This window comes from Ciconia boyciana, chromosome 4, assembly GCF_034638445.1.
Source record: "Ciconia boyciana chromosome 4, ASM3463844v1, whole genome shotgun sequence".
NCBI classification, from domain to species: Eukaryota; Metazoa; Chordata; class Aves; order Ciconiiformes; family Ciconiidae; genus Ciconia; species Ciconia boyciana.
Window position 1 is genome coordinate 61,053,756 of NC_132937.1, and position 109,079 is coordinate 61,162,834.

The following is a 109,079-nucleotide window of genomic DNA, read 5'->3' on the forward strand; positions in this document are numbered from 1 at the left end:
TTTGTAGAGCTTGAATTCTCCTGTATTGCATTACTTCAGTGACTGCACAGGTTTTATTATTAGTGCCATCTCATTATCTGTAATTTCAGATTTCATTCCAAAAACTCCCCAAATTATCCCCCCCCCAAAAAAAATTAACACAATTTTCTATAAAAATATAATAACAGAAAACATAATTAGACAAACTCACTACTAGCATTGCTATATCCACTCTCAAAAGAGTAAGTGAACTGAAACTGCCACACACATCAGGGTATAAGCTAAATGAATATCTGCTGTGGGGGGACCAGTCTGACCAGTGAAAAGTACCGTGAGGACACAGGTTAGTACCTTGACACAAAAATTTCCATCCTTGAATGCCCTTCCACAACACCTCAAGAGTTCGTGTCACCATGGCCCTTCCTTGCTACCATACCTATCCACTGGTCCCCATGGGAAAGCGTTACCACATTTCAGTACACGCTTCCACCCACGGCTGTTCAGGGCCTCCAGTCAGTGACTGCGTTCTTCTCTGGTTTTTGTCTTGCTTGGAAAACAGCTGCGGAGATGACATTGATAAAATGTGCTGACATTTGCAGCTTGGGGTCATCTTAAAAAAGACACTAGCTTAAACAGAAAGTAGATGTATTTACAGCCTAGAGCTTATTTAAAGACTGTTCAGCAAAGCCTGCCTTAAGTCAGTCTACTTCCTCCAAGGAATGACATGGTGCTTTCTGAATCTGGAGGAACCATTATCAGCAGAAAGCACATTTCAGTTTAGTTTTTTTGAGCTCAGCAGGACCAGCTGAGGGTTCATTCAGTGCACTCCTACCCCTCACCCTCTGTGATACTGTTAATAGCGCTAACTGAGCATGGTATGGATTTTACTGTGCAAGGGCTCAGTCTTGTGGCTACTGAAGTAGGATGTGTGCCGTGACTTCTGGAAGGACCAAAGCAGGTTTACACTGTGGTCCGTTCCCCTTAGTCATAGAAAGAGTAATGGCGTTTGCCTTTCAAATACAGACCATGGCTCCAGCTATAGAAACCCAGTCAAGGAAATACATGCTGGAGATTATCAACAAAAGCAACAGTACTGAGTCTGGTTGGGAGGGAGTTAATTTTCTCATAGCAGCTTGTACGGTGCTGTGTTTTAGATTTGTGGCCAAAACAATGCTGAAAACACACTGATGTTTTAGCTATTGCTGAACAGCGTTTGCACAGCATCCAGGCCTCCTCTGTTTCTCCCTCTGCCAACCCAGTGAGGAGGCTTGGGGTGGGCGAGTGGATGGGAGAGGACACAACCAGGCAGATGAGCTGAACTGAACAAAGAGATATTCCACATCATATAACGACACGCTCAACAATGAAACAGAGAGGAGGGGGATTAGGGAGGTTAGCCATGTTTTTCTCAGGAACATGCTGGGCATCAGTCTACCCATGGGAGGTGGTGAGTGATTGCTTTTGCATCATTTGTTTTGTTTCATTTTCCTTCTTTCTTCTTCCACTTCTCCTTCACTTAATGAACAATTTTTGTCTGGACCCACGAGATTTTTTGCTTTTACTCTTCCTTTGCTCCTCCCCTATCCCACCGCGGGTGAGGGGGGGAAGTGAGCAAGTGGCTGTGTGGTAGTTAGCTGCCTACCGGTGCTAACCCACATGATAATACGTGATACTAAAGGGCTGAAATTTCTCTGTTATTACTGAGCTAAGTGCACTACTAACAGTATGAGCTATGAGAAATATAAACTTTAAACTGCCTGACATTACTCACCTTGAGTGATTGTATTTAAATCTTGCTTTTTTCTGTTAATTATACAGAAATCATCAAGTTTTGCTCCTAAATACTTGCAATATGAGTGTATGAGAGTGGCATGTTGTTTTCAAAGACTTTAATGATGTTGAATACAATAATTTTCAAGTAATGACTGCAGGGCAGTCAAGGTACTCAACTCCTTCTGTAAGGGTTTTCCCTGGCAATGGAAAGGACTGAGAGCTCACTACTGTTATACAGAGTCGTGTGGAGGCTCCTAACCTGGGAGCAGACTTGGGAACTCTAATGTCAAGTAGAGTGTCCTCACTGCGGAGTCAAGCCAGATTTTCTTCTACTTCAGTTTGACCATGCAGGTCAGCCTAACCCAAGTGTGAGCAGCAAGCCCTTGCTGGCACAGTGGTAGCTGGTGTTTGTCACCCAGATGTAGAGGCGGACACATCCCGATGCCTTAATAAGCTCAGAGGTTCTGTGATTCCTCCACACTGACTCATAAAAGAGCATGTTTCTTCTTTGGACATGAAATGGGAGGCACTGGAGACCTACCCACAGCTGACTGACACCGGCTGCAACCTCACTGCAAAGTGGATGGCTTACGAAGCTGAGCCCAAAACCTGTCTCAGGGTTTAGCACCTAGCCTAGATAGCAAGCTAGCACAGCTTGAGAGCCACAGTGATGCTGGGCGAGGTTTTAGCTGGTGAACAGGAAGAAGATTTATGTCAATCGTGTAGTAAATGCCCCATTTATCTTCATAGTAAAGGTATGTGCAGGTATACTGTCTGGTGGGAAGTTTTGCTATTGTTCAGGCAAAGAGAAGTGAACTTGGACAGTACGTCTAGGTCAATAAATGTGAAGCATTCTGAGCACATTGTGTTGAAGTCTGGTACGGGGGAAAGTGCAAACATGGGGCTAACACACAGCACAAAGTATTCTGGCATGTCGTAGTCCCTCTTCAGAAAGATCTGTAAGGTCCTTCTCTTTCAGTCCTGTCTTGAAGAACAGTTTGAGTCATATTGGAGCTGTTCAAGCCCTTATTTAAAAAGCTGTAAATAACAAGCACATCTTTTACATTTTTAGAGCTTAAAAAGAGCCCGTTGGACAAAAGGTGGTTATCAACCAAATCATGTTTTTGTACAACTTGTGCTGTCTCTCAAACCACACAGAAAATACAGGCTGTGCCCTGAATGCCATTCACTTCTCTGATCCCCTTCGTCCTGCTGATGCTTTCGCTCTCTTTCTCTGTGCTGGAATATCAGATGGCTCCCACTCTCAGCAAAACTGCTGGCAGTCAGCCATTTGGAATAGACAGCCACAACATGCAAAGAGAGGCTTGCCTGGCTTGTTATTAAATGGATTTTACTGGACAAAGAGTAAGCAAAAGCTGGAATTTTTCTGGGCAGGGGAGTATTTTAAACTTCCCCTTTGTTTTGGGGGGTAATGCTCTCTGTTTAATAATCCCTATATTTCTCACTCCCACCTCAGTTTGCTACTTTGTTAAATAGAGCTGCTCCTGCACCATAATTGCTTCAAAATGTTTATACTTCAGCCAGAATGCTGCCCCTGTTTGACAAATGAACACATACACAAAAGACAAGCTATCAGTCTTACAGTTCTCATAACGCAGCGTGAAAAATGTCGGTATTCGTACTGGAGGCTTTTTAGAGTAGTATGGGAAAGAGCAGAAAATGAGTGAGTGTATAAACACTGGACCCTCAGGAAATAATTGGAGATTTACTTTTTGATCTGTGTGAGGGGCCTCCTGCAGCCTTGCTGCAGGAGCATGTGAGTACCAAAAGCAAGTAAGCTCACCAGGAAAAAATGAGTTCAGTACAAGGGCTGCAGAAATTATTGCCCAAGAAACCTCAGCTACAGAAGTTAATGGATAGTTTGTGTTGGGGTGAAGCAAAAATGTTTGGGTCCAAAAGTGTGGATTTCCTGAACCTAATCACCAAGTTCGGCTCAGCAAACATGATTGTTCAAAAGGAACACAAATTAATTAACCTGTCACCAGTAGACCTGTTTCAAGATGTAATCATTCCCGTTCTCAAGGCCATCTCTTTCCTTTCATTTACCATACATAGGGCTGACATTGCTCTTCAACTGCTTTCTAGTCCAGATCTGTGAAATTATCCAGGATAAAGAAATCTGACCATGAAAAAATAAATTACTTAAGTTGGATCTCCCAAGCTTCTAAGCTGCTCAAAAAAACACTTTTGTTTTTGGGGTCTGTGGGCCCACTTACTGACATTTTCAGCAGCTGTTTTCAAATCAAGGAGTTAAACTAAAAAACAGGAAAAAATGTGGGTTTTGCTCCCCCTACCTTTTTTTTTTTTTTTAACCATGCCATTTTTTAATCAATGGATCAGCTCTCATTTGAAAGCTCCCAATGAAACCTTTTGCAATGACACATAACATGGTAGGTCAAAAAAATCTTTGGAGCTCAAGTAGCTGATTAGAAGTATCAAGTAACTTAAAGTAACTTTCCAGCAAAGGAAAATAAGCGAAAGGAGCTGGGCATCAGAAAACAACATAGATATTGCGTTGGTATACTACAGACATAATGAGGAAGGTTTAATTAAAGGATTTTGCTGAAATAGTATCATTCTAACAAATGGCAGGCTTTTTTTCTCCAACTGCTTTCCCTTACTCTGCTACTGTTGTATAATAAACCTGATCCAAACCCCTCAGCTCCCGCATCTGATTCTGGCAAACCCTTCTCCACATAAGTCCCACCAACGAACCTCTTCAGTCCCCTTCTTAGGTGTTGTGCATGGACTATGGACACCCATGTCAGCATCTTCTGCTTCAGTCCTAGAACTGCAGCCAAAGTACGAGGAGCTGTCAGTGGTACTTTCTATTCCAAAGTATCGTGTTTGTGTAGCCCAGCAAGTGGGAGAAATAACACACTGTAGAATTACTAAAACTTTACAGTGCATTCTCAAGCTCTGGTAATGTTTTTTTTAAGTGCTTTTAGTTCCTGAAATGCAAGTTGTTATAGAAATGCCAACTATTATTGATCTATCTCAAACTGTGATTTGTGAACAATCAAACCTCAGGACATATTATTGTGGTGGAGGGACGAATCTTCCACTTTACAGCTTTTACAGATAAAAATGATCTTCAGCCCCAATGCAGAGTATGCTGTACATTAGCATTTAAGGGAACAGCACTGGAAAATGGAGAACAGGCAAGGAAAAATATCTGGAATGTACACTTAGAAAATGAAACAACAATAACAAAATAAGTTCAATTTAAATATAAGATAAAGGGAAATAACTTTAAGCAAACAAAAAGATAAAGCCTGTAGGCAGGTCTGTCATGATATATAGTCAGAAAATGACTACTCTGATGCACATTAAAAAAAATTAACGGACTCCTTAACAGCCTCCAAATGCCCCACATGCCTACATACACAAAGGGATGTCTTAGAAAAAGCCTTAGTTGAGGAGACCATTAATTCACTAAATAATGGAAAAACAGCTGGCTTGGATGGTTTCCCATACAAATTCTATAGTCTTTTAAAAAACTTTAAAGAAACTGTTGTCCATTTTCTGTGCAACATTCAGCATGGCCTTTGAACATGGTGACGAGCCAAGACATTTGGCACGATTCTGGTTGAGACTGCACATCTCCAGCATCCTTTCATCTATCTGCAAAGGCATTTCCAAAGGGCTTAAATCTATATTTCCCATTACTGAAAATCACAATTAGATAAACTTTGTTAATGGAGAGTATTTGATTATTAATAAACTTATTTATAGCTTTCTCATATTAATCAGAGTAAGTAACAAGGATCATTACTCATGAAGTACAAAAAGGATTTGGTTGCAATGCCTTAGCTTTTAAACAGTGATAATAGACTTCTACATCTATATCAACAAATCACATTAGATTTTTAAATGGAAATATTGTTCCTTAAGTACAGAGCGCCAGGAATTAGTCAAAGCACCCTTTTTCTCCCATAAAATGTTAATTTCTCAAAACAAAAATTGTTGCTAGGAAAGCATTCCTTTCAACAAATTTCTGAGCTTGAAAGATGTTTGGAAAATTATCAAAATAGCCTGTTCAAAATGCAAAATCCAGTCTTTTTCATTAGAGTGCAAAATACAAGGTAGTTACAGTGGCAGTTTTAATAGATTCTTGAAGTATGCCAAAGAAAGGCTTTAACTGACCTGAACCAAGTTCTCCACCAACTGAAGGGCAGGGCATCCAGACTGAGTCCTTTCAGTGTATTTCCTAGTTACCCGTTTAGAAAGATGCCTCTGTTACCCTGAGACAAGCAGCTCCTTCTGGCCGCCTTACAAGGACTGAGAACCGGATCTATGGATTGTCTGTAGCAAGAGATTGAAGATTTTCCTCCCACATTGTGTAGGCCAGGATTGGCCCAACATTTTCTTAATCTGGACCATCTGCTGTCCTTTTGTTATTTTGTTTCCTCACAGGCAAATATAACCACAGCAAGAGGATTAATGCATAGGAAAAAAATCTATTTGTGTAATTGGAGCTTGCATTTGTTTTCCTGGGGTTTTGAATTATTTAAAGTCCTTATAGTTTCTTCTCTGATTTTTCCACTTCATCATCCTGGTCCTATCAATTTAATGCTCTTACTCATTCTTCAACCTTTCTGTCACTTCAACCACTTTGGTTCTTCCACTCACCTCTTTCTTTCTCCATTCCCACTCCCTGCTTATTTTCTCTCCCTTCCTTTCTTTTATCCCCTTCTGTTTCTCCCTCTCACTATTCTCTCTTTATTGACTCCCCACCTCTCTCTTCTGTTTGTATTTCTTTCCCCATCCTCCAGTTCTAACTTTATTCCTTTCCTTATTGTCCAGCTCAAATGAGTTTCCCTTCTCCTCACACCCTCCCATATTCTTCTCTCTTGGTAAGATATAAAGCTGAAGAGCAATCATCCCATTTGTTGCCATTTTCTCCCCCCCCATTATCAGTGTATCGCAAGAGAAGCAAAACTAAGCTGTCCAAGTGACAAGTATCTGTATGTTTCACATGCTTTTCATACTGTTTTTCTTTTGATATTACCCATAGCTCTTTCTTACCTTTCTAAATATTTGAGACTGTCTGATAGGTGGCAACTTAACCCAGAGCTTGCAGAAGACTTGTATAATACTTGTGATTATGAAGAAAGCCTTGCAAATACCTAGTGAATGTGGCCAATGCAGCGAGGTCGACCTGTACCAGCAGATAACACGAAACAGACACTACCTGTGCTACTGCATTTGAGAGGTCTGATGCCTGAAGGAAACTGTTTGTATCAATATTATTAACTTTCTTTTTACTGATAATTCTGGAAGGAACATTCAGTTGACATGTTTTTTTCTATAGTCAAAAGCACCACGGATATTACATACGGCAGTTTTCTGATCCTTGCCTAAATGAGAGCAGGTCGCTCAGGTTCCTTGGCAAACAGAATTAAAAATAAAAGCAGAAATGGCAAAAGCAAACTACAGTAACAAGACTGAATTGGCCTGTGGAAATTATATCTACAGCTCACATTAGAGGGAAGAGGGACAAGTATTTCTTCTTAAAGCATGACAAAAGACACCAATCCATGAGCCGCACTGCCATTGAGGGTAGTGACACGCATTCAGCCTCTCAGGATTTCACAGTGTGGTGAGCCACTTGAGAGTCACTCTTGTGGTTACCATGTCATCCACTCCTCAGTATGCTTTTGCACTGCTACAGCTCCCAGTAATGATTCTTCTCTTTCAATAAAATATAATCAGCCCCTGAAAAGTTACATTTAAAAAAGATAAGAGAGAGGGTTCCTTACTTAAGCCCTGAAAGCTTCGTTCTTCAAATCTTGATGTCATCCTCTGAGTTGCTTCAGGGAAAAAGTGGAAAATCAAAGTTTTTATTCATTAATTTAGATGCAGATCAATTAACAGAATATGTTAGTTGCTTAGTCCTGTGTAAAAGCATATTTACTTCTGGTATTTTAACTCCCACTTCAGAGTGACTTTGGAAAGACTGTGTCAAACATCTAAGCCTACACTGTACCTGCTACATGTAAACATGTTCCTTCCAGTTTTCCCTGACAGTGACATCTCGAGAACCCACGTACATTATGCTTTTTCTGTTCATGTGCTTGCAGTTATAAAATGACAGGTAACTTAATCCATGTTTAACGTATACAGATCTATTACTTCATCGTCTTACAATGACACATCGCACCTCAGGTACCATCTAACCCAAGAGCTCTCCAAAATCGGTGTGACTTGCTCTAACTCTGCTTGCCTTTGAAACAGGCCCTACATTACTGTGACTCCCTGACAGGGCAGTAGGCTGCAAAACTTCCTAATGCTCAGCATGTTCCGGTCCCCCTTTTATCGGCAGATATTAGTTACATGGACATTTAATCATATATTTACAGGTACTCCCTGTTCAAAGGGGCTCCTGTAGGAGGAGGAGGAAATTCAGCGGTGAGCTGAGGAAAGCCTAGAACCAACGGATGAGTGTAGCTGGGCGGCCCTAACTTGTGCATAATTGTCCTAAAGGCTGAACCGTCAAACAGGTTTGTGAGAAGGGACTAGAAAATAAAAGACCGTGTGGCTGATGGGCTCAGAGACACGATTCTAAAAGCAGGGAACCATAGAGACAGCACACAGCTGAGTCAGTAGGACATGAGTGGAAGAACAACAGCTTGAAACCAGGGAAGAGGGGTGATGAGGCAACAGGTAAAAAAAGGAAGTTTGAGAAGGTGGCAGGAGTTTCTAAAGTAGACGAATTTCCCATCATTCTCAGAGAGTGAAGAGGATGGAGATGAGTTTTCAATCAGCCAGAGACGACAAGGTAACAATAGAGCAAGCATACATCTACGAAAGTCTAGACAAAAGTTGGAATGACTATTTAGTTGTCACATTGAAGCTGAGGGTTTTCTACTGATGGGTGTTTTCAGTAATAGGCCTCTTTGAGTTCAAGAATTATTACTGCAGGAAACCTACTTGATGAAAAGTGAGTGCACTTAATATATTCTATCATCTTCTCTCAAATGTTGTGTTTGTCAATTCTCTGATGCTTTGAAAACCTGAGCTTGGAAAACTGACACTGAAATAACAGGAAGCGCCAAGTGAGATCACTCCCGCTGAGCCGTTGGCCTACAGATACAAACCATTCTCAAGCTTTTCTAGGGTATTCCTCATCACGGTAGGTAAACTCTAGCTGCGTAAGGAGATCTTGTGGCAGACAAAAAAAAAAAACCACCCGTGAAGTAAAACAGTTGACAGAGGAAAAATGAATTCCACCTCTGAAAAACATTGCCAGTCATGTCTCTCTCCATTTTTCATGTAAAAAATGATGTTTCGGAAACCAGACGACACTAGAGCTGGCGAAAACATCAGGCAACAAAATTAAATATATACATCTATGAGAGATTCACAATGAGAGACAAAGCAGTCAAATTTTCAACATTGATGTGAATTATTGTACATTTCCTGGATATGCTTATTGTTAAAACATTGCTCGAAAGCTAATTTTAAAATGCAAACTTTGCTTCCTTTTACCTCATGAAAAAATATAGCTTTAAACAAATTGAATTTGTCAATTAACAACAATGAACCTATTATATGCCAGATGTGTGACATACATACATTTCTTAATGCTAGGAAGTCCAACCACAAAACACCAACAAAAATGAGCATCGCAGTCTCAGCCCATACAGAAAAACAAAGTGTGTTCTGAAAAGCCCGTTTCAGAAAATAATAGTTGCATGGAAATCGTACAAGCAGCACTCAAAGATTTTAATTTCCCACTGTTTTGCATTTTGCATTTCAGCTCCACTTTCCAGGGTTTCTTAAGTGTTTTCATCTTTTAGCTTTGGGCTGGTGTAAAATTGTAGATACTTCTGCATACGCCCAGAGGACATGGTACTGGAAATCCTCGTTGGGGTATGACAGTCCTCAGCTTGCAGGTGGTGTTTAGGGCCTTGTTTTGCAAAGACAGCTTTGAATTTTGGCGCTCTGCATGTGGACAAAGCCATCGCCCCATCCCACCTGATGCTGTGCATCCCGCAGCTCCTTCGCCTACAACCCCTCCCTCCTTGCTGCACCCCTCTCCCCTCTTCCTGTTCCCCAAAGGGAAAGCAGCCACCTAGGAGGCAGGAGCACACTCCAGCCTCTGAGAAGAAGGACAGGGAGACACAGGGAACCATAGTGGAAAGAATAGAAAAGAGACAGAAAAGTATCAGAGGGAGAACAGAGCGGGAAAGAGGGGAGTCCCCATCCCCTGGGTGCTGGGGAGAGGAGCAAGCCCGCTGACCCACGCCATGGGGAGCCACGGTAACCTCCTTGGCAAGCGTCTTCACAAAAGGATCAGAGCAGAGGGGAAGGGCAGAAAAGAGGTTTGAAAATCTCAAAAAGATGCTACAGACTCAGAGAAACATCTGCCAGAAACGAAACACTCAAGTAGGAGAAGGCATCCGTCGTGCCTGGAGATGCACGTCCTTCCATGCCTCTCCATCCTCTTACTCCTCAGGGAAGGACTGTGGCTCATATGTTTTCACAACATATGTCAGTATGTCACCACTGCCGTATGAGTCATTACGATGTCACAGTGCAAACAGCGTGGGGAGGATTTTTCAGATCTTTGTAGTAAATGACTAGAAACAGCTTAAAAGCATACGTATGAGGTGTTAGTGGTTAGAATCCTTCAATCTGGAGATTTCACACCTTTTTTTTCACTTGTAGCAGTTGTCTCTAGAGAGTATGCCATAACAATAAATTCTATAACATAGGGAAGCTCTACATTCTCTTCAGAAATCCTGTGAATTGCTGCTTTGTCCTTGCCTAGACCTGAAATCCAGAGGAGTAGGCAGTACTCTTTTGGAGATCCTCCTTCACTGATGGATGAGTGGCAGAAAACAGTCACATGGACCTTTCACCCCCGGGAATGTTCCTCATTCGATCCTACATGCCCCGCGCCATCCTTGCTGATTTGTTTGTTGTTCTTTAAAATTATTTTCTTTCCTGACATACTTTTGTGGAAGAATCATAGGATTCCAATGCACTGGTAAACTGAAGCAACTTTTAAGGCATTTTTAAGCAGAAGAATGCTGGAGAGGAAGGTACATTTGAAAAAGACCTTGACTGACTGCAGAGCCCACCACAGCTCACAAGCCTAAGCACTATGGAGAGTCTGTTCTGAAGAGCTTACCCAGGAGACATAGTTGGTACATAGTCAGTTTTGAAGGGGCTCAGATCCCATTTCAGCATCAGAAAAGAAGCAAATTCTTAAGATGTACAAGACTCTGGATTCTGACCTCTCTGGCCTTTTTGGCCACATGTGCCAGGATGCAAAGAGCTTGGTGCTGAGGAGATGAAAGGTGTCTGAAAGCGTGATATGCTTGAAAAGCTGTCCCCAAAACCTGGCTCAGCCAACATGTTCACAGCAGTGTGGCAGCTCCAGGCTCGGTCACTTCTATCATTGGTGCACCCAGTCCTCGTGAGGGTGGAACCACAGAGCAGCCCTGGTGCCCTGAGAAGCCCTGCTGAGCCCTGTAGAAATAGGCACAGGACTGGAAACAAAGCCTGCCTCTGCAGATGTCCTTTCCCTTCTTCAGACTTTCCCAGGCAGATTTTAGCTATTCAAGAACACATCGTAACTGAAGTAGCTGAAATGAAAAATAATGAACTTTATCCTTAAATGATCTTATAGTTTGTATAATGAAAAATAACACAGATTATGATTACACTAACTAGAAGGCTCAGACTGGCTCATGTAGCTCATTTTTTGTTAAGTAATAGTTAAATAGGGTTGTTTTGTATTTCTAATTAGACAAGGGGTTAGCGTAAGGTGATAGGACAGTAATATTTCCATTAGTGTCATTGATGGTGTTTGTGACCCTTTTTTAATAGACAGCACTTGGAATTTGTTTACTGGTTTCTTTTTCATGTCCAGCCGGCTGGGGCATCCAGACCAATTTCATAGCCTGAACCTTTTCCATAGGCTGCACACTGACAGCCTATGGAAATATTTCCATATACATAATATGGGGACTTCATGTACAGTCGTTGTAGGGCACAGTTATAGGACAAGACCTACCTTCTGTACTTTAACAAGATAGGGAACCATGCCCAAGTTACGTTTAAGCAGTAAAGCCGTTTTTCACTTGCTATAAAGGAAAGGCAGATGCAAGTGAGGATTTTCTGCAACAAAGAGGTGTAAAAATTTTCCTTTTTAGCCCATACTGCTCCTTTAGCAGTCTGGGGTTTGATATTGTGCTGACTTTGCCTCCAGAAGAGAATACAGCTGCAGCTCTAAGTTTGCTCTCCAGCCTTCAAGAACTGCTCCAGTATGGGTCTTTTTCACGGGGTACAGCCCTTCAGGGACAGACTGCTCCAGTGTGGGTCCCCCATGGGCTGCAGATCCTGCCAGAAACCTGCTCTTGTGTGGGCTCTCTGTGGACTGCAGCTTCCTTCAGGGCATGTCCACCTGTTGTAGCATGGCTGCAGGGTGTATAGCTGCTCTGGCGTGGTCCTCCATGGGCTGCAGGGGGACAACTACCTCCACCATGATCTTCTCCACAGGCTGCAGGGGAATCTCTGCTCTGGTGCCTGGAGCACCTCCTCCCCTCCTTCTCCACTAGTCTTGGTGTCTGCAGGGCTGTTTCCCTCATGTTTTTCTCACTCCTCTCTCTCACAACTGATGCACTGTGTTTTTTACTGTTTCTTAAATATGTTACCACAGAGGTGCCACCAGCATCGCTGATGGTCTCAGCTGTGCCCTGTGGTGGGTTCGTTTTGGAGCTGGCTGGAACCAGCTGTGTCTTACATGGGGGAAGCCCTTGTCTGTTCTCACAGAGGCCAACCCTGCAGCCCCCCCGCTACCAAAATCTTGCCACGTAAACTCAATACACCACTTCATCATAACAGACTCAGTCCTGTGTGCTTGTGTGCAGGAGTGCTCCAGCAACGGCAGCTCTGTAACTTCTGCCACTGATGTCAGAAAAGCTCTAATGGCATCACCTACGTTGGTTTATGGTGGAGATCTAGCACAGAGCCATCACCCACCTAGCAGAGCCACCTAGACCTCATGGGCCAGTCCTTAGACCCAATGTAGAGCAGAGAGCTGAATAAGATATTGCAAAACCGATATATTCTTTCACTTTTTAACATTATCAAGCTGACTATTTATGAACGAAGCAAACAAAAAAACCACAAACAAAGCTATTGTCTCCCACCCTCTCCCTTTACAAACACTTTTGTGAAAAGTCTGTCCTTGTTGCTGCTTTTCAGCTCCACAGGTGCTACCAGCAGCAGCACCAGACACATACATTTTCAGTCCTGGTCTATCTAGACTTGTGATGAAGAGGCTGGTGCTAACACTGGTTAAGACAAAAAACTCCCCCCAAATAATCTCACCAATGCTAGGGCAATAGATGGGTCTCTTCAGAAGACAGAGGTATAAAACTCAAGTACCAACCCACTAAGAGGCAGTTGTTTTGTCTGTGGTGGAAACAAAGCCCCATAGGCCCATCTGTGATAACAAATGAGAACTTTGGCTCTTATCCATGGGCAGTGATGGAGCTGACCAACACAGACCTAACCATGGACCATTAAACGTGGGGCACAGCAGTGAAAGGAAGAGATTATCTGATTGCAGTGTATCATTTTATCAGCAGTTGAGGACTACGCTATGCAAATAGAATAGAAGTGTAACACATTCATACTCTTGCTTAGGAGAAGAGGCCTGGTTATATTTGTATTGTTCTCTATATTATATCATTAATGGCTGCTTAATTTGTACTGCTTTTAATTTATCTAAGATAGCGCTACTATGATTACTGTTCTATGCACCTGTCTCTGTTGCTGCCTTGATCTCTACACATGCTTTTTCTGTTTATTCCATAGAAATTGGATCAAAAGCTCTCTGATGCTTGGTCTATTTGCTTGTACAATGTAGAGTAAAATGGAGATTAGTGCCTGTTCATGGACCCTGTGAAAGTAATACACTCAGAATTATACCTACTGTTTTAGAATATGTTTTGCTAGAAACAGTGCCGTCAAACAAGACAGCCATCATCAGCGTGGTCTTATTTTGTCACAGTCAGGAGAAAGACATCTAGCAGCCGTTCGTTCTGGGGCATATAAGTATAAGAGGCTCTTCCAAGAATCTTAAATGAGATAATTTTTAGAGAAAGAACAGTAGTTCTTTCTCTAAAGTTAGTTCACAGTGCCACTAGAATAGTTCCTGGGTCATTCGTACCAAGACCTCAGGATTCAGCCTTGTTTCTCTGAAATGTCTATATTGGCAAAGATAATCTGCAAATGGAAGACTTTTTGTCTTTTGAAAACTGGTTTCCTCAATGTCCCCTCTCAGAATAAACCACGGAAGAATTACCATTCTCCTCTGCTTTGGTCAGCACTATTAGGTCTGGTTCAGTTGGAACTTTGGTAGATTCAAGCTTGTCAGATAAGATTTTTTTCTTGACTACTAGTGCTGCAAAGTCAAAAAGTTCTCAGGAATCAGGCTACTTCTCTCTTTCATGGCTAATGAGTAATTACCTGACTGGATTTGCTCAGAAGTAACTATAACAGCTGTATCTGAGAAAGAGTAAAGCTTGAAAGGAATCCAGTTCACTATCTGCTGCCGCTTCATATAGTTTTAGTGGGAGTCAAATACATTGAAAAGTATTTTTTGCCACATGACTAAGCACATGTAAGTGAACATATATATAGTGCAGAAGCCATTTTTGCCTGATATTTGTGTCATAGGATTTTGGGAGATGTTTGCACAGACCAAAGACCTTGTCTCAAAGAAGAAATAAATCTAGATGCAGCTGAAAACACCTTCCCATTGCTATTTCAGGGACTGTTTAAAGAGTAAGAAGGGAGTGAGGGTGACTTCTAATACAGGAACAAGTTCTGTACAATTTTAGCATCCTACTGAATCCTCAAGGAACTGCAAAAGACAAGGTCTCTATAGAACAGAATAGCAATGATTAGATAAAGAATTATATTTTTCTAGTTATTGCAATATACTCAGACATGGAGAAGAAAGTCCTTCCAGTTGGCACTAATATTTTGAAGGAACTTTAGGCAGCAGCCTTCATGGAATTAAAAGTTATCACTATTTAAAGCCTTGTATTTCCCTGGAAAGAAAAAGAATATAAAGAAAACACTACAGTGAATTAGACAAACACTTTAATCTTTTCCTTTTGGCTATTATTTGGCAAATTCTTCATTGGAAACAGTCAAGTTAAAGTCTGCAGGACAGAAATGTACCTTTCGGAACTAGCTGAAAGTATCTTTGGAGCATATGCTCCCTTTCATGTCCAAGTGAAAATGCTTTTATGAGTAATGTTCCAGAAGAGAGAGATTTTTAAAGCTGGGCATTGCTGGTAAGAGCAACACCATCCCCCACCCCCCTACCGCCCACAAGGGCTTTAGGTAACTCTGGCGATAAGCATACACAACAGCCTTTACAGAATGACATTAGGAAATATGAAAAAAAGCCGATGTAAGAAAGCCATATCTATCTGAGCCTGTCGCAACAGCACACTGCCTCTGGCTTTGAGCCCTTCGAGTTTTTCGAGAGTGTTCGGTGGATGGTTCCAGTTCAGGTTTCTGAAGGAGTGCTCACATCCCCTTGCCTTCGTGTATGCCTTTCCCGAATGTTCCCATTAACACAATCACAGATGTGAGAGATGAAGAACAGACCAAAGTAGGTACCAAGTGCTCTGCTGTCTCATATTATTTGATGAAACATTTCTCAACTGGAGTGAAAGTAATAGAGAGACCCTTCTTATTTAGGTTTTTGAGAAGACTATATGAGAAGTCTTCTTTATGAGAAGACTATACCCATCCAGTCTCTTTTAAAGAGCCTTTTCAATTCTGTACAAGCTCTTGCAACTCATTGTGAGCAGGTTACTGTTCTGTGAAGTGGATTACTTTGCCATATTTAGCAGTAAGTATTTAAGCTCTTGAGTAGTGGTTCTAGTATCTCTGGAAGGCAAGGGAGGCTCTTTGTGCTTCCCTCTTCCCTGTAAATAGTTTGCCAGACACTGCAACAATTGATACTCCAGAAAAAAGCCATTTACTTGAGTCACATCTCATAAGGATGTCTTGTCATTGCTTTCTCCACAATACATCATTTCCTTCTCCTTTCCAAGGGTACTGTTTTCTAGGGCTGCTACTCATGGTGTATGTTATCCTTAAGATATTTTTTTCTTAACCCTTTTTACTGCAGTGTGCTGATTCCTCTTGCTCCCCCTTACCTCTACAAGGCACCTAGGGAAAACTATACCAGTGTATGAAAAGCCTTATTGTGTTCAGCAAGCCCCAAGGCAGAGGACATGCTGAGAGCTGGGCTGGAGGTGGACATTACAGTAAAATGGACTTTGGTACTGTTATTAGTGTTGCTATTCTGGGCCATGCATGAGTTTTAGAAACTTTTAGCCTCATACTGCCTGCAGCTAAGTAGAATGGGGATATTGTAGCAGGGTGCACAACTACCCTCGCCACACCACCATCTGTTGCAAGTTTTTGCAGTATCTAAGCCTTTCTTTATTCCATAATTCATTCTACTACTTCCATGAAGGTTACTACAAACAGGCATCAACACCCTTCACCACAATCAACAAAGGGGGGAAATCTGGGGAGATCAGCAGGCAGCATTTTAGGAAAAGATGATTTTCAGGGATGGCTGTGTGGCACTCCAAAAAGTGGAGCTATTCAAAGTGCCCACAGTGGCCCATTAAAACCAAAGGACCTTGGCCAAAGCATATCATATATTTATATTACCTGAAAATGAGGGGTAGTTAATAAAAGTATTTAACCTGAAATTTTGAGCAACAAAACCCCCGGTAGTTAATAAAAGTATTTAACCTGAAATTTTGAGCAACAAAACCCCCAAGTAGGCCATAAATATACAGGTAAAAAGGCTACATACTTGTACCCCTACGTGTTTTCTTGGGAAGACCTTTTACTGATTGTGTTCTGCCACCTAGTGGTCCGAGAAAGGAAAAAGTCCAGCACTCCTGTGGTGATGTGTGGAATCAAAACGAAGGTGATCGAGTAAAAGCAGCAGATACAGAAAGCAAGACGGGAACAGTGCTACTATAAAGCCATGGAATGGTCAGAAGAAGAAAGGAGGGAAGCAAGAGGCTTGGGAATACAACAGTCACCTGGCAAATGAAGCCTGACCTGAAATGTCAGTCTGGGCTCTGCCATAGTTTTATTATGGCAGTCAAGGTAGCACAAGGAGAGAACTGACAGCTCTGAGGGAGTTCTGCAAGTTTTCCTAGGTGGTTTCAGGTCAAGCCAGACACTGACTGATACAAGCCAGATACATGTAAGGTAAATGTATAGTACAGAGAGTACCTCAGTTGACTTCAGCTGAGCTGTTTGCAAGACTAGAGTGTAACTGCAAGGACAAATTCCTTTTTTGAAATGCGTGGGCATGATTATTCAAAAAACCGTGGGGGCTGGATGTCTTGTGTGTGGTATTTGTGAACTGAAGATAGATAAAGGCTTTTTTCGGTGGCTTCTTGGGGAAGTACAACAAGTCAAGATAAACAGATAAGAGACTTCAGAGTCTTCCCCTGTGTCATTGGTGTAATATGGCCAAATAGCCAACTGGAGTCAAATGAGAGTATTGTAGAACAAGTTCAGTCAGCAATTAAGAATACTTGGAATATTTGGGGTCATAGAGATAATACAGCAGCTATGGAAGGTAGCTGGGATGGTGCAGTGTAACAGCAGTCATTTGCTATGGGCACCAATTTTTTTGTGTCCTTGCTTTTGTTTGAGCTCAGATGCTACAGCAGAGAAATAGTGTTTCTTCAGAGGGGGGAGGGGGGAATAACATTGGTATAAACCTATCCACAGTCTTCTTCCTTTATTTGAACCAGAGCTGTTAGTTTTGATCTACGTGTAAGAGCCTCTGACAGAAACTAGGCATGTGACGCATAGTTCTGCATTACTTTTCAGTACAGAATCAGGCTGGAGGGAGCTCCTGGGGGTATAATCCCACAACTGCCCAAGTCCTGCTCTCCCATTTCTGCTGTCTGACAACTTCTGCTGTACTGCAACTGCTAACAACACCTGCAGGCTACTGCTTCATTTTACATATCGGGAACAGAGACATCACAGAGCAGAAAAACTTTCCCAAGTACACATGGGGCCTGTGGCAAAACTCACAACTGGACACAAATCCAGGTTTATTGTCCTACATACGGGGCCATTCTCCCTAACATGGTGACTCCAAATGTTGCAACACAATTGCTGCTGAGGTAGGAACACTTCCCTAGCGTGTGGAAAACAAGTAAGCAACAAGACCCAAGTATGGTATTTCTTACATATATTTAATCCCGGTAACATGCAAGATTTTGCATGTAAAAACTCAAGATTTTCTCATTTTATCTAGACAAACATGGTCCTGAACTGCCATCTATACCTGCCACCAGGGAACATGCAGCAATCTCGTGCAGGGTGCTCCCATCTCCCTGACATTTCTAGCCACCTGACATCAAAGGCACCAATCAATATAGCAAAAAGAAAATATCTGTTTTCACTATGGCAGCCATGGCAACACATGCATTCTGATCAATGTCTTTTGAGGTAGTGCACTGGTTGCTATAGTGAATCCCTATGCTGCAGAATGCCATAGCAACAAGAAAATGCTTTGATCCCCCCCCCCGCCCCCCCCCCCGTAAAACCATCATGAAGTAGTTATGAGCTAAAGACTAAACTGGTTTTCACCAGTCTGTTTTTTCTGAATATTCTCAGGTTTCAGATTCAGAGCTCCACAAGGCAAAACAGAAGCATGTGTATAGTTGCACTGATCGTTATACATTATTGTATTAATTGAAGTACTTCCATTGGCTCCTATGGACTGATAGACTTTAAATCCAGATTGAAATCAGGATCAAATCCAAGGAAACAAATTCTTGTCTGATTTACACTGGTATAAGTGTATGGTAACTCTAGCTTCAGTGAAGATGCCCCAAGTTTAGACTGATGTAAATGAGAGGAGAATTTGATTCAGCCTCTTAAACATGGAAGGTTTGTAACCTGCCACTTGTTTTTATGTTTGATATCAGATATCAGCAGATATTTGATATCAGCTTGGGACAGCAGCAGGCCTACTTATTCTGTGGGCCTGCTTGCAGAGTCAGGATGGTGCCACATGGGTGAACTGTGCCCACAAACTCCAAACTCGGGGTCTCGGACCAGCTGCCCCCCGGGCATGTCCACCTGCACCGCAGGCTGCCAAGCAGGACTCTGTGCTCCTTGTGCCATGTATCTCACAAGGGCAGAGAGCTTCCCTTGCCCTGCACCAACACCCTAGACACAGATTTGTCTTCTACCACTGCTGGTGGGGCTGAGGTTCAGAGCCACCTTCCCAGCTATACGCCACTGCTGAGCAACATGCTTAAGTGACTTTAAAGCTACCTGTATCTAGTTGAAATTTGGAGGTCTGTTAATGATCCACAGACTCACAAAATCTGGCAACCATGGATTTATGTCACTGCATAGTGGGAAGCAGTCTAACCACTGTATAGCAAAACCTGTTTCAGTCTGCAGAAGAAAAGAATGGTATTCATATTCTGTCTCTTTAGCAGCTTGTCTTTCTCTACTCATGTCTTTTGTGAGAAAGAGGCAGTACCTGGTTTGGAGAACACTTCCTTGGCTCCATAACTTGCTGCATATGACTTGCCTCTTTGACATAGTCAATTATTCACATGTTCACAAAGGTATATAGGTTGCAAGTGCTGCTGTGGTATGTTGAACTGGAAAAAGAGTTTGTTTCTAAAAGTGTGTTTGGTTTTTCCAACTGCCTCTCAGCCAATTAAAATAGAAATATTCTTGTTCCCTACCAGCCTTGCACCATTTACATATTTCAGTGCTTTTTTAGACTGGGGCCAGAGACGATTTGTCTTACATTAAGGATAGGGTTTTTTGATTGTATATGCTCTGAGTGTGATAAGGGCTACACACTATGTTTCCTGGAACTATTGTACACCAAACTGTGTAAAACATTTCCTGGAATTATTACTGGTGATTTTTAGTGACTAACTAACACCCTGTGAATGCTACAGTACAAAGCTCCACAAGGCTATTAGGTACGTACTGACATCCAGTGAGTAGCTTCTGAGGGTGACAGATTGAGTCATGCCACCTGTGCTTCATTAACTTGTCATCTGCATTAGTTACAACCTATTGTGCGCTGCCATGCCAGTAACCGCAAAGCAGGTTAAGCTCTCCCTTTTTTGCAAGACCTTTGAAAGAGGGATACCTCCACGTAGGCTTCATCTGTTATTTAATCCATTGTTTCCAAAATGTTCATGTAGATCTTCGAATCTATATAAGTATAGAGTGCTAGCGAGCACTTGATTAAAACAAATGTTTCTTCTCAGGTCTGTGTTGCAGGTTCATTGTCGCTGGCAATTCTGTTGTCAGAAATATGTTCCTGGGCAGTGATAGTTCCAGGTCTAAGCTTCCACATTAACCCCAAGCGGATGAAATGCACAGTTCCCTTTTCGTGTTGAGAGAGACACGAAGACCTCCACACTGAACTCCTAGCACCATCACAAGGACAGAAGGAAAATAGTCACCTGAAAGCATGAGAGTACTTGTTAGCAATCCCCTCCTGCTTTTGCTGCTTTTTTTGCTACATTTAAGATGCAAGGTCCCATGTATTTCATCTTTTGATTAAGCCATCAGCAAAGCAGATGGGCAATCTCGTTGACCAGGTGTAGGTAGAGCAATGTCACATATCCTCTGCTAAAATTGCCTTCCATGTAATCCTGCTATAGACGAGTCCTAAAAAAAAAAAGAAACACACCACATCTCTTCTGTGGGAGGAAGGCTGCTGCCTCAAGCTATATGAGAAGCTTTTTTAGAATTTCATGCATGGCTGTCTTTACTAGCTGGAGTAGCCTTTTTAATCAGCTTACAGTTACGGGAATGGGAAGAGCAGCCATTTCAAAAGGCTAATATTAAATAGAGCATGCTAGGGAGCAGCAAGGAGGGAGAATGCCAGTGATGACTTATAAATGGGAGGTGTGGGGTGTGTTCTGCTTGACAGTGAGAGTTAATGCTTCTGATTAATTTCCCTTGAAATAATATATTTCTCTATTTCAGACTCTAAACATATTTGAAAGATAAACCCTGCTACAATTAAAAACACTTCTTTGGTATCAAAAAGAGCAGAAATACTATTAGGAATGGATGGTAATTCTAAATATTATTTCTAGTTCACAACTTTCTGTAAGTGGCAGTCACATCCTCTGGATCTGATTTTTTTCTTGCTTACAGCAGTTTAATTCTACAGATTCATCAGTTTTGGGGTAGAAATGAAATCAGGAGAATCAGGCTCAGAAATGTTCTCCTTCTCTTCTGATCTGTAATGGGAGAAGAGATCTGCAGCAAGAGGTGTCTTGCATTTATCCCAGTTTAATTTATGAGTAATTCCAAGCAAGTCAGAGGAATTGGGCTGGTAAGAGATGGAAAATAAAGGTTGGGGGGAGGGGGCAGTTCACACTTGTTGTGGAAAAGGAAATTTTGTATTACCTTTCTACCAAGGAACACAGCTCTTATTTATGATCTATACCCCCAAAAAATTAAGGCTTAATCCAAGTGCAATGAAAAGCAGGTCGATCCAGTATTTGGCAACATCCTTTCCAGGAACTCAGGCTGTAGTTTCCTCCAGGGACAATCTCCTGCGAAAGATTTACACTGGAGAAGAAGATAAAAGCAGAAATCAGATATACTCCTTTTCTCTTACAGGAATGTCTCTCTCTCTCTCTCTCTGTCTCTCTCTCTGTACATATATGTAGTATATGTATATATACACACACATATGCACATACACACGCACATACGCACGCATGCACACGCACACACACTTTCTCCAAAGCAACTTTAAACATGTTAAATTTTTCATGAGAAATGAAACAGAGAGAAGGCTTTCCAAGCACGAGCCATGTGCCATGACCAGATGTTCTCCCTTTTTATTGGGGTGACACCAGCCATGTGCCATGACCAGATGTTCTCCCTTTTTATCAGGGTGATGCCTGATTTTCTGTATAAAGTCCTCATGCCTTGGGTATATCTTCCTAGATAACTGAAATGATTGAAGGTTTCACTTAACTAGTCAAGGTTTTTGCACCTTTGAAGCATTTGCTCAACATTGATTCTGGTGAAAACAGAGCAAGTTCTTGTCTTTGTAGCAACCTGATAGAGGTAAAATTAGTGTGATGAGGAAAGGTTGGAGTGATGAAGAAATATGAATGAAGGAATGTACCAAATAACACAGATTATTTTTACTGTGCAAAAAAGTTTTTTGACACTGGTTCAATGTTATGATAAACTCATTTGGAACATCAGGTTGCCAGAACAGAAATCCCTTGCAGTGATATGCAAGCATGGATGTTCAGGCAGAAGCTGGTGATCTTGATACCAACATGAATAATTTTTTTAAATCACATATTTGTGAATAGTTGAAATCTAAAAATGTTACCATAAAAATAAGGCCACCTTACATATTTTATATGCCCATACTCAAAGCTACATTTTATACCAAGGCATAGAAGGAAGAAATATATGTGTCAGAAGAATAATACAGAAAAAAAAAATCACCTGAAGTTAGAATTGGAATTTTGATTCCTAACATGAGGAGTTAAACATCATAAGAAATTTCAAGTTGTCACAAGTCTTGATACTAAGAAGATGTAGCAAGATACCTCTCTACCACACACACACAAAACCTCTTTTAGTTAAGCAAGGGGGTGTGAAGGCAGATGCAGTGAAATCAAAACAATTCTGAAAAATTTCCCCATTTGAGGATTTTGTCGAGAGAATTCTTGCAGGTTAGATTACAGCAACATGACTGCTAGATTTACATTGTTTTTGTTGTAGGCAAGTGCTCAGTCTTAGACCATTGCCTTTGCTAAGAAAAGAAATGGGAAAAGAAGGATTAAGTTACTCTGTTTTCGATAGCATGGAAAAAAGCTTAATTAGAGTATTTATTTCTAAAGCAATTAGTTGTGAAAATGGAAAAAAAAGCAGCACATTAGGACAAATTTAAAAGGTTCTTGCCATAATCTAAATACATAGACCTTTGGTTCTTTGTAAGATAGTGTTAAGTATATCTGAATATATTCCTTATTTAATATCATTATTTTTCTTCTCTATCTTGCATAGAGAATTATCAAATACAATTTACCTCAGAATATATTTCTACTTAAGATGTGTTTAAAGTTTTGTATGTAAACAGGCACGATTACTATTATCTTCAGCCACATTCACGGACAGCAGAAGGAAAAGCTCCTGACTTTTTTCAGCTAGAGTTATCCTCAGATACTATGTTAACATTATGTTAGTTCAAATATTTTATTTATTTTTTGTTAATATTTGAGATGAACCTGAGCTAGACCACTGAATCTTTACATGATAATCTATCCTTAGCCTTTCAGGAAGCTCAGGTTTGGACAAAGATGTTTTGAGTTCTCTGTTGGTTCTGTTTCTGTTTGTCATGTAACACAGAAACGCCCAAGAAAAGGAAAACAATTCAGCAGCATTAAAATATTCCTTTCTTTAAAAGATGTAAGTTCATGGAAAGCAGGTGCCTAAGAAAAAAAGCCAAATAAAAAAAATAAAATTAGGCTTTTAGAGAATATGTCAGCTCCCTAAATTATGCTGACAGAAGGATAAAGAGTTCCTCAATACCTGGTGAAAAGTTGCTGGCAGCATTCAACTAGCTCTGTGCTGTTGGCAGGGAAATCGGTGGAGTTGAAGGCATTTCCTAATAAGATGTGGCAAGGAACTTCCACACCAGGGACAGTCAGCATTCCTGTGACGTAAGTAACAATTTTCTTAATGAGTTATGAGGAAGATAAGACTTGGGGATGTCAGTCACTGACGCATGGTCAGATGAAACGTCCTGCCTGATATGAAATCACCCTCCGAGATGGTTCTGTAAAGGTGCAAGATTAAAATCCTTGAAATGTGGGATTTTTAAAAAATCCAAATCATTTTACAGAACTGGATTAAGGAGTGACCACAAATGTGTTTTTTTAATATGTAGAAATTAAACTATGGTAACTGTTACACTTAGAACAGTTTGTTTTTCTGCCCCTTTTATTGCTACTAAAAAGGTATGCTAATGGCTTTCTCACTGCTGGGCCAGTGTGCTTTCATTAACTGAAATGGAGCTATGCTGCATTTATAGCAGTGCAAGTAAATACAGGACCTTTTCTTTTGTTTTAAATGGAGATAGTTACAGTTTATTTACCTTTGCTTTCCTAGATGTTCTCCAAAATTTCCTATAAATAGTAATGTCAGCATTCAATGCAGTAATGGAGACACAAAAATATGAAAGTGACAGCTCCTTCTTGTACGAAGTGTTGTGGAACCTGGACACATTTTTAATATGTTCTTATCTTAACTGAGGTAGTAGAAATTGCTTAGCTCTTTTACCTTCTTCTGGGCATAAGGAAAGTATTTATCATGGCAGGAGTTGGTGGAATGTAATTTTCTTTCCAAAGCAGATTTTATTATTTTGGAAAGATTTCCCAGTGGCTGTTCACAATTTTATTCTTAAGGCCAGGATTGTGAAATGACACATTTTAGTAAGACTTCCTGATTCCTCAGTTATACAGAGTAGTGTCATGTTTTAAAATATTATGGAGGGCTGTGAGACTAATGACATTTCAAGTGTACTAGTTCTATAACCTTCAGGAAATAGTGTGGGCTTATCCTTAAAATGTGTATGTTTCTGTTGCTGCAGTGACCATAAAGGGATAGGGAAGCTGTGGTAGAAGCAGACATGCTGTTTTCAGGTACGTAAAGCACCAAGATCTTTCTTCACTGGCGGAATATGAGTGCTTTAACCTTCATCATGCAATTCTGTGTATCACATGCTCGGAAAAGAAAGCTGGGAAAGGGATTGTTAAATACTGGGGATAAACTTTACCTGCTGAATCATATCCGGTCAATTAATTAATATTTTTAATCATTAATATTACATTCTTCTTAACTTCCTCCCTAAAATGGCTGTTGCATTGTGACTCTTTACTCAGCTTGAAGGTGAGACTTTGAAAATAAGGAACTGTTGTTGAGTCCCACCTTAGGACCGTTTCATTCATTCACACTGTTTAACATAAGTGTTCCGAGGGAATACTAACAGCCCAAAATATCAATTTAACATTAAGGCAAAAAGTTATTCAGCTTTCCCCTTGCTCCTTCTCTGTTACACCCTCTTTTCATTCCACTTCTCCATTTCTGCTCCATAATTACTTCCGTATCTCTGTAGCCAGCGGCATGGAGAAAGGACTGTAACTCGTCTATAACTTGCTTCGTTCATCAGTCATGTGTTACACGCAGAATAACAAAAAAAGAGATATGACATAACGGAAGAAATAAAATAAATATTGTCATATTCCAGTTTTCAGGAACCTTTCGTCGCATATTGGCTTTTAATCCTGCCAAACCCGAAAATGCTAGCGTTTGAGTGACAGAGGTTGCCCCGCTCTGTCTATCGTACCGACGCACTGCCACCATGTGGTCCCTGACTGTAAGAGACACCAAACCTGGGTACGGTACCTGCAACACAGGCAGTCATGAAACAGGCGACAGTTCCCGCAATCATTGCTCTGAAAGCACCGCCAGCTATTTCCTTTTTTTTGGAGGGAGCGATGCTTGCTAGGAAGAAAATTAAAGTGTGTGTCAAACATAAATACATATAAAGATGAACTGCTTGTGTATAAAATGGTGACTCCTGTTTGCTTTGGCAGTTTGCACATCTGTGCTGGCCGATGGAGGCTTTCCCATGCAAATCCCAGGCACCACACTGGGGTCTGGCCCCACAGCTGAGTCCTGCTCCTCCATGCTGCCCCACTGCTGGCACCACAGAGCCCACCTGGGCTCCAGGGTAAAGGCGGCCACCAGCAATTCTGGCTGCCCGGTGAGGAACCCAGATGGTTTTTCAATTTTTATTTTTCCCTCAAGATCTGAAAAGCCTTTTTTTTCCCTTTCCCTATATGCCTACTGCATATATGTGACATTTTTACAAGAAACAGCCAACTTTGTCTTTCAAACCAGCAGGCTACAAGGACGGTTTACTCCTCCTGAAGCCCAAGCACTGTAGTAGCTCAGGCTTACGGTGTGAGGGCTGGACAGAGAGGCAAATCAGCAGGGCTTGGTCCCCTCTCCTTGCCCCCAGCCCCTCTCCCAGTATCTCCCTGCCAAAGCCTGCACCCCTCTGGGAGCCCTTCCATGCACAGTTGGGTGCTTGGTCGTGGCAGAGCAGCTGCTCAGCCCCTAAAGCTGCTAAGCTTCACCCACAGCCTGTTCCTTTGGGTGTTCTCTTTGGGATTTGCTTGCCAAATAAATTGTCCATGAGAGGTGTTCTTACTCAGGCCTCCTATTACCAGTCCCAGGGAGCCGAAGTTGGCAAACCCACAAAGAGCATAGGTGGCAATGACTTCAGAACGAACCTGGAAAACAAACACACACCCTGTTGAGTGGTTTGAGACAGCTCAGGCTGATTTAGAGGTCTGAGAATATGGCACTGTGGCTCAGGACTCCAAGTACTGAAATCAATCTGTTTGGCTTGGTTGCTGCCCCAGTGTGCGACTTTCAGCAACATAGGCTCATTCTCTTGCTGAAAGGTGCAGGCTTTCATACCCACTGCCCATGTAAGGACTCATAAATCATGTGATGGTTTTATTTTTCATGTACATTGTTGTACCTTGTTGAATCGAATAGTAGTCATTAAAGACAAAAAAATAATTATCTTACTAGTGGCAATTTAGCTGCTGTTTTTTGAAGGTATGACTCAGAGCTTTCACTCAGTTTGCTGTTCATAGCTGGACTGCCTTTAAAACACTCACTTGAAACCTCAAGTTTTGGTATGTATCCCTTACTTCTTTGTCCCTGAACAAGCAGAGGGCTCCATGTGCAAAGCTGCTCTGTGCATGCTCTACCTTGTGCACAGAGGAAGAAAAGGGAAATGGGTCTCCTAGAGAGTGGATGCTTTGATGTGATAACAGGCAGAGGGACATTATGATTTTGGAATCCCCATTAGGGGCTTATTTCCTTCCTGATTTCAGCCACCTTCCTCCCCTTGGGCAACACCAGCTCAGTCTGGACCTCAGAGCAGAGGCAAGGTGGGGTTGGCCTTTGCCCCCATGGAGGGACACCTCACAGGACACAAAATTACCTTGGATGAAATCAGGCTACAAACCTAGCAAACCTTGAGACAAATTTAGTTCAAACATTTTGGGAAAGGAGGCAACATATCTCAACAAATGGATCTTTGTCCCCATGGCACCTCTGAACTCCTATTTACTGTGTTTTAGGCCCAAGCTGTAGATGCCTGAGTGATTGTTCTAGTAGGTTTTCTGTTTATTAGAAGTTTCTCTGTTCCCGTTCCTGTTTTATGAAAACAAATTTGTAGATATTTTCAATCACTCTGCACATATGCAGGAAAATGCTTTTCAAGTACCCACTCTACCTGCTTTTCCTAGAAAAGGCTTTGTGGCTTTGTGTGCTGTGATTTCCCTGCTTTCATTTGCACTTTCCTAGTTCTGAAAACAGGAAGCCTTGTTATTACTGACTCAGGTGAGGGAGTTCAGGAGACCGCTTGTTTGCTTGCTCTGACTGAATATCTGTGCCTGGATGCATTACAGAGTTCTGAAGCTGAAGAGGAATTAAAAGTGCAAGTCAAGCACACTCTCACCTGAACTGTGTGCTGTAATTAAAATGGTTACTGGACAATTTTTACTAGTGTTATGAATCAGAATTATTTTTATATCTCAGAGTTTATTACCGTGGAAGCTTATACAGCTCTATATAGGTATTAGAAGTGAACATGGAAGTTCTATGTGACATCTTACTAAAAAAAAAAAGAAAAAAAGGTGAAATACAGCCTGAATTTTAAGACTGACTTCCAGATTTTAAAAAAAAATATTCGCTCCTTCAGAAGTTTGGAGCCATGTTCCCCTTGTAGAATGTAGCATGACTACAGGAGGGCAGATCAAAGGTCCATCTAGGCCAGGATCGTGTTTCCAGCAATTCCAGAAAAACTGGTAATGGATGCTCAGGCAAGTGTATGAGTATTTGATCAGATAGCCTGGCTTTCTACCTCCACTTGTGAAATATGTTCTGGTAATAGGGAATGCAAGTGGTCAGGAACATATTTTTGGTTTTGTAGATAAGGCAGGTATCCACAGCATCACACCAGATTAAATGGAGATTAAAAGCTGTACAAAAGGATGCTTCCTAATTAAGGATCCTCTACAGTGACAATTTGTCTTGATTTGAAGAAGAAAGGCCAGTGAAGGTGTAAAGCCAGATATCATGGTTTTCGTTGCCTGTGCTTAGAATGAGGATAAATTCAGCACAGGCTGTGCATGTGGATGCCAGATGGAGGAGCAGTCATGGCTGCAAAGGTCAGCCTTGATCACTGCATGCTCTTTGCCCTGTGCACACACCTGGCACGCCCTTTGTATTGCCATCCTCTAAGTTTCTTCCTCAGTGAATTGTAGTAGGCATTATGTATCCTCTTGGGGGAATCTAGGTGGACATGTGAATGAGAGGTGGGCCCAGGCTTTGGCTGGAAATCCTCATGCAAACTAACTTTCGTTGGCAATTGAAACAAACTGGTTGGACTCAGCGCGGCAAGGGAGGTGTATACCATGTAATACATGTTTTGTAGTACTGCCTTCTGCACAGAGGACAATGACCTCCAGCAGAGGTGTGCCAGTAATATCTTAAATGCCATCAGCTAAAGCTTGCTGGATGCTTCTCTTGAAGCTTAATGCTTGGCTAAACCTCTGCAGTCAGGAGGATCCTCCAGTTCTTGCCCAGGATTTTCCTGGGAAAGTATCTCATAGGGAAGTGCTAGCTAAGAATGAGGTAGGAAGAAACTCACCTTGAAGACAACCTTGGTCTTATGTGCAGTGTCCTGTGGGACATTGCATGTTCCCCAAAACTATGCCTTTCTTTTGCTATATTTGTTAGAGATAGCTAGTGTGATGGCAGTCAGGGCAGCCTCACAAAGCAATGCTGCATTTTCATAATTGAACTCTGTCACTGAAAACCACACTTTAGAGTAATATCCCACTATTATCCCTTTGTGCCATATTAAAAAATAAGATGAGTTTCAGCAGAAAAGTATTAGATCCAATAAATCTGTAGAATAGAAAATGTTACTTACAGTCATATACTGTTTCACACCATTAATGTACATGCTCCCACCCTTTTCTCGGTTGTGAATCAGTTTTGAGAGGCGCTCATAAGCCACAAATTCATTGAAGAAAGTTTTGTAACCTAGTAGTCCACCGACAATAAAACTGTCTTCCCAGTCTACCCCCATCATGAAAGAGAATGGCATGAAGACATAAGCACAAATGTTCTGCAAAATATGTAAGATAAAGCAGGTCAAAAGATATTGTTGGTCAAAGAACAGTGGCATGTGATGAATTCTCTAAACTTAAAATAAAGATGGTTTTATTTCAGCAGAGGAAAATTGGCCTTGAATTCTTACTGCCAACATGGCTGGGATACTGAGGGTTTCTAATAGTAAGGTATGCTTAAGTAATTTTTAAAATACTAACCCAAAATCTAGATATAACAAAGTAATTAGGTATGTCCTTAATTTTACACCTAAAGTAAAACAGAAGTTTCTGTGCCTTTTTTCCCCAACAAAGGCTTCAGATTGGGCATAGTGTTTGAAGCAGAGAAGGAGGGTTCAGTTAAAAGAGCTGATAAGAGAATTGAGAAGTCTGGTTATTTTGCTGATTAAATCAAGTGTGTTAATGAACATGCTTAATTACTAGGTTATTGGACTCCAACTGCTGTAAACAAAAGACTTGTCTCTGCATAAAAGCTGTGCATCTGACATAATTAAAGCTGTACCTTTTTTCCTAGCATTAAAAGTTTTATGCAAAATAAGGAAAAATCCCATATCACAGTATAGCTTATTTTTATACAAGAGAGAAAATAGCTTCCGCTGTGAAAGGGTTTGGTCAGATTGTCTTTAGTGAATGTAACTGAGGTGTTTAAGCAGTTACTATTCCTGGTTGGTTTCTCTGCCCACAAGAGGCTAGAGGTTAGTGTCTCTCAAAAGGGATGGATGGCTGAATGCAACATGTCGGTGGGTCTCAGCTCCTTGTGGGTTATCTATCTGTCCAAATCTTACTCCATCCAGCAGTTACTAAAATACCAGCCCTTGCATGAGTGTGACTGAGGTATGCATACTTGTGCCTTTCTTCTGCTGTGGGTATCCGTGCAGTGGGATAATCTGTGGAAGCTGTGCAGGGTAACATCTTAATATTGCTGAGGCCACATCTGCTATGAGTGTGTGTTCACTTCTGCAGCACCTTTATCGCAATGCTATATCCGTGTTTCACACGGCACTTTTATTAGGAGCTTGCAAAACAAAAAGCCCACAACCATTGAACCAAGATTGTTGCATTGGGTCAAAAATGATGTATTGACCTAGGTTAAAAATGAAGTCCTGTTTAAAACCTGTTTACTCAGCTGAGTAATTTGGATGCAGTTTTACAACCTAATTGTGTTGAGAACTAAGTGGTATTGAGTAAGCGTGGGTTCAGACAAGTCCGGCCTTGCCCCAGTGTCCTTATCTAAGTGAAGCTAGTGAACATTAAGGACTTGATGGGGCTCTCTCTGAAGCTAAAGCCACTTTAAAGTTTGTGTTGAAAGGTTGTTAATGGCTTGGCAAGTGTGTAACCGACAGATCTGCTGCACTGTCAAGTCAGAGGAGGCAGGTATTAGCATACAATGCTCTGTAAATGTGCTCTGCTGGTTAGCAAGAGCACCACAGAGGGGAGCTACACGTGGACTAATGGATACAGGAATATTTACATGGCAACAATTTTCCTTTGGCTGTAAAGACATTTTTCAAGAACATGCACATAAAAATATATGTTTTTAGATCACATTAAAAAACAAAAAAAACCCACAACAAAACCACACAGGCACTTCATTTGAGAAAGACAAATTATGCATGTATATAAGCTGCATGAAGGACCTGAAGACCATACCTCAAAGTTCAGCTGTGGATAGTCAAACAGATTGCCCACCCAAGAGAGGGCTGAGTCTAGGAAAGCCAGCAGGGCAAGGAAGGAGATCAGATTCACGGCGATGTTTGCCACCAGCAGGATGGAGGTAGAGGCACCTTGACTAGCTGCTTCCAGCAGGTTCTTTGATTCACTTTGTCAATGAAAAGAAAACCAGAGTGTGAACTTTTTTTAATTCAAGAACAAATCATAGAACTAAAAGTTACATGGACCTGATTAGAAATCTACTAGTGAAGCTGTCTGTTTACTCATAGGGAAAATACTGATGAGGTGGAGTAGGTTTTTGCTCTTGATCCTCATGGCAGCCACTGGGAGGGTATGCTTTTGGTGCCCTGAGGATGAATTCTGACACATTCGGGGCTGGGCAAGCTCTGGATCAAGTCTCAGTACTTGTGACTGCCTGTTGCAGCACTGGGATGGGGAGTGAGCACTGGTCTTCTTGCAGGCAGCCCTTGCAGAGATGCCCAGGCTGTTCAGGAACGGTTCCTTACAAGCCTTTTTCCTTTGCCTGTTGTTCTCAAGGCAAGTGAGTCTCCCTGCAGATGGGCAACAAGTTCGTTGCTGTCGTTGTTGAAATGATTGCTCCACCTTTGCTTTTGCATGTTTGCATTTACAGATTCCTTATAAAGCAAAGACAGCAACAGAGCAAATGGGAAAACCTCTTGGTGGCTCACCATAGGTAGGCATTTGCCTCTTTCTTTGAAGGGTTTATTGTCTGACCCAGGTCCCTGGCATCTCTGTGCCTGTCCCAATGGGTAGTGATACCTCCGTATGTTGTAATAGGGCACGCTGCACCTGAATTCACAAACTACTCATTTGGTGTATATTTTTGTGTAATTAATTTATTGCTTGCACATCTACTGTGTATTAACCTAAAGCTTATGTGTGAGGAGTTATTTTTCCAAATCTCATTTTTACATGAGTATTACTATTAACTAGAGCCTAGATCAGCTTACCCTTTTGCCATTTGTAGGCCACTCCTCAGAGTTACTGTAGGCTTTTCAGTTTCAGGCCAGAATAGCTTGGAAGTGGCTAATGATGCCGGTGCTGACATGACAGAAGCAGTCAGTAGGTGGGAGGCAGAAACCTAGAATTCCAGGTGACAGAAGGTATGCTGTGATAACCACATCATGCGCAAACATGGAGGAAAGCAATTACATTTATTAGATGCTTGGATTATTTTTCTACAGGGGGTCATTAAAAAGTTCACATTGCTCATACGGAAAAGAAGAGAATGAGCAATATAGGAGAAAGCCAATTTGAGACAAGAAAAATCTAAGTAGTGAAAAGTATGGAGTAATCTTTCCAAGAGGCAAACTGCTTCACTCCTCTCTGGTGGCAAGCCAGAATGCAAAAGAAACAAAAAAACCCCAGGTCCATCTAGTGCACCTGGGTGTAGCAATAGCAGAGCAGGTGAGTGAGAGTCAGCCTTTCTTAACACCCCCTGTATGCCTTGCAGTGGCAGAAAATGTTTTTTGTCCCTTGATGTTGTGTTTAGAAAAAAAATTTTACATGGCCTGACATAAATTCTTTCTTCTATTCCCCTTTCACCCCTTCTTCCACAAATTTCCACACAAAACAACTTCTTTGCTAACTTCTGCAGTATTTCCATCCCGCTTGGTCTTTTTGGCCAATCCTCCCTTCTTGCCTCTGCCTCTCCACTGTATTTTATTCAGATATGGAAATAATATATTTATCAACCATCCCCCAATGACTCTGATCATAAATCACATCTTTGGCCCTGTTTTTCCGGCTTTGTGCTGCCAGCCCCTTAGCAGACGAGACGTTTACTACCCGTGTTTGTACAGCATCACTAGAACCTCAGTCACAAGTCAGCTCTTTAGGCTCATATGGCTAGCAACACTTCCTGAAGGACTTATCTATAACACTATAGATACAGTGATCTATATCACTGCCACAGAAGTGGGAGGGTTAATCAGTTAGTATATTCCACATGTCAGTTCATCTGGACTGTAGGAAAGTATACAAATCAGTAATTTCCTTGCAGCTACGGCAGGAAGTCTCTGTATTACTCAGGTAGACATTTGTGCTACTTAGTATCTTCAAGATCAGATCGTGGTATCCTTTTTACTGTCGGAAGACAGGGGATTTTTGTGGTTAATTCCTTCAGGAAAAAAAAAGATGGGAATGATGCAAGTATACTTCCAAAGCATTTTAGCTGAGCTTCTATACTTACATGATTTCAGAAAAACAGTATATTTTCCAGTTCTCTTTCCCCATCTTACCCCAAAAGAAATATATGCTCCTAAGACACTTCCAGCGATAGTTGAGAATCCAGCTGTCATGACTGCATGGAGTTCGGATTTGGTGATGTACGGTAAGTAGGGCCGTACCAGGAGAGGAGACTCTGTCTGGAAGTGAAAAACAACTACCAAATTAAGAACTTCCTAATAAACCCTCAGAGGCTTCTTTTATTAACAGAGCAGAAAAATGAGTGGCTGCATCACACTTCCTTAGGTGTCTTTTGACTAGTTAGTGCTAACGAGTGCTCTGAATATTGTTGGGGGTTTTTTTACCCGAAGAAGGAAAATTGTACCAACATCCATCTTGTCTGAAGCCAATTCTTGCTGGTTTACCATGTTCCCCAAAGGCCAAGTGAAATTGCCAAGAAATCCTAATCCAGTTGTGAGTGAGTTAGGGACAGCCACAGGTCTGAGCTGCAGGTGAGCCTGTGAGTCAAGTGAAACATGCATACCAGCCACTATAGGCAGCTTAGAGCTCTCAGACGCTCTGGCATGTGTGCGTGCACATCCTGGAGGCAGTGTCATGCAGAGGTACTGGTTTAAATCTTGAAGCAGTGTGATACAGTGGTGCACCACTGCTAAATAACTGATATGCTAATGTCACTTTTGGGTTTGGATGCTACTTGGTGATCTTTCCACATTGCTTTGAAGCCTGGGGCAGACACTGCTGTAGTATAAGTTTAATGGATTTCCCATTAAAGTGGAATGTTAGACTGTCCCATGCTTTTTTGTCTAAGGCCTTGCACAGCCAGCCCTGGCTCTTAGTTTTCTACATTGTCTGTCTCTCCTGCCCTTGCCTGCCTGTGCGGGTTTTGGCTGGGATCAAGTTAATTTTCTTCACAGTAGCTGGTATGGGGCTATGTTTTGGGTTTGTGCTGAAAACAGTGTTGATAATACAGGGATGTTTCAGTTACTGCTGAGCAGTGCTTACACAGAGTCAAGGCCTTTTCTGCTTCTCACCCCACCCCACCAGCGAGTGGGCTGGGGGTGCACAAGAAGTTGGGAGGGGACATGGCTGGGACAGCTGACCCCAACTGACCAAATGGATATCCCATACCATATGGCGTCATGCTCAGCATCTAAAGCTGGGGAAGAAGAAGGAAGGGGGGGACATTTGGAGTGATGGCATTTGTCTTCCCAAGTAACCATTACACATGATGGAGCCCTGCTTTCCTGGAGATGGCTGAACTCCTGCCTGCCCATGGGAAGGAGTGAATGAATTCCTTGCTTTGCTTTGCTTGCGTGCGCGGCTTTTGCTTTCCCTATTAAACTGTCTTTATCTTAACCCACGAGTTTTCTCACTTTTACCCTTCTGATTCTCTCCCCCATCCCACCCGGGGGGAGTGAACGAGCAGCTGTGTGGGCTTCGCTGCTGACTGGGGTTAAACCACAACACTGCCTCGTGTGCCCTCTTTTCGTCCCATTTGCCATTTCAGTTGAAGAAACCCTGAAATTGTTATTTCTTCAGAACCTTGGAGTAGTCTGGTAGTCATTTTAAGGGAGGTCTATCACCTACATTGATGCCTGACTTTCCATTGGGAAAACATGTGGTTCCCAAAACCCACCCATTGTGCATCATTGCCGAGATATGAATGTGCTGGAATTCTGGAAATCAACCACCAGTCCTGCTGGACTGGAGTCCCAGCTTCATAGGAAATGCTTATTTTTTTATGCACAGATGCTCACAGCATAATTTCACAATATTCAGTAATTCTGTGCTAGCATGTTTTTTCTATGCTCCAACTCACCTGTCCCACAAATATGTTACCTGCAGCTACCAGAGACTCAACAGGAGTTGTCCCCATGAAAATTTGCATTATCCAACCAACCTAAAATGATTAAAAAAGATAAAAAAACCAAACCACATTGGTCTGATTATTCCATGCACTTCTTGAATTAATCATGCCAATGTAAGAGTTCTGAGACACCTTACAATATTTCCTGAGTTAATGATTTCAGCTTCAAGATATGGCACATTCATTTAATAGTAGCATGTTGAAATAAGCCAGTGGAGGAATAATTTAACAGAATTGAGAGTACCCCAGGCTCCTCCTGGGCACTAAATTGTTAAACTAAATTAATCAAAGCAGATATTTTGATGTGTCCTTATTACTTATGTACCTGTCTAAAGGGACTTGGATCATATGAAGGGGAAAAAATGTGAAATTTAGATAAGGCTAAAAATGGCTTGTAGAAATTTTAGCACACTGTTTCAGCTAGGTGACGTTTGTGGTGCTTATATAACAATCCTTTGAATGAGAAGGACAAAGAACTTTTTAAGGGTATCTTCAAATAAGGTTTAACTACCACCATGCAGGAAGGTCTTTTCCCTCACATGGTAAGTTAATTGGGTGGACAGGGCAGGAAGTGGGCTTTCTGTGGACTTGCTTTTATCTTAGTGGACACTGGCACTGGGTCTAGGACCTGACAGAAATGAACACTGAGACCATGAGGTGAGGAACCAGCCTCTGATCTTATTCTGGGGACCTCTGATAGGAAGGCATATGCAATTGCTACTGCAATGCTTAATAGAAAGCAGGAATCCACTGTCTGTGATGTAACCTCCATCCCGCACTTTGGGGGCTGGGAGAGGAGCAGGCAGAAAGGAAGATTTAAGCAAGTATGGCATCTGAGGAATGCTAAAGCTACCCAGGCAAATCTAACAATTACTACGACATTAGCAATAAAACCAGACTGGGGGGAGGAAAGTGTGCTATGTGATGCCAATTAGGATTTTGCAGTGGTAACATTTGGAACTATTTCCAGGTTAAAAATAAACAACTACTTTTCATATGTCTATCCCTGAGCAGCTTGGTCAGGGCCAATGCTGTATTTTGGCTGCATGTGTTCAAGAAGTGTCCCGTACTAGGCAAATGAGTACCTACTGGCAAAAATTCATACCTTTCCAACAAGCCATTGCATGAATCCAACGTGGTAAAGCATAGACATTACTGTGCTGAAGAAAACCACAATTGGCAGGACCTGATTTGGAGACACAAAATCATTAACACTTCTAGAGTGGTTTTCCTTTCCTTGATTCTGTAGGCCATTTAATTTCTGAAAAAGAGGCTCATGGTTTTGGAGATACACTTAAAGGTATTGAAAACACATCATTAAGTTTCACTTATGCTGTACAATTTTTAACCTTCTAGCCTAATTTATGTTTGTGTTGGAATTAACTGTTTTTCTTGTATCTGCATAGTTTTCTCACCAGACTGCAATAGTTTTGAAACTGGTTTAACGTGATATGCATTAGTTTATAGCCATGTTTAAGTCAGCTCGAACATTTACCAGGCAATGGCATCTACAAAGACTTGGATATGTACCTCTGTAGACTTCGAAAACCATGAACAGAAATATATAGAATGGGACTGTTGATGTAGAATTCAGAGCTCAACTTCTCTGTGTCTTGCATTTAAAAAACACGGTTGAGACTGCTATATAAGCAGAAGGTGAAGAGATGTTGATAGGGATTGTAGCTGACTTGATTTCACAGAATCAGTGGCAGCTTCCTTAGAAAGTCCATACTGTGTAGCTGCCTTTTAATAACACACTATAGAAAAATCCTCTTTTATTCTGCTCTATTTATAGCATTAATTATAATGCCAATGTGGAGTATTCAAGAGCTCTGTAACTGTATGCAGAGACAGAATCTGCTTAAAAACAAATTCACAGGTGTATACTTATTAAATAAAAGAAGTGAATATGAGTCTCTTTCAGTGCAAACTGAAGGAAAAATATTTTTCTTAAACATATAATTTAAAAGAATTGCATGAATGCCTAACCTACTGTCTGATGGGTTATTAAATGTGTTGTTTTTTCATCCTGAATAAAACTAATATCACTTGATTCTCAAGTATGTTAAATACACAGGGTCTCAGCATTTCTATGCTAGTAAACAACAGGAAGAAAAATCCCCTCAAAAGGTCCGAAATTAGGCAGACAGATTAGTTACAGTTAAAACAGTACCACTAACACTAGGAAGCTTTTATGTGTGTTCAACTGAGGACACAATGCATTATAAATAAAAGCAAGGAACAGAATGAAAAAGAACAGAACACTTTGTTAGTTCAGACCTTTCCAGTAAATAGAAGCTGTGCCTTTCTAGAGGAGCATTAGTACTATCAGCAATTTTGATAAACGTTTGGAAACTGAATTTAGATGATCAGAACCTTTCACTGAAAGGAGAGAGTGCAATTCACAGATATCGTTGTGCTCTTCAACAAGTTAATATGAGGCTGCTTTCTCTAGTTTGATTCTCTGATCCTTTTAGCTATCCTCTAGGGGTGGTGTGCCATGCAGTAATAGCAGAAAGTTTAGTTCAGTAAAAGTAACACTTTTCTCCCCTCCCTTTTCTCTCCTGCCATTTCCCCCTCCTGTTCATACGTGTGTGCTAGCCAGAGAGGTGTCTGGCTCCCAGCCGACGGCACACCCTGGCACAAGCAGGGACTGCCACTATGCCTGTAGGGAAATGGGTCTGGAGAGGCAGTGGGCAGAGAAGCAAAGGTCAACTGTCTGTACAGGATGGTAAAAACTATGAGTGAGTGTCCTCCCTTTTTTCACTCCAAGTGGATGAGAAGAGCTCTCAGGTCTGAGAGCTGTGGTTTGGCTTTAGCTGAAAGAGCAAGAAGACAAATTTCTGCCTACACTGGGTGACAACTGGCACCCTTCAGCCTGTTTCTTGTGCACGTTCCTCTGAAAATACCTTAGATGACTTTAAAACATGCTTTTCCATTTTTGCAGTTGCAGGCATTTCTAGATGAAACATTCATCTTTACAAAACAGGGAATTTCCTTTCCAGTTGTGATCATTTGTGCCTTGACTGCATAAAGAAGTTGGGACTATTTCATAACTAAATGCTCCTGCCTAAATAGCCGTTGACTTAATGTGGGACCTATTATGTCTTCATCAGAAAAGCGTCGCAACCATTTAATAGGTAAGTAATTGTAATCATTTGTCATGTCCAGGCTAGCTTTTATCTCAGGTATAATAAAATAATGTGGAAAACACTGGCAAATTATTACTCTAAAATAAGCAGAACGTAAATAAGCTACTTGCAACACATCGCATTGCAGTGGGTTTTTGATTGTGTTCTCTGCAGAGATAAACACAATGAAAAGCACTTAACATGAAACAACTAGTTAAACTGAAAAAAAACAGAACTCTTTTACAGAAAGGCTCCCCACAGTGTTAATACACTGAAGTGTTAAGTCAATGGTTTTGAAACTTGGGAGAGAGGAGAGAACAGCCTCAGGAAAACTCCTTATGTCCCATGTCTATATGGAGCAGCCACCTCCTCTCCACCAGCCCCAAGAGGAGCTTCACCTTTGTGCTGGGCCCACGTGGGGTTGCATGTTGCAAGTGGGACAACAGTGGGAAAAGTGATGCAGGAACATCTTCTCCTGCTCCCCATCCTCTCCTTCCCCCTCTTTGCAGTGCCCGGGGAGTAGGTGGCATGGGGTCAGTAATGTTGGAGGGCTGCCTCTGAGGGTCTTAGGGCTTGGGTAGCAGCATGTGCATGTCTGGGCAATACCTTGATGGTGAAGAGCTGTGCAGGGGCATGGGAGAGGGAAGGGAAAGCTCTGGTGGTGTTCCAGGGTCAGGCACCTGGCAAAGCATCCAGAGAGCGAAGGGAGCCCAGGCTAGGAGCAGGTTTGGGGAGGGTGGAAGGAGCCCAGCCTCACTGGAGCTGTGGGTACAGGATCTGGAGAGATGAGATGGGGAATAGACCATGCAAACCTTTGTATTTGAGGAGGGGTCTGGAGGGCTAGGGGATTGGGGGGACAGGCATATGTATGTGGAGGCAGGACTGTTAGGAAAAAAGGAGGCATGGGGATGATCCAAGGAGTCTGAGAACAGCTTCCCTCTGTAACTATGGGGCTGTCGCACACCCTGTGTGTCGAGGAATATCTGCACAGCAGGGGGACGTCATGGTGGAACATCAGCTTTAATTGGCAGTGTTCCCTTTGTTGGTTAAATGTGAAATGTATTTGGAAATAAAAGGTCAAGAGTCCCCTTTGGTTTTTTTAAAAAAAAGTGCACTGATTGCATGAAATCGTGTTTAAGGAAAGAAAAGCTCTTAAAAATCATTCTTCTGTTTCATGCACTCCCAGTTCCCTCTTTCTGCTGTAGTGCCCTTATTCTCTGAGTGCAAGAGTCTGCCTCAAAGATGTGGGTACTCTGAACAGGGAGTGACAAAGAGATTGTCTCCAACTTGCTTCTGCCATTAAAAAATTCACCAGTTTGATTTGGATATACACACACACCATTACAGCCTGTAGGTGGAGACAGTTGTCAACTCCAAGAAAAGTGGGGAGAGAACCGCAAAAGGAAATATAACAGGGAAGTCAGATGGACCTCAGCTGTCGCAGAAGCCTACTCCTCAAAAAGGGCTAGCGTGTTTCCATATGGGAGGAGTGGACGGGTCCTGCACTGTAATTATACCTGCATGGTTAAACTATTAGAATTATATTTCCCTCTGTGGACAAACTTGTGTGGAAGTTTAGTCTCCAATATGTATAGCTCCTTATATCTACTACATACCTTGAAATAGTCAAGTTTTAACTGATGAATAAATTCAACGAGCACTCTGAAAAATCTCACAACATTTCAATGGAGAATTGGTATCAAAGAGCTCTTTAGAATTACATTTATGCGGCCTACAAATGTTGCAGTTAATACTTCCCATAATACAACCTCTAAGAAAATAAATTCTTTACTTGGTATTTTTTATAAACTGGGTTATTTCATATTTATTATCAATTCTGCAATATGGTTTGACCTTACTAAAGAGGTACTTTCCAGATTATGGTTATTGCCTATGCTACTTGCAGGGAGGGAGTTGAAACTGTTGGCTGCTCACAACTCCTCTCCCATTTGTGGCTTGATGTTCAGCTTTTTCCTTATGTTTCTTTAAAGAAGAAGTTGCTATTGATGTTTAAGGAACTTCCTGCTTTCAGACACTCCTAAAGCCTGACCTTCAAAGCAAAGCCTTTCCCAGGGAGCCATAATACTCCTGGCATAGAAAGGAAGATACTGATATAACAGAAGTCTAATTTCCTGCTTGCTCAAAGCAAACTTTGCTTCTCATAGTCAACACTATAGATGACTTAGTACTAAGAGCTTTTTTCTGACTTCTTAAGTACTTGGGTGTGCGTGTTTATCTGGGCAAGTGTTTTTTTCAGAACTCTGAAACTCTGCATCTGCATACACAAATACACATTTAAAATAACCCAGTTTATGCACACAAATGCATGTATCTATGACTAATTACTGCTTCCAAGACTATGTGCTCAAAGGCTGTAGTGGGACTGGTCAGAACACCCAATGGGTGCACGCAAGGGATGTGTCTGCTCTGGTAACTGTGTCCATATAAGTTAACAGAAAACTGAGGTGTCCCTTACATATGGCTAAGGATGCAGTATGGATACAATTGGGCTCTGACAGTTTCTGTAAGACATACCCTATCACTTGTCTACTCTCTCTCAAGAGCTAAGCCAAGATTGAGACGTTTCACTTTTGGAGGGTGCTTTGAAATATCTTGGGGCAAGATTTGGACAGCTCAGCGCTGCATGCAAACCTCATAAAATATCTTAAAGGCACTTTTGACCATCTTAATCTCTAAATAAATGGCAAGTGTTTCAGGCTGTCACCCACTGAAGTTGGAAGAGAGAAATCTCTTTCTACAGGAGGAGCAGATGAAGCATGTTTTGGCATTGCTGTGCACTTGTCTGCCACTCTGTTTACCATATATATTCCTATACCACGACATATGCAGCTCTGAAAATCAACTCATGGATTTTGCTTTCATGTTTTTCAGTGTGAAAATAACCTACTTGTCCCTGTTATCCTCTTCTAGAAATTCCACGTCTTTTGCTGGCTTATCCCATAGAATAAGACTGATGGATATGTGCATACACAGAAGCAAACTTTTGACTGTCTAGTCCCTAATTATGGCTTTAGTCAGCAAAGTACTTTGCATTGCCACTGAGGCATTAAAAAATCACCTTGAAAAAATCATATTCATAAGGCATTGTGGAAAAACACAGGAAAAATAGCTTTGGGGTGGGAATTAAATTATTTCACCCCCAAAATATGTAATTGTGAATGTGAATTGTCATTTGAGTGCTCAATAGAGTAAAGGTGAGAGGAGACTGGAAAGTGAAACAAAAGGTATAAAAATACTGCAATTAAAATATAATTTATATTTCTTGCTGAAATGCTTCATTTTTTTTTCCCCTCTAAGATGTTCTGACTATTCTTAGTAGCAGCATATTTTACAGGTAGCATTTTCTTTCTTAAGTAGTGAAAGAGCTAAGTGTGAAGAATATCCAGTTTGGAATATTATCTCAAGAAAAAAAGGAGATAAGAGATGCGTAAGCCCACGGTCAGGTGTCTGAAATACCAGACAGAAGAATGGTCTCTGAGAAAGTCCTGATACATTTCTCATGGTTGGGTTTTTTTTTTTGCTTTATATGTTCTTGATTCCAGCTGAAGCAGGTATTATGGCACGGGCTACGTGTGGGAGCAAAACCAGACAGGATGCTGGTGCAGGTTAGAGAGCACAGAGCACATAAGCTGTATTCCAGCAGTTTCCCAACAAGGTCTCCTAAGGGAGAGCTGGGAAATCTCACTGGGATCTTATTAATGTAATAATAACGTAATGTAATTCTTCCTGCTTATGCATGGGCAGCTTCTACCTCTTTTACCTGGTATAAGTATACATCTAGGCTTTCCACTTCTACAGGGGCAATGTCTGTGAGGCAGTGGTCTGCACAGCAGTTTAGGATAAAACAGCATAGCATGGTATAGGACTTTTACTTGTGGAGATGCAGGGAAGATAGGCTGGAGGTAATATTTCTTTCAGTGACCAGGTAGGAGCCTTTTAACCTATTCCTTGTAGAAACATATCCCAAAGTTCTGCCTACTTGTAATATATTTTGTTATAATTAGACTAAGTAAGTGTAACCTAACTCAATGTACAGCAGTAAATCAAGGGCTTTATGTGGGGTTCCCAAATTTTCTGTTTGGAGTGTCGCACAGTAAGGAATAGTTTATCTCTTAGCTGATTTCTCTGGTGACTGCACTGGTATCACAAGACATACAATTAATTTATTTCCCAGCCATACTGTTCCTTTTTCTGTTGTGTATCTGCCACATACAGTATATATAAAACCTGTCTTACCTTAAAAGCAAAGAAATGATCTGTGTATTTCTCACCGAACACAAACTTAGCACCCGTGTCAGAGTAGTCCAGAAAAGTCTAGGCACAGAAAGCAAAGAAAGTTAGCCATAAGCTCCGGGTCCCTGCCAAAAACTAAGCAAATATTGCTAGTTGTCTTGCAGTGATCTGGTGAGGTGCAAGGAGCTTGTGCTCTGGTCTGAATGGGTCCAGGCTTCACTGACTGTATGTGGCTGAACCGAGGGTCTCTGCTCTGCTCTACCAAGTGTGCAGGCTGCTTCAGAGTATGTGGATAAACAGCAAGGGCATAGGGCACATTTTCCTGCAGTACCCAACATGATAAAGGCCATAAGGTGTACTAAAAGAAGAATTTATTTTTAAATCCTGATATTGTGGTGCATTTCTACACTCCCTCTCATGCAAATAAGTGCAATAAACGATACAGTTTAAAATGGAGATTTATTGGCTGAAGTAATGAGTTTTGAAAGGAGTAGCCAAAAGCTAGTCTAAAAACATCTTCTACTTTTAATTCTGATACGGTGGTGCATTTTTGTACTCCTGATGCCAAAAGATGCAATTAATGATACAGTTTAAAATGGAGATGTATAGCTAGAGTAATGAGTTATGACAGGAGTGACTGTAAGCCACATGGAGCCAACGAAAGGGGGCACCAGACCCACTTCAGTTGGAGACGAAAGGGGAGACTGAGAACCTGGTGACAAAACCCAGATGACTCCCACTGCTTGCAGATTAGCAACCAGACAGACGTCAGACCTGTGCCTTCGCTCCCGCACAGAGACAGTACATTCTGCACTGGCTTGTTTTAAATGCGCTTAATTATCTGTGCTGTGAAGAACAGCTGTGTGAATAGTATCCCTGGGCTGAAAAGTCTGAATGTCCTTCAGTGGGTACTCACTGATCTACATTTTGGATTTATCTTATTTATTACTTTACAGTAATGGACTTTTTAAAAAAACTTTGTGCCTGTAGTCTGCCTGCAGGGCCACCTACGGACGGAACCTCTCCCCGCTCTAGAGATCCTTTGCTGCTTGCAGCTGTGGATTTGCCACCTGTAGTTGAATTCATTTTCTCATATGTTGTGAGAAATATGAAATGGCCCTGGGGCCAGGACTGTGGCTACTGCGAAGACAATGGTGGTTCTGCCTTGCTAAATCCCAAGGCTTTTCAGCATATCAGATTTATTGCAAGAATGCTTTGGAGTTGGGACAGGTCTAAGAGTTTCTATGAGTGCCCTGGCACAATAGTGGCTTTGTGTTTGGAGGGTGCAAGTTACAATTTCAGCCCAAGGTTGGTAAAGCCATTAAGAAACAGGGTCACTCTGGCCATTACTCATCAGCCTGTCCCACGTAGTCTTGTATTAACTGAACAAAAAAGAAATGAGAAGGGTGAATTCAGGTAGTCAATTACCTTTCTGAGAACCCAGTTTTTCTCAAGAGCGGAAAACATCCGGGGGCAAATGGACCCTTGAACTGCCTGGTTGTTTGTTATATAAGAGTCTCAAGAGATAAAATTGTATTAAAAATTTTTTTTTTTTCCCAGTAGCTTACCTGGATCTGAATGCCTAGCCAGTTAAATACATCAAACCCCACTTTGGTCCTCAGAATAAGAAGCCCAAGAATAAACTGCATTCCTATTCCTGAAAATACTGGCCTCCAAGCAACCTAGATGGACAGAAAAATAAAAATAAAGAAACCACTTCTTATTTAAATAAATAATAATTTACTTCAGATATTTGTTAATATAATGTAAGGGGATTGTCTGACCATACTGCAGGATAGGAGCAGCTGCCAAAACAGGTTGTAGGGGACTTGGACTGTGAATTTGAATGGAATTGAATTGAATGCAAATTGAATGAAAAACAAGCTCTCCCAATTTGAGAGCCCTGTGATGTGGATGTCCCCATCTGAGCTAGCTGCTGAAAGCCTGGCTAGGTAAGTATGGACATGCCCATTTCTCCATCACAGACTGCAAGTAATCGAGTAGTAGGAAAAGGAAAGATAGTTCTTCCTGTGCTACAGTTTATAGATGAAATATACGTACATGAGAGCAGCAGACATGATTCTTCTTTTTTTTTTTTTTTTTTAACTGGAATGGAAACATCAGAAAAAAAGTAACCAAGCATGCAGATTCTTCACATATCTGGACTGGGAATAATGAGAGATTTTACTCCAGGTTTTTCTGTGTGCTTGGGTAATTTCAACTCTTTATGTTGCCCAGCTTTAAAGAGCTTTGTTGCTTGAAAACTACTCACAGTTACATATTGCAATTCATATGACGTAAAGGCAGTTGTGCGAAAAACTGTGGCTGCCTGTGACCAGTCGCTCTTCACTACACTGCAGATTTCTGCTCTGCTGCCTCAGAAAACATCTTCCTTTTGTGAAAATTGAATCTGATTATTTACAAGACAAAGAGCTGAAATGGCACTCTCTAATTTATTCAGATGATATTTGAATAACACAAGCCAATTAGGTGTAATGAGGACCCATGGGAGAGCACAAAGCATCTGGAGTACAGGAGTTTTCACCTCAGTTGGAAAGCATGGCGAGTGGGGAATCCACTAGTCCCTGCTGAGGGGACTTTTTCTGTTAAGAAAGTCTCAGCACTGATGCAGGAGTGTTGAAAAAGTGTTGTTGAAACTTGGTGACCTGGACAATGGATTAATATGACTGATGAAAGCATGAGCTGTATGCTAGGCGTGCACACAGGGGTAAAAGCTGAGGTGGGAGTTGTGGGGGCTGAAGTAATATCACAGCAGTACAGAGCGGACATCTCAGCTGGAAAATTAAAATAAATGGCATTGACAAGCCTATGGGGGTGGGTTAGTGAAAAGTGAGGACCTCAGCTTGGCCTCAGCTGCTGCATTTGTAGTGGGAATCAAACTTGTGAGGGATTAAGAGCTACATGAGGGAAGCACGTCTGCAGTTCTATGCAATTTGTGTTGATGTGATGAGTGTCCTCAAATAAGTGCCTGTGATGTCCTGAGGACTGCGGTGAGCCTCCTGTGGGTGGAAAGCATGGAGCAGGCCTGCCTCGGATTGCACTGATGCTCCAGGAGAAAATGTGTTCCAGTCTGCATCAGGGCTGGAACAAAGGATGGGCAGCGGCCTCCCAAAATAGTGAGAACCAGATGCTGGTACAGCCCCACACATGCTCCCAAGATGCATGCATACTCTCACACATGCATCCGCAAGATATCAGAGCAAAATTACTTTCCTCAGAAATGAAATACACGACTGGGCAAGCCTAAATTTCAACATGGGTTTTCTGTTACTCTTACTGAACTTGGTGCTAGGGTAGAGGAATAGCTTTTGAGACATTCAACAAAAAAACCCCAGAAGATCCAACATGGACTAGATACTCACTCTGGTTGGATATTTGGAAAATATAAACATCAGGAGAACATACATCACAAGCCCACCAAAGGAGATCAGCTGGTGGGATCCCTGTTTTGCTGTGTCAAAGATGAGCCAGAAGATGATAGTTATAATAAGAGCTGCACACAACACCCTAGGGAAAAAAAAAGTGTCAAGCATGACATCCTGAAGAAGACCAGATATTCCTTCCCCTCCCCACAACATTTACATCTGTCTGTGAATGAACTCTCTGAGCAATATGTTAAGCTGAAATGTGTAGCTCTACGCAAGCAGGAACCTGCCTTTGCTGATGCAACTCTGACAACAATATCCCTTGGCGGCATCCAGAAGAAATGTCCTCCAACCATGTCCCCAAAGTCAGAGTGTGGGGGAAACCCAATAAAGCATGAGCAACTCTTGTCTGGGTGTTATTTTTATTAAATGAAGTGTGAGAAGATGCCCTCCTTTCTCACTCCGTCCTCCTTTTCGTTTCCTGCCTTCTTTATTGAATCTTTTCTTAGCTCTCGGCAAGACAGGTTGTGGTTTTTATGAACTGCACTGTGCTGTTTAACTGGTGGGCCTATGAAACACACACTGTTGAGGAGCAGGTTATAAACTGTTCACTTCTTTGTAACTGGCTGTAGTCTGTTTAGAAAAATAAATTTTAATCAGAACAATTTTAGCTATCTCAGAAACAATGACAAGAGCCACGTGTACATCTATGTTCAGTGTTTCTATGGTCGGCACTATCACAGAAGCGTGTTCAGCTTGCATATTGAAGGTAATTATCACAACAGCCTGATAGGCAAGGAAATACATCATCCCATTTACAGAGAGGAAAACTAAACATAGTCCCAGTTCTTTAATGTTACTTGTGACTCACAGTTGTTTAGCTTCCACTGATTTCAGTGGTACCTACATACCTAAATTCTGTTTTTAGACATGGATCAAAAATACTGCAGGCCAATTCCACAAAATGGCTTGGCTATTGCAATGCTGAATAACACTTTCTACACCTGAGAGACTTTCTGTCTCTTAGAGGAATCTGTGACCTACAGTTAAGCACTTAAGCTGTGATATGTACAATTTAAGGATTGCAGCCCAGGTAATACAGCATTTACTGCCCCTGGCTTGTTCCATCTGCTCATCAGGGCTCTCCTGTTCTGTTTGCTCCTCCCCCCAAAAGAAGCTGCCAAATTGTCTAATGGAGGTGCTTGTGTGTGACTGCTCTCTAATGTGGCTTCTGAGCAGAAGGACCACAATCTTTACAGCATCTTTCTTAGAAATTCCTGCTCCTATGGCAAAACCATTTCAAAATCTTAAGAGTAAGTTGGGACATTTTCCTGAACCCAGAATGAGTCCTCTTTAGAGCTCTTTCTCTCTCAGATCGAAGGTGACCTAGCTGAGAGAGAAGGCAGCTAGCCAATTCTTTTTTTTTTTAATGACATTTCATTTAGCCTTTTCTGTGGTCTACAGGCCTCCTTTGGCTCCCCATTTTCCCAGGAATAACTTAAATATTCCTGATAAGTGCTCAGGAATACTTGGAATAAGTAGCTACCAGATCTAAGTATCTACCAGATTTATCTACCAGATTAATGTCTACCACCCCAAATAAGGTTGTATGATGTTATTATCACACTAAGTGTGGCTGGCATGTTTTGATTCCTGCAGGTCAAGTAAAAATTGCTATGGGGATATGTGAACAAGTAGTGTCTAGATAACACAGTTCAGTCTTTAACAGTTTGCATATGTTAGAGTTAAGGTTTTTACAAATCTCACAGCTCTCTGAACAAGTGACTGTGAGGCACTTTCTGGCTTGCAGAATGAATGCAGAAGGCTATAACACACCTGAACTTCTGTGAACATGTTCTCTTGCAACCACAAACTTGTCCTATCTCAATTTGAGGAATTTTTTTTACACTTTCTGTCAAGATTTTTGATACCTAGCTAGTGTATTGCAATGTTAAAGGTGTGCCTGACATCTATAAACTGGAAAATATTGAAATATTCTGTATGTATTCTTTGATCTTATTGCAATTTGTGTCATTGATCCATCTCCCTGTGCTTATGGGGGTGTAAGCTGAAATAAAACTATAGGGGTAAATTGACTAATGCTTTGTCCTTCAAAAATAGGAAGTAACTCATATTTACCATTTCAGCCAAAACCACTGTTTCTCCAGATATCTTTCTCCAGGGGAAAAGAATGCAGCAATTCTGTCTTCATACTTAGCTATTAAAAAATCCCAGCAGATGAAGAAGATGGCTAGGACAGTGATGATAAAGAGTGGCAAGGCTCTCTGAAAGTTCAAGCTGCAGGCTGCAATAACTACTGCCAAGTATGCTGTCACAGAAACAAGAATATACATGTCAGTTAGGTTGGTCTTTTCAAAAACAGAATCAAATCTTAAATTTAAAGGATGTGGTTAAAGTCAAGCCTCTGTTTATCTTTTAAGTGCTTTTCTGACTCTTGGCCTAAATACTGAAAAATTTTGCTTTCATATATAGTGCTGTTACTTACTATATACTCATTGATATGAAAGGTGGCTTTCATCCTATCAAAGCAGGTTATATGCTTTGGCCAAGCCAAGTTCATATCAAACATGTTAATCACTTGGGAAAATGAAACATGTCTACAGAACTGCTTTTTCCTGTGTAAAAACCCTGAATTAAGAACAATGAGTCTTGTTCCTTCTTTCACAGGAGGATGAGTTTATCCAATAAAACTAGAAGAAATACATAAAAACATTTGTCAAGTGCCTGATTTGATGGACCTCTCAAGTAATTGGGAAGTTTAGAAGTAGTTTATTTCGTGAAGTAGCTGTGAAATTATATGTCATTTGGCAGGTTCATTGCTAATTTGTGCTGGCTAATGAAATATTCAGTTCTTGTAAATAATAATCTGATTTTGTCTATGGCAAATAAGGAAGAACTACTGATTATTGTAAGGCAAATTGTTTTTTATGGAATTAAGGTATGAAACCCTGACATGTCTTTAGAACTCACTCACTTTCTTGAGCCAGGATATAGCTGTGCTATGGCAAAGCAAGACAAGCTGATGCTAGGAGGGCAGGATATTCAGCATGCAAGCGGCCCTTTTATAACCACTTTATGGTATGCTGATGCCTATCACACAGACATATTTTAGGTCTATGTGTTCTCAGTGTTCGAGCAGGAGGATCTCAAAAAGAAGCTTGGTGAAATGGAAGGAAACAAACCAAGCTACTGGCTAATCAGGAAAGGGACAGAGAGAATATCTGAATGACTTTGCAGTGCATGCTGACATAAACCACATTTCCTCTAGCAAACATTTTCTGTGGATACCAAGTGATATGGGTCAGAACAGAAAACTTTCATTTCTAGCCTGCTGACTTAAGTTCAGTCCAAGTTGGTGCCTGACTCTTTTTAAAGTGATTTCATGGTTTTGGGCAAGTTTCTAAAACTGTAATTTAATGGACCTCTTGGAGGGGGCTGGTAATGGACTAGACACTAAGACTGAACTACCCTTTTATCCCAAATGTAATTGCTAGTTAGAGTCGAAACATGCTGGAGGAGCAGTGTAGCAACATCTGTGCTTTTGTTAAGTTTGGGAATGAGTGGAGGTTTTGCGATCTGGAGCTTTCTCTGGGACTAAATTCACTTTTACCTCCTTTCAAATTCATTCTTTAAGACAGTCAATAGTTTTTGTGTCAGACAGAAGACAGGCACAGTCCATACTCTCACACAGGTAAACAAACAAGGCTTCAGCAACCCTGGGTGTAATATACTATACCTGTTATTAAAATTCCATAGATCACATAGAGAATTCTGGTTTTATGTTTCTTGCAAAATTCACAGGCTTTATCATATTTCTTTTCTAAATGCCTAGGAAAACACAAAAACCAAACAGAACAGAAACTTAAGATGTAGATAAAAAAGAAGAGTAATTTGCACAGGTAGATCAGGTTAAATTGATCAAAATTTCTCCACTGGAGTATGCTGCACTTGGTAAGCGTTAAATTTGGATCCCAAAGTGCCAAAGAAAATTGTGCCCACATCTGCAGAGCTTTTGAGGGGGACTTCTTTGGTTTGATGTTGGACAAGTAAAAAAGAAAATCTGGCAGATACCTAATGGGCCAATCCATCAACTATCTAACAGGCCAAAGTTAGCAGGCCAGTTTTGCTAGCCTCTTAAGTACAGCTCTTCTGTGAGGAGGTCTGTTAACAGGGTTAGTGCAAACTGGAGAGGTAGTTAAAGATTCAGTGCCCTTTACCAGACCAACAAAGATTGTTAATACAGCCACCCCAGCATTGCTATTTGGAACAGTACTGTTGCTATAGTTGTGAAGGCCAACGGCTGCATTTGTGTGTGCAAAATAACCAATATCCATCTAAAACCTTATTACAGTGTGTATAGATGTTCCTGGATGCTTGAAAATTTGGGTGTTAATTACATTAACTTTTCATCTAAGACTCATCAGTTCATGGAAGCTAAAACAATTTGTTATATTTGAATGTCCTATCTAGTATCTGTTCTTCCAAATATTACATACTTCACTTTCATTCTTTTCTCATCTCACTAAGGGTAACACAGAGAGATTTCATGAGGGAGGCTGAAATTTAGGGAAATATCAGTTAAGGGAGTTAATTCAACACAGATTTCCAGTGGTAAGTATGCTGGTGATGCAGATGTATTTCAGTAACAAAAGCTGTAGCTAAATAAACACCTTTGTATTGTGCATGCTGAAAAAGAAATCACAGCTATAGCTCTGTCTCTCTAAAGCAGTGCCTCACACCCTACAGTCTATAAAGGCAACGTTATATTCAGAGATGCTAATTATCCAGACTGTACTTGTTTGGAAACTAGATGCAGCTGGAGTCAGGTGCACACCAAAATTCAGCATGAATACCCTTCCTTTTTGCACTAAAAAAAAATTAATTGATTTGAAAGAAATTGGAGAGAAACAAAGAATATTAACTTAATTCATATCAGCACTCAGAAGAGCAGAGCAGCAACATACTCCACTAGTGCAGAGAGTAACAGGGTCTCTGAGAAATCTTGATTGCTTTTGATATTTCAGTTTTAGTTCTGGGAATTCCTGTTGCCTCACAAATTATAGCTCTCTTTTTTTAACTTGTAAGAACATTCGGTTATCTACCCAATCTCAGCAGGGAGATTAGATACACCAGGAAAAGAAAGAAAAGAAGAAATGAGAGACAGATGCATGAATAAGCCAGAGTTACTTTATCAAATTTACGGTTCATCCATCAACCAAAAAAAGGAAAAAATAATATCTACTCTCTGTTACTGCTACTTATGAGTCCTTTGGGATTTAACATTGTTATTTTAAGATTACAATTCCTTGTAATCTCTTTTTTGCTCTAACATCTCTCTCTCCCTTGTTATTTTATTAATTTAGGTGATTATCACTTTGGTGCCAGGATATCTTAAATGTTTAGGCATATGTGTCATAAATATGCAGCTCTATTCTGAAAGGTGGCAGAACAAACATCCTCCTTATGAAATCTGGTTAATTTATGAAAGAAACATTACTTTGTAAAAGCTGATCCTATAGGCTTAAAGTGCAGAACGTTGCTAGCGGCTTTTACTTAACCAAAGGTGTTGAAAAAGCAGATATCACTTAAGCACATTTAAAGGAGGACTTTAATGTGAAATATTTTTATATGCCATATTTTTATTTTTAAAAATAAAATATTTTTATTTTATCCTTGCTTGCATTTTGCAACTTAGAAATCCTTTTTCTGGTCTGCATGTACTTTATAAGTGAATGCTAACACCTTGCACATGTAGTGAATCCTTGTTATCAACAGACTGATCTTTCGAAGGGGTTGTGTCTCAGACCACAGGCTATTCAGTACTATCTGTTGAAAGAAATTGATGACACATTCAAAATTGAGGCACACTTTGTGAATGCCCCTTTTGAGCAGATAAGAAGACATTAGATCACATTAGTGCCTGCTTTTAGGAGCTAATTTACCAAAAATAACTTGGTAGAGATACCATTGCCCTTGTCAGGTGCTCAACATAAAAATAAACCTAGGCAAAGTACAAAAGCAAGTACAAAACCGGAGAGCACAGGACAAGCCGTAGCCTGAATGTAATCAGAACAGAGCAAAGTGCTCTTCAGCTTCCAGCTCTTCATAAAGAGCTTTCACTGCCCGAGGCAATGGTACCTGCTGCTGATGGAAGAGCAAGGGGACCTCGGAAACAGTAAGCCCTGTGAATTAAACGTTATTTATCCCTCGGCTCTCCATGGGAGTACAAACAAACAAGAATGAATAAAAAACATAGAGACTTCATCTCTGGCCCAATTCAACCCATCTCTGTGCAGAGATGCCTCTTGTTGAGTGACCCCTGTGGGCCCAGGTTTGAGGGGGAGAGACCCCACTAACCTCATACGGCCATTTGCGTGCCAACACTTGCCTGTGCAACCAGCTTACTTCTGGGGAGATGCTGGATACCTGCCACCGGAGAGGCTTATCAAACTTGGATGTTTGACCTATCAAATATTAGCTTTTGTTTTTGCTAGACAAGACCCTAAATGTTTTAAACAAGAAAGTGTTTCATGTTATGTACTGCTAAAGGAATGACAAATCTCCAAAGAACGGAGAGGAGAAATGAGATAATATTTAAGTGACTTCTAAATACTTTTGCTAGATTTTTGAAGCAGTAGTTTAATATGATGGCATCAGTAAACCTGATCATATTAACAAGTCTTTAAGTTCTGTATGTACAACTCCAAAGGCTAATTAAAATCTTCACAACTACTTCTGTATATAAGCGTATCATTTGTACAGGCATGAGATCTTCCCAAGTAGTCCAATTTGAGTGAGACAAACTCCTATTTGACATACCCAGTAAGTGAATTGCTAGAATCTGCTGATAGAAAGACAGGTTCAAAGCTGAAATGGTGTGCTGTATAACAGAATGCAGTCATAGAAATCAGGGGAAAAGTACAGTATGATTTCTTTGAAGGTTTATATGAAGATTCAATATGACAGAAAAACACTAAGACATTAAAATATAATTTTAAGTATTGTATCTTAATTTTTTTAATGTCTTATACAAGGTTTGTAGTTTTTGCCAGAAAAACTAATCCTCAAGTAAAACGTAGATGTGTGCTTTCACTGTGTGGTCACTTGGCACCAGTGCTAATGAGGTGTAAAAATTCTGCTCTGTCAAAATGGCTTTTTTTGCAGCTATTCTATTCTTGTTTTGCACTGGGGTAAATAGCTATGCAAACTGAGTGACAATAGTGAATCTTTAACTTCCTCAAACAGATCACTGTTTAAGACGTCTCTTTAAAAAAGGCTCTTACGGAAATATTAGAAAAGTACTTAATGTACAAAAAGAAAAAATATTGCTCCTTTAATTTGCAAAGCTTTAGAAGGATAATTCCACAATCACATGTGTCAGTTGAAAGGTATAATAATTTTAAACACAATGCGTTTCTGTATTACACAAATTGCTAGGCAATACAAAGGTCTGTGTAGCACAGGGGTATGGCAGTGAAATTTAGAGCTGTCGCTCCAGAAGCAGAAACATTGGCATCTTATTGCTTAGGCCAGGATGAAGTGAGTGGAAAACTTACTCATGCAAAAGACATTACCCTTTCAAGCGTGGTTGCTCATCATCTACTGACTCATGTTTGTTTTCATGCAGATCACTCTCAATATTGATGTATTCATCCTCCTGGAAAACAGATAGGTGCTGAGGCTGTGAGAGGGGTGCATGCTTGTTAAGTAAGGTGTGAAAAAACAGATCCCCGCTGGCAGATGGCTGAAGCAGTCTCAAGACTTTCCCGTCTGCACTGAGTGCACGGCTCCAGCTCTCCTGTCTGCCACCGATGCTGTGGCCAGTATCGGGCAAACCCAGTGGTTAGACTGTGGCTGTGAACTTTCCCAAGCCGTGCACATCATTTTGAAAGGGGAAATAAATGGGGGAAAAAATACCAGTGTTACTCAGAGCTGAAGAGGGCCCCATACGGAGTACCACTGCATACACGCTGAAAAGTGAGAGCTGCAGGTAGGGATGGTAGAGCTGCTGATTAGCCAGCTTGCCCAGCACCTCCTGTTGACGACCCCCAGTTTTTGTTGCTGAACTTTAATATGGTGGAAACTTTATGTATGGAGAATGGTTAAATTGGGGGGGGGGTTATTGTTTTAAAAATCTAACTAAGCCAATAAATTTATTCTTAAGAAAAGCTGCTGAGAAAAGGTAACAGGTAACAATCCTTTAAAGACAGCTAGCATCCATAGGCTTTGTAGCAGAAACTTGAAATTTGGCCAGATAGCACATTTTCACCAGGAACACGCCTTTTTGCTACCTGAATCCACATAAGCCTGGCTGCACTAAAGCTTCTGAACAACTGCAGTCCGACCTCTGCCATGTTCGAGGCCTGTCCTTGAGGCGGCTGGGAGCAGCACAGCCCCTGTGCAGCCTGGGGCAGCCATGGGGGCTGCCGTGCCCGCCCCGCGCTACTGCCCCCAGCCCGCTCTGCAGGGGCAGAGGGGACGTGCCTGTCCATGGGCACGTACCTCCATGCTCATGGCGGGGCCCACGGAGGGGCCAGCGGCCCGGGGCAGGCGACCGTTGTGTTCAAAGGCAGCAGCGTAACCACACGTGGCCCTTGCGCCGCGCTCGCGCCTCCTCGTTGTAATGCTGTGCCGGGGCAGGGTGAGTGGTCGTCGGCCCTTGGGTGTCTGGCCAGGACCACGGTGAAGGCAGATAGCGTTTTCCTGAGCTGGTGGTCATGTCCTACCCTCTCGAGAGGAGCTGGCTCGCTGTGCCCGGCCACTTGGAGCGGTGGCAGGCTGCAGGTGAGTTTACGTTTTCTTTTTGTGTCACTAGTATTTGTGCTAACACCATTCCCTAAACTGCTGTGTGAAGCAAGGCCCACCACACATCTTGCCCTGGCCCCTGCCTTCTCTCTGGCTTTCCCGCTGCAGGCACCGCTGAAAGCCCTGGGCAGCCCTCGGTTGGTTCCTAGTGAGAGACTTGTACCAGCTCAAAGGCAAAATTAACACAAGGCCAGTAATTAAAATGGTGCGGAGGAGTATGTATGTAGAAGCCACTACTCATTCCCCTAGGAGAAAGCTCCATGTCACACGCACAGGAGTCTCTCAGTCCTCTTCACTGCAGTTTTTGGAGGGGGAGGGTGCTGGGAGTCGTGTGGCTCTGCGGAGCTGCACTGTAACTTTTGCCTGCATTTTCGTTAAACTCAATTTCTTTCTCTCTTTGGTCTTGCCTGTGAAATAAAGCAAACCTGAAAAATGCAGATGCTTCCGCCTACTAAGTTGCTGTTGTTTCTGGCAACTGGGAGCACTCCTCTCAGTGGCTGTAGGAGGTGGACTTCTCACCTGAGGGACACTGAGTGCTGATAGCATTGAAATATCATTTATTCCTGGGCTTAAATTTGGGGTATATTGCATGCCAGTGCTTCTCACAGATTTTTGAACCTACATGATAAATCAGGAGAGTCCAGCCCTCTGGGTTGAAGAGCCATGCTTTCATGTTTGCAGGTGGCTGCACTCCCCATGGCACCATGTCCTCTCTCCTGGTCACAGCTCGAAGCCCATGTCCCACACCTCCTGCCTCTATCCCCACCACCACCCCCAGTGCCCCTGCTTCACGTGGTGCCCAGGGGATCCCTGGGCCAGGAGCTCGCCTGGATCACCCACAGCCTGGCTCTTTGAATTGTGAAATATGCTGTTGTCCTGAGAATATAACCTATTTTTTTCTTTTGAGTATTTCAATATAAAAAGCATCAATCCACACCTTTTTGCATTGTCTACAATGTATTTAAATATGCTCAAAATATTATTATGTGACTATTTTATTGTCACAAATGCTTTCCTACGTCTACATTAAAAGGTGTTAAGAAAATCTGAAATCAAAGATCACTTTGTGTCTAACTCTGTGCACATACACAGGAAAAGGGAGAATGGATCTAAACCCCTTTTCTTCTTATTTTGTGGCCAAACATATCAGATCTGGCTCTTGGGGAGTGTTGGCCCTTGCTGAGGCTAACCCAAGGGCTGCGTGGAGTGTGTGGACTTCTGCCAGCAGGGGTACAGTGAAGTCCATACTCTGCAGAGCCTCAAAATAAACTCGTCTCAGTCGCAGTGTGCCTGAGAAAGTGTCGGTGTGCGTATACGTATCTCTAGTAGAGATACACTTGCACAAAGTAGTGGCTGAATGCTTTCAGCTGAACCTTTTCATCAGGAAATCAGTTTCTTTGATTAAAATCAAGCTTTCATTGACTGCCACTACTTTTCTCCATTTTTCAACAGTTTCAATCAGTTCTGAAAGTCCTTTTATTCTTTTTGTTTTGACGTTTTCCTTTTTGCTGGCTTTTTTGAAGAGGAAGGTATAGGCACCTTCCCCTCCTAGGATCTCTGATCCCAGTCTAGTTCCCAGGAGTGCATTATCAGAACAGTCCAAGTGATCCTTTCCATCACTGTAAATCTGAAATCACTTCAACTTTGAGAGCAGAGGCACTTCTTTGACAGCACGCCTTTGCTTCCTCTGATCATATCCAAAAACCATTGGAAGATAGAAAAGAACAACCACAGCATCAGCAAACCTCTATTTCTTACATACTGCTTCAAGTACCATCACCAAACTTGGCAAGTAGATATTTTTACAACACAGAAAAGTACTGGAACTTTTTAATGGAACTTTTAGAGTAGCAGATTATTTCTGAAGTGTGGATGTGAAAATGTTAATACATGAAACTAGTAAAATATCTGTGGGTTTCTTTGACCTGACTCTTACGCCTTCATAGTGAGCTACTCACTATGTGGGCTTAAACAAAAGTACAGTCAAAAGAAGTAAAAATGGATGTGTTTATTATGATGTCATCTGTATCGTATTCTCCTCTTCTTTCTCTGGTCAGTTGTATGTCAGAGCTGTTGCCTCCAGTTTGTGTTTGTCTGAAATTTCCCCTATTTTGGATGAGCAGGTATTTAGTAATACGTATGCCCTGTCTGGCTGAAAGATTGCATCACTAAACCCGATGTTTCCAGCTTCTCTTTTTCCAACTTCTCATGAGAAAATGCTTCTGTATCAACTCCTCGTCCATAGTATTGCCTCTGATCACCATTTCTGATGCCTCTTTTGTATCTTGTATGAAGCCATTATGACATTAGAAAACATTTTTCTGAATCCTACACATCCTGTCAATTTTCTGTTTTTTCGTCAATGTATTTCTGAGAACAGAACTCACTTCCCTGTCAGTTTATAAATTTAAAATCAAATTCAGGTTTTGTTAAAATATCTGTCTTGGATGTATTATCACAGCCAATTACTGACATTGAATTTGAGGTTTATGAATTTACATAAGGCTATACGAAAGAAAAAAAAGAAAAAAACATACCTGATTAGTATGTACAGTTTTCTTATTTTGTGAATTCTTGATTCTCTGTGAATTGTCTCCGAGACCTTTTGGATTTACAACATCCACACCTTCACTGTCATCCTGGGGCATGACAAGACCAGAAATTGTACCAGTTCAAATCAAAAGCTGAAAGCCTTTGTCATGTGCGGTAAGAACTGACTTATACTCTGATGCCTGTGCTTTCCTGTTTTACTTTGCTAGTATGGGGACCTCAAAACTCAGTGTTCAGAGCTTGGGAGTTCAAGTCCCTGCACTATTACACAACGCTGCGTTGGTTATGGATCATGCTCGACTAATGTGAATCTGCTGTTTTCTTGATCCAAACTCACATGTCCTCCCGGTGCTGTCCTTTGCCTCAGGACAAGTTCAACAAATTTGCAAAGATTTGCCCACCAAGCGCAAAATGGCCTATTTGTGCCTTCCCTCGGTTCTTAGTACCTTTGCTCCAGTATGTATGCTCCTTATGCATGTGCAGTAAATGCATATTTTTTAAAAATACGTACTTCTGTTGCTCTTGGAATAAAACAGCGTATCTTTAAAGACAGCAGTCAGCTTTACTACATTAATTCTTTGTGGTATACCTTTTATCAGAGTGTACCAAGAGTTGAAGACAGCCATAACTGTAACCAGATGTAACCAAAATTATTAGTTCGTTCTTTTGTAACTAAGCAACATAGAGATAGGAGCCAGGTTAGACAATGCTTTAATATTGTGTTTGTACACCTATGGCTATGGATATGCTACTATGCCCAAAGACAATTGGACAAGGAGTAGTATGGACATGCTGCTATGTTCCCAGTACAGCCCCAGCCCATCTTGACAAAGAGTCGAGGGTGGTTAGAATAATTGGATTGTGTTAAGGGTGCCAAATCATTGTTAGGGACCATGCACCATGAAGAAGGAAAACGAGTTACATAAGCAAGGTGGGATTGCGCATGTCCAGAAGAAGGGGTCAACTAAAGGACACACCTGTACGGCCACCAAGGACCACCAGAGACCCCCACAGAAGCCCCTCAGAGCTCAAGGATGCATACGCAATGACCATGCAAATATGATAATTAGTTCCAGGAAATAGAATGAATATGCATGATCAGTCCGGGAAATTTGATGCATATGTATGTAAGTGGACAATATAAGTTTCGGCTGATGTAACCTGTGGTATGCACGCTAGGTGGAACAATCCCCCGTGCATCCGGTGCCATAATGAAGAATGCCTGCTTCTTAATACTACATTGGTGTTAAGGAGTTTGATTCCCGATTTCGGTGACATAACTAGCTCCACTATTTCTACTTCTTTTTTATTATTATTCTGAAGCTGAGTTTTCTTGTTTCTTAATGCTTTGAAGGGTACATTATTTCTTTTTAATGATCCTTGAAGGGCTGGTTCTTATTTTGGTTTTGTAAGAAAGCTGCTTAAACAAAATGTCAGATAACTTATATCTGCAATTGATATAAATGTTTTATATTTCAGTGGTTTCTTATGGCAGCAGTTACAGTATGGTCATTTGACTGTGTTTTATTGCATGAAGTATCTCATTATTTACATGATAATAGAACCAGTAAATTAGTATCTACATTTAGCCTTCTAAGAAAACGATCATTTCCAAATGAACAATACAAAATAAGCTTAATCATAGTAAATTATGATAAAGGTAGGAATAAGCTGTACTACTAGACATAAATTAAATTTTGCCTTTTAGCGGAAACATGACCTTAGAAGCAACCAGGACACTTTTCAGTAACATATTTTCCTTAAAGATACTCTGCCTCTAAACGTCACAAAAAATCCGTTTCAGTAAAAGTGTTTCTGCAACCTTGTGTGTCGGGGAAGAGGAGGGAGTCGCAAGAAGCTGTTGATTCACCTGCCGTGGCCCTGATAGACCAGATGCCGATACATCAGTTCCGTTCCTTCTAAGAGAAGAGTATCTTTGCATTCCCTTAAGAGAGACATATTTCTTTTTTGAAAAGCACCTCTGATACTCATTTGCCTTCTAACCATGCTGTCTTAGGGGTTTGCCATAGTAGCCCCTGCAATCGACAATGAAAGCCTCTAGTGTACACTCCATACAGTGCAAAAAAAAAATTATCACAAGAAGCAGTGCTTAACTGTAGCATTGAAATATATAATATATTAAAAATACTATACAGGACAGCATAGTGAAGTCAAAGTGAAGTCGAATTACAGTTCTGCAATTGACATGCACAACCCCCCTGGGGATAGTCTCTTTGAAGATTTCTATACTTGTTGCTGAGCAAGAAAAAGCAGAGATTTCTTAGGACTTTTCTCAGCAAACATGTGGAAAACAGTAAGCATGTGAGTTGCTGTCCACAAGCAACAGAAGCGCAGAATAATTTGTGTTGGAAAAAACCTCTAGAAGTCACTTTGTCCAACCCACTGCTCAACTGCAATAATTACATAAGAGTTTCATTTATAGAGTAATTAAAATATATGAATGTACGAGTAATGTAACAGAAAACTAGTAAGAGCATCACATGATTGCTGGAACTCTAAATAACCCATACGGCAGAATGATACATTTATGTTATTTTCTGTAAGCATAAAAAGCACTCATTTCAACTGGTCATACCACATTTCTGGCATATTCCAAATTCAGTAAAAACTGAACTTGTTTCAATACTATTGTATCAATAGTATCAATTACTATTGATAACAAGTTTACTTCAGTAAGAGACTACTTCTGTTGACTAAAACAGTCTTTGAATGAGTGCCATGAAGCTGAGTAATTTTCTTATATTTCACAGCTAATTCTTCAAGTACAATCTTTTCATCCTTCACTTTATACAATTTTTAAATTTCATTTGGTGAAAACGCATGTTATTTAACCCTACCCCTTGAAGAAAGATAATTCTTTTTAATTTCTCATAAGAATAGCAATATTCAAGTGACAAATAAAACTGCTTATTCCTTTTTCCTGTTTGCTTACGGTCTTTCTGAGTTTGCTGAAGGAACTCCTCACCAAAATGTCAATCTATCTGTGCTTATCATATGCTGTTGCAGATTGCTACCTAAGCATGGGCAGAAAAGCTTCTACCTCATTTGCCCAGTATCCTTCTCCACCTCCCTGAAAATGTCTGCAGAACAAAACATTGCAACAGAAAATGGGAGTTCAAGCCTTAGGGACTATAGCCAGCAGAGCCCTGGCTAGAGCACAGGCCAGATGCAGCAATATGCCAAGGCACTTCTGAACCTACTCAGCCTGAGTGACATAAAGAAGCAGGAAGTTAAAACCGAATTGGAGAAGCTTGGATGGGAAAATTCTCTTCCTTTTAGGCCACACTTGAAGGATTACAGAATTGCTCCAGCTACTTTGAATGTTGACAATATGAAAAGTGTTATGCAGTTCTGCTTTCACACTCTGCTGTACTTTTACTGATTGGCATTTCCTGCTTGTAAAATATTTGATTAAACAGCAAGCACACAGAGCTATCTCTTACTTGTAGGTGAAGTGCTATTTCAATGTTTGTTTAGTTCCCTCTAGATGAGCAGTTAATTTGCCAAGTCTTGTTGCATAACTACATTCTTTGACCTTCCCTCCTATCTCCTCTCTGTCTTTTGAGAGGGGATTGGTTTTGTGAAGAGCACATCATAACTTCTATCGGTTAACAACAGCACACACACTAGAGTAGATGGTTTTCCACCCCTGCCAGTTAGTGATGAAAACAGATTGGCTATCAGAGCATCCAGGCAGCTGCTTAAACTGTTTATGGTTTAAGGGTGGGTCACTACATTAGCTTTGGAGATTGGAATCAGGGTACTTAAGGAGATCAGTGTAAAACAGATGCTTCAAAAGCAAATGTTTTAAGTTACCATGTTGGATTTCAGATTGCATTCAGTCAGCTGAAATTAAGCCATCTGATTTACGGTTCAAAACTTTGCTATTAATACTCAGTGTAATTGAAGACCATTCATCTAAGTTTTCCCCCATGTGCTACCTTTTGCTAGTCAGAGTGTCAAGACTCTGAAGGAGTTAAAATGCATTTTAAATATTGAGGAAAAATTTTTTCAACCAATAATCATAGCATTCATAAATTCCTGTCAAGTGATAAAATTCAGTGTACAGGGCAGAAGGGATGAATGTTCATTATCCATATTTTAAACTATAGTAAATGAGCTGTAGAGACAGCAGATAAGAAACATGTACTGCCAGATTTAAATTCAGCTGGCTGAATCTTCATGAGGTGTTTTGAAATGAGTTGTACATGAGGCTCACCCACCTCTGAGTACATTAGTGTTTTCTTTTAAAGCTTAAGTTGTCAGTCTTGAGTAGGATAGTTGGATAGTATCCTGAAATGCAGGATAAACAAGTTAAAATGATAGACTGGCACAAGCTGGCCATAAAAAAAGAAATAGGAAATCCATTTGCTCTCAGAGCAAGTAAATGTATGAGAGGCAGAAAGCCAAATCCAGAAAAACCTGAAACACGGAAAAAAAGATCTGCACATTCTTGAGAAGATAACAAGGTGCACATGACCCCTGCAATTACAGCATTCAAAACATCTGTTGATGACAAGCAGGAACACAATGAGGATGACAAGGACAAAAATCCTAAAAATGGTTTTCACAAGGAATATTTACTTAGCCTGAGAAGAAAAGAGCCTAAAGGTATAACTAACTTTCAATATTTCCTGTAAGAGATGGGGTAGTATGTCACAGTTAATTTTTTTTTTTTAAATCAAGCATGGCTTTGGAAAGCAAGTTTTGAAAATGTGGAAAAGGACTGCATAATTTCCTGCCTGGATCTGATGGAGTTATGCAGTGCAATGCCTTCGTAATTTCCAACAGGAATTACAACAACAATGCCCATGAAATGTAAATTCTTAATAGTGCCTATAGTCTTAATTAACCAACCAGACAAGAGTATCTAGGAAGCTGTGGAGAATGGGAATAAACACAGAAATAAATGGCATTTTTTTAACATATGTTATAAGCTTGTTTGAATGAAATGGAGCATGAAAGCTGCATGTATTATGGCAGTACCAATGTCCTTATGTAGCATGAGTAAAAGGCAGAATTTTAAAGGCGATCCTTCCTCAGGTCAGCTTCTTAAGAGCACCGTGTGCTCTGCTACAGAAACAGGTACCAACTGCTTAATGCATCATAACACTGACAACAGGATGCCAGTGAACAGTAAATATTTATTAGCTGTTATCTTCCCTTTGCATTGTAGTTATTTTATGTTTACCTATGTTCCTTTTAAAAGTCAGGGAGTTTTTTGGCCCCACCTACCATTCCTTTTTATCAGCCAGCTGTTATCATTCCTTGAGGAATGAATGTGACTTGTTGTTTAATGTCATCATTAGCAGAGACCTGAATCATCAGAACTGATTAGGTAAAACCTTTGTCTCTTAAATGAGGGCTAAACACAAGCTAGGTAAATCCAATCTCAGTTTTAGGGTTATTGTTAGTGTTGCAGGGTTTCTGACCAGGAAATTCTGTGGGCAACTGTAGTGATCCTTCAGCCAGTGTCATCACAAACAAGTTAACTGAACCACATTGAATGCAAGAGACACAGTAGTGTTTCTGTACATTATGTATGACATTATTGTAGATATAGATACAGAATGTATTACATTGGCATGTAGACACTTAACATGGACAATCTTCTGAATAGCGATGAGACTACGAGGACAATGACTTGGGTTCCTTAAATTGCATGACATACTTAAGGCAAAAAAAATATTAAAAACCTGAATGTCTCGGTATAAACAGTGTGGCAATCTATTGCTTTTAGCTATGAAGTAGCATCCAAAGCAGGTAACTTTAGCGTGTAGGTCTTAACAATTGCATTGGGGTTTTATTAAGGTTATGTTGCACTGAAGGGTAGGAGGGTGCTTGGGAAGACTGGCAGTGTGGGTAGAGCTATGTATCTTCTTAAAACCAATACAAGAAGCTTACTCATTGTAATACACCCAAATGGCTGTTAGTAACTGAGATGTCCCTAATACCAAAGCAAGAGAGAGAACAAGAGGTACAGCAGAGCTGTACATTTGGGTTTTGTTGTCTGTTTTCTTTTGAGACTGTTTTGAGCTGTTAATGAGGTAAAAAGTTGCTTCTGGATCTCCCAGGTATTGGCATTATCACAAGACAATAAAGCAGGACCTGCAGTTTTTGATGCTATGCCTATAAACAGTTTAAGTGGAATCGGTGTAGTGTACAAAAGAAGTAGCTGATGTTTTGCAGGATCATGCATTTTTTAAAATGTGTTTGATGGTATTAATAGAACTTTATGTTACATGGATGCATGCCCTCTCTGAAAGTTAACATTGGTTAATTGATTTCTGAGTGTCTACTACAGTGTGACTGAAAAGTTTTATGCTTCTGTGATGCAGTGAAAATCCCATCATAGTACAGAAGGATGTGTGTGTTTAAATATCAACAGCCAATGTGAAACTGAGAAGAGCTCAAATAGTTATCTCCCTTTGACCATTGGTATGTGTGCTGGTTTTGGCTGGGATCAAGTTAATTTTCTTCATAGTAGCTAGTATGGGGCTATGTTTTGGATTTGTGCTGAAAACAGTGTTGATAATACAGGGATGTTTTAGTTACTGCTGAGCAGTGCTTACACAGAGTCAAGGCCTTTTCTGCTTCTCACCCCACCCCACCAGCGAGTGGGCTGGGGGTGCACAAGAAGCTGGGAGGGGACACAGCTGGGACAGCTGACCCCAACTGACCAAAGGGATATCCCATACCATATGGCGTCATGCTCAGCATCTAAAGCTGGGGGAAGAAGAAGGAAGTGGGGGACATTCGGAGTGATGGCGTTTGTCTTCCCAAGTAACCGTTACGTGTGATGCCCTGCTTTCCTGGAGATGGCTGCTCATGGGAAGGAGTGAAAGAATTCCTTGCTTTGCTTTGCTTGTGTGCTCAGCTTTTGCTTTACTTCTTAAACTGTCTTTATCTCAACCCACAAGTTTTCTCACTTTTACCCTTCCGATTCTCTCCCCCATCCCACCGGAGGGGAGTGAGTGAGCGGCTGTGTGGGGCTTAGTTGCTGGCTGGGGTTAAACCACGACAGTATGACTAGTAGAAAGGCAGATTACTCTATAGTACAAACTCTTCAACCTGTTAGAATCCCTCCACAACAGAAGGCACAACACCTCTCATTCTTGACATCATAAAGCTCTGATATGATCCTTCATCCATCACTTGTTAGCCTTGAGCTGCTTTGTATTACGTTGAGAGCTGTTTTCTCAACTTATTTACTTTATAAAACAAACTACTTAACCCGGGTTTATTTTGTCCCTGTCTTATTTTTTCTGTCACTTTGTGCATTAATCATTAAATGACTCAGGTACATCTGAAGGTACCTATGGAGTGCAGTCCCACACTGATACTTAAAATGGCTTAACTTAATCCCTTTCCAGAACACTTTTATATTTTGTGGTTTAGGGAAGATACTCATTGCTTAATAGTAGAAGACACTGTATCTTGGAGGAAGAAAAGCATTCACCCCTTGTGCAAGAAAAGCTTAAGTACAAGAAAATAGGAAAAATGATGAGATTGTTTTCTTCTCAGTGGCTTCCACTGAAAAGCGATTTATTTTTCTATATGCAGAAGTTTACCTGTTTCCTTCTGTGTCTTATTTCTCTAGGGAGTGACTTATATGTTGAGTCAGAGATAAACAGTGTAAATGTAAATGTGAACACCTCCTGGTGTTCCAGGAAAAAAAAAGTAACCAGAAAACCTGACTCGGGCCCCAGGTTTCATTGTTGGACAGTCTCCATGACTTGACCTTTGAATTATTTAAATCAGAGAGGATCTGCAGGCTCTTGCAAACCTCTGCAATGGACAGGAAAGGAAGCACCTGGGTTCCCTGCACATTGCCCAGGTGAGCTAGCTGCGTAAGGCAGAGGATTATCTCGAGCCACTGTACTGTGCTCCACAGAGACTGCTGAGGGAAGAGGTGATTTGCAGCTTTGGTCATTCAAGAGCGTTTGGCACGGAGCTTCTGCAGCTAGGGTGAGACTTCTTTCCTTCATGGGTTTGTAGGCACAGATTTTGGAAGCTGACTGCACTATCTTATGCACACATTTTGTGTGAAAAATACAGCCAGGATTAAACTCTCTCTTATCTCATTCACTTGAACTAAGTGAGACCCAAGTTCAAATTACTTGTCTATCTATCTGCTCTGAAGCATAGTTGCGTTGAGGGTGCTCTGATTACCCAGGAGAATGCCCTAACCACTGGGCTATCATGTTTTAAGAGGGTTATCTCTCTGTCTCCTTTTGAAGCTGTCCCACTTAGTGTGAATTATTAACTATTGACTGGACTAGGGACTTGACCCTAACTCTGTTACGTTCCACAAATATTCCCTGACCGGCAGATTATCAAATCAGTCTATTGTTTATCTACCTCTATAGCCCAATGAATACATATACAGAAAGGCTAGGTATCACTGGTGTTACATAATATTCCACATGCTTAGCATCTACAAAGACCCTTCTGTGTTACTTGGAACAGCGTGGGCTGATATTCACACCCACTACCGGCTATCCTTCCTGCTAGCTGAGCTCAGGGGCAGCGCAAGGATCGGAGGCTGCAGAGGAGAGCGAGGGGTACTTGGCTAACAGCACCCTTCAGAGCCACTGTCTCTCCCCAACCTGTTCTACCTTTAGTGAACAGTGTACAGTGAACTGGCCTGGCTGTGGGTTTACAAATTTCTGTTTGTCCCTGCTCTAATTCCTTTGAAAGCACAGGGATGCTGGGCACTGAGAAACAATAACTAACCGGTTACCAGTTTTTTTGGTGCTTCTGCTTTTGAAATCCGAATTTTTAAAATAGCTGTTAACATTACTTTATGTGCATAATACACAGAACCTTCTGGGTTGGCTCGGCTCCTTACGTCCTCTCTGTGCTCTTCTTGGGAGCAGAACAAGACAATTGCACTTATTTTATGCATGGAAGAAAGAAGATACGCCCCACTGTGATTACATGATTATTTTTCTCATATTATTAATATATATTGCTTTGATGAGATATATGCCTGCTGCATAATGACAACCACTTCTTCAACAGAACTGTGAATTACCTATACTCAGGACAAAGCAGCAACTGATACAGCAGATGGGAGAGGTGGATTAGCTAGTTGTGAGATCCATCAGCCTATGAAATATTACTGAGTCAGGAGACTTTTCAAAGATATCAGTATACCAGGCAGCAGATGAAGGCAATAAGTGGAGCCTACTCCTGAATGTGTCGATTGTGCTCCAGCTTTTTATACAAGAGCCTTGTAACTTGGCAGGATATCAGTGCAAAGCATGTGGGATGTTGTAAAACATCTGCAGGCAGAGAGCAGAAATTGTTTTTTCTTTGTTCAGGGACTGATGTAAGCATTGTTCATTGACTTTAAGTCCTTCCTCTTCCCCACAAAAGCAAAGGAAACCACGCTTACCTGGAAGGCCAAATTTTGCACTCCTGAGTGATCACGGGTGGTCTCCTTCAGCTCCATGTGCCTAGCATGGGAAGGAGAGTTTTGGGTGAACGTTGAAAGCTACTTGCAGCACAGGGCAACAGCAACCAGCATGTGGTTAATCCATCCACAGCGTCTGAGTATCACTTGAAGTCTACTTAGCTGGAGGCACTCTCAGGTTGCTCGTGGTTACTCATAGCTCCACCTTCTTGCTCCCCTGGCACAGCCCCTTTTGGCCAGCGTGGGAAACTGAATTCAATGTTTCTTGAGAGAAGAAGGGAGGAATTCTGCGAGTCCCAAGAGGCCAAGGTGTCTCTGGGTGATCCCCAAAAGCCGATGTGTGTACTTATATGACTTCTGGCTTTCCTCACTTGCTTGGCGGAAAATCTTCCCCACCCAGATCTTTGAGAGGTCAACACAGTTTTTGTCATTTTAACAGCTATTCTCAAGTCACTGTTTCTGCAATGTTATCGTGGCTCTATTTTCATAGTGGTTAGGGACTTCATCTAGCAAGAGAAAACAAGGGAAAACTAACAACTCCCAGGCCTCCAAGAAATACCAGTTACGCATTTTCAGTTGGCATGCCAATTCTTATGGCACAGGGTCATTTGGTTATCTATCCTCAGATTACTCACCTTTAACTGAAGAGTCTTCTAATACTTTTCAGGCTTGCTATTTACAGTATGGCAAAGCTATATTCTTAGAACTATCAGCTGGGTCTCCTACCCATGTTTTTGCTTGCCTATGGACTTTGTATTTACAGCTTGTTCTGTGTAAGTTCACTGAAAATAGTAGCACTATTATTACAGGCACTCATGTCAGACAGGTTTTGAATGAGTATCATTTTTGTCTTTAAGGACAACAAAAATGAGGGAGTGTTCTGTTTCTTTGAAATACAGCAATGTGTATTTATGTACTCATTAGGTGCCTAAATTCATAACTTTCTACATGGGGATTGAAAATGTCATGAGTTTTTGCCTCGTCCTGTGAAAAAGCAAAAAATAATGTCCTGTTTTGGAAATAAAGACAGAATGGACTAGCATGACTATATATATTCTTGGAAATAAAGAACAGTTACAAGAAAAATAAGATGATGCATTTTTCTGAGGAATCTTCCAACTATGTTTTAATTATAAATCATACAGTTGCAATATATGTTCTCTGAATCTCATAACTATTGCTCAAAAAGGAGGACTATTTGTTTTTTCTTTTTTTTTCAGTAAGGAGCACATGACTTCTAATGATATATTCTGTTTTTCAGTGTTCAGAATCTTTTTTGTTGCCCCAGGTTTTAAAATCAGCATGTTTGTTGCTATTTGTATTTGCCCTGTGAGTAGAGCAATTTCTGTGACTAATTGCTTCTCTCTGCACACTACTCCCAGCAAAAATAGCTGCAAACATCTTTAACAAACTTGATACAATTGCCTGCTGATTACTGCATACCTCAGCTGTTTCCCTCTTCCTTTCTTTTTTCTCTCCTCCTCCCAGTTTTGGACATGCTTTTACTATCAGAGGGAAGAGGGCAGAGGAAACAAGGCAGTGAATCATTTGCAAATCCAGCCCATGCAATCCTAAAATCTGTAGTCGGCACTTGCATGGTTGGAAGAAAGTCCTACCCTGGTAACTATGCCAAGACACAAGTATTTTCTGCTATTGTTCCTCTTCTTCTGGCAACTCATTAGATAATTTTTAAAACTGGTTTTCTCATTGAAAAATGTCAGAATAACACTGGCTTGATCTTTTCAGTGCAAAGTTTCCTTCTCTGAATTATATTTTATGTTAGAAAAGTTGCAGGATACTGAAAGCAAAAACACCCACACATCCAAGACAAATCCTGAACCCACTATAGAAAACATGAAACGTGCCATTTCCCTGTGGAGAAGGGACCATGCAGTTAAATAAAAGGTGGGAACTCACTGATATTTTTTGTCAGGATCAGCCAGCAGTCTACTTAATGTTTGATTTACCGCAAACCCCTTCCCATTTCTGGTTAGTTTAAATACTTACATGAAGATATGGACTTTCAAGAAATGTCATACACCTGAAGGATATCACATCCTGCCATTTCAATTGATAACAAACCTGGACATCTGTTTTCCACTTATGTGATTCCTCCAGCTACAATAAGGCATTAAAGACTCACATTCTTAATTTTTAGGGTGTTTTTACAACATAAGACTAACAGTGCTAGGGTCAAGCAAATACGTGTTGCCAAAATTCTACTTGCGAATAACAGAGAGAAAAATTTACAGTAACCACAGAGTTGCTTCCTAAGAATAGCACAAAGAAACTTTATGTTCCATCCCAGTATTTCTACATGAACTCTGGACTGTCTTTCTCTTAGAGGAAGACCAATCAAAAAGGCCAATTCTTCACTGGATTTTACATATAAATGAGATTTATATTTTTCCTACTGTGAATAATACGTGGAGGAAGTTCATTCTCATTTGAAGACATGAATGTAATTTTCCTGGGTGCTTCTCACTTTATTTTTTCATGGTAGAAGTTCATGAATTTATTGAAAGAATGCTGCTGTTTTGGTTAGCAGGCCTGAGAAATTAGGAAAGGAAAGCATTTTATTGTATTAAAACAGCAATCTGGAAAAGGAGCTCAATAGCACAATAAGTATGCAAAACTACTTTTTTTATATGGACTAAGGAAAATTTCATTTCAATGTATTGTGTATCTTTACAACTTTGCAGGCAGCTGGCACAATGAGCCACTGTTATTTTATCACACATGACTGAAACCTAGAAAACGAATAAACTTGAGAAATTAACATTTTAAAAAAAGTTTTGTATATAACAGGTTTTTTTTTTTATCCTTTCCTCAAAACATGAGAGATGTTTTCAGTCATTCCCCAGAAATTTATTAAGGAAGCAGAAAGCTTGAACATCATCCCCTCAAAGTGTTTTCCTTGGGTTCTAATGCAGGTAAAGGAAACCAGAGGTCTTGCTAGCAGGAGAGGCTTTCAGCTGAGCTCTGTGCTTTGTGATAGATAAAAATGTTCCTATCTGTAGCATAAAGTAATATGGGTTGGTACAAACGGGTATCTTACAGGCAGTGGTAGACACCAGACATCAGTATTTTCCATGGAATATACACAGAGGTCTGAGCAGTAAAAAAATGGAGTACTATGGCAAATAAATAAAACTTTTGGTTAGCAAAAGAAAACCTTCCCACACCAGTGCTAAGTAACTTTGCCATGAAATCCTACTCACAAGGAATAGCATTCAGAGCCTTTTTGTGCTTCAAGTAACAACACAGCAATGCTCAATTTGCTCTGCAATTGTCATGCAGCCTGGCTAGGCCAGAAAGGGGTTTTTGGGTACTATAAAAATATTAATCAACAGCACTGGTTACTGTACACACAGCAAGCATATACATAGCAACATGATTCTTAATAATTTGCTAGGTACATAGAGAAGATGAGCAGGAGTATGAAGAAACAGGTGTGGTATCTAAAAAGAGTAAGATTCTGGTTTTTTCATTGCTGAGCTGTGGGAAGCAAGTTCATAGTTAGGACTTGTACAGTTGCTCAAAATTTCAATTTTTTAACGTACTTAATCATAGTATTTGTAGTTGTGCTAATTTTACTCAGCTGTGGTTACTAGAACATTTTGGTAAAAATGTCAAAAGCTTTAAGATAATAAAATCTCAAACAATCTTTCTTACATGCCCTGGGTAAACTAACTGTGATTCCAAACAAAAAAAGAGCTAGGCCATGAAGTGGGCAGAGCAGCTTCAGTTCCAACCTTATGACAAAACGCAGGTAGATTTTCCAGAGATGCTGTTATTCTGGCAATCAGTGACCATGTTTTTCTATGCAAATTTTTGCCAAAGCTGCTGAGATCTCCGTGGCGAAAGCAGAAAAAAAAAAACAAAAGAAGAGTTGCAGGAAGAGTCAGAGTGAAACTATAGATGGACAAGTATTTTTATGATTATTCCGTATTACCTCTCAGATTTTGCACCTTAAAGGAAAGGTGAGTGAAAGAAAAACATGGTTATCATTCACAAATGGTTGGTAAGTAGAAGATTAGTTGCTTTACTTTTTGCTATACATCCTAACCCTTATTTAGCCAGTCCTGCTTATCCCTCTACAGACTTCTCTGAGTGAAAAAGGTCCTTTCCATATTTGAAAAAACTTGGACCAAAAATACATTCTTTGTTAATATCTATAATTTCCAAGCTGCAGGTGTTTGCACTATGGCCTATTCAGTTTTTAGAAACATTTTCATTAGATTACCAATGTAAAAGATAAACTACAACTCCACAGTATCATGAGAATAAAGGATGAAGGCAAGAAATTACTGTCTTCTGGGAAAGAAACACAATTTTATGTGTGTAAAATCATTCCTCAACACACATTTTTCTTAGAAAATCTGACTTTGGGACTTATTTTTACCAAAGGGGAACTCCTCCCCCCCCCCCCCCCCCCAATTCCCAGCTACTGGTCCTGCATTCTTAGGGGAAAAGCAGAAAGTAAAAAGTCCTTAGCAAGATGAAAACAGTTTTGAAAAAATCAGAACAATGTCAAGTTTGATGAAATGTGGACACAAACCCCTGAATCTCCATTTTAAAAAATCTTTTACATCTGTATGAAGTGACAGTAAATGCTATTAAAGAAACATTATGTGTTTTTTGCAGCCATTTTTGTACGAACACATATTTTGCATATGTCATAAAGCATTGATACTGATTGAACTATTATGTTCCTTCATGTGAAGTCTTTTGCTAAGAAAGAAAATAAATTATTAAACTTTCTGGAAAATTAAGTAAGCGGGGGGGGTGGGAACAGAAAATAAAGGCTGGACAGTTCAGAGCATCTAACATTTGAGACATGACACCTAGCGTGTCTGGAATACTTTGAATTATTTCATAAAGCGTGTTGGAGAATTTGTTTGCTACATAGATAATGGTGGGGGAAAACCATCAGCATTTTCAGAGTAATTTTAACTTTTTGCGAGATGGACTTTATGAAATATACTACTCCCACAGTTATGAGATGGCTGAGTGGCCAGGTGCTGCCTTCTTCTCTCCCAGGTTCTGCTGTGAGTTCAGTCTTTGGTCCACACTAGTCACAGCCCAGTAAATCTCCAGCTCCTACTCTGTCTCCCAGCTCTTCTTCTGAGATATTTTTGAAATCTGTGTGAATATTTGAGCAGACTAACCGCTGAGAAAATTATTCACTTATTCGTTTTTCTGTGGCAGTAGAAATGACACTTTTTCATGCTTCCCAGTTGCCCTAAAGTTGCCCCTTGACAGGCGGGAAACATTAATGTAAAAGAACTTCCTGTTTAACAAACAGACTTCTTGGAGGGAAGTCAAGGGCCTTTGAGGGCTATTGTGTTTTACCTTGTGACAAATACCCGTGTAAGGCTAAATAGCAGGAATCCTACAGCTGTTGATCCTCAGACATTAGCAGCAACTTCAGGAGAGTTCAAAGAGACCACCCCAAAGGGAGCAGGCTTTACGAGAAACAGAGGAAAAGGATTTTATGTGATAGCTTAATCATGTGACACAGGCTAAGTAAAAGAAAATAACACTACATAGATGCTTCCATAGCACATTCATGTGAATACAGAATGAAAACAAACAAGCAAAACCCAAATAAAAGAAGAAAGGTATACACTTAAAGGTAAGAGAAAGGACTATTTCAAAGAATACTAATAGGGAAATTACTTAATTAGGGTAGAAATCTTACCTAGGTTCAATGACTATGTTTCAGAACGGCTTTGGCCATCCAGGTGGGAACCTCTGTGTGACCATAAGTTCAAAGACAGAGAAATGCTATTAGGTTTACAAGGCTGTCTTTTAATGTCTTATTAATCTAAAATTGTATTATTATTATGAAATACCTTCATCAATAGGTAGTATTTGGATATTATTATCTTAACCTGAGGAAAAAATATGTCTATTGGCTATCTGTCACTTGGACTGTTTCTTCTAACCTTTTATGCATAGAAATATAACGGGCATCAATCTGTAAATGTCCTCGCATGCAAAGATGAGCTGAAACAGCATACTGTGTTTTCTTTGGGCAGTGCGTTTGGTTTTTTTAGTTGGTTTTGTTTCTTTGTTTGTTTGTTTTTAATTCTGCTTCCTAAATTATACCTTTTGTATCCTGGAAATCTTTCCAACACCACTTCTGGTCATTGCCTAGACACATGAATAGACGGTGTAAAGACGGTGGGACAATTGTGTCAATACGCTTCATGCAGGATGCAGTTTAGCTTTGGGCATGTGTGCAGACTCATTAGTTGATTTTTACTTTATATTAATTTTGCCTTTCTGTTCAGTGGGATGAAATGCTAGAGAGTCAACAAGATAACCAAGCACTGCTGCTGTGAAAATTAGACCTCTTGAGTTAGAAAGTGAATTAAAGGTAAGTAATGCATGCATGTTGCACTTTCTGTGAAGGCATGTGTGGCAATACCCACGGAAATTAATTTATAATTGTGATATAAGGGGGAAATTCAAGTTCTTCCTGTAGGGATAGTTGTGGCTGGCATGTGCAAGGGGTGTGTATCCAAAGGCTGTGCGTACCTGGAGTGCTTGGTCTCTGGAACTCCCCAACTTGTCTCTGTACAGATGAGAGACTCATGTGTGACAAATTACTTGACTGAATTCCTAGCTTGCTTTGTCTCAAAGCAACTGCCTAACTGGTGCTGGATGTCTCCGTGTGCTGGATTCCCAAAGGCGCCAGGGCTTACCCTGGCAGCCCCTGCGGGCTGGGACCAGTGGATAGGCACTATGAGCATGCTGAGATGTGGCAATTAACACACTGGGTGGAGAAACTGACTAATCCCGGGGGCTCCCCCGGGCAGTTCGTACTGCAGAGAAAGGAGTTGACCAAAATATGCATAGATAAGAGAATCTGAATAGTCAGTAGAAACTGTTATGTAGGAATGGTAAGGTAAGATAGTCTTTTGTGGACAGCTAAGATAGTTAGAATATGTTTTGTAGGTACTTAAAAATAGCCCATAGCAATGGGTCATGCACTTTCTGGAGTAGTTGTCCTGCTAATAGGACTGAGCAGGACACATATAATCCGAGTAGGACATTAGTCACGGGTCTTTACCTAGGTGGATGGGCCACGTTTACTTAACCCGGAAAAGGAACATGTATAATTTTATATATGTTCGATAAATAGTAGGATCACTAGGGCTGCAAGAATTCACCTCAACTACAGTTTGGGGAATCTCATCTGATCCAGCGAAGATGCCATTGCAGCACTTGCAAAGGGGAGTTCTGCACCATCTGCGTAGTCACCGACAGCCCTGTTTGAGAGATTCAGTTCCCCACGTAAGCATTACCCTATCTATGCAAAAGATCACAATAAATTACTTTTGTAACTAGCACTCCATCTGTGAATGTCTGTACAGCTTAGGGAGTCTTTCTCCTGAAACAAAATCTTCTGCTATAAAACAATGTCAATTATTTCTACTTGTTTAAAATTGAGGTCAGGATCTGACAAGTTTTGAATATTTCAGTGTTAATTATATGACTGTTTGTTCCTGTTACGACCAAAACAATTATACTTACCTACTTCCTGAAGTGCTTTTTACATAAGTAAATAGAGGTGTCCTGCTCTGAACTGCCAGTGCAATGTAAGGTTGAGTACGGTACCAATCTTTAAGCTCTAGCAGTACAAATAAATGGTTTTCTCACAATAAAGTATTTCAAAAGGACCAAAAAGAGGGCAGTTGTAGATCAGAAATCTGAAGAACCTGACCAAAAGTCCTGAAAGTATTTAGATGTCTGTCGACTAGGAAAAGCTATACACATAACACAATCCTTGCTTTTCTGTGTGATTATTGCTTCCTTGATGCAGTTAACTGGAGCTTTGAACTGCAGGAGGATGTTGATAAGCAGGAGCTTCAATCAGCCAGTGGGAATCCTCACTTACTGGGGAATGAAGAGGACATAACAAAAAGCTCTGTGCTTACACTCCTTACATTTAATGATAATTCACTCGTTCATATTATTGGGATCCAAGGTAATTTAGAAACAGTGTGAATATACAGTACTCGGTGTGGTTCCCTGTGGAGACACTCATTATGCAGGCAACAAAGCTTCACTGCTGTAAAAATCACAACCAGCGTAGCTTATGCTACTTATAGAGCTCTGTTGACTGTGTTATCCCACAAGTGTGAGGTTGTTTACCCAGTGTGCGAGATGCCAATATACACACAGGGCAGAGGTATTTTTATTTCACGTACAGAGATGGGTGCTAGGTGGTAGCTCCACAAAGCTAGCACACAGTTGGGTCATACAGGTACAGTATTTATACAGCCTAGTTATGCATATGCATAAGTAATTACACAAAGCAGTTTTCTATTGGTCTACATTTATCTTATTTCAACTTAAAGCTACAGTGCTACTTTAATATTCTGTGCACGCTCAAAGGTGAGGGGTCTCTGCTTGGGCCGGGGTCTCCAGCTTGAGGGGTTTGACTTTTAGTATTATAATGAGGATAGTTTGCATTAGGGTGCTTATCACACTTCTACTAGTTGTTTCAGATGGTTCCCAAAACATCTTAATTAGCTTACATATTTCTCCAGGATGTGCTTTACTTCCAAGGACAGTAATTCTTGTTTAGACGTTCCGCTTTCCCATCTGAATCCCCCTTATCAGGTTTACGTAAGCCCTGGCCTTCCACCGGCTCCTGTTAAACTACACTGTTAGACTACAACTGCAGTCCCTGGGCTGGCACTGTCACAGTGAGGTTAAACATTTTTTACACAGAACTGTAAATTTACCTGCAGTCCAAGTTACCTGGATTTGAAAACCAGCAGCACTAGTGAGAGATTTAACCTTGATGTCTCTGTAAGACTGCCTAAACTGCCAACAAAAGGTCCTATCTTTCCTTTTTTATCCATCACCTGGTCTACACTGTCAGTTCAGCAGGCTTATATTTTCGAAATAACAGAGCTAAGGATTGTGCCCTAATTTCCTGCTCTGACTGGGACCCCCAGCTTCCATTCCTCCGGCCTCAGAGCCTCTTTACTAAGACAAGAAATGTGGTAGGAGGAAGAGGATTGGGATGCTACCCTAAGTACCTTTCACCTAGTATACTTATTACAAGTACTTTTCATGTAGTACAGATAACAAGGCCTATCCAAGTACGTGAACTCTTTGTGTGCTCTCAAGAGGAAGTAGAGAAAGAATTTGGACTTAATCAGGCTAAAGGACTACTAACACAAGCTCTTTTTGGGCAAATTTCTCACCCGTTTTGTCTTGGGTTTTGGTTTTTGTTTTTGTTTTTGTTTTTTTTGCTTGGCTGATACTGATACTTCCTCTAAGGGGATGGAGAATACACTACTTGTACATCTTCATTAAACAATCCTACTTTAATTACATATCTTAAGTTTGGTGGAATGAATGACTTTGAAGCAGGGCAAGCACATACTGTGGTTTTGAATAAATATTCCATAGGTCTACAGCAAGAGCAAAACTTCAGAAATGAGTCCAGTATGGAAGATGAAGTCTTGAAGACAAATGAGGTTAAATATAGCCTATTAACTTGAAGTGACTGGGCTAAATCTCTCCCCCATTCTAGTTCCCTAAGTGTACGAGAGATGATATAGTGTCTCTCTGCTTGATGCAATGGGATTACCCAGTGTGATTCTGTTAAAAGTCATTGCTCGAGTGCTGAAGGCAACTTAGAAAAAATAGGAACATCAAAACCATTTCAAAGAAAGAAAGAACCCTCCCCTTTGAATATCGGGAATTCAATTCATTGAAATACTTAAACATGATTAAGCACCCTTTGTTATTTTCTATATCTGCATATTTTACGTTTATTGACCAGATGCAGAAGTTGAAGTGAAATATGCTTCAGAAGACAAAAATAACTCCTTGGGTTGTGAAATACTACACCAACCAAGGGCAACATGTGCACTCAGTTTCAACTCCAGGGCATTTTTTTAAACTGCTGCTGCCTGGGGAGGGAGAGGCACCATTTAAAAAGCTCTTTTGAATTTTTAATGGTATTTAGAAGTTCAGGCCTTTGCCGCAGATGAGGAGATGAAGAGGTCAACAGTGGCTAAATGCCACTCTTAACATACTGCTGTTAACACAGCTAAAGCTGTTATCATTCTGATAGCATTCAGGGAGGGCTTGGCTTAGAGCATAGTTTGAGGCAGCTCTAGGTTGCCCCATCATCACAGCAGTGTTGCCCAGACCACTTCTCCCAGCTGAAATGTTGGAGCTTGGAGATGTTTAAGCCCTGTGTCATCCCAGCAGGACCATTTCACCCAACCCCTGCACTAAGTTTTCTTTGTCTGGGAAACAGTTAAACTCGTGTTGCAAGACACTCAGCCTGGAATTATGCCTAAGATTAAAAAATATGTGTTCCAAGCACAGTTTAGTATAAAGAGTTGTGACCTCCCCTCCCCACTAATGAATTCAGGATATACGTCTTTAAGGTCCAAGAGACACAAAAGTACAGCTTGTCTGTCAAGGCAAAGGATTTAACAGGATGTAAGTGGATTTGGACAACCAGTACCATAATCACCCAAAGGATTCCTCCTTCGGCCAACAGATCCTTTGTTCACACAACTAATCTGTTAGTGGGAATTTTATATTTGCAGTGTCTTTTTTGCAGATCTTGTTTTAATATGCTTCAAAAAAATTCCAAAGCTCCTACCTTGCATGTTTATTAGAATGTTTCCATACTGCAGGGTGTATGTACTGATGGTTCATTAGTACCCTTTCAGCTAAGTATTTGCTGACCTAGTGACCTTTTTGAATTTCTTAAATATACTGCTAGACAAGGCAACCTAATCCTAATGTTGTAATAATCAAATGTAAGTATACAATACACATAAAGATTAATGCTGCTATAGAAATCCACTGTAGAGCCCTACCCTATCTCCATAGGAACTTAGACAACATACCTTTGTCTAATAAGCAGGATGTGGCTGTCGAAAAGCAGAAGTGTAACTGATGTATTACTAGTCTAGTTAGTAAACCATGAAGAACCGCTTAGATCTGCCAAAAAGGTAGGAAACTAGGGGACAGGTAACTCCGGCAAGGGGAGATCGCGACCACTGACTCACAGACCATCTACCCTGATTATACCACCGACTCAAATGATGAAGTTGAAGAAGAACAACTAAGCATGCATACTAATTAACATGCTAGCCGAGGAGATTTTAACCAATCATTTAATAGGAGAATACTCCATATGTATTAGGAAGTTGAATCTGTTAATGCTTTGTGTATAAATAACTGTTAATTTGAAAACTGTGTGTGCTGCCTTGGGACAGGCACCCATATCTGTGCAAATATGCAATAAAATACCTCTGCTCTGTGTGTATATTGGCATTTTGCACACCAGGTAAACGAACTCTGATTTTTGGGACAACAATAAAACTCACACTCTCTTCCATAACTGGAAGACAATTTTTCCTTACGTTTCTGACAGACAAAGCCATCATCTATCCCACTTCACCATATTACAAGTGTAATTTTTCTCCCAGCTTTTTCAACAACAGAGCTCCGTCTAGCTGATTTATGCCCCCTAGATCCAAGGGTTGATGACACACAACAATGTTGTCACAGAAGAATTAGCTACTCCGTGTTGATCTAGCTTACACTGGAAACATCTTTGTAATTTCCTGATAGGTAGTGCACAAAACTTCTCGATAGAGAAGTCTCCTGTTCACTTTAGTCTTCTGATCCCCTATACTCATATAGGGGATCCAGTTCCTTTTAATTTTGGCATAGCTCTTTACAGGTTGCAATTTCTCTGCATGTGTTTAAATTCCATATGTTTTGGCCTGTATAGGTCTATGGGATCCTTGAGGGTTACTGGTGAATAAATAAGACCTTTTGAAGAATTAGGAGAGGAAGGAGAGTACCATAAAGAAAGTCAAACTCATATCCTTCCCGGCTCCATTTCCAAACCTGAATCATGTGCCCAAACACATCACAGTGGGGTGGGACAGGGGCATATTCAGTATATATAAGGAGTAATATCTTGCTTAAAAGAAGCAGTGGAGGAAAAATGGAATTATTTACCATTTGACTAAAAAGTAAAGAATTAGTTTAAAACCAGGAAGGAATTGTAACCATGCAGCTGAGCAAGATGTTCTAGTTAATTATGGAATCAGGTGCAGAACATAATGAGATAAAAGATCCCGTGTGCCAGAAAACTAGCAAATGCCTGTTGAATAGTGAACGCCATATGAAAAAAAAAATTAAATAGAATATCACATCTCCATATAATCACTGTAAAAGTACTTGCTAATTCCTTTTCCATTCTTGCCATCCTTTGTAGCCTTTTTTCATATGAACAAATTGTCCATTGACACCCTCTGGAGTTGCTAACTACCATCCAGGTCGGAGTCTCTATCAGAAAAGCTGACTTTCCAGGCCATGCATAACCAGTAAGTTAAATGCATGACACATCTGTTTCTGACTGACTATCCAGCTCCTCTAGGGGCAGCTCTAATTATTTGTGATGGATTATTCATTTTACAAAGCTTTACACTTAAGTACTTTAAAGCATATTCGAAAATTCCACTGGAAGCAAATTACCTTGCAGAGCTGCCCTGCACCAGCTGTACATGAGATTAATTGTCAGGCAGCACCAAACCACAGTGTGTGGGAATCATATTACAGTCCTAGCAGTGATTGATGTGGAGAACTATGAAAGGTCAAGTGCACGCCCTGCCCCCTTTCTTTCTTGGGAGGGGGAACAAGCTCCAATAAATTATCTCATTCTAAGCAGAGAAGTAACATTTGTTGGTAGCAGAAATTCAGTATATGTGTGGTGTTCTCTAGATAGGCCACTCACCAGAAACTGTCAGAGCAGGAAGCCTCTGTTTATCCTAAAGTGACACTGTTAGTAAGCACTGGTCTTTGGAGCTGTCTTTGAGGTCTAAAAAGTGAATATAAGCATTATTCTTCCTATTACTTGTACGTGATTATTCAGATGTATGCCCTCATTCCCTGACCAAATAACAGAACAAAAAATATCTGGTCCATGCATATAGATGGATGCATTTCTTAGTGTACATTCGGATTAGTTTTCCTGCCAAGAGTCAATACTTGACTTGAGATATGGTGCTGGCTTCCCCTACTGCCTATGAGGGCACCCAGATGAAGACGTCATCCTTGGTCCTAGATCTTCTGCCGAGGCACAGCCACAGCCAACTACCTGCCCGCCTCCTCCTCTGCTGGCACTGAAATCCCCACTTCTGTTCTGCCCTAGTATCTCCTACTTGGGTTAACTGTAATCTTCCTCTTTCCAGCACTTATATTAAATCACTCCTTAGCTTGTTTATATGTCTAGTCTTCCTGAGTAAGGATTTTCTTTCTTTGTCAGTGTAAGGATCCCTAAGCTCAACTATGGCCAGTAATACCATAATACTAATATTGTACACACAGAGAATAATCTAACCCACTCCTGCCTATGAAATTATCTTCTTGTTCAGTGTCTTGGATCACATTTAGAAACACCACATTTATTATCTCATTATCTTCCTACATCATATTCAGGCTTTCAGTCTTTACCTTTAAGCCTTGTACAATATTGAAGCTATTCTATCTTATCTCTCCTATGCTTTTACCTTGAGTGTCCCATACAGGCATGTTTCTGCTTTAATCTCCAGCTTTATTTATTGTAATTTCCTCCTAAATTCCTTTGTTTTTCCTCATCTTTTCATTTCACCCTTTCTTTCATTTCTTTCTCTGCCTCTCAACTTCCTATCTCCTGCCCTGGTGCTTCCTAAGCTTCAGAAAGTTGCACCATTTCTGTCCACAAGTTCCCTTCAAATCTCTCTGTAGACTGTTTAGCCAGAAATCTTTCCTGCTCCTGCTTTTCTTACTGATGATTGTTGTTTGCACTCAGTTCCCTCAAAACTTTGATTTACACTGCTGATACAGTCATTTACAGTGTTACAATTAACATGGCCAGAGGACACGCATTTTTTTGATGACTGCAAAGCACTCTTTGTACATTAACTACTTAAAACAACACATAGTGAAAAATGCAAGCGTAATTATTGATAATGAGAAGACATCCGATCCCGATCCTTGTTATGGATCAGCTGGCTCACAAGAATAGTAAGAAAAAAACCTCAGCTAGGGTTTCTCTTTTTCACTGAAAATCACCAATTTTCAAAAAGTATATATGTTCAGTTAGATTTAGGTGAAATTGGCCTGTAAGCTCAACAGTTAAGGAGGGGAAAAGTGTTTGGTGCCAGTGAGCCAGAGGGCCAGGCAGGCAGCGGGCTCTCACCTGCCACGTAGGCAGGTGGGAAGAAGTGACAGAGCTCAGGAGCTGGCCCCTGCCTGCGGGTGGGCTGTGCCCGGGGGGTCACCAGCGCCTGGGGGCTCCTCCGAGGCGTTGTAGGGCCGTGTTGTGCTGGGTCATGGCATCGGCTGAGACGCCCACGTTAATACCAGCCCGTGTGGGTGCTGGCAATGATCCTGCGCGTTTAAGCGTGCTTTCTCCTGAAGCCCTTGCCAGCACACCTAAGTGCTGAATCAAGAGAGAGGGTTTAAACTTAATTTTGGGGCATGCCAGGAAATGGAATAGGCCATACTGTCACAGAAGACAGGCCATGGGGAGAATTATTTCCCATCCTGGCTACACTTTTTAAACTCTGATGCAGCTCTGCTGTCTCCAGGAGGATGGTTACATTTACCTGTAGGATCAGATTTGTTAACTGTTCGACACTGTACCAGAGAGACTCGTATAAGAGCATCCACGACTCATGTATGCTGTATATTAACATCGACATCTCTGCGCGTAGCTGTAGATGGAAGAGTCTGCACTGCGAACAGGTCTGTTGGGCACTTGATGGCAGTATTTGCATTGGGTTCTTCCATCAGTAACTCCACTAGCTCTGTGGTTTCCAGTGCAGCCCTGGAGAGCTATGGGTATTTTTGGCTGCCTGGGGAGGGGGGCGAGGAGGGAAGGGAAAGAGAGAATCACAGAAGAGTAGTAGTGGAAGGACAGTAAATATGATTTACTCTTCTCAGTCCTACTGCCACAGTTGTCAGACACAATTTTGCTTTAAATATTTCATTTTCTTGTTTATTGTTGACTTTCTGCCTCAGGAGCTCTCACTGGCCCTATCTGCTCAATTTCAGGACAAAAGTTAAGTGAACCGTTATTTGAAATCTATCACAGTGCAGCTGATAACATTGATCTGGGTTACATTGATTAAGAGTGAAGGTGGGATTGTTATGACAGCATTAGCCTCCAATAATTATTGCCTTCAAGGGGCTACAATGCTTCAGCAGCAGCTGAAGCACTTGGCAACTTGCTGGTGCTGCAAAATATCTCTGAACAGGTGAGTAGGTGAGAGCAGTCCCCAAGTGCAACGAGGGGCAGCCTCCCACCCAGCTTACTGCTGACCTGCCACTGATGGTACCTTTGGAAATGGTTATCATCTGAGGCTGCCTAGCCTGTAGAGATGACTGAAGCAATCCTCTGCTAATGCTGCACACAAATGGCAGAGGTATAAAGGTGGCAAGAAGCCATTTTTGGGGGGTTGGCAGGTGCACCCTAGCTCAATACAAGGACTGCGGCCAAGAAGAATAGATAAAGCACTTTGGCATATGTATGCTAATATGTAATTCAGCTCCTTCTACATTCTGAAACTTGTGGGCTGTGGCATATTTTCAATCCCACCCTATTATCAAATAAGATTTGTGGAAATGCTTGGGGATTTTTTTTGCAAATGTGAAGAGCAGATGCAAGTGTTTGTGGTGCAAATAGTGAAAGCTACATTCTGGTGCTCTGGCAAAACTGTGAAATCCCAGGCATTTATTCTGGGTAGATATTTTCTTTCCTTAATGCAATCAGCTTTTTGCAGTGGATTAGAACAAGAACAATGTTTTAGCCCCCCCACCAAATTTTGCTTCTCCTTTTCCTGCTTGCTTCATAGAAGAACATCCGTTGGTCTCATGAGATGGTTTTCACAGCTTTAAGTGTGCAATAAAATCATGCTATAGTATGGCTTTCCTCATGATGCTCACAAGTCTGGATTTTTGTTCTAAAACATAATGTCAGGAAGTAAAAGAAATTCACACAAGAAAACAACTCAGTCCCTCTCAAATGCTAAGAGAGGTCCTCAGCTGGCGTAAAGCAGTATACATTTAATATTGCTTAGTTTTACCAACTGTGGGTCTAATCCACCACATAATTAATTTAGGGATGAAGCTGGGGAGTTTTCATGTCCAGTTGAGTCACCTCTCCACCTGTTTTAATTTGAAAAGCTGTGAACAGAAATTTTCCCCTCTCACTATGCGGGAGGTTCACTCTCCTTGTTGCAGTTGATGTCTTTATCCAGCTGAATTATTCCTCTGTCCCCTTGAAATGCTCTGTAATAAATTAATAATTTATGCTAAGTGAAGCAATACTGCTGGGAGCTGGGAGTTGAACTAATCAAAATTCAGAAGTTGCAGGGCCCATTGAAAACATTTGCTGAAATCACTGTGGCTCCAGGAGATATTAAGATATGTGTGTGTATGTGTTTGGGGAGAGAGAGAGGAGGGCTTTGGCCCCTTTCACTTTCCCAAAGGAATGACTAGCAATGTCAGGATTTAGGAAGACAGCAATGCACTGAGCAATCTTGCTCAGCTCCAGAACACTTTGGAAACTGAAATTCCCCTCCATGGAAATTTCTAAAAATGTTCTCTGTGTTTGGAAAAGGTAAATAGATTTTCCAGCATTTCCAGTGGGATGAAGAGTTTGAGGACCTTTATTTAGTAGTGATTGAAGTAATTTATTTTGGGTATAGTTGTGGGGGTTTTTTATTATTTCATTTGGGAATCCACATTCTGAGCTTCTTGACTTGAACAGGTCCCTCCCAGGGAGAAAGTTAGCTGTCCTGAAACCTATAGCTGAGGCTCTCTCCAGCCCCAACGACCTAGAAGGGTAATGGTACCACACCAGAACTGCAGCTCATGGTGGCTCAGGAGACTTAGGTGGTCCCCTGAGCTAGCTGGAAGAGCCCAGAGAGAACACAACCTTGCCTGTTTTTTTGGACTATGATCATACAATATTTCAGTTTTCACAGGCTACATTTTAAAATATTTTATAAAAAGCCATTTCAGATAGAAACTTCTAGCCAACTGTTTTCAATAGGCAGGTCAAATATTGGAGACACTGGAAGGACAACATAGTAACAGTGGCCCCCGTTTGTCTCCCTATGCGCCACTTCGGGAGAGTGGATTATTGCTTCATACTGGAGCTATAATGACAATGGCCATTGTGAGACAAACCTACACAGTTTATTAAGACCCCATTACACATTTATTCTCTGGTATCTCATTTAATCTTTCCTTACTGTCCTCCCAAATGAGTCTACATAGCCAAGCCCCTGTTGCCCTGGGCTGCCTTTAAAGCTGGGTTGTTACAGCTTCTGGGCTGTCCTGTGCATTCTGAGATACAGGTGCATTATAAGGGTGAGCTGTAAAAAAAAGAGATAGCTGTGTAATGCATATGCTGACGGTGGCTGGAAATTCTATGAATCTTTTTGTGAAATGCAACACTTTTTCTTGATTTAGTCAACTTCTCCACTTTTTATTAAAATATCAACTCCCCCTCCAACTCTGCTCCCCCCTCCAAGACTCCAAATCACAGAAAATACAAAGCTGCTCACTGAGAAAAAAATTAATCAAATACTCTAGTAGCTAAAGAATGGGTCAGGTACCAGCAGATGGTGCTCCAGAGTATGTAATGTTATTTTCTGCTTCACTGGAGCATAAAAATCTGTTGCTTTTTTATAGTAGAAAAGGATTCTTGGAGGGTGTGTCCCATTATCTCCTTGAGTGCCAAGGAGATCATGACTTGATTTGTACAGATGCTCATGACATGTAGCTCCCAGTAATTTAATCTAGAGGTGCAAAACTCAGTCATAAAAAATGGATGCAAGGTTTCAAATATCTTCTGGGATGGGGTTGTGCTTTCTTGTGTATTTGGATAACTTGATTTACTCAAGCCCAGATTCTCTTTAATGCCTCTAGGAAATATAGAAATAATAATATAAAAAAATAAAAAACCTAACCCAAAACAAAACAAAAAACCAAACAGCTGAGAGAGTGGAGGCTAGAATATTTGCAGTGCAAACGTCAGTCCTGAACTAGTTCTTTGTTTTTCTGCTTTTCACAAATAGAATCTACAGGTTTGTAATTTAAAATTGTGATTTTTTTTCTTTTTTTACATTTAGAATTTGCACAGACTGAGAGGACCACAAACCAGCAGTCAGGAAGCAGAAAGTTTTGTCTCACCTGTCAATTAAAAACTGTTTCAGATCACCAGAGAAGAGTTGTGTTCTTGCAACAATTCCCCACTGTTCCTCAGCACATCTATATAACTTGCAAGGCAGGGCTTTTCTCCATACACAGACTTCCCTTGTCAAAAGGCATCCTTAGTAGTCTTGTTAATTGAGTTTTATAGATTTCCTTTAATCTTAGGTGTTTAAAGGAGCTGCAGTGTGGTTGAGAGTCTGGTCCAAATGTTGAGACAAAATTCTGATCTGAAACTGGACCACGGTTTTAAATCCTGCATAGTTCAGGAGATGTTCATCCTAGACCATTTTTTTTTAACTTTACAGGGATCAATTCAAAATTCTAATCTGGATTTGGTTTCCATTCCACCTCAAAACAATTGGCTCAGTCACTTCGGTTTTGGCTCATCCTTCAGTTGGATATTTTACTCTAATGGTAATGGTTAAGGCAAACTAGTTAAGGCAAGCAATACTTCTGGGAAATCTAAGTCTTCCCTGCAATCATCTGCCTCAAGCAGTATTATTATTTTTTATAATAAACATTTTGAAATGTTTGATCTTCAAGATGTAATTTCAAAAACAGGTTCTCGAACCAGTGCTTAAGCCACTGGGTTACTTACACGTATGAGCAATAATGAACCTCACAAAGACATCAACAATCGAAGTATTTGCTCTTGGCTTGGACTTTGGGGGAAGTGAGCCAGAATATTTCAAAAGAATATAAAAATCAAAACAATGTGCGAAGATTTCCATAAAGAGAAAAATCAATAGCTGCCTTGAGGTATGAATGTTGTGTCAGATTGTGGTTCTTTCACCTGTTATGAGATGCTTCTTACTCTGGTTGTGGTTCCAGCCATCTCAATGTATTTAATTATCATGGGTTTACTTATGAAGTAAGACAGCATTTCATACAAACAAGTCTGTTGCAGATTATCTTACAATTAGGACCCTAATCCACCCTATTGACTCCATAGCTTCATTGACAAACAGGGGCCACCTCTCCTGTTTGTTCTATGAAGTTACCGTTGTTCCTGTAGAATGGGATCTCTGAACCCTTCAAAAACATAAGAAGCATGAATCCTTTTACAATAAAACATAAAAATCCAACCAAACAAAACCCCCAAAACACCCCAGAATAAGCTTCTGTCAAGCTGTGGTTCCATAAAATGGTAAATTTGATTTGGGGTACTTGTACATGGATCAAAAAAGCTGCTTTACTATGATACAAATCACCAAAGCAATATAAATTCACTTTCCTCACCCAAAGTGGTATTAACGTATTTTGTCTGTGGTTTTCCAGGCCAGTTTTATTTTGGATCAAACATAATTTATCATACTTCTCTAACTTTCTATTGGATCAGAGATTGCTTACTATGGCTAATTTGATAAAAATGCGATTATCTGTTCACACCTGATTCAAATCAAATTCATAATATCTGGTAATTCAGTAGTGAAAACCTCCAGTATTACTGCCTCTGAAACTGCATTTTATTTTATGGACAGATGTTCTCTTTTGAGTGCGCCAGCATCAGCTGAAGACATTAGTGCCTGCTCCCTCTGGGTGTCTTTCTTGGCTGTTTTGAAATTTCCACCTCCCACAGTTGTGGATGGTTAAAGTGATCCTGGAATACTCCCTAATCCAGATCAGGCAAAATAAACCAAGTTAATTTAAACCATTATATGAACTGTTTAAATTAATGCAGCTGGTTTGCTGGCAGTGGATTAGGCATCATTCACACACACTGTTCTGCAAGGGTGGCAACCTCCAGCAGGCAAGCAGTCGCTAACAGCTGGGCAGTGGAGAACGGGAAATCTTTCCATAGCACATCTGTGAAGAGCAAAGGTCTATCTGCAGCTTTTGTCTTTAATTGAAAGACTTAGCACCTCATTAAAGGCAAGTTGTAAGTGAGCTACAAACTCACTTACAGTATGAAAGTATGAAATCAGTATGAAACGAGGTAGTAAAGTAATTACTGTAATGTTCACATCAGATTGTTCTTGAAGGATAGGCTTTTTAGTGGTCTTCTGGCATATTCCATGGGAGCATGTTGAAGAGTTGACCTGATGCCACTTAAGATTGAGAATTCAAACCAATAAACATGAACACCTGGAAGTCAGAGGTGTGATGCAGGACTGGAATATAAAACCCAGAGCTGAAGGCCCTTTTTTCCTTTTATAGTCTATAAGGACAGTGTGTTTCAGGACAGTGTGTATTTCAGAGCAGTGCTCCAGAAATTCTGTACCCTGAACAAGTCAATAGGAAATACCTGAAAGCAGGGGTGTGGTGAAATCTTATCTCTTTATGGAGGGGTTGAGGAGTTGGTAGGGTCCATCTTAATGTGTTAAGAGTTTCCTCAGTGCTGTTAAAGGACTTTTCAACATAGAAGGTTTGGGTTGTACAGGTCCTCAACATGTGCTTCTCAGCTTTTTGCTTATCTACAACAAGTTCTTGTCTCCTGTGCATATTTTACGATTAGGTAGAAGAGTATAAAATTTCTTGGGCCAGAAAGAGGTAGCTTACTAGTTAAGTTGATAGGAGAAAGGGATGCCAGTCCATATTCCTAGCTTTCTTCTGTATGTTTTCTGATGATCTACAGCCTGGTGGTTAGAGCGTTTTCATGGCTTGAACCTTGTCAGAGGAGGGCTAGAAACTCATTCTGTATCATTTATGTGACTCCTTTATTTGCTGGGTTGTTACATAAAATGAGGGGGCCTCTTTTGGCTGCATTTTGAGAGAAAGCAGCTAACAAACTTTGGTCAGAGTCTGTGTGTAAGAAATGTACAGCATCCAACTGGACAGGGCTTATCAAAGAACTTAAAAATTCCTCCACTTCTTCTTGTATGCTTTTATGGTAGTTAGACACCTAGCTATTCAGTCTAAAGTAGTTCTGGTCAAGTTTAGAAATAGAACTGCTGATGTCTTGTAAAGTCTCAGGTCAAACAGGATGTGCTGGTTAATATACTTTTCCTTGCCTCATTTTTCCATCTGAATGAAAATTCAGATGTGAATACATTCACTCCAAATCCTGGGTATAAATCCTTCTTAAGGATATCCATAAGACAGATACCCCAGCAAGGAGTTTGATGTCATTTTATACTAGTTTTATGCAGTTTGAGCTGAGCAAATGAGCAAAGTAGTATAGGTATTTTGTCCTAAATATATATTTGCAGCTAGAATGTATGTTTTCCTGTTTTTTTACCATGGACTGTCTGGTGTGATTTTTAATCCTTTGATTCCTCATTTCACATTTATTTGCTTTTTTTGAATTGGAGGTTTTCCATACCTATACCCACTCTGCTCTCTTAAGAAAAGCTAAACCACTGCATTAAACTTCTAAATTTATGGTTGCCCATGGATTTCAAAGTTGGAGGCAAATCCAGTATAGCACTAAAATATATCATTGCAAAAACATAGTTAGTAGAAATGTGCAGATGGTACTGATAAGCCGTCACAGAATAAATATGGATAATGTTGTACAGTATGTATAAATAATAGGGATGGAACTGTATTTCAATTATTAATAGATTATTGCCATCAATAAACAAGGGTATCAATCTCACATGCTTACTATAAATTACATCCATTAGGTCTTTCTTTCCTCAAGCACATAAATCCATACAATCTGAGCATATACCAGTTTTTAAATCCATAAATATATTATGTAGTAGTTCTCTTCGAGGAGCTAATGCTTTGTTCAATATTCTGTTAAAATGTCTCAAATGAAGCAAATGGGCTTCTGGAGTCTTATTCATGGAGGCTCAGGAGAGCAAAGCAAAACATAAAACATCAAAGTAAAAACCCTTGCAAGCTCAGAGACCACAGCACCATATTCTTCTAACCAAACTGAGAAACTGACTGAGCCTCTGGATTCACATGGCTCGCTGCTGTCTGAGAGAATCCTGACTATCTCAGAAGCTTTCCCCCCAGAAAAAAGAAAAAAGTAGAAATGTGACCTTAAGAAAAATAAATCCCAAATCACCTCAAATTAAGTTTCCCTTTTCCTGTGGTATTATTTTACGGTATACTGATAGCTTATACAGAAGGGCAAAATCAAGATGACACAGATTTCACCTTATGACCAGACCATAAGTTGACAGCTGAGTTGGCATGAAGCTGTGTTACCACTGTAAATGCTTGTTGCGCATGTGTGTGGTGTGATAATAGTAGAGATTACACCAGTTCTGGTGTAAACATGACTGAAAGATACATGTTACCCATGACACGGTAAGGGGAGCTCGGGAGTGAGTTGTGCAGAGCATGAGATATTAGTATTTACGGAAAACACAGTGGATTTTCTAAACAGTCCCTTTCTTTATGTAGGTCTATACAAAACAGGCTCTCTTTGATTGCTTTCACGTGTAATAGAGATGAAATACATACTAATTATGTATTTCCTTACTAGTGTATGTGAATATTGAATCAAGTGTTTTGCTTCGTGAGGCAGTAACATCAGAATTTCCAGCAAGGAGATGGTCTAGTGTAAAACTCCCACTGAAAGGCCTGCAGCAGTTCTTTGGGAACTTTTTGACAGCTTACATTGCTATGTGTTTCCCTGGCCACTTCTTTCTATCTCTGTGTTGTGCTTGGCTGTGTGGTGAACCAAAAAATAACTCCTTTAAAATAAGAGGTTATCTTTCTACCAGCTTGTGCTGGAAAAGCACATGGGGTAGTGTTGGGACGAGAACGAGAAGGCAGATGTCTGGAGTGGGGAAAAGGGAGAAAAGCAATGAGCTAAGCTGGTTTACCCACTTCAGCTGAATATCTAATCCTGATTTAAGAGTTGGGAGAGTGCTTAAGAACACAACGTCATTGCCTGGGCCATCATCACAATGCCAGGCAGTGCTACTAGGGAGCTAATATCCCATTTGCCCCCCTGATAATTTTGTAATGGCCCTAAATGGAGTATTGTCAGGTCCTTTGTGCCATGTTAACCATACACAAAATACAATACTGCTATAAGGAACAAAGTTCATAGTATCATAGAATCTGTGATTCTATGGTTTGGGTTGGAAGGGACCTTTAAAGATCATCTAGTCCAACCACAACATCTTTCACTAGATCGGGTTGCTCAAAGCCCTATCCAACTTGCCCTTGAGCACTTCCAGTGATGGGGCATCCACTACTCCTCTGGGCAACCTGTTCCAGTGTCTCACCACCCTCATCTTAAAAAATGTCTTCTTTATATCCAATCTAAACCTACCCTCTTCAGTTTAAAACCATTGCCCCTTGTCCTGTCAGTACAGGCCTTGGTAAAAGGTCTCTCTCCATCTGTCTTATAAAGCCACTTATTGAAAGGCCGCAATAAAGTCTCCCTGGAGCCTTCTCTTCTCCAGGCTGAACAACCCCAGCTCTTTCAGCCTTTCCTCCCAGGAAAGAAGAGTGCTGTTCCATCCCTCTGACCATTTTCGTGGCCCTCCTCTGGACCTGTGATAACAGGTCCATGTCTTTTTTGTACTGGGGACCCCAGAGCTGGATGCAGTACTCCAGGTGGGGTCTCACAAGAGCAGAGTTGAGGGGAAGAATCTCCTCTGTCAGCCTGCTGGCCACACTTCTTTTGATGCACCCCAGGATATGGTTGGCTTTCTGGGCTACAAGCACACATTACCAGCTAATGTCCAATTTTTCGTCCACCAATATCCCCAAGTCCTTTTCTGCAGTGCTGCTCTCAATCCGTTCATTCCCCAGTCTGTATTGATAATGGAGATTGCCCTGACCCAGTTGCAGGACCTTGCACTTGGCCTTGTTGAACTTCATGAGGGTCACATGAGCCCTCTTTTCAAGCCTGTCAGGGTCCCTCTGGATGGCATCCCTTCCCTCTAGCGAATCCACTGTACTGCTTGGTGTCACCTGCAAACTTGCTGAGGGTACACTCCATCCCACTGTCTGTGTCATCGATGAAGATATTAAACAGTTTTGGTCCCAGTATGGACCCTTGAGGGACACCACTCATTATTGGTTTCCACAGGGACATTGAGCCGCTGACTATAACTCTTTGGATGTAGCCATCCAGCCAGTTGCCTGTCCATCTAACAGTCCATCCATCAAACTCATATGCCTCCAATTTAGGGACAAGAATGTTGTGGAGGACCATATCAAAGGCCTTACAGAAGGCTAGGTAGATGACATCTGTAACTCTTCCCTTGTACACTGATGCAGTTACTCAATTGTAGAGGACCATGAGATTAGCCAGGCATGATTTGCCCTTGAGGAAGCCATGTTGGCTGTCTTTAATCATCTTTCTGTATTCCAAATGTTTCAACATGTCTTCCAGGAGGACCTATTTCATGGTCTTACCAGGCACAGAGGTGAGGCTGATCAGTTGGTAGTTCCCAGGGTCCTCCTTTTTACAGTTTTTAAAAATGGGTGAGATGTTTCCCTTTTCCCACTCACCGGGGTCTTTGCCTGACTGCCACGACTTTTCAAATATCATGGAGAGTGGTTTGGCAACTATATCAGCCAATTCCCTCAGGAGCCTGGGATGCATCTCATTCGGTCCCATGCACTTAGGTATGTTCAGGTTCCTCAGGTAGTCTCAAACCTGATCTCCTGCGATGGGAGACACTTCATTCCCCCAGTCCCTGGCTTGAGGTTCAGGGGCTTGAGAGATGTGGGAAGAGAGATCACCATTGAATACTGAGGAAAAAAATATTGTTGAGTACCTCAGCCTTCTCCATGTCCATTGTCACCAGTTCTGCTGTCTTATTTGTCAGCGAGGGTACATTTTCTTCAGTCTTCCTTTTCTGGCTAATGTACCTGTAAGAGCCCTTCTTAATATTCTTTGCATGCCCTGCCCAATTCAGCTCCAACTTTGTATTTCTGATCCCATCCCTACACATCCAGGCACCATCCCTATATTCTTCCCAGGATACACACCCCTGGTTCCACTGCCTGTGCATTTCCTTCTTACACTTTAGTTTGACCAGAAGGTCCTTGCTGACCCATGCCTGTCTCCTACCCTCCTTGCCTGATTTCTTACACATGGGAAACGAGAGCTCATGTGCTCTAAGAAAAATGTCCTTAAAGAGCTACCAGCTCTGTTCAGCTCCTTTGTCCCTGACGGCAGTTTCCCAAGGAGTCCCATTCACTAATTCCTTAAACAATTGTTTATATCAAGTTTATATCAAGTTGATATTGAGCAAGTGATATAATTCAGTTGCAAGTTTGGATAACATAAATGACAGATGGCTCTGCTGAAAAAGCCATGGACAATCCTGGTCAGATAGTCTGTTTTTGTTTCCTTGAGCTACAAGATTTCTTGCAGTCATTTTATATTCTGTGAACACAGTGTAAATTTGAGATACCACTGAGCTTCAGCAATGGTGACTGTAGATGTATCTGACTGCAAAATTTCCCAGTGGGCTGTTGTAGGCACATAATTGACCATTTAACTTCTGGATCATATCTCAGCTGTGATAAAAGTTTGATGTTGCTGGATTCCTCAAGAACTTACATGGCTTTTGTCTGCCTCATATAAATCCATGAAATGTATTAATGCCATGTAGGGCTACTTCTGTTCTGATTATTTTTTAAGGTATCACATTGCTTATTGCTCCCCATATACACCTTCACCTCTCAACTGTGCTCACAAATGGAGTGCCTACATGAGACTAAAGAATTTCTCCAAAATAGTCTTAATAAAAGCTTACAATTCTGATTCTTGCATTCAATCAATCAAAGTGATAGTATACCATGGAAGTTAATGGGAATGTTGGTATTTATTGAAGTCTTCCAGAAGAAAACATAATCCTGAGTTTATTCACATTAGTAGTTATTAGTAGGACTTAGTTAACTAAGTGCTAAAACAAATAAACAAACAAACAAAACCCTGATAGGTCCACTTCACTTACTTTGGACCTCTGAAAAGATTAGAAGCAAACTAATCCAGACCAAGTACTGTATATTACTTGCATAGCACAGAGGACCAAATGCTCACCATGTGGAACATGAAGTGTGAAGAACTGCTTGTTTCATAAGAAAACAGCACCAGCCTGTGCTGGCTAAAGTGGGAGAGCTGTTATAATGAGAAGTGGAGGATAGTGAAGGTCTCTGATGCTGAACTCTGCTAATATAGCTGTGTATGGCAATAACGTTAGTTTTAGGAGGAAGCAAAATTTTAAAAAGAAGCAAAATACTAGCAGATTTTCATTTTTTCTGGGGATTTTTTTTTCCCCATTCAGCTCCAATTGTAGGGGTTCAAAAGTGAAAGAGGTATGAAAAACCATTTAATCTCTAAAAGGGATACAATTTCAGGCATCTCTAATTTTGGCTATCATAATGCCACCATCTTGGAAACAGTATGCCAGGGACCAGTTTCTTATGCATTGAAGAGGGAAAATATTCCTCACTGTCATGTTACTTCTGTGAATGAACACTAGGAGAAGCTATTGAAACTGGAGGAATTTTAGCAATGTAGAACTTGTGTGAGAGGAGTATCAAGCCTCTGCTTGCATAGAAATCCCAACAGTCTGCCATCACAAGGTGGAGATAAATTATACTTGTATCTTTGCAGATATCACATTACATTCCATAATATCAGTTTAATTTGATCTAACAAAGCTAACAGGATATGAATAGCCTGCAATCTGTAAAGCAAGAGCTTAACAGAATGCTTTAGAAATCATGTATGACAAAACACTTCCTCTTTAGGAGGTGAATATGAAATATGGATAGGTGTAGCTGTCTTCTTAGAATGCCTGGAGTAGAATGTGTCAAACTGTATAATTTCATATATGTCAAAAGAGTTGAAATTTTGGTTACACCTTGCATTACGGATTCATAATGAGAACTGAATTAAATGAAAGAAGGCAGGAAAGGCTAGAAATTTATAGCCTGTGTTTACACAAAATGTTCCAGCAGTTGTAATTTTCCTTGGTTATAAACTGGTTTTGTATTGAACATCTGTGTAAAAATCTCTTTCTGTTTTTTACAAAGAACAAGTTTCTAGATTTGGCATGTAGATGTCACTCAAGCCTTAATTCTGCAACTACTTCCAATATGTTAACTATTATGCCATTTAAATTGATGTATTTTTAATGAGGGCTCTGCTGAATCAGGGCCAAAATGTCCTACATGTTTTACCTTTAGAAGGGGAAATCCCTGTTACACCTTCATGAGACAAAGAGAGCACAGAGACTTGTACATAAAGCACTCGGAATAAAGTAATGCACCTTGCATTATTTTGATCTACTGCAATAAGCCAAGGAAAAACAATACTTCAAAACTGTCCTAGGTAAAGGGTCCAGTATTTGGGTAGGGTGGGTTGGGGCAATTGTAGTGGTTCCCATTGCTGAACCTTTACAGTTCACAGCCCAGCACCATAAAGGAAACTACTACTGCTGGTTAATTTTTTAATTGCACAGACTGTAACTTCCAGTGAGGTAGCTGCTGCTCCATGAGAAGCTGTGATCATCTCTACAGTAAGGGTGGAACGTAGGAAGCTTCCGAGACATCACAGCATGGGCTTTTCCAGCCTGTGAAACTGAGCTGTAAAAGCTTCTTAGACTTTGCAATCATATGATGTTTCTTGGACTTGCAGAGCAAAGTCTTGAGCTCTCTTTCCATCGTTATAGCACTGTAAATCACAGGGAAGGAGTGGAAAGGGGGAGATCTAATCTGAAAAGTAATTTAATAAGAAGTGATTCTGATGTCTTCACCCTTTGCCAGCAACAGAATATCTCCTCAAAAGGCAACTTTAATCTATTGCATCCTTGTTATATCCATTCAGAAAAGGTCTAGCTACAATCACCATCATCAGCAAGATTAATTTCAAACAGAAGTGAGCTTCAGATCAGGTGAGGAGCTAAGTGCATGTTGATCAAATGAGAAATGAAGCTCATCAGTGTCCCTAATGTTCTCTGAGGATAACGCTCTGGCTAAATAATCTACTTCCCCCTCCTCTGGCAAAGGTTTCATACTTGGATTTCAGAAGCTTTTAAGACAGTAGTCTTAATGTTGTATTGTATTGCCTCTGACTGGCTTGAGGGAGGTGGACTTTGGATGTTAGGATCTTCTGGAATTGCACCAAGTGGGAACATGTTAACGTGCGAGCATGTGAACTCACTCATGCTCCGAGTGAGCATGGAATGGCTGAAAATCTAGGGGTCAGTGAAAGGCAATAACATTTGCAGATATATTTTGTGCAATACGGTGCTATTTTTCCTGAAATTTTATCTTTGCCCAGTTTCATTAATTGGAGGGTAACTTACTAATGCAATAATGCTGGTCACTTAGCTCACTGATCCTGAAATGCCTCTGTATCTCAGGGAGGAATAAGAGGATTTCTCAGTTTGAAATTCATCTGGTACCGCAAATGTACATTAATTATGATTTCATTATTCTTTCAGATAAATAATGCAAGCTCTTTAACAAAGCATTTCCTTAATACCCACATTAGAAACCGAATCTCATACACCAATAAAAGCAATACTCTGTTTAATTTTTACTACCTTTGAATCAATAAGAAAAATGGTAGGATAGTAAAACATTTTAAAGAAAACATAGAAAGTTAGTATTTTAAGTGAAAAATTATTTTGGCACAGTCTTAATTTATAAAGTAATCTGCATATATTCAGCACATCATCACCAAGAGGAAATTAGCTACCAGTGAAAAAAAGCACTGAATAATACTGAAAACAGACATTAATTTCCCTCGCAGAGTCATTAATTTGCCATAAAAATCAGAGTAACATCTAATACATGGAGGCTATTTTTAAATGTAATCTCACATGCTATAAAATTATTTGTGAATTGGATAGGGTTTAGCTCCAACTTTCAGTTTCTCGAGTGTGGGAACAGCGTGGCCCCAGTGCGGTCAATGGCAAAACAAATATGGATTTCACTGGCTTGCAATTTTACCATTTAGAAAATAGAATAGTTTGACTCTTAAAGAGTGCAGATTGATGCAGCTCCAATAAAACCATCAGATCACTGTGATTTGGACCAGCTGGGGGTCTAATCTATACACTTCTGTAACAAATAGGAGAGTTAGGTTGCAAGTGAGGAGTCAGTCAATAAAGCTGCATTACCCCAGTGTGAATGAGAAAAGAATGAACTGTTTGTGCCTAGTGTCTCCTAATTCTCCTCTTCTAGCTCTTGAGATCTGGAAATTGGAAAATCAAAGCGTTTTTCTTATAGCTGAAGGAAGAACTAATACTTACCTAGAGTAAATCTTGTCTTTATAACTGACTGTACGTTAAATGGCTGCTCCCAATGAAGGGCTCCTCTGTGTTTTTCTTTAAAATCTGTAACAGTAGCCTCTAATCCTCAGCTAGGCAGAGTGGGGATGGGGGCTTCTGCTGCATTAGTGTGAAAATTACAGAACTGTAATTTCCTCACACTAAGTAGATAAAGCTCTTAAAAATATAAAATCCACTCTTTTTTTTTTTTTTTTTTTTTTTTTCATTTCCCTGGAGGGAAACTGAGGGACAAGATTTGTTGCTGTTCCTAACCAGGAAAAGCAGTGGTACAACAATTCTTCCATTTGAGTAGGAAATTGCTTTTTGGGTAAATGCAGAGATGAGTCAGTCAAAGAAATCATGAGATTTTTGCAATGCATTATTTTACCATATGGAAATAGGTATGTTGAAACAGCTGAGGCCAGTCAATTTCATTTTTGTGCTTTACAGAATACACTCAAAACCAAACCCCTCTTCCTTTGCTTTTAGACTACCCTATTTTTTGGATTCCTGTTGTTCCTTTGCTTCTGGTCTGTGTATGCACAGAGGTGTATGCACAGCCTAGCCTCCATGTACAAGATATCCTCAGATTTTGAGTTTTAGAAAATTTTCATTTACAAATGAAAAAAATAGACAATTATGCTCAGGCTGCCTTTTCAGAAGTTTCCAATGTATTTTTCTTAGGTGAGACCTAAACGCTTCAAAGTTACATAAACAGGTTCTACAACCAGTCCCTAGGTCAGTGTGTAACATTAAAAATAAGTCCTAATTTGTATGTTTTACAGTAACAACATTCCTCTGCCATTTTAGCAGCTGCACAACAGTCACATATACGCAGCAGGAGAACAAAAGGAATGTATATGCTGGTTAATCAAAGCAATGAAAACATCTTGATGGACAGTACACCAAGAAAATAATTTGATCAGAGTAGAAATAAATGAGCAGACTCTTAACTGAACCCTGTAAACACCAGATTGGTACTTCTGTGACAGACTAGTGAAAAAGACCTTGACCAGACTTCATTTTGCTCCTTCAGCAGTAGAGTTTATAGTCTGTGCTACTGTAACCACAACTGCTATGCAGAAACTTGCATACATGTGCTGGGAAAAGATGCACTTTTGTTTAGAAAAACTGCCTGAATCCATATGGGAAAACATTATAGCCAAGGTCCACTGATGTTGTGCTGCCCACTATGTCGGTAGTCCTAGGCCCAGTTTAATGTGCATATATAAATGCTATGCATTTCACAGTCATGCTGCCATAAACCCATAACTAAAATATCCTGCAGCATGCCACTTCTATGCAGTGACTTTTATGATAAAAGAAGGGGGGAAATCTATTTCCAAAAAGGGAGGCCTGAGCTATTTCTTACTAAGGTCAGTGCCATGCATGCCAACATTTTCAAAAAGCTATGTTTGAAGAAGTCCAGTTCTCAGAGTTGTGGGCACACAGATCTTTCACTCCTAAATGGAGGGTTGAACCCTTTCCTTGCCTGAGAGGACAGGTGAACACTGAGAGCAGTTAGCTCTTGGGGTGGACAAAAGCCAGCCCTTCTTTCAAAATCTGCCAGAAATATCAGACTTGGAAAGTGAGCGTATCAGTCAGATGCACTGGGAGAAAGGAAAAAGGATTCAGTTCTGTGATGCTCTAAGAAGAATCATCTGTAGATGACCAAGATGCAGGAGTAGGCTGAACCACTTCTTGAAATAGACTTGGACTGAACTTTGGTTGTCTTGGTGATGATTATTAACAATTTTGGAGTTTGATAAATGGAAACCACACCTTTGGAAGAGGATGTATTTTTGCCGTATGCAATACTCAGACTGGGTTGTCTGACTGAAGGAAAATGTGACAAAATGTGGCAGCTAAAACCTGAGCACATGCTAGAAATCTAAAAATATGTTCAGGGCTCCTGGTAGACCTGTATACCAGTTGCTGTGTTGGGCTGTGTAGGTTAAACTTGTCTTGGGAATTACCTCTATGTTAGAAGGCACAATTTCACTTCCAATATAGAATCATAGAATGGTTTGGGTTGGAAGGGACCTTAAAGATCACCCAGTTCCAACCCTCCTGCTACAGGCAGACACACCTTCCACTAGATCAAGTTGCTCAAAGTCTCATCCAACGTGGCCTTGAACACTTCCAGGGAGGAGGCACCCACAACTTCTCTGGGCAACCGGTTCCAGTGTCTCACCACCCCCACAGTAAAGAATTTCTTCCTGATATCTAATCTAAATCTACTTTCTTTCAGTTTAAAACTGTTACCCCTCATCCTATCACTACAGTCCCTGATAAAAAGTCCCTCCCCATCTTTCCTGTAGGCCCCCTTTAGGTGCTGGAAGGCAGCAATAAGGTCTCCCTGGAGCATTCTCTTCTCCAGGCTGAACAACCACAACTCTCTCAGCCTGTCCTCATAAGGGAGGTGTTCCATCCCTCCGATCATCTTCATGGCCTCCTCTGGACCTGCTCCAATATGTCCATGTCTTTCCTGTGCTGACGGCTCCAGAGCTGGACGCAGTACTGCAGGTGGGGTCTCACCACAGCAGAGCAGAGCAGCAGAATCACCTCCCTCGACCTGCTGGCCACGCTTTTTTTGATGCAGCCCAGGATACGGTTGGCCTTCTGGGCTGTGAGCGCACATTGCTGGCCCATGTCCAGCTTTTCATCCACCAGTACGCCCAAGCCCTTCTCCACAGGGGACATATCCCATATAAAACATATAGACATATCTCCCATATAGACATATCCCATATAAAACCCCTGATCTAGGCAGATGTAACTGCATATATAATATATGCCAGAGTATGTTTGGGGTGCGTACTCTTTTGTTTGTTTTTGTTTTTAATGTGAGACTTGAGCTTAGAGCAAAATAGCTTTTTTGATCTGGGAGCAGAACACTTAGGCGGTCCTCTCAAACTGCCAGAAGCTCGTTGCTAGACACCTCCTTTGGTGAAGCTGACCTGAGCGGGGAGAGAGTTTTCTCTGCTGCCACTCGGAGGGTGCAGACCTGGGGACAGCCTCACACCACATCACGGGAAGCACACAGTGCGTGTCTTTGAGTCAGTATTAGGCAAAAATATATCGAAGCCATTGTGTTAACAACGTATTAGCAAACTAAGGCTGTACACAACTCTGCCTTCCACAGAGAATAAGGAAAGAGTCAGTGAATCAGGTTCAATAGTTACTGTGTTGCTCAAGTATCGCTCTTCTAAAGCATGAAGGCTCTTTATGTGTGGTTTTTACAGAGCCTACTGCACCTGTTACAATTATTCATATGATGAGGTATCAAGATACTGTCTTTACCAGCTGAAAACACTTAGCCAGGCTTTTCACAGCTGGAAATTAATTTTTATTTGGCATACTGCTATTTACGTATGTTATTTGCACAGTCTGCCTGTTACACTCTTTCAGAGTGTTCATGAATACTTTTGCTGACTCTGTAACATCTCCTGCTAAGCACAGACAGATCATTTCATGCATATTGGTCAACTGTCTTTTTTTTCCAGACATGACGGGAATAATATCTCTTTGCATGCTAGCCTTTGACTGGATGTCAGTGACCTCCAAACACAAAACCTGCTCTTGTGGTGTTCCTGTCTTTATCCAAGTGAAACAAATCAATGCTCTTGCCCTGCAAGGCCAGTTAAGTTACCACAGGCAACCTTGCTGAATCTGCAAGTTTCAGATTTGTATTGAATTAATGAAAGCCAAAGGGGATTCCCATATTACAGCATCTCTGTTGTAAGGGATCCTAGCTAAGAGTGTGCAGTAACATCTGATTTTATCAGTTGATAATGCATAAGAGATGACAGAAATGCATCTTTGTGTAATCCTCTAGAGTTTATATACAAAGTTCTGAGTGTAAAAGTGTTATTTTCAGACTTCAACGGAGATTCTGCAAGGGCATTGGTGGGCTTTAGGAGGCCAATCACCATTAGATTTTTGATAGAGATTAAACTTCTGAGGCACAGATGCTTATTAAAAATGTAATTCCTACTGAAGGTGAACAGCAACTAGGCTTCTAAATACCATGTGTGTTGGTAGGAGTCTTTTTTCTGTAACTGCAGAAGAAGTAGGCAATTGATGGGGACAGGACCTCTGTTGTTTGATCACTGGTTCATCTTGCTGATGAAAAGCAAGTCCCAGATTGTGACCACCTCCCTACAAACTGAATGCCAGCTGTGCTTGTTAAATGAGGAAAGACTAAAAGCATTAATGTTTGTGGTTATTTGCAGTACTTTTAAAAAATTACTGACTGTTGAGCTACCTGTAATTTGTACTAATCAAGTGTTTCTTTAACAATTAGTCATAAAATGTAAGGACTGATTATTTTTAATCACTGACTTGTCTCACCCATGGCAGTTCTGCTTCTAGAGCAGGTCTGAGATATATTCGGATGGGAAAAAGCTCATATTGTCTCATTAGTAGGTAAAGATGACTTCAGTTTTCAGTGCCATCCATCCACTGCAATTCATATGCACAAAGTTTAACACAATGTCAATGTTGATCAAAATAGTATGCTAAAGAAAAAACAGAAGCTTTCACAGAATAGTATTATTTTCTCTTTTTTCAGGTGTTTTGTTAATTACACCATCCTGACAGCTGTCTGAGAAATAGGATGGGAGAGGGGATGATTTCTTGTGTGATTATGTTGCAAACCTGATTCATTTCCAGTGATAAAAAAGCCTAAATTATAAAGTATGAGCACCTGCGAGCAGTTTGCATACTGTTCCTTTGGGTATCTACATTTCATGTTTTCTTTCAATTGTATGCTTTTCCGTAACCCTGCAGGTACCCATTGTGACTTTTTTCTCTTACTTACACTATTTCATTTCTACTTTTTGCCTGACAAGAGATTTTTTTGTTTATTTTATCCTTTTCCTATGGGTTCTTCTGGGCTTCTTGTTCCCCTTCCATTTATTTCCTATTAGTTTATAGCAACCACTGTCTATAATAGCATTCTCAGATTTCTAGAAGCTATTACTCTCTTATAGACAGGACATTTCATTGATTGTTCTGAACATAACATGTTTCAGTGATAAGATTGATGGACATGAAATCCCAAGACGACAAATTGACAAGGCTTTTAAACTAAAGGGCTGTACAGCTTTGTAATTTCTTTTTTAATATGGCAATTTGAAAAGGTTTATAGAGTTAATAATTTTTAAAAGCCAAAAAATACATTAATAGTTAAGCACAGGCTTAGATGCTTTGCTTCACAGGAGTTGTCTTAAACACCTGCTTTGTAATGCAACATAAATACATGCTACTATTTTGCAGAAGAGTAAGAGCCAAGTTACTGCAGAAGTGTACTCACATGATCCTTTCTTCCACACCATGCAGAAAAGAGATAAGGTGTTTCCATTGACAGCACTGCCAGAACTACCAGCCTTTCAAGTACGGGTGGCTTCAGATGGGTTGGAAGACAGCAGAAGCTTTTGAAACAGGAGATCAGCAGAAAGCAAGCTATCCATCTTTTTTCTAAGGCAGTAAAAGTACAGGCAAGCAGAAGAGGACACCACTTTTGCTTCCTTGAACTTATTTGCTATGTTGAGCCCTGATCCACCTTTGAACCGAGAAGCTGAAACAAGGATCAGATTCTCATGCGGAGGGTCTGCCACCTTCCCTCCATAGTGGGCAGGTGGCAGACAGCATCCAGTGTTAAGAAGTGCATCATCTGTTGATAACTGAAGGAAAATATTTAACTTCCATATTTTACTGAGTTCTTTATTACTGAGTACAGTTGTGAGACAAGGAGCAGGGCATCTGTATGGACAATTCAATACGGAGCAATAACAAAAAAAGCCAAGCAACCAACAAAACACAAAGGAAATGCAAGACAGAGAAAAAGACATGAGGATCAGTATGTAAAGCACAACAACACTGATGTATATAGTGTCATATATTAATCTGTGTGTAGCAGTAGTTTCTCCATTTTCTACATTTTCTTTGTCAGGTGTTAAGAAAGCCTACAAATGGTTACGACAAGAAAGAGGTTTTTTTTCTGAAAAGATGTATAAAAGATATCTTACCATAGAAAGGAGATAAACAAGAGATGCTGTTTTAATGTGAGTGTGCACAAAACGATCAGTGAGGTAAGTTAGATCGGGGGTTACGACTGTCTCTTTTCTCTAGCAAAACTAAAGCTATTCAATTTTACAAGAAAGTGTAAAATTCCTAACTGATAAAGACTGTACTTTTCCAGAGGTGTAGTATGTTGAGCCCATGGAATTCATCATTACAGCAAGTAATCAAGGATGATAGTTTAGCAAGTTTAAAAATGAGACTAGATGGTTACGATCTCAAAATTTAGAGTTGTCACAACTGTAGGTACTTAGAAAGGAATGGGTTTGTTAAACAGAGGATCCAGAATTTAAGCTGAATTTTAAATACTAGAGCTTAGACGAATACAGCTGCAAAGAACTTTTACTCTATTGTCACTCCTGTAGCATTCTTACATGTTCCTCTGAAGCATCCAGTGCTGGTCAGACTAAGAAATGGAAAGACGGATTAGAGGGACTGAAGATCTCATTGTAAAACAATGCTTATTTTTTAGGATGATAATCCAACTCCCTGCCCCCATGTAAATACCCTGGTCTGTTATATTGCAGCAGTAATTTAGATTGCCTCCTTCCCACACTTTCCGTATCATGTTTTCAGATTTGGAAGTGATTTTGTTTGCTGCTTTGTGAAATACAAATAATTTAATTCTGAGTGAAGGTAGTTAATACATGGGAAACAAACTCCATATTAGATTGTCTAATACATGGTGGATTGTAATTTGTTATACAACTACCATAAACAGAATTTTTTATTTCTGATGCCTATGAGTAATAGAAAGCAGACACTAACAATAATAAACAAGTCAGAATATTTATCATACCACAAAGGCAGTAAGTTTACCATATCAGCTAGCAAGCAGCAGATGAAGACTACAATTTTGCATTTGCATTTACCTATAGGCTTGTAATAAAGAGACACAGATAGAAAATGTGTCTTTTGGCCTTTGTTATTGCCACGAGTTAGAGAAAAGCTGGGTAATAACATGCAGACAAGAAAGTGCAGCTAAGCATATATCTCCACCTTGCTAGTCTATGGAGCCTCTGAGTTCAGGCACAACAAAGCATTACCCATCTTCCCAGCTGGACACAGCTCTCCACAGACATCAGCTAATGTCCAAAATGGCAAAGCTTTCCCTTAGCAGAATGTGTAACATCTAAGGGAAAGACGCTGAAGCCATCAGAGCTGAAAATCTAAGATAGCTGCCATTTTTGCCTTCATGGCGCCCAGTGTAGATCAGGGTCCTGTTGTGCAAAGCTGTGTCTGAATGCGTAATACAAAAGTATCTGAGTTCCCAGGAGTTTACATGTTAAGAGGGGTTGCTGTTGACTGAGGACAATGATATAGCACTGTGTTGAGAGGCATCCCTTATGATATGATCTCTGCGTGTGAATTATGGTTGTCTTCCGTCTAAGAACCCAGATGTCCTTTTCTTCAGCACACATCCCTGTGCCAACATTTATAATTGGGACCATACTAGATACTACATGGAGGTTTTCATTTAGTACTGTGCTATGTATTAAAGGGGAGGTTTTTGTTTTAAAAGTGGAAAACAACACAGTGAGACTAAACTGCCAGATCTGTGAGATTAAGCTGCAAGATCTAAAATCCCTGGACCATATGGTGCACAAGATGAAAACTGACATTTTTATTTTCCTGGGGAGTCTTGAAAAGTAAATGCATAACAGATGCAAAGCATCAAGGTGCCTGAACACCATTTTCAGGTCACAGTGCAACAAGGTTTAAAGCTCTGCAGTGCAATCCACAGAAAGTCCGTATTTATACAAGTAGTCAGGAGTCACATATAAGCAGAGTTGCTGAATCTTGCCTCTAATGTAATGGTCCTTCTAATATGATTTCTTGCCTTCATTGAGAAGGTATTAAGTAGGGCTCCGGAAGGTTGGGTATATCTTCCCATAGCTGACTGAGCCTATGTCCCGTGTGCCAGCAGTCTTACAGTAACCTATGAACTTTGGGTAAATACGGGCCCTCAGGGACTGCAAACTGCTTAAGTTTCATGAGACAGTCCTGTTGACACACACCACAGTATTTGGAATCCTCTTTGTATTTGGGACACTCAAGACCAAGGTCTGCACTCAAGACCTGTATGCGTGTTCTTTAGGCAGTGGTCCAGCTTTTGTACTTCCTTACTACCATCTGCAATCTCATGTGGCTATGAGAACATGGGCTTGATTCTGTCATGTCTTCACTGATTTAATCTTGGCTTAACTGTGCTGAAGCCAAAGGGAGGAATTCCTTTTTCAATCTCTTTGCAATGGAGAGGATGTGGTAAGGGAAGTTTTGCTTCTGAAAGCTTAAAGCCTTAGGAAAGTATTCTTTGTTCCCTTTTCTGCTTATTACATTTCTGAGAAAAGATTAAAAGAAAGCAAAGGAGGTTGGGGATTCAAACGCACATATTTTTTTCTTGGAACTTTCAAAATTACAAAGATTCTAAAAATTTAGAAAAAAAATTGGCTTTATTGTTGATTTTGTATCTTAGCATGTTAAACACAAAGCTTAAACAGCTTAAACACAAAGCATGTTCCGATTAATATCTAAAACCATAAAGCCCTTCCCAAGTAGTGTAGAGTCTGACTTGTAATGTCATGGTACTTAAAATGTGCCTATGAGCACACAGAATAATTTTTGAAAGAGAAATGGATTTTTAGAGGATATCTGAACTGAGAATTGGGATGCCACTCTTTCTGGTATTCAGTGCAAAGATTAGGCCCATGGGCTTTACGCCTCTTGTACTTAATCAGGGCCTGGAGACACTGTCCCTCTCCAGGAATTTTGGCCGCCAGGACTCAGGACCAGCTAAGAGGGCAACCGTGCCCCGCTAGTGCTGTGGGAAGAGGCTCCCAGGTGCCCAGCGGGGAGGCAGTGGCCAAAGCCCACCCCTGTCCTCTGGGACCTGTTTTTAAGCTGATGACCGGGGCTGGGCTGCCCTTCTGCTCCCCGGCTGCCCTGCTCCCTGGTTGGGGTGGTGGGACAGACCTGCCTGCTAGCCCTGCCCTGCCGCCCCTGGGAGCCACCATGGCCCCTGGTCCCCAGGGAGCAGCCAGCAAGTGCCACTTGCAATGCCAGGGCTGCTAACCCACCGTTCCCCGCCAGACCCCATAACGGTGCCAGCTGCCAGCGGCACTGCATGGATCAGGCAGACCTCACCACTGACCTGAACGGTAAAGACCAATCAACTTGAGCAGCTTTCAGCTTTACACACTGGAAGAAGGGCATCTTCCAGACCAGCTGTAGTGAGAGGTCAGCTCATGAGGACAAAGATTCCAATCTGCAATTGTACAGGAAGAACCAAAACAAAACGCTCCAGGCTTGGAGCACCGACTTCCCCATGGGATTATTGTAATATCCTCCACATGGAGTTAACCTTGAAGATCCTATGGAAGTTACAGCTGGTGCAAAGCATCCCAACAGGCAAGGAAAAAGGCCTTACAGAATTAAGTAGGAGTAAACTTGCAAATCAGCCCACAGGGTGATTTGCTTGTTTAGGTAAATGCTGTGACTTTATGAAGGAGGAGGAAATGCAGAGCACCTTCGTGATGCAGTTGTGCTCCCAGCAATCCATAAAGGCCTAACCCCGCATTAGATTACCAGATGCTCAGGAGTTCACTAATCTGCTAGCTATTACATCTGCATTCCAGGGTTTTCATGAGAAGTGCTTCAGCTGATCCCTTTAAATGCCTCTTGAAGCAATGATATACTTCAGAGATTCTGTCTCCCCTTCCTTCTAGATCAGGAGGGAATTTTACCCACAAGATATCCACACTCTAGAAGAGATGTGGGTAACCTCAGGCTTAAATCCTTAGAAGTTCTTGAGGATGGTGGAAGTGTATATGATGGAGAAAAGGTGTTCTACTGAATGTTGCAGTGTCAGATGGGTTCCTCTGCTTTGCTTTCAGGCTCTCCACAAATAGGCATTTAGCTTAGATTTTTATGAACAATGGCATAGGATATGTTTTCAGGTGTGTTGCTTGATATTCTAAGCAAACAACTGCTCAGATGCACCCAAGTAGCTGGAAAGCTTGATATCACGCCTTAGGCTCAGATATGAACTTGCTGTAGTGGAAGAATCATAAATACTTTTGCTAACCTAATGGCAAAAAGTGCAGTGCTCAAGTTTTTTCCCCTCAGGTTTCAGGAGTAAGTGAAGTCACAACCAAATCACTGGTATAGCTGCAGTTTCTTCTGGATCTTCTGGAGTATGTAAAAGGTGGTATTGTTTTGAATTGAGAAATTCTGTTGTGATCCCTTTCTGTCATGCATTGTAGGGTATGCATTTGATGTCTGAAATGGAATAATCATCTGCTATTATCAGTCTGCCATAACTCATTCCTCATTAGTAAAATTTTGTCTTCTCCTGAACTGTACTTTTATAGTTGAAAGGCAAAGGCATTAATAATCAGAAGCACTTTGTCCTGCATAAAACATCCCATCCTGCAAAATGATTGCTCTGATTGATTGCCTAAATTGCAATACACTGTTTCTCTTCACTGTTTGGATGGATGATAGCTAGGAAAAATCCTGAGGCAATGGAGTAGATCTTGATCCTATCAAAGAGAGGCTATAGGGAATTTTCTGAAAAAAATCAACAGAGGAAATGAGTAATTATGGCTGATAAGTAAGCTTAGGAAAATGTGAAGCCTTTACAATAGCTCCCACCCTCTTTTTGCAGAAGGAACCGTATTAGTTTATGTGAGAGACATTCCAGCTCATTTTTGGGGGATGAAGAGACCTGTGATTTGGATAAAATATTTATCCTCCTTTGCAAGGAATTAATTGATTTTTATTAATTAAACTAAGAATTAAGGAAAGTTTATTGCCCCTTATCCCCGAGTTTTGATTGCAAGTTCCAGGAGGGCATGGAATGGTGCATTTAGAAAGTACTCCAGTACTATAGTAGAGAATAACACCAAAACAAAGTGATAACATGCCACCATTTTACCAGACCAAGTTGCATGTATGTGCATGAACCACTGGGGTTTTTCTTGTTTGTCAGGAAGCACATGACTGGTAAATGTGCTTGGGCACTTGCAGGGTGGGAAACAGTAGGTGACAGCACTGTGACAGGCATCTGGATTCTTCCAGGGTGGTAACATGACAAACCACAGGTTTCCATACTCGCTTATGAAGGAATCATTAGGGAGATATTTTAATAAAAATAGAACATGAAATAAAATGAAGACATCATGAATCACCAATAAGTTGCAATACAGTCACTACGGAAGTACATGTAACTTCAATTATCACATTTATTCATAAATTAAAATCTCTGTAAGCAACATTGAAATAATAGTGACATTCTGCTCTTAAAAACTGAATTCAGGCTTTACTTTTGCTGCAATTGTATTTACACATATTTTTTTGAAAGAGCGAGGAACTTAAATTCAATGCCCTGAGTAATGTGACTTCTTAGACTAGTTGTGAATTTGGTACTTTTGCCTTAAACTCTTTTCCACTGAAATGAATAATGTTTGAGTTGTTGAACACCAATATTTGCAAGTCACAGATAGCTGTGATTCTACTACACATTACAAATCACTCCAAAATTCACTAGGATACCGTTATTCCTTTTCTAAACAGTATTTGCGTTAAGATTAGCTTTATTCTAAGCAACACTGAAAAGAATAGATGGTCTGATAGAGAAAATGACTGTGAAAACCTTAAACTAGTGTCTTTCTCTTACTGAATCTTTTGCTTTGGTTACTTTTTTCTTTTCTGACATATTATCAAAACATGATTGATATGTCTAATTTTGCTCCATTTTTGTACAGCTTCATTGCAGTAATTCAGTACATAATTAAGTACAAGAGCCAGTGCTCAATTCCATCCGTTTCCATGAGAGTGGACAAAAACACACACATCTTATATCTTCATGATAAGGCATATGAAGCCCTAAGTTGACCTCAGAAAGTAAAACAGAGACTTGAAAATGTACTATCTAAAGCTGTACTAAAATACAGGAGGTGATTTTAAGTTTATAAAATAACAGTTTAGTGAAAATGGAGCCATTTCCACAGGGCTGCTTAATCCACTTTGTGCTCTGAGTGGTAGAATATGAAAGTTCATTAATCAGGTGAACTTGGGGGTCTCCAAGATACTGCCACAGAAGACCACTGCAGCTAGTACAATTAAGCACATCCACCCTGTGCTGCAGAGACTTACCTGCAAACCCCACCCACAAAACATACCAAACTGATCCAAATCACAGCTATCCTTTGCTTTTCCTGCTTTTGTGCAATTGAGGAATTGCCCTTTAATCTTGCCGTCGAACATTTTAGAGGCAACAGCTCCACACTTAAAGGCAGTTTTGGGAAAAGCAATTTATTTGAGATTGTGAATTCAATCAAATACCTGACACTATATTATAAGGAAGGTACATCCTCTGTTCAACGTATTTCTCTCCCTGTGCTGCAAAACTCACTAGAGTCAAAAGGTAAATCCTTTGGGTCTACAGAGCAGCTGTTATCCCTGTTCAAAGTTAGAAGCAGATGACATGTCTTCTTCAAGAGGTACAATTTCATAGCTAAGTATTTCCATAAATTTTTGTTGAAAAGGAAGTGTTTTCCATTTGGGGAACACGGAAAACTTTAGCAGACTTAGGAACTACTGGAGGGATGGGAGCTGTTTTCTCACTGGTTCTTGTTGGCTATGTCAGTGTACGGCACTTAGAGATCCAGTCACTGTGTCTCGGGATGTCTCCATTCAGCTTGTTGCGGCAGCATTTGTTTATTGCCCTAAAAATCCCCTGGCCACTCCGCTTGTAAGTGGTGAAACATCTAAACTTTTCCTTGGTGATAGAAAACCTAGTCAGAGAGTGTCTTTGTGCAGGAGTGGAGGAGGAAGGAGGTAAGACAGCAAAATGTTGATAACATTAAGTTCATTGAGAGGTTTGGAGCTACCTGATCCAGTCTACCAAGTAGCACATATACCTGGTCAAAGGGGATACCTAAAGCTATGGTTGGCTCTGCTTGCATCTGTGGTACAGCTGCTGTCCTTTGGGGTTTCTAAAGATAGCAGTCAAAATGGGTTAGTTTTGTCTTCACTCTTGGATGCAGAATCTTTAGCAAGGGTTCACAGTAGCCCAGTGTATATTTAGAAATGAGTTAGCATTCTTGAATAC

The 109,079-nt window shown here is 40.7% G+C and overlaps 1 protein-coding gene across 1 annotated transcript; it reads right to left on the minus strand.

Annotated features, from left to right (window-relative positions):
* Window positions 1-21,323: 21,323 nt before the first annotated feature.
* Window positions 21,324-66,491, minus strand: SLC28A3 (solute carrier family 28 member 3). Its single transcript, XM_072860934.1, has 18 exons — window positions 66,435-66,491; window positions 57,001-57,102; window positions 53,233-53,315; window positions 49,395-49,486; window positions 47,777-47,966; window positions 45,635-45,779; window positions 43,820-43,933; window positions 42,255-42,332; window positions 35,972-36,052; window positions 34,819-34,899; window positions 33,053-33,178; window positions 31,763-31,893; window positions 30,771-30,939; window positions 28,922-29,119; window positions 26,117-26,198; window positions 25,306-25,404; window positions 23,431-23,554; window positions 21,324-21,438 (listed from the first exon to the last, which is right to left on the minus strand). Exons 1-18 carry the CDS (start codon window positions 66,489-66,491, stop codon window positions 21,324-21,326), a joined length of 2,067 nt encoding a protein of 688 aa, XP_072717035.1.
* Window positions 66,492-109,079: the final 42,588 nt, after the last annotated feature.

What these genes read in the sequence shown, in the direction of transcription:
- SLC28A3 (XM_072860934.1), bottom strand. Translation starts at nt 66,491, where the DNA reads ATGGAGCTGAAGGAGACCACCCGTGATCACTCAGGAGTGCAAAATTTG. An exon ending in GGCTAGGCATTCAGATCCAG is followed by an intron (nt 42,333 to 43,819) that starts GTAAGCTACTGG and finishes TTCTGTGCCTAG; the next exon opens with ACTTTTCTGGACTACTCTGA. An exon ending in CATGACTGCCTGTGTTGCAG is followed by an intron (nt 23,555 to 25,305) that starts GTACCGTACCCA and finishes CTTACGTCACAG; the next exon opens with GAATGCTGACTGTCCCTGGT.